Raw genomic sequence first — 114706 nt, forward strand, 5'->3', positions numbered from 1 at the left:
AACTAATCCTTGTTTTACTTTTCTTTTCTCATTTATGTATCTAAAAAAAGTTTTGTCCCCCTTTTTTACTGACTGTGCTATTTTCTCTTCTGTGTGTGATTTGGAAGCTCTTATAACTTGCTTAGCCTCTTTCTGCCTAATCTTATAGGTCGTTCTGTCTTCCTCACTGAGGGTTTTTTTATAATTACTAAATGCTAACTTTTTGTTTTTTACTATTTTGGCCACATCTGCTGAGTACCACAGTGGTTTCTTGAATTTTTTGCTTTTACTGACAAGCCTAATGCAATTTTCTGTTGCCTTCAGTAGTGCAGCTTTTAAATAATCCCATTTATTTTGGACTCCATTTAAATTGCTCCAGTCTGATAATGACTCCTTTACACATATTCTAATTTTAGAAAAGTCTGTTTTTCTAAAGTCTAAAACTTTTGTTTTTGTGTGGTGTGACTCAGTCACTGTTCTTATATTAAACCACACTGACTGATGATCACTGGATCCTAAACTTTCACCTACAGTAATATCTGATACCAAATCTCCATTTGTTAACACTAAATCTAGTATGGCCTCTTTACGAGTTGGCTCCTCAACGACTTGTTTTAGAGACAGTCCCAGTAGGGAGTTTAGAATATGTGTGCTTCTGGCACAAGTAGCTATTTTTGTTTTCCAATTCACATCAGGAAGATTAAAGTCACCCATGGTGATAACTTCCCCCTTCATTGTCATTTTAGCTATTTCTTCAACTAGTAGATTATCTAACTCTTCAATTTGTCCTGGGGGCCTATAAATCACACCTACACGAACTACTGTGTGATTACCAAATTCTAACGTAACCCAAATGGACTCTATGTTCGTCTCACTAACCTTTATTAGGCTAGATTTTATGCTATCCTTCACATACAGGGCCACCCCTCCCCCTTTCTTGCCTTCCCTGTCTTTTCTATATAAAGAGTACCCCGGTATTGCTATGTCCCAGTCATTTTTTTCATTATACCATGTCTCAGTAACAGCGACTAAATCTACACTATCAGTTGCCATTATTGCCACAAGTTCATGGATCTTATTCCCTAAACTGCGAGCATTTGTAGACATGACTCTAAGCTTATCATTTTTTAACACACTTGCTACAGGCACCTACTGTCCTTGTTTTGGGGGACAATTGGATTGATGTTTTATCACCCTTTTGCCCCCCCATCCTAGTTTAAATACATCTTAGCAAAACCTCTGAACTGCTCACTGAGAACATTTGTTCCCTTTTGAGAAAGATGCAAACCATCTTTTTTGTACAGTTTATTTCCATTCCAAACAGAGCTACCATGAGCAATAAAGCCAAATCCTTGCTCCCGACACCATTCACCAAGCCACAAGTTAAAGTCCCTAATACGCATCCGCCTGTCATTCTGAGTGTTATGCACAGGCAGAACTTCAGAGAATGACAGTGTGGAAGCAACCTGCCGTATATCATTGGCAAAAACACTAAAAACTTCCTTAACCTCTGAAACCTCATTGCAAGCCAAGTCATTTGTCCCTAAATGGACAAGTACATCAAATTCCCCTTCCTGCTTTGCTTGCTTAACAATATTACAGATACGTCTCCTGTCTCTGTGAGCAGTAGCTCCGGGAAGACACCTCACAAGACCACCATTGTCCATCTCCACACCTCTTATGATGGAATCCCCCAACAACAACTGCTTTCTATTAGGCCTCATCATAGTCTTCAAGCCTCTCTGCACAACACCACTAGCCTCAGTGCCTCTCTGCACAACACCACTAGCCTCAGTGCCTCTCTGCACAACACCACTAGCCTCAGTGCCTCTCTGCACAACACGACTAGCCTCAGTGCTTCTCTGCACAACACCACTAGCCTCAGTGCCTCTCTGCACAACACCACTAGCCTCAGTGCCTCTCTGCACAACACCACTAGCCTCAGTGCCTCTCTGCACAACACCACTAGCCTCAGTGCCTCTCTGCACAACACCACTAGCCTCAGTGCCTCTCTGCACAACACCACTAGCCTCAGTGCCTCTCTCCAGGACACCACTAGCCTCAGTGCCTCTCTCCAGGACACCACTACACTCTGAAAGTGCAGAAAATGAATTATGTAGAACAACAGACTGTGCAATATGCCTTTTATCCACAACTCTAAGTCTACCAGATCCTACAGTAATCCATCTGCCATTCCTAGTATGTCTCTGTGGCAGTGGCTTTGCAGCAGTTCCAGCCTGAGTTTGTTTACCAGATAATTTACAAATCTCAGATTTCAAAAATACAATCTCCTGCCTCAAGATAGAGAACTGTCTACAGATTAGACAACAACTAAACCTCCAAAAAGTGGAACGCGAAACAAATGCATAGCAACTATTACACTGAACTAAGTCTGCCATTCCAATGAGATCAATTATTTAAATCAAACGAATCTTAACTTTGTATTTATCCTCCTGAATACCTCAGATTACCTCCAGTTTATCTCCAGAATATCTCCAACCACAGACACTTAGAAGCAACACTCTCCAGAATATCTCCAACCACAGACACTTAGAAGCAACACTCTCCAGAATATCTCCAACCACAGACACTTAGAAGCAACACTCTCCAGAATATCTCCAACCACAGACACTTAGAAGCAACACTTAGAAGAAGCAACCAAGCTCTATTAGCCAAGCTAATGACAACAACCCTTATATACTCCTAAAATCACCTCCCACTAGGAATGTTTAACACCTGGGTAGGCCTCTGCTTATTAGCAAACAATAGCTAATTTACACAGCAATCAATAGCAAGTAGCTACCTAATCCAATCAAATGCCTTATAATTACCAACAGGAAATCAAACCTTGTGCAATCAGTAACCTTTTCCTACAGATGAATCTTACCTGTAACAGTAAAAAAGAAAACTCTTAGCACAACTCTTAGACAGTTGAAGCTTCTGTAAAACTCTCCAGAATATCTCCAACCACAGACACTTAGAAGCAACACTTAGAAGAAGCAACCAAGCTCTATTTTGGGCCCCCACCCACTGCTCAGGGGTGGGGTCAGGGGGGAGGACATTAGGTCCCCCCCTTATTAGTTTTTAGGGCCCCCCACCCACCGCTCAGGGGTGGGGGCCAGGGGGGAGGACCGTAGGTCCCTGTGCGGGATAAAATCAGCCCGGGCCCTTTGTGGATGATGGATATTTGCCAACTCATTCAGAGCTCTGGAAATTGGAAATGAATAGCAGAGACGTGTTCAATAACCAATTCAAATTCCTTTATTACGCAAGTTATATTTATACCCCATTTTCATAGCAGGATGGAAGGGGGAAAAATGAGCATATGGACGTGACAATGATGACAATGACATAGATTGTTTTTCACAAGTTATGAGCAGCTGTTTCTCGTTATCCTACGTTATATAACAGATATTTACAAATACCAAAATCTTGGACAATTAACAAGAACATTTCGAAATCAGTACTTTTCCGTAACTAGGATTTTAAGTAATTTTATTTCCGAGAATTGGAGATACAATTTGTGACGAGACCAATCTCGCCACATTGCATTGGAGGAGCCTGGTTGCCCGCCTGTTGCCTCTGGACTATGGCCCTGGGAGATTGGGCCCTTTGAAAACAGTATTCGCCATACCAGAGTGTATGTCACTCATTCTGGCCCTTTAAATACTGTTTGGAAGGATTGGCACTTTTTAGATGGCACTTCGGATGCAGCTGAAGTGCCGAAGTCACCGAAGTCGTCGAAGTGGCTGCCATTTTAATTTAGTCGAACACGGTCAGCGGTGTATGCTAAAGAATCTATGGAACTAAAATCGACTCCGCAAATACATGAACACCGCTGACCCTTACCGTCGCCTCCACTTCAACACTTCGGTTAAAGTCGAAGTATGTTCGACAATTCGAACATCCTGTTACAATGTGCTATTTGCATGAACGGACCCGTTCATGAATTCGAAGGGGACTTAGCCGTTTTTCTGCAGGAAATTGACCGACCGCCCAGCCCAAATCTATAGAACTGTTTTGGGCAGGAAATGTGCTTGCGGTCTATCATAAAATACTTCCGTCTATCTTTTTATCCACTGGAGGGATTGGTATGATTTGAGAGTGTTTATGTTTAAAGTATGCTGAGTTCAAATATGTCATTGTTATGGAGATTGGATGTATGGTTTTAAAGTTACAGGGTATGTGTAAAAACTGTATTTTTACTGTCTGTGATAATTATGTTAAACCATTGTGTAACATAATTATATCACAGGCAGAGAGGATGATTTTGTGTGTAATTGCTGGGAGTGTTTTTGGTAATGTACGTGTATGATTGGTTGTTTTGTAACAGATTGGTTGTTTTGTGTGTGCAGTGTGTATGCAGTGTGTGTAGAGTGTGTATAGTGTATGCAGTGTGTGTGCAGTGTGTGCAGTGTGTGTATAGTGTGTGCTGCTCGCTGTTTACTAGACATGCCCCTACTCGCAGTATAGCGAGTAGGGGCAAAATTTACTAATACTGAGTAATTTTTTGTATTAGTAAATTTGGCTGAAAGACCAATTTAGGTCTTTCAGCCTTTTGGTAGATAACTCCCTAATACTGTGGGAATTAGGGAGTTATCTACTAACCAGCTGCAATAGAAACCCCTAAGTCCCGAAATTCTGAAGTGCCGAAATTCCAAAGTTCCGAAGTATTGAAGTGCCGAAGTGCCGAAGTTGCCGAATTTCTGAAGTGTCGAAGTGCCAAAGTGCCAAAGTGCCAAAGTGCCAAAGTGCCAAAGTGCCAAAGTGCCAAAGTGCCAAAGTGCCAAAGTGCCAAAGTTCCGAAGTGCCGAAGTGCCGAAGTTCCGAAGTTCCGAAGTTCCGAAGTGCTGAAGTGCTGAAGTGCTGAAGTGCTGAAGTGCTGAAGTGCTGAAGTGCCGAAGTGCCGAAGTTGCCGAATTTCTGAAGTGTCGAAGTGCCAAAGTGCCAAAGTGCCAAAGTGCCAAAGTGCCAAAGTGCCAAAGTGCCAAAGTGCCAAAGTGCCAAAGTTCCGAAGTGCCGAAGTGCCGAAGTTCCGAAGTTCCGAAGTTCCGAAGTGCTGAAGTGCTGAAGTGCTGAAGTGCTGAAGTGCTGAAGTGCTGAAGTGCCAAAGTTGCCGAAGTTGCCGAAGTTGCCGAAGTTGCCGAAGTTGCCGAAGTTGCCGAAGTTGCCGAAGTTGCCGAAGTTCCGAAGTGTTGAAGTGCCGAATTGCCGAATATCTGAATTACGGAAATCCAGAATTTCGGAATGCCGAAACGAACCGAAAATTTTCCCCATGCACATGCCTAGTGTTATGGAGACAGGCTCAGGTATTAAGTGTAATGGTATTATGGGGACAGGCTCAGGTACTGATTTTGTGGAACCAAGCAATGACAAAAAAGGATAAGGTTTGGATTTTCTTCTTGTTACTTGACTGAGGTGTGATGGCTGATGGAGTTCCTATTACACCAGGGGAAGGTATGCTTAATTGTTTGTGTTTCCTGTCCTAAGGGTTAGAGGGAGGAGCTAAACCCATATGTTAAATACTGCCATGAATAAGAGCCAGGAAAAGAAAATTACGGTAAGTACAAATACATTTTCCCTAATCTTGTATGTAAACAAATTTATAAAGTCAAATAAAAATGAATATATATATATATATATATATATATATATATATATATATATATATATATATAAAAAGTTTCAAAATACTTTTGAAAAACAGACTTTTCTAAAATTAGAATATGTATAAAGGAATCATTATCAAACTGGAACAGTTTAAATGGAGTCCAAGACAAACGGGATTAATTAGAAGTTGCACTACTGAAGGCAACGAAAAATTGCATTAGGCTTGTCAGTAAGAGCAAAAAAAAGATACCATTGAGGTACTCCGCAGAAATAGGCAAAATGGTAAAAAACTAAAAGTTAGCATTTAGTAATTGTAAAAAAAAAAAAAAACACACAATGAGGAAGATAGATAGATCTATAAGATTAGGCAGAAAGAGGCTAAGCAAGTTATAAGAGCTTCCAAGTCACACACAGAAGAGAAAAAAGCTCAAAAAAGGAAAGCAAAACAAGGATTAGTCATATTAAAAACAAAATAAGGTAGGTATGAAGAAAGTCATGGAAAGCATGTTAACCCCAAGGACTGAGCCAATTGTACAAGTTGTGATCAAAACAAAATGTAAACAAAACCTGGAATTTGCGTTATATGTGGTTCAACCATAATTTACCTCTTTCATATTAAGTGCACCCACACTTATTATATATAATTTTGTTCAGGAGAATCAGGGCTTTCATTTCATATCATATGAAACATAATTTAATATGAATACAATCTAAAAAAGTATTAGAAATTAAGAAATTGTCTTATTTTTCAAGTTTTGCGTGACATTTTTACTATGAATGTCATAATACTGTTGGATTTTACTGAAATAAAATACACATATTTGTATTCAGAAATGTCTCATGAGTACAACAGTACTCCCATGTACAGGTTTTATGGGTTTTGGAAACATACAGGGGTCAAACGTAGAGCTTTCCCCTTTCCATGTTTGCACATTAAAATTTGCAAGATTGGTTTGCTGGGCCTATGTTGCCTTTAACCCTTTAAGACCGGAGGGCGTACTATTACGCCCTATTTTAAGCGGCTCTAAACGCAGCCGGGCGTAATGGTACGCCCTCCATTTTTTTGCTACTTACCCGGTCGCTGGCGATCGCGGTTGGGGGGACTCCAGGGAACCCCCCGTGGCATGTCCTTCCTCCTGGGGGCCCCCCCAGACCTCACAATTACATGGCCGGGTTAGCTGGCTCAGGCATTGCCAGCAGGGGGACTAACTGTAATGACAGTTAGTCCCCCTGCTGGCTGGAAATAAAATAAAATAATGTTAAAACTGTGTAAAAAAAAATATATACTTAGATCATATATATAATGGAAAATTTATTCATACTTACCGTAATTTTCTTTTCCTGGCTATTATTCATGGCAGCATATACACATGGGTTAGCTCCTCCCCTTACAGCCGATAGGACAGGAAAACCACCAAGGTTTTAAAAGGAGGCTCCATCCCTAAGGTCCTCAGTCAGTTTACAAGCTCTACAGTACATAAATAGAGACATTAATGGGTGGGAAGTATATGCTGCCATGAATAATAGCCAGGAAAAGAAAATTACGGTAAGTATGAATAAATTTTCCATTTTCCAGGCTAATCATGGCAGCATATACACATGGGGAATACCCACGCTTACAAAGGGAGGGACAGAATAGCCAATCAAATAATCAGAATAATTCAACATAGATAGAAGAATTAACTGAGTTAAGTACTTGAGTACCAAATTGTGCATCATAGACTGTTTTAACGAACAGTATGAAATGCCAGACAAACGTGTCTAAAGAGGTTCAAATGCTAGCTAACAAAAAGTGTCAGCGGAAACCATTACTATGGCAACCCATGATGCTGCAACAGCATGAGAGGAGAGTGCCCTGATACCCTCCAGCACAGGTAGAGAACGGACGTGACGTCCAAATTGTGCCTCACGAATTACTTCAATGTCCAATATGTAATGCAGGACAAACTAGTTCAAAGAGGTCCAAATGCCAACTTTACAAAGTTTCAGCAGAGACCATTGCCATGGAAGCCCACGAGATGCTGTAACAGTACTAGTGGAGAATGCCCCAAATCCTTTGGTACAGGTAGAGAATGGCATTGAAAGGCTCTCACTTTAGGCAGGATCTCTGGTGCTACCAGCAAGACAACCATATCCTGTTGAAATTCAGTGAATGGGGGTACACAGGATCAAGCCTGGAGTTCACCCATTTTCCTTGCTGGGGTACTAGCCACGAGCACTTTCTGTGCTACCACCATGAAAGCACCTTCTAGAGGCTTGAATAATGGTTCAGTCAGGGCCCATGAGAGCAGTGGTACGTCACACATTGGCTTCACCACACTCCGTGGAGGCATGATTTCATTCAATGCCTATATGAAGCAAAGTGCAGCTAAGTGCACACATTCACCTTGCTGAGGTACCAGTCACCAGCAACAGCAACGTCTGGGCTAAAATCATGGAAGCTCCTGCTAGAAGTTCAGTCAGAGTCTGTGAGACCAGTGGTACGTCACATATTGGTTTCAACACCCTCAGCGGAGGCTTGAGTTCAATTGTTGCTTACATGAAGCAAAGCACAAGGGATATCAACGCTCAATCGGTACCCTTCAGTACAGGTAGAGAATGACCTAGATAAGCATTCACCATAGGCAGGATCTTCAGATGCCAAATGCAAGATGACCATATCTGTTGAAAAGTAGTGAAAGGGGGTTCACAGGATCAAGCCTGGAGTTCACCCATTTTCCTTGCTGGGGTACCAGCCACCAGCACTTTCTGTGCTACCACCATGGAAGCTCATTCTAGAGGTTCGAATAATGGTTCAGTCAGGGCCCGTGAGACCAGTGGTACGTCACATATTGGCTTCACCACACTCAGTGGAGGCATGATTTCAATCAATGCCTATATGAAGCAAAGTGCAGCTAAGTGCTCCTCTAGAGTGTTATAACACAGAACCTTTCAAGGCCTGAACGAGGAGTAATTCCAACAGACAAAAGCATGTCAAGCTTAGTAAAGCCTGTATAGGATTGTAAGAGGATCTCAATGACCGTCTCAGGGATGCCTATACTAATATGGACCCCTGCATCAACACCAGAACTTGAGGATCCTGGTGTGTCATGGGGCCTTGTAATAGGTCTGGACATACAGGAATTTCCCTTGGAGGTTCCAGAATCATCTTATTCATCATAGGAATTTGAGTCGACACGGTCTTCCACTGTCACCTTTTGCATTGCCTTCTTAGGAAAGTCAAAAACAGGAAAATATGTACATCAGACTAAAATTCTAAATTTGAGTCAGTGTATCCTGAACCTGAGCATTCTGGTCCTAGCATGTAAAAAATACTTCTGGACCTGGTAGGTCCAAGAAATGACCATCAGATCTATGTAGGGTATCAGACAATCTGCGTCAACCCTGAGGATACGTCAGGACCTGGTTGCCAATCCACCTTGTCCACAGTTATTCAGCTCTAGCAAACAGCCATTGTATTCTGAGCCACTGGTTGTTCTTCTGTGCCCTGATTATGGGCTGGAATTCCATCAATACGTATCTGTGAGACCCATCTTGGTAAATATAGGATACAGTTGCATTGATTTTTGAGCAAATTTGGACCCACTCATTCTTCAGCAAGCATCTGAAGTGAAGAAGAACCTTGAAAATGACTCTTAGTTCCATACAAATGAATGGAAATATTGTGCAACATGTTCCAAACACTGTGCAACCACTCTTATAAAAACTGGAATTCGAGCTAATAATCGACCAATGAGGTTCTGTTCACAGGAAACTCAGATCTAATCCCTCTTTCAGCTGCCAGGGAAGGTGTAACTCCACTGATGGGGGACATAGTAAGTGGCTGACTCCAATAATCTTTCTCTTGTTGGATCAAGATAGGAAGGATCTGTAAGGAATCCAGAGATGCCATTGGGCCCATCTGACAAGTCTGCTGGTGGAAGCCAGGATTCCTAGTAGTTGTATCTATTTTCTTGCTGTTACCAAGCAGAAATGAAGAAACTGGGAGAGAAAACCTTTACAATCTGTGGAACTGTTCCCGAGATAGGGAAAAGCAGAGCATAGAATTTTCCACTCGGGAATGTCAACCACTGAGCTGGTCTGAAACTGCTTTTCTTGATATTCATCAAGCAGCCAAACTTTAGGAGTTATGAAAGAACTATATACCTCTGTGTGCCTGCCTTCTGAGGGTCTAAGGCTATCAGAAGTAGATCCTCCAGCTAATGGAACCAGGTGGAGTTCTGGACTCTCAATAACACTATAAGCACATATAAAGATTCTTGGGGCCACATTGAGGCCAAATGGTAGGTTCTCTTCTGAGCTAATGCCGAAGATCTCTGCAGATTGGACTAAAAATAAGCATCCTTGAGATATATAGAGGTAAGGAAATTATCCTTCCAGATTGCTTGAGATATGGATCTGCTTGACTCCATCCCGAAGACTCTGACATTCAGCCTCTTGTTGACCCCTCTTATGTCCAATGTAGGCTTTCCTGTGCTTTTCCTCTAAGCACCAGAAGAGAGGCGAAACTTGTCCCTGGAACTGCTCTTGTTCTGGGACCTAAAAAAAAAATATCACCTCTTCGTCCAGAAGGCTTCTTCCTTCAGTGCTTTACCTTTTGATTCATTGGTCTTAATACTCCTGTTGGTATGGGGACTCCTGTGCCCGTTAAGAAAAAACTCCAGTCTATATCAATCTGGACCATGGATACCACACAAGCCTCCAGAGTATGATGAGCCCAGGTATGTGTGATCAGAAAAATGAGGCTCCTAGTACCGGAGGAGATATGTTCATTGCTGAAGAGCAAAACGACTGCGTTATAGCTCCATTAGAACCTTGAAAGGCAGGTTTACCAACTGCCATGAGTCACCTCTGGAGTATTCCCTGCAGGGCCAGTAGCTCCATGTATCTCAGAAATACTGGTCACTGGAGGTTCTCCGGTCTGACTATGACTATGAGGAGCTGGGATCCTTGGAACTTCCATCCTAAGGTACCAATATCTTGCAGCCCTCATTCGCCTTTTCAATGGAATTATCCAAAGTTTCCCCAAACAGCACCACCCCTTCAAATAGAATGGTGTAGAGGGCAGACTTGGAGGATGAGTCATCATCCCAGAAATAGAACCATAATGCTTTCCTAGCTGCTATAGACAAAGCCATTTGATCCAGAGAATATCCTAGTTACATCTAGGGAAGTTTCTGTGAAGAAGTCAGTTGTAACCTGAAGACTTCAGACTACCTCTTCAATCTTGGCTTTTAATATCTCTCTCCATAGTAGCCTTGAGATCTTTAATCACATATTTCATGTTTGTAGAAACAGCAGCGGAAGTCACAGCTGGCTGGCCTCCTGCAATGGTAGGCGTAAAATTTTGGATAGGTCTGCGTCCACCTATGATCCATAAGTGTGCAACTTAGGTGGTGTAGTTCTGGGGTTGGAAATAACTTCCTCCACAGGGTAAAGCCTGGCCTCTTTTCTTACCCCTAAGGCCTCTGGAACTTACTTTGTAAGCCCTGCCCGCATGTCATGTGGCTGCACAGTGATAGGTCATGCTGAAGCGACAACCTGCTGGAGGAAGTCAGTGCATAACCGATTCCTTCCACTGTTTTCTCCTCATAACCAGATCCTGGTGAAGAATCAGACACCTGACAAATAATAATAACTAAATATTACCTGTGGTAAGTATTAAGAAAAAATGTGCACTGTTAAATTCTATAAGAAACCAGCGAAACAGCTTTAAAACAGGCTGAAGACAACACTTATCCATGTCTGGAGACCCGGCAAATACTTACCAAATAAGTGTGGTAGGTTTACTGTACTTTTCCCTTTATTTTAGGCACTTTCTGGCAATTGCCCTTATCCAAGATGGCTGCCACAACTTGTATTCCCACAATGCAAGTCATCTGTATTAGGCCCAATAAGGCACAAACTGCACACATGTGGGCCTATTCCGAGTGTGTTTGCTGTTTAGAGACCAGGAGAGGACTCTGTCTGAAGCCTACATGGCCCCTAAACACCCAGGGTACCGGGAATAAATCACTGGGACCGAGGGGAAGCAAAATAGATAACAAAAGTGCCTGCAAGGGAGTTTAAAAGGCAACCACGTGCTAAAAGTCAAAGTTTAAAGGCACCACAGTCTAAAGGCCTCAAGATATAAAAGGTAACACAGTTTTCAAAATGTATCACAGTATCCAAAATGTATCGCAGTTTTAAATATATCAGTCTTCAAATGCACTGCAGTTTTCCAAATGTACTGCAGTTTCAATACATGCAAAAGTATTAAATGCAAATTTAAATGAAACAGTTTTAAATGCCACACAGCTGAAATGCAACACAGCTTAACCCCTTAAGGACATATGACATGTGTGACATGTCATGATTCCCTTTTATTCCAGAAGTTTGGTCCTTAAGGGGTTAAATGCTTCCTAGCCAAAGCACAACCGCATAATGTACCACAATCTTAGAAATAAGGTACAGCAGTATAATGCACTAGTTTAAAGATATCAAAGCTTAAATGCATCACAGCATAAAAGCACAACTGCATAATGTACTACAGTAAAACAGGCAAATAAAGTAATGAAGATAAAAAACATACATGTCCGTAAGTAAAGGGAGCAAATTGCTCACATCCTAAGGGCTGTAGGACAGGAAAAAGACTGAGGACCTTAGGGATGGAGCCACCTTTTAAAACCCTGGTGGTTTTCCTGTCCTATCGGCTGTAAGGGGAGGAGCTAACCCATGTGTATATGCTGCCATGATTAGCCTGGAAATATATATTTATATCAAAATACACGTAGAAGAAATAATATATATATATCTATATACATAAATATATACGTATATATCACTATATATATATACCTATATATAAATAAAAATATAAAAAAAGATATATATATGTGTATATATATATATATATATACATATATTAATTCTACACATATATTTATGTAATATTTTTACATAATTAGGTATCTTAATTAATTACAATTAGCGGGACCTGCCTGACAACCCATGCCGAAATATAGGGAATTTAATTTGCTAGCACTATATTTAACCCTATAACTTTCCAAGACACCATAAACCCTGTACTTGGGGGGTACTGTTTTACTCGGGAGACTTCTCTGAACACAAATATTAGTGTTTCAAAACAGTAAAATGTATTACAATGATGATATCGTCAGTAAAAGTGACATTTCTTGCATTTTTCACGTACAAACAGCACTTACACGGACGATATTATTGCTGTGATACTTTTTACTGTTTTGAAACACAAATATTTGTGTTCAGCGAAGTCTCCCGAGTACAACAGTACCCCCCATGTACAGGTTTTATGGTGTTTTCAAAAGTTACAGCATCAAATATAAGGCTTGTGTTTCATTTTTTTCACATTCAAATTTGCCAGATTGCTTACGTTGCCTTTGAGACCCTATGGTAGCCCAAGAATGAAAATTACCCCTATGATGGCATACCATTTGCAATAGTAGACAACCAAAGGTATTGCAAACGGGGTATGTCCAGTCTTTTTTAGTAGCCACTTAGTCACAAACACTGGCCAAAATTGGCGTTTTTTGCATTTTTCACACACAAACAAATATTAATGCTAACTTTGGCCAGTGTTTGTGACCAAATGGCTACTAAAAAGACTGGACATACCCCATTTGTAATACCTTGGGTTGTCTATTATTGCAAATGGTATGCCATTATGGGTGTAAATTTTATTCCTGGGCTACTATACAGTCCCAAAGGCAACGTAACCAATCTGGGAATTTCAATTTCAAAAGTAACGTGCTATATTTGACCCTGTAACTTCCCAAAAAAACATAAAACCTGTACATAGGGGGTACTGTTTTACACGTGAGACTTTGCTGAATACAAATATGTGTATTTTATTGCAGTAAACGCAAACAGTATTATGACATTGACAGTTAAAATGTCATGTAGAACTAAAAATATGACATTTCTTATTGTCTGCCATTTTTTTCATATTACATTATGTTTCATAGCTAAATATTTGATATTAAATTAAAGCCCTGTTCCCCCTGAATAAAATGATATATAATAAGGGGTAGTGCATTTAATATGAAAGAGGTGAATTACGGTTGGACAGACATATAGCGCAAATGCCAGGTTTTGTTTACGTTTTGTTTTGTTCACAACGTGTACATTTGGCCCAGTCCTTAAGGGGTTAAGGCCATATGGCCACCCAGGAATTAAAATTAACCCCATCATCGCATACCATTTGTAAAAGTAGACAACCCTTGGTGTGACGGGACCAATCTTGCCACATTGCATTGGAGGTGCCTGGTCGCCCACCTGCTGCCTTTAGACTATAGCCCCATGTGGAAACGCTTGATATTCCCCTGCAAAGACACGAAAGCTGGGTCATTCGGTGCTTGCCCTGTTTGAGCGGTGATACCCCAGATAGATATCCCATGGAGCCCATTCGTATAATGAAAGACTATGGGAAAGACTTTAGCTCCATGGCAATTGAACTGTATGTATGTGATCTGAGAGCCATTCAGTAATAATGTGCGCTCAGATCTGAGCTATCTGGGGATATGTTGAATGTACCTGTTTTATGCAATGGCTGCACAGTTATATATTTTTATGTATTTTATTGTCTTTTGCTGCCATGTGTTCAATGGAGTTTTGCCTCTGTCCTTGGAGATACTTGGATTACTTCCCAATTATCTCCAGGATAGAAGACTCTGTAGAACTGGTTTTGGGCAGAAAAGCCATGCTTCATTTGGTCACAAAGAACTATGATCTATCTTTTGAACTACTGGACCAATTTGTATGATTTGTATTTGAAGTATGCTGATTATAAAAATGTAAGTTTTATGTGAATGTGATGCATACTTTTAAAGTTATGAATAATGTGGAAAAACTGTATTTCTCTGCTTGTGATAATTACATTACCCATTGTGTAAGGTAATTGTATCACAGACAGAGGGGAGGATTTTGTGTAGGAGTGTCTGAGTGTATTGTACGTGTTTATTGGTTGTTTTCCAAAACCCTGTGGGTGGTACTTATGTGTATATAAGAACAATAAACCCACAGCTCTGTCTGTTCACTGCTTGACCCTCAACACGGAGCTTTGTCTCGTTCTTGGGGGCATTTACTGTATGCTGTTAGAGACTGATTGCCAGGAGTGTAAGCCACTTGGGTGCTTTTCCTGTTCAGCTGCTAGCAGCTATTCGTGAGGTTCCAGTTTGGGAGTTTGGAGTGCTACTTGGTATCCTGTTCGGGAGTTTGGGGTTCTGCAGTAGCTGTGCCTGTGTCTCTGGAAGGGGAAGATATACTAAACGGCTGTTAAACCCTTTTATGCCTGGGGGGGCCGTTACACACTGTATTCAAAGTGGGGCATGTCCAGTCTTTTTTTAGTAGTGACAAACCCTGGCCAAAATTAGCATTTATATTAGTTTTTTTGCATTTTTCACACATAAACTGCCATGTCACTGATGATATTAGCAGTATAATACATTTTACTGCTGTAAAACACTGTGTAGAGTAATGTCTCACGAGTACAACAGTACCCCTCAAGTACAGGTTTTATGGTGATTTGGAAAGTTTCAGGGTCAAACATAAGATTTGCCAATTTCTGTTTTTGCGTTACTTGTAAAGTACATTCCAACAGAGTTGTGGGGGGGGGGAAAGTGTGGGTGAAATCCCCTTCTGAGAAACTTGTTGTATAAGGGCAGGTCGCGTTGGTGTTGTAGTCGTTTTCTATGCTCTAGCTATTAGGAGATTTGCTGCTATGAAGACATGAAATATAAGGGAATCAGAAGAAATATATTTTGAAGAAATATACATGTGGATGCTTAGATTACTGCAATTAAAACTACTTAGTCCCAGATGCTAAAAGTAAGAAATACAAATACCTAGAATATTACTGGTTCAATGCTAAAACTAAGTGAACATCAAACTATGTAACTTACATTGTTCGATTTAGTGCGGTGATTTAAATATCCAGTATGTTTCCTGCTTTTCTCACGCTGTAAAGGTATCTAATATAAGTAACAATCCATTCAAAGTAACAGAACTTTCCCCATAGAGATGCATTGAGTCAATACATTGAGAAGATGCTGATTGGCCAGTGTGACATTTTGCAAGGAGGGACCAGGGGGCTAAATAGTGTTTTTAACACCATAGGGTCAGGAATACATGTTTGTGTTCCTGACCCTATAGTGCTCCTTTAAACTGAGGCGGTAATAGAGTTATTAAACAACAAAGTTATTTTCAAGCTATTTCAGTTCTCTATTTAATGTATACGCAATTCATATCACAAATTGGGTACCGATGCTCTAGCATAGGGGTGCCAAAAAGGTAGATCCCCAGATCTTGAACTCCAATTCCCATAGTGCTTTACATGCCTTTAGAATGAAAAAGCATCATGAAGCTAAAGTTTTAAAACATATGGGGATATATATTTTGGGCACCCCCGCTCTAGCAGATCCTGCTAATTAAACTAATACATTCCAATGGAAACATGTAAGGTAACCATGCATGCCTATTGCATTCATTTAAAGTAACTATGCCTGCCTATTGCATTCATTTAAGGTAACTATGCCTGCCTATTGCATTCCTTTAAGGTAATCATGCCTGCCTACTGCATTCATTTAAGGTAACCATGCCTGCCTATTGAATTCCTTTAAGGTAACTGTTATGGATGTCCACAGGCTGGCTGAGCATTGGACCGCTTAGATGTCCTGGTTCCCAGTCCTGGAGAGTAATAGCGAAGCTCCAAACAGCATCCAGCGATAATCCTGAAAAGTGTGAACACATCCAGTTAGCTAAAGGTAGCTAGTATAAAGCATTTCCCTACAACACAAGTTGAGGCTGCGAGTTGAGGGTATGAAGACTGATCGGCAATGCACTGCTTAAATACATATTTTCAGGCACCTCTCTGGACCTGATGGCACACAGGATGACAAAGTGTAGCAACCAATGTGAACAAAGTGCATTTTCTAAAACACTCCCTCTTAGCCTGGAGATAATTGGTCTCAACAGTTACAGTAACTCAATAATCTTCAGGTACATGAAATAATATAACTTTTATGGACACATTTTATATGAAAACTGCATAAAAATATAAACTTTTACACCATAGTCTTTAAATGTCACATTCAACCCATCCCTAGACAGCTTGGATCTGAGCGCACAAGATATACGAAAAAAGCGATCAGATCTCACGAACGGTATGGGAACGCCATGGAGATGAATATTGTCAGGAGGGCTCTTCGGCAGTTAGTAGCCTGTGGATTCTCAGCCATAGTGTCCTGCAAGGGGTCGGTGTACTCTTCGTAATATAAAAGTGTCGAACGGCACGATATTCAGTGTTTTATACACAAACGGACGGAGCAGGATGTATCCCAGCGGGGTTCATGTGTAATATTATCCAAAAAGGATACCAGGCGTTTGATGACCAGGTCCCGCTGGGCGTTTGGTAACAAAAGATGGCCGCTGCCACGTGTTCGTGCATATGAACGATGACCACCTGTCGAAGATCAATTAGGTTGCGGTTAACCACAAAACTGCAGCTTCAGGGTGGCACACTCCACAGGTAGGGTGGTCGGTTGTTCGACAGTTGGTTGGACAATTAGTTTGTTCCTTAGTTCGACACTCTCATACCAACGGCGACCACCCCGTCAATGATTAATTAGGCTGCAGTTAACCACAAAATCGCAGCTTCAGGGTAGTTAATTGCAATCCTCAGGTAGGGTGGTCAACGTTCAACAGTTTGTTTGGTATTGTGAGAGGTGAATGGGGTTCATTGGTGGCACACGCCAGGGGCCATGTGGTCGGTCATTCGTACGTACGAACAGTCTCTCTACAAAAGTAACAGGGTTGTGGCAGACAGAGGGGAACTTTGTAACATTAACTATGCATGCCTATTGTATTCATTTAAGGTAATCATGCCTGCCTATTGCATTCCTTTAAGGTAACCATGCCTGCCTATTGCATTCCTTTAACCCCTTAAGGACAAAACTTCTGGAATAAAAGGGAATCATGACATGTTAAGGTAACATGGGTTAAGGTAACTGTGACAAAACCCCTGTTTTATGAATGCCAAGACTTTTGTATTTCGTCTGTTGTTCATGTAGTTATCACTATTTCGTTCTGTTCCTAAAAAAACGAACAAACTACCGAACAGCCAGACCACCTGCAATGGGACTGTGCAGCTCATTAATTGCCCAGAAGCTGTGATTAACCACAGCTATTTGACGAATGGCTGGGTGGTCACCGTTCGCTTGAACGAACACGTGGCGGCAGACATTTTAAACTGACGAACGCCCAGCGATGTTTGGTCGTCGACAGCGTGGAACTATTTTCGGCCACAATTTCATACGAACACCGCTGGGACTATCTAACTTCCACCTCGTTCATTTCTTCCACCTCGTTCAGCAATGCAGTTCAGTACATTCAACACACGAATGAGACCGACACCAGGTACCTCAATCCATGGAGCTAATTTTGGACACATTTCTAGCAAACAGTTGGGGAACATAACTGTGCAGCCATTTAGCTCCATGGCGATTTGACTGTGTTCGTGGGATCTGAGCGCTGTTCAGCTATATTGAGCGTTCCGACCCAAGCTATCTGGGGATATGTCGAATGTGGGGGTTCCGTTCGGGAAAAGCAAAGTTATATATTTTAATGTATTTTTTTTACTTTTGTAAAATGGAAATATTTTCTCTACCTGGAGATAATTAAGTTTGCTCCGGCCACTAAACCCAATTATCTCCAGGATAGAGAGTAGGGATTTCACTGTTCATGTGGGAGTGTATTATATTTTATTGTACAATGATTGGTTACTGTAAGTTGTATTACAGTCCTCCACAAGGTTCCTGTGGGAGTACCCCCTGCTGGAGGACCTGCATAAAAGGCCGAGCTGTGGCCATCAATAAACCAGATCATTTTACCCCTTCATGAAGTCTTGGCTCATGTTTGGGGGATTGGGAGCTATAATTCACTACACCTTCTGCTTTACTTGAATTTTGGGAGACGCTGCACGGATTTACTCAGCTGGAGTGTGAGAGATCTGTCACTGTATCCATGCATGCCTATTGCATTCCTTTAAGGTAATCATGCCTGCCTATTGCATTCATTTAAGGTAACCATGCCTGCCTATAGCATTCCTTTAAGGTAACCATGCCTGCCTAAAAAACATGAAACTGGGCTCGTTGATTAGAGTTGCATTTGTGCCATTCTGTCTCTTTCAGTTTTATATACATGATAATCTATTAACTTTATTTTAAGTTGTTTTGACATATTTTCTATAGTTTCTCCCCCCCCCCCCATGTTTTTGTAATATTTGCAAATTTAATATAAGCGACTTTGGTACTCACCACGAACATAACGTTAAATTGCGTATACTGTGTACTGGTATATTACGTGTTATTACAGGTTATTTTTTTCATTTATGCTATCGCCATTGCAACTTTGCTCAGCTGTCTATCACAAAATGTTGTTTTCAGGTGGAATGTATTGATTGGTTCAGTAAAAGTGTCCCTATAGTCTCCCTCTCAATTTAATTTTGTTCAAATGTTGTTTAGACTGCTGCAATGGAGCTGGTGGTAAGACATGCTTTTTGTTGTCTTATTTCCCATTTAGTTTGCTCAGTCAATCAGTAGCACCCCATTTATGAAAAAGGTATTTATGAATGAGTAACTACTGATTGGAATAGAGTTTTATCAGTAACTCGGATTCAGAATTTGGATTCCACCTGTGGAACGTAAAGATCGGTGCTGGAGGCCATGTTTGAAGTTTAACCATTTGAGAATGGTTTAACTACTTAAGGTAAGAGTGCACCCAGTGGCCTCCTGGCACCATAACACCATACAATTAGATGGAGTTGTTATGGTGACTGGAGGGTCCCTTTAAGTTAAAAGCTGACTGAGGAAGCTCAAGGAGAAGTGAAACGCGTTTCGGCCAGTTAAGGACTTATTACAAATGAGTGTATTATTTATTAATATGTATTTTAAACTTGTTATGACTTTTATTTTCATTAAATACATTTGTGCAAATACTTTGTGCACTTTGTACAAACACAAAGTCCACTGAAGTTCCAAAAGTCTTCATTTGGGCCATCCCATTTATATTGGCACAGCGCCAACCATCCTCAGAGCTAGGACTATAAGGCTCTAAACAAGGGCAATAGACCTTCCTTTTTTTAAAACAGAAAATTGATTTTAACGACTGCACATTGGTTGCCGTTCTCTTTTCCTTCTATTAAAGGACCACTCTAGGCACCCAGACCACTTCAGCTTAATGAAGTGGTCTGGGTGCCAGGTCCTTCTAGGGTTAACCCATTTTTTCATAAACATAGCAGTTTCAGAGAAACTGCTATGTTTGTGAATGGGTTAAGCCTTCCCCCTATGTCCTCTAGTGGCTGTCTCATTGACAGCCGCTAGAGGCGCTTGCGTGATTCTCACTGTGATTTTCACAGTGAGAGCACGCCAGTGTCCATAGGAAAGCATTATGAATGCTTTCCTATGTGACCGGCTGAATGCGCGTGCAGCTCTTGCCGCGCGTGCGCATTCAGCCGACGGGGAGGAGAAGAGGAGGATCGGAGGAGGAGAGCAGGAGGAGATCTCTCCGCCCAGCGCTGGAAAAAGGTAAGATTTAACCCCTTTCCCCTTTCCAGAGCCGGGCGGGAGGGGGTCCCTGAGGGTGGGGGCACCCTCAGGGCACTCTAGTGCCAGGAAAACGAGTATGCTTTCCTGGCACTAGAGTGGTCCTTTAAGAGTATCCATGCAGACTGGGAGAACAGTGAGATTCTACCTTAAAAGCACTAACACGCAGACTACTGAGCCAATTGATTTAGGCTCTAATACATGTGAGTGTTCTGACTTCTCCCATATGTTTGTTATTGTCAACATAATTACCATCTGCACTATATTTTGTTGTTTCCATTGTTTTGTGTGTGAACTACACGTCAAGTCAAATTTTTACTTTTCTTTTCACATGAGCCTATTATTATTATTATTTTATATACAACCAAGGTGTTAATGGCCCATATATTAATTATAGATGGAAAATAATGGATCTATCGATATTTCTGCACAATATCGATGTATCTGTCTTCCTGCATCTTTGTGTTTTTGCATTTTTTTTATTTTTGATATTACAAACAATATTTATTTATGATGACGGAATTCTCAAAGTGAACCTTTTAATTGATTAATTAATTGACTAATTTTTAATGTTTAATTATTTTTTTTAATTTCTTTGGTTACATATGTTTCCTTCTAACATATCTATCTCATTTCAGAAGGTCGAAAATAGCCGGTGCACTCCGTGTCCCAGTATCCACCATTACATTTGTGATTATAGTTTAGACTACCATTTCTCATTCTTTATTTCCTATTTCCCATTTACTTATGTTTAACTATGCAATTCTGAGATTTGTAATATGGTTGATTGAACTAATTTTTAAAGAAAACCATTGTAAACACATAATACTGATATTTTGCACTACAGTGCTTCAGCACCTATCAGAGAGTCAACTATTTATGTATAGTTACAATGTAATATGAGTGTGATTGTAACCTATTCTGTTTCAATTTGAATATATGAATAAAATGTGATGAGACTCAGATTGTAGACGTCAAATTTTATTTCATGTTTTTAATCAAGTAATTCGATTACTTGAAATTATGATCTATGATTTATTGTCATGTATTCATTAGAAGATTAATATGATCTTGCTTATAATGTTTACAATATCCATTAACCCCTTCAGGACCGGCCTGTTTTTGCGATGTTTGTACGTTAAGGACCAGAGCAGTTTTAACACTTTTGTGGTGTCTGTGTTTAGCTGTCATTTTCCGCTCTCTCATTTACGGTTCCCATACAAGTTATATATTGTTTTTTTCACGACAAGAAGGGCTTTCTTTACATACCAGTATTTATATTATGTCATATATTGTATTTAAAAAAAATAATAAAATATGGTGAAAAATAAAGAAAAAAAACATGTTTTTGGACTTTTACTTGAAAAATCTTTTACTTTTCTACAAAAACTAATGAAAAAAACTGCTAAATAGATTCAAAATTTTGTCCCGAGTTTAAAAACACCCAGTGTTTACATGCTTTATTGCTTTTTTTGCAAGTTATAGGCCTATAAATACAAGTAGGAAATTGCTGTTTCAATATATATATATTTTAAATGTATCAATAGTGACATTGTTACACCGTTATCTGTCATAAATCCCCGAAACACACCTAACATGTACATATTTTTTAAAGTAGACAACCCAGGGTATTTAAAATGGGGTATGTCCAGTCTTTTTTAGTAGCCACCTAGTCACAAACACTGGCCAAAGTTAGCATTTATATTTGTTTGTGTGTTAAAAATGCAAAAAACGCTAACTTTGGCCGGTGTTTGTGACTAAGTGGCTACTAAAAAAGGCTGAACATACCCCATTTGCAATACCTTGGGTTGTCTTCTTTTGCAAATGGTATGCCATCATGGGGCTAATTCTCATTCCTTGGCTACCATACGCTCTCAAAGGCAACCTAACCAATCTGACAAATTTCAATAAAAAAAAAAAGTAAAATCAAGCCTTATATTTGACCCTGTAACTTTCACAAACACTATAAAACCTCTACATGTGGGGTACTGTTATACTCAGGAGACTTCGCTGAACACAAATATTAGTGTATCAGAACAGTAAAATATATCACAGCAATAATATCCTCAGTGAAAGAGCTGTTTGTGTGTGAAAAATGCAAAAAACTTCACTTTCACTGACAATATCATCGCTGTGATATGTTTTACTGTTTTGAAACACTAATATTTGTGTTCAGCGAAGTCTCCCGAGTAAAACAGTACCCCCATGTATAGGATTTAGGGTGTCAGAGAAAGTTACAGGGTTAAGCACAGTGCTAGCAAATTAAATTATCTGGACTTTTGGCCTGGGTTGGCAGGCAGGTCCCTCAAATTGCAATCATTAAAATTACTTAATTAGGTAAAAATATTACATAAATATGCACGTAGAATTTTAATATATATACATATTTATATATTTGACGTCTACGTGTATATTTATGAAATTATTAATGTAATTTTGTATGTGGACATATGTATATTTCGTATTATTTTTATTTATTTATTTATACATAGATATATATATCATTACATTCTAAGTGTATTTTGATATAAATATATATATATATATCAATATCAAAATACTGTTAGAATAAAATTGAATATATATATAATTTTTTTTTAATTATTAAAAATTATTTTTATTTTTTTGTTATTTATTTTTATTAACATATTATTTGTATTTTATAATAATATATATATACCATATATATAGTTATTATATATATTGTATATATTCGTGTGTAATTTAAATATAAGTGTATTTTTATATTAATATACGTATATATAAATATAAAAATACACTTAGTGTGACATTATATATATTATATATATACATATATTATATATAGGTATATATAGATATAATACATGTATATATATCATATATATATATACACATATTTTTTTTTTTTTTACACTGATTTCTTTTTTTTTTACACTTTATTTTATGATTTTTTTACTTGCAGGGAGACTGCCTGTCAGCACAGACAGTCCCCCTGCAGGCAGATACAAAGACCCCTATTGCGGTCATGTGATCGAGTGATCACATGGCCGTGGGGTCCTGATCTGCCGAGGGGGGACTGCCCGGGCAGACAGGCAGTCCCCCTGGACCGGGAGGAGAGCTGATCGCCGCCGTGGGACCGACGGCGATCAGGTAAGTTGCCCAAAACCGTTATGACGGTTCAGGACCGTCAGCGGTCCAAACGCACGTTTTACCGCTGACGGTCCTGAACCGTCAGCGGTCCTTAAGGGGTTAATCAAAACAAGAGACAAACAACAAGTATCTAAATAAGTTTGTGTTTATTTAAAAAAAGTTGTGTTTATTACTATGTTTCTGCTAGTTTCTCTATCTTTAAAGATGTCCCGAATTATAAGATGATTCCTTTCTTCACTTTGATTGCAATTAATTAATCAATTGATGATACAACTGAGAGGTGTATACGGATTCCCATATGACGGTTAATATACATGTCTCTGATGAAGTAGGGCCATAACCCTACGAAACGCGTTAGACAGCATTGAAGAAAGTCCTCACAGCTATTGCCGGCCAGGGTATCATTACAAGAATTTCTATCCACCTCAGATCCCAGACAGAACATCAACATCACCTTGTGAGCAGTGGCGATCCCTCGGAGTGAGGTCCGCCATGGAACGCACCGTGGTATGTACGCCATCCTCACTGGCGATCAGAATTCGGATGACAAGACTACAGACAGGATCCTCATCCATCCGTGTCTGGGACAAAGGTTTCTTTACCAATTTTACCCTCAATTGACTGGTCAATATATTGTGGATTTATTTTTCACTTAATTTTTTATAATTTTGATAATATATAGTTTTGGAGACAATGCCAGGCTGTTGCGCTGGAGTTTGGCGCTGCAGCCTTTTGACTTTACAATCCACTATCGCCCTGGGAAACGAAATGGCAATGCTGACGGGTTATCCAGACAAACAGACATTGAACAGTGATCTGTGAGTACTCCTCTGGACATCCCCAAGCCGATCCGTTGGGAGCAGACTGTGTATGCCGGCTTGGTTCTGGGGGAGCATTGTGGCAAAACTAGCCACTTTAAACTGTATTTTCTTTAATGTGTGCCTACAGCTTTAAGAACCAAGTGTATTCATGCATAGTATATTACATGTGAATGATAGTGTTCATATGCTGGCGGCATGAAAGCCACCAGCATTCATAAAATAGTTTCCCGAACAGTACATTTCAATACTGTTCGTGAAACGAACAAACTACGGAAGGGAGACCACACACAGGAGGTCTTGTGGCTCCCATTAAGGATTGCAACATTGTTGCAATCGGTAATTAGAGAGATTCAGGGTGGCCGCCGTTCGGCTACCGACCACGCAGCGGTCGGCCATCTTGTATCCTTTGTTAGCCCAGCAGTATTTGATCATCGAGCGCCTGGAACTAAAATCGGCTACTCAACGGCACGAATACCGCTGGACTTCCAAGCCGTTCGGGAGCCCCGGTCCTTCGGTAATGTGTTTCCCTAAGGTCAGTCGGTAGTTTGCATGTAACTTAAACATAATGTTTGTTTCATGCAGCGTTCGGTTATTTATGCTGGGATCTGAGCGGTACTTTCACGAAATGTGCGCTCAGACCCCAGCTATCTACCGAACGTCCATTCGTTTAAATGTGATGAATAATGTTGAAGTTATATATTTTCATGTAAAATATTGGTTTGGCTGTACGGAGGGATAATCCACTTAACTGTATATTCTAGTGGGAGTATCCCTCTCGTACAGCAGTGCATGATGGGAGAAATGTCCAGGTTGTTAAGTTCCCTATGTAGTCCCCTACTGTACAACCCCTGCAATGTCAGTAGGGAAACCCCTTGCATGGGGAATCCCATAAATACTGTGACCTGTGAATAAAAGCTCAGTTGACTCCCAGCCTATGTGTCGTCTAGTTCTTGGGAAGGAAGGATTCTTACAACGCTACTGGGATTATTGTATGCTGTATTTATTTGCCTGAATTATTTTATGCTGTTCCTGTTACCCAGCGGAGATACTGTGGATTATACTGCCTCTCCGCTACAGCAAACAGTTCCATATACTGTTTTTTGCATGATGTAAGTGGACAGTTTTAATTCTGATTATAACAATGTTTTCTGCATTTTATTTATTTATTTTATCCTTATAGAAGTATATTATTTGGTAATGGTAACATTTACCCTGTGTTACTCTCTGTACCAGGGTTTAGGATACCTGTGCCACACATATTTTCTGGGATTATCCAACTTTGTTTCTGTTTGTGTTGAAAACCTGGGATGATACAAGTTATAATTCCTGTGATCTGCTATCGTTATCAAATTGTTTACAATGGGTTTTTAAAGGAAAACTGCAGGCTGGCACACTGACAAGTTGAATTTATTAAAAATACACAAAACAAAAATAAATAATTAAAAGTATTTTATTTTAATTCCAGACTATGAAGAATGCTTTTTTTAAAAAAACAAAAAACAAAAAACAAATGTGTAAGATAAATAGCTGTAACTTGTGTCTAACTGTTTGTGATCTATTGTTACACATTACTTCCAGTTTGTGTGTTTTATAAACATATTAACAGTTTCATTTTAATAACGGACTGATATTTCAAATTAAACGTGTTTTTTTGTACACGTGGCTCAAATAGTTATTGAATGTAATCCTGTTACGAATGTCCGTGTCATGGGAGCTGTTTCAAGTGAAAAATCAAGACTGTATAATTATGTTACATGCTTTTACCATGATTTGTTTTTTTTTGCTCAAGAGAAGTAGAAAGCATTACCTGTTTATTTTTTTCTTATTTTACTATTATGTTAAGTTATATTATATGTTCTACATTGTTAATAAAGTATTTTTCTAAAAAATGTTCAATATTATATATTTTTTTAAAGTAGAAATCTGACATTTTAGCAATTCATAAATAAAGCTGAAATTAAAACTCTTTAATTATGGTTATAGCTATACTACAAAAGATAAAGTACAATACTATTTAAAAACAATGATGAGATAGTCATATTGAAATGATCTGTGATGATACCTTTCTGCCAGACTTGGATTATTGAAAGATGGTTTTAAAAAGATGAACAAATAAGTGAGACATGCTCTCTGCCAATTAATACTGGTTGTAGTCCTAAAAAAGCCCTCTCTTGACCCAGCATCCCCTTCCAACTATCGCCCCATATCCGTGTTCCCTTTTCCCTCAAAGCTTATGGAAAGACTTTTCTTTACTCATCTGATTTGTATCCTCAATTCTAACTCTCTCCACAACCCCCTTCAGTCTGAATTCCACCCCCTTCACTCCATGGAGACCGTGCTGATTATAGTTACAAATGATCTAATTGCGGCAAAATTAAAAGTTCACTACCTATACTAATTCTTCTTGACCTCTTTGCTGCCTTTGATACTTTGATCATGGCCTCCTTCTCCAAACTGTTCAATCTCTTGGTCTCTGTGACACAATCCTCTCATGGTTCATGTGTCACAATAGGTGCATGTCGGTCCTCACACAGAAATAATCCCTTATAATCCACAGAAAATCCACAGAAAAATGATGTAAGGTCAATATCAGAAATTCAAGAAAGACAGTACTCACTATATATGTATCAAGGTATAAACCACGATAAGGCACTGAATAAGGTTCTAAACAAGCTTTATAATATGCTTACATGGCTTCTGATTGGTCCATCTCTACGACTCCAAAAAGTACAAAATGGGGTTTCCTAGATCAGTGGTCCCCAACCCAGTACTCATAGACCACCACAGTTCCAGGATTTATGTATTTCCCTTTTTTCATTCCAATGGAGATGCTGACAAAACCTGGACTGTTGTTGGTCTGTGAGGACTGGGTTGTGGACCACTGGCATAGGTTACATGGCTACTTTAAGACCGGATGAAAAGTTTAACAAATTCATACTATATAAAGATGCACCATTCGAGTGGGCTTAGTTCAAAGTTCTATGAAAAGTTTGAAGATACAGTTAATCAGTCCATATGGCCGAAGTAAAGAGAGAGGAGGAGTGGTACGCTGGAGTTGAAGTGGTTCAAAAGTTAGATGGAAGTCCTTTTTGACCGACTGCAAGCATGGCTTTCCTGCCCAAAACAGTTCCACAGAGTTTCGCTGTGCAGCTCCTCTATCCTGGAGATAATTGGCTTAACTGGGTGTGGTAAGCCAATTATCTCCAGGTACAGAAAATATCTCCTTTCACAACAGCAGCAAAAATACACAAAAATACATAATTCCCATTACACTGAATTGAACCCCCACATTCAACCGATCCCCAGAAAGCTTTGATCTGAGCGCTCAATATATCCGAACAGCGCTCAGATTACACGAACAGAATAAAATCGCCATGGGGTTAAAGTTTAGCATGGGCTAATGAGAGGTTGAGGAGGGAAAAAGCAGTCAGTTTCATTTAAAGGGCCACAACAGTCTTTTAAACACCAATAAGTGCAAATAGTGTTTTTAAATGGCAATACTTCCCAGGGTCCATAGTCATGAGGCAGGAGGCTTGCAATCAGGCTTCTCCATAAGGGCAATTTGTTATATAAAGAGCCAGTTACAAAAGGCAGTTTGTAACAACTGGATCATATACTCAGAGAATAAAGCAGTGATGTGTAAGATCGCAGACAGCTTAATTTAGAGTAAGACTAGAAATGACACATCAAACAATAATATCAGTACACACCACAAATATTTTAAATAAGGCATTTATTACACAAATGAAGATTAAACAAACCGTTATAAAATAAGCAGGAAACAAAACAAGACAATATATGAGCGCTTGGTAACTCACCAAACAAGAGAGAGATGACAGCACACCTGAAAACAAACAGTTTCCTCAAAATACTCAAATATATCAATGAAGAACAGAATAAAAGATTAGGTTGCGCCTAATAGTAGATTGAGATCAGCCAAAAACAGATAAACAATTAAAAACATTAATTATAATATTGTAAAATGTTTTTCGACAAAAAAATATTCCACAACACATTTCTCTTTTAAGAAGGCTTTTTCAAGTGGAATTATGGTTCCACTTGATGAAGCCTTTTAAAAGGAGAAACGTGTTGTGGATTAATTTTATTGTATATTGTGTTTTTAACACTAAAGTATTCTGTGGCTATAACCTGTATTTGTGTTGCCATATACTTTTGTTACATTTTTCTTTTTTTACATTTTTACCTGGCATTCTGAGAACTACATCTGTGAATATCTGGATATAGAATCCTAGGTGTGGATTGTAAGGTTAATTTACAATTACCTTTCCACTTTGTCCATACTAATATATTCTGTCTTCTTCTTTTATGGTACCTATTATTTCTACCCTTTTCATGAAAGGCACCTGTATAGCTATTATTGGGGGTTTATTCCACTGCATGCTGTGTGTACTGGAGTTGGTAAGAGCTCTGCCAACCATCCAACTTCTGTGTTATGTGTGTTCTATTTAAGTTGATGTACTGCAACGTTGGAATATTTTCTCTGTTCTCTTCCATGTGAATTTACGTATCTAAGCCACAAAGAGTTTCATCTTGGTGTCCTCTAAGGGAAGTTTTTTAATTGTGGGACTATCTTTTTGTTACTTTCATATTTTTTATTATAATTGTATCTGTTTGTCAAAAAACATTTTCCAGTATCTAAATTACTGTTTTCAATTGTTACACTATTTTGCTCTTCATAAAATAAACAGTGCAGAAAAATAAGTGTTTAAACAGTATATCATTCTCAAAATGTCAAAAACAAAAAACAAATGTTATGTAACGCCACAATAATATGATGGACTGCAGACTTGAGAGTTGGGACCCTGCAAAGTTGTGATATCTGGAAGTTCTTACGGGTTCTAATATGTGTGTATTGAAAACTCTGGAGGTATAACGATAATCAGAAATGTGCTGAGATCAGAGTAAGCACGGAAAGGGTATACATTGAGACTATATGTGAAAGGCTCAGTAGCAGGGATGACAATCATTTCAAAAGAACTCATACACACAGAGCAATTTTTAAAAAGGTTGGCTTATTGATTTGAATTGAAAATGAATAAAATGGAACAGACAGTAGCATTGGTGGACAAATAATTTCTCAGTGATCTTATAGGGGCCATGTGATAATGTTACATAAGTATACAATATATAGACAGATCATAAATAACCTCACAAATATGAGTCTGCCCTATAAAGAGCTTGGGTAATACAAGATGGCTGACCCAGCACTCTGGCTCGAAAAACACCATGAGGTCCCCAAAAAAACACATTCAAAGTGTCTCTTTAGATTGAAAACAATTTACCTCCAATATGAAGTTTATCTATTCTGTCAGTTATTGTGCCATAATAAGTAATGGCTGTAGATGTATATCATGTATTCTCCAATACGCTATTTAATGAGCATTCTGCAAGGAGATCGTCCTGTCTCAAAATGACGCAAAGTAGAAAAACCAGTCAGGACAGATAACTGGCCCCTTACATTCAACATGTTTCTTACTGTAGCAGTATTTTATCAAGAGTGAAAATAATGTGCTACGAAGTACCCCGGAACTCCCTCACTCTTAATGAACTAATTATTCTGCCAATATATATTTATCAGGAAATAGAGGCAAAATGGAAAAACAAGTCTAATAACATGATACAAAATGGCACATTGAGTGAAGATTGTGTATAAGTATGAAGCATATTTATTTTCAATGCTAATGATGATTCTTCGTGACTCACCAATAATGAAGGACACTTTAGGCACTATAACCAATTGTGATTTGAGTCTCCCGGTGCTTTCCCTCCATTGAGCATTAAACTATTTTTAAGCAGTTTAACACTGAGTGGGGGTCTCTGAACACCCACAGTCCAGAACCCAATAGAGGTATGGCTTTGGACAGCCTAACAGATTGAAAGCATGTCTCTGTGAGGCACTCACCATTCCCCATTGTTTCACATACTAATGCTTCATCACTAGCACGGCAGTGGATGGGCTGCCGAGGACTGAGTTACAGTGCCTAGAGTGCCTTTAAATAGACGTTTGCATATTTATTTTTAGGGTTCATAAATCTGTCTTTGTATTAAAGGGCCATGGTATAAGGTTACAGAGATCTAGAGATGGGTGCTTTGGAGTGCCCTAGGGGGGAGGGGAATGGGATTAGTCATTCAGAGTTATTTTCTTACCCTCATACCCTGGACCTAATTCTAGTGAGGAACATTATTTGTACAATTGAGTTTAAAGGACCACTATAGTCACCTAAATAACTTTAGCTAAATAAAGCAGTTTTAGTGTATAGATCATTCCCCTGCAATTTCACTGCTCAATTCATTTAGGAGTTAAATCACTTTGTTTCTGTTTATGCAGCCCTAGCCACACCTCCCCTGGCTATGATTGACAGATAGTGATGTCGTGAACATAAAATGTTCCGTTCGCGAACGGCGAACGCGAACTTCCGCAAATGTTCGCGAACGGGCGAACCCGGCGAACTGCCATAGACTTAAATAGGCAGGCAAATTTTAAAACCCACAGGGACTCTTTCTGGAACACAATAGTGATGGAAAAGTTGTTTCAAGGGGACTAACACCTGGACTGTGGCATGCCAGAGGGGGATCCATGGCAAAACTCTCATGGAAAATTACATAGTTGATGCAGAGTCTGGTTTTAATCCATAAAGGGCATAAATCACCTAACATTCCTAAATTGTTTGGAATAACGTGCTTTAAAACATCAGGTATGATGTTGTATCGATCAGGTAGTGTAAGGGTTACGCCCGCTTCACAGTGACAGACCAATCTCCCCGTTTAACGCACCGCAAACAACCGCAAACAGTCCATTTGCACAACCGCAAACTCCCCATTTGCACAAGGTTGGATACCAAGCTAGCCATGTCCCGTTCCTTATCCTCATTGATGTCATTGAAGGTCTCTTCCTCCACCCAGCCACATACAACACCAAGGGTCCCCAAAAGGTGACAAGAAGCCCCCTGTATTTTTTTTTTTAGAATGTACACTACTGTTACACCAGATATGAGTTGCACTGGTGTGATACTGTGCCCTGGCAGGCCCTGAAACGCACACGTGTGAAGGAAACTGACTGCTATTATTTCACAGTCAAATTTCTAGTTTTTTTTAATGTACACTACTGTTACACCAGATATGAGTTGCACTGGTTTGACACTGTGCCCTGGCAGGCCCTGAAACGCACACGTGTGAAGGAAACTGACTGCTATTATATTACAGTCAAAAAAGTTTTAGTTTTTTTAAATGCAAGCTATTGTGACACCAGATATGAGTGGTGGCACTGGGACCATTTTAAAAATATTGGATATCGCTAAAAATCATGATCACTATATACTTTCTCTACAAACCTCTAAAACGAACCAAACTACTCATCCATCCGCTATACCACTTTATCCCACCTAGAACTGGTGCCCAGTTAAAATACTTGACTCTTACTTACCCACACTCAGTCATGCCACACACATTTCACCACTACTCTCACTGAACCCCTCTGACTACGGCTAAATTCATCTTCTACATCAGAACACTACTCCTAAGATTGGGTTGTATCGATGTCTCGGGTCTTTCATTTAGAATAGGGGCAGCTTCGGTCTCCTTCAACATTGACACTCCAGTGCATATTATTAAAAGATTGGGCAGATGGAAATCCTCGGTCTACAACCGATATATTCCTCATCCCGAGAAAGAAATGAGGAATATGTGGCGAACGCAAACACGCTATGTTCGCCAGAAACTATTCGCCAGCGAACCGTTCGGGACATCACTATTGACAGAGCCTGCATGAAAAAACAAACTGGTTTCACTTTCAAACAAATGTAATTTACCTTAAATAATTGTATCTCAATCTCTAAAATGAACTTTAATCACATACAGGAGGCTCTTGCAGGGTCTAGCAAGCTATTAACATAGCAGGGGATATGAAAATCTTAATTAAACAGAACTTGCAATAAAGAAAGCCTAAATATAGCTCTCTTTAAAGGAAGTGTTTATGGAAGGCTGTGCAAGTCACATGCAGGGAGGTGTGACAAGGGTTCATAAACAAAGGGATTTAACTCCTAAATGGCAGAGGATTGAGCAGTGAGGCTGCAGGGGCATGTTCTATACACCAAAACTGCTTAATTAAGCTAAAGTTGTTCAGGTGACCATAGTGTCCCTTTAAGTTGCTAATTTTATTAATTGTCTTTTTGTATTTAAATGAGGTCTTAACAGAATAATGTAACACTTTGGAAAGAATATGCAGACTAGAATTCCAGCACTAGAAGCTATTATAGCAAAAATCTCAACAATCACAGTGTTTTTCCCCATAACACTCATATAAGCCGGGATAAACGTGATCCACACATTGCAGAAAACCAACATGCTGAAGGTGATATACTTGGCTTCATTAAAACTATCCGGCAATTTCCTGACCAGGAAAGCGACAATGAAACTCACAGCTGCAAGGAACCCCATGTAACCCAGGACAGTGTAAAAGGCAATGACTGAACCTTCATTGCACTCAATTATGATCTTTCCAGGGTAAGAGTGAGTGTTCATCTCCTGGAAGGGGGGTGAGATAGAGAGCCAACTGATACATATAATAACCATAGTAAATGAACAAATAAACACCACGCAGTTGGGTACTTGTATTCCCATCCATTTTCTCCAGGTGCTGCCTGGTTTGGTAGCTTTGAAAGCAATACAAACCATGATTGTCTTGGCCAACAGAGAAGATACGGCTACTGAGAAGATAATTCCGAAAGAGGTCTGACGCAGTATGCAGGTTATATCCACAGGACAACCAAGAAACAAAAACACACAAAGAAAGCTGAGGATAATAGATGCAAGCAAGATGAAGCTGAGATTCTGGTTATTAGCCTTAACGATAGGTGTATCCCGGAATGAAAGAAATATACATAATATAATCGAAGCAATTAAAGAGAATAGACCAGATATCAATGAAAGCACCAGAGCTGGTGGATCACTTTGAAAAGATAAATAATCTGTGACTTTAGGGATGCATTTGTCCTTGAACTTGTTTGGCCACGTGTCACCAGGGCATTTTTGGCAAAACCCATAGTCTGAGAAGAAATAGTAAAATAAAAACATTATAACATTTTTCTGTTTGTACAATACAATTACTATTATTTAAATATTCCATCCTGTTATAAATCTTTTTCTTCCGAGCTTCATTTTATTCATTGACTATTATTTTAATAGAAAACAAGTAAGGAAATGATCAAGTACTATCATACTCTGCAGGTTTTACTGCTGACAATCCATTCTTATCATGAGGTAGTTAGCAGAATGTGATTAAATACCTTTTATTCACCCAGGTCTTGAAAGAACACTCTTGGCAACATCATAGGAGAGCAGTTATGGTACCAGGTGGTCCAGGCATACCGTTAGGGGTTAAATTGTTTACAAACAGTTAAACCAAAAGGCTTGAATCCAGCACCATTTAGCTCGGCCCCTGCCCTTCCGTTGCTCTGTAATTCTTGAAACAAAAATCTTTAATTGCTTCAGACAGGGAGCCGTTGATTGGCTGAGAGCATTGGTTAATGGGCTAAGCAAATTCCCCAAATGGCTTGATAATTGTACACATTTTTTTTCTCAAGCCATATTTATTAATGGGGAGCTATTCATTAGCTTAAAACATCAGCTGACACTCTCAGCCTGAGAGGGGATATGATAACATTATACAAATATATTCGGGGCCAGTACAAACCATTATCTGGAAATCTATTCATAAACAGGGCTATACATAGGACACGAGGTCACACATTTAGGCTTGAAGAAAGGAGATTTCATCTAAGGCAAAGAAAAGGTTTTTTTACAGTAAGAGCAATAAGGACATGGAATTCTTTGCCTGAAGAGGTGGTTTTGTCAGAGTCTATACAGATGTTTAAACTGCAATTGGATAAATACTTGCAAAAACATAACATACAGGGATATAATTTCTAATTAGTGGGGTAATAGCTGCTTGATCCAAGGAGACATCTGACTGCTATTTTGGGGTCAAGAAGGAATTTTTTCCTAGTTTATTGCAAAATTGGAAGCGCTTCAGACTGGGTTTTTTGCCTTCTTTTGGATCAACAGCAAAATCATATGTGAGGAAGGTTGAACTTGATGGACGCAAGTCTCTTTTCAGCTATGTAACTATGTAACTATCAGCTGACACTCTCAGCCAACTAGCAGCGACTTTGTCCAGGGCAGTCCAAGGTGGTGGACTTTGTCCAGACCCAGATTCGGGTGGTGAGGGTGTTTATGGAGCAGCTGGAAGCATGTAGGAGACTGGGTGTACTATTGGAGGATCAATGTGCACTCAATGTTTTTACATTTCTGCGGTGTTTAGCTGTAATTTTCCTCTTACTCATTTACTGTACCCACACATACTATATGCCGTTTTTCTCGCCATTAAATGGTCTTTCTAAAGATACCATTATTGTTATCATATCATATAATTTACTATAAAAAAAAATGATGAAAAAATAAAAAATAAACACTTTTTTGAACTTTGACCCCCAAAATCTGTTGCGAATCTACAACCGCCAAAAAACACCCATGCTAAATAGTTTAAAATTTTTCTCCTGATTTTAGAAATACCCAATGTTAACATGTTCTTAGATTTTTTGCAAGTTATAGGGCTATAAGTACAAGTAGCACTTTGCTATTTCCAAACCATTTTATTTCAAAATTAATGCAAGTTACATTGTAACACTGCTATCTGTCAGGAATCCCTGAATAACCCTGTACATGTATATATTTTTTAAAAGAAGATAACCTAAGGTATTAAAATTGGGGTATTATGACTCTTTTCATACTCTTTTCATGCAACCATTTTACCACCAATCTATGCCAAATAAAAAATGATAATAATAATTGGTGATTCTTTTGACACACATAGCAATTTAAGAATACATGTACTGAGAACTTCAAGGGTTACTGCCAACGAACACCCCAATACGCGTTCAGCAACATCTCCTGAGTACAGTGACACCCCCCATGCAAAGGTGTGTCAGTTTTTTGGGCGGCTAAAAGACCTTATTTGGAGGGTGCACATTCCAGTTTTCCAACTTGGAATTTTCTCAGCTGTCATCATGCACCCATGTCCTATTTGGGACATTTTTGAAGCTGGCCAATGTAATTTATCAAACCATATATTTTTTTAAAGTAGATAACCCACTTTTTTAGTAGTCACTTAGTCACAAACCCTGGCCAAAATTAGCAGTTATATTTGTTTGTGTGTGAAAAATGCAAAGAAAGAATGTGAATGCTAACTTTGACCAGTGTTTGTGACTAAGTGGCTGCTAGAAAATACTGGACATACCCTATTTGCAATAACTTGCATTGTCTACTTTTGCAAATGGTATGCTATCATTGTGGTAATTCTTATTTCTGGGCTACCATATGGTCTCAAAGGCAACATAACCAATTTGAAAAAAATGAAATGGGCAAGCCTTATATTTGACCCTGTAACTTTGAAAAACACTATAAAACCAGTACATGTGGGGTGCTTTTATACTCTAGAGACTTTGCTGAACACAAATATGAGTATTTAAAAACAGTAAAACTTATCACAACAATGATATAGTCAGTGAAAGTGCCGTTTTGGTTTAAAAAAATGCAAAAAACAAATAAAAATGCTAAATTTGGCCAGCGTTCAAGACTAAGTGGCTTTTACAAAAGACAGGACATACCCAATTTTGAATACAGTGGGTTGTCTACGTTTGCAAATGGTATAACATGATGGGGTTACTTCACATTCCTGGTCTAACATATGGTCTCAAAAGGCAACATAGACCCAGCAAACTAAACTGAAATAGGCAAGTCCTATATTGACCCTGTAATTTTCCAAAACACAATAAAACTTGTAGTCCAGGAATGCGAATTAACACCACTATGGAAAACCATTTGCAAATGTAGACAACCCAGGATATTCAAAATGCAATATGTCCAGTCTTTTGCAGTAGCCACTTAGTCACGAAAGCTGGCCAAATTTAGCGTTTTTATTTGTTTTTTGCATTTTTATTAAAAAAAAAAACAGCACTTTCGCTGGTGATATCATCGTTGTGATAAGTACTGGTCTTATTTTGTTTTTGAAAGTTACAGGGTCAAATATAAGGCTTGCCCATTTCATTTTTTTCATTGAAATATGCCAAATTGGTTATGTTGCCTTTGAGACTGTAAGGTAGCCCCGGGATAAAATTTTTCACAATGATAGCATACCATTTGCAAAAGTAGACAACCCAAGGTATTGCAAATAGGGTACATCCAGTATTTTCTAGTAGACATTGGCCAAAGTTAGCGTTCATATTATTTTTTTGCATTTTTCACACACAAAAAAATATATAACTGCTAACTTTGGCCAGTGTTTGTGACTAAGTGGCTACTACAAAATACTGGACAAACTCCATTTTGAATACCATGGGTTGTCTACTTTTTCAAATGGTAGGGTCATGGTAGGGTTAATTTTGATTTATTGGCTGCCATACCATCTCAAAGGCAACATAGCCAATCTGGCAAATAGCAATTTCCAAAAAAATAAAATTGGCTTTGCCTGGAGTTGTGGGAGGGGCAAGTGGGACCTAGTTAACGGACTCCCCCCTTACCTGCACTACCGTAGTGGTCTGACGTTTCTGCATAGGGTCACTTCCGGTTCACGCCTGTTGAGACTTCCGGGTCACGTCCACTGAAGTTCCTGTATGGCATCTCTGTCTTTTTGACGCCTCCTCTCGGCCCCACACTCCCTGGTGCCAGCTAACAGTGAGTCATATGAGTGATATATGATATCACTTTTTCTACATTCTGGTTCCCTCCACGCCGCTTGGATGTCTTACCCGGTGCCGGAACGCACCTAGACTCACATGTTTTCCCTGACGCTTTTCGCTATTCAGCTGCTACCACTTATGTTCTCCACCTTTTGCACCTTGGGTAGCATTTGGTATATGTTTACACTTGCCACCTAGTCTGTAGCTCTTCCAATTTAGCAACATATAGGAAAAAATTCGTTCTTGACCCCAAAATAGCAGTCAGATGTCTCCTTGGGTCAAGCAGCTATTACCCCACTAATTAGACATGATATCGCAGTATGTTATGTTTTTGCAAGTATTTATCCAATTGCAGTTTAAACATCTGTATGGACTCTGATAAAACTACCTCTTCATGCAGAGAATTCCATATCCTTATTGCTCTTACAGTAAACAAACCTTTTCTTTGCCTTAGATGTTAATCTTACAGCAAAAGGTGTGGCTTTAAAAGGAAGGGGTGGGGAAAATTTAGATTGGGGACTCCTGTCATGCCTAGGGCAGCACAAATCTAAAATACACCACTGAAGACATCTGCAGTAAAGACCTGGCAAAGCATTACAAAGGAGGAAACCCAGAATTTGGTGATATCCATGTATTCCAGATTTCAAGCTGTCGTTGCCTGCAAAGGATTCTTGACAAAGTAATACAAATTAACATTTTATTTATGATTGTGTTATTGTTTTCCTTTGCACCTGAAATAAGGGAACTGTATGAAAATGGTTGCAATTCTAAAACGTTATATACAATATAGTTTGTTCAACCCCTTAAATTAAAGCAACACTATAAGGCCAGGAACACAAACATGTATTCCTGACCCTATAATGTTAAAAAAACACCATCTAACCCCCTGGACCTACTTTGCCCCCCACCCACCCCCCTAAAGGTAATAATATCTTATATTTAATCCAGTCCACTGGTGCTGGCTCTACCCTTGATCTACCTATTTGGCTGACATCTTTGGAAGTGATGATCTGATCCAATCACAATGCTTTCCAATTGGATTGGCTGAGATTGCAAAGGAGGCAGATCAGGGGCAGAGCCAGCACAAGTTAAATACAGCCCTGGGCAATCAGCATCTCCTCATAGAGATTAATTTAATCAATATTTCTCTATGAGGAAAATTCAGTGTCTCCATGCAGTGGGTGAAGACATTGAATGTCAATCACACTGCGCAGCACTGCCCCAGGAAGTACCTCTAGCAGCCATCTGAGGAGTGGCCACTGGAGGAAACCCTAGCCTGTAATATAAACACTACATTTCCTCTGAAAAGACAGTGTTTATAGCAAAAAGCCTGAAGGGAATGATTATACTCACCAGAACAAAATCAATAAGCTGTAGTTGTTCTGGTGACTAATGTGTCCCTTTAAAGCTGGAAGTCTGTACTTAAATTTCATCTCAGTTGTTCAATTCCATCCATTGTGGTGGTGTACAGAAACAAAATTCTGAAAATTGTGTCATCCAAATATATATATATATATACATATATATATATATATACACATACACAGGTGTTTGAGGTGAGACAAACACGGTTCATTTGTGTTTGGTTTTCAGATAAAATGTAGACAAAGTCTACAGATTTAAATAAATTATAAAATAGTTTGTATGTTTGTGCTATAATTATAGTCCAGTTATATGCCCAGTCACCATCCTGTCCCTCCCCCTGTCGATAATCCGTAGTTTCATTGAATAATAGATACGTTGTGTTTACCTGTCTGGCTGGATATCTCTCCATCTGCGCATGGAGCACAGTCAAAGCAACAAATGTATTCTGATTTGTGTGATACCCGTCTGTAACCGGGAGGGCAGTCTTCAGAACACCTCGACTGAGGAATCTAGAGCCAAAACAACATTATATATATGTATGAACAAAAGTGAAAATGACCGCACTCCAAGGTCTTCATACAGTTAAAGTAAACCATAACTTTTAATTCATATCATTAAAAATATCGACATTTCAAACCCCATACATGGACTTTCATCAGGATTTCAAATGTAATGCCAGAGTTACCAAACTGGAAACATAGTTGACTTCACCTTGAATTCTCACACCCAGTGAATAACGCTGATAGTGTTTCAGTCTTCAGAACTATCATAATTGGAATTCCTTCAGGCCATTGAACAGCAAGTTATGTTGAATTGAAAAAACAGATTGTTGGATTGAATTTTTGTTTTTTCAAAGTGTGCTATTTTTGACTAACATTTTCATTTATAAATGTTTTCATTTTAATTTAAGTAGAACTACTTTAATTTAATTTTTTTTAATTTTGAGAAATGCTTCAGATTTGAGAAAGGGAGGTTCTCATGAAAACTTGCCATTAAACAATTCCATTAGTCCAATAAAAAAGCTATTACAATATACAAATTGTATCTGTTTTTTACATTTTAATTTAAATGCATATACACATTTCCAAAACAAACTAAGGTAGAAAACATTTAAGCCATTCAAAAATGGCATGAGGAAGAGGATAAAAAAACTACAATATGTGAAAAATGTCAAGAATGTTAATAAAGGTCAGACAGGCCAAGAATGTCTGTGAATGGAGCAGAATAGGATTTTATCCAGTTAAGTGCAATAAATTGCATCTTTTATAAGATTCAAAATATACTGCATGTATTTTATTTTCAGCATTTTGGAGTGCCAGGAATAGCATCTAATCACCTGAGATTATATGACATCCCAAATAATTGTATTTTCACAGCCCATGTTGCCTTGATGTTTGTCAGTGCAATCCGTTGAACACAATAGGGGGTGATTCCCTAAATGGTGCTATTCTATGTGATGTTCCTGTTTCTTTTTTAGGTTTGCTCTATCTCCATATATCTGTGTTTATAATTATCAGGACTGTTGCATTGATTAACTTCTCATCTATTGGGTGTGTTTGTGTACATACTGTTATCCAGACTTCCCACAGTGTTACACACACATAGTATACAGGGGCCGAGTTTAACGTTTACTAGAATGGTATAACATTATCTCATTTTTATACAGTGTGTTAAGAATAGATTTTAAGAACGTATATGCGCACTGTATTATGATTATTTAATCATTGTGTTTTATCTATATGCTCTCCAGCTCTCTTGATACAGTACCGGCATAAGAGAGGCTTAGAAATCAGATGCGAGTTCTGAGTGGACACATAAGGGGTGGATCCCTTGAAAGGTAAATGTGGTGGAACCACCGTACTCTGGCTTAGTACCTCTGCGAAGTTGGCCTCCTAGCTGCAACCAGGGAACCTGGAGCACTTCAACTCCAGTCGCCGCACCTTGACTGGGATCTATCAGGAGCTTTTCCACTCTGGAAGAGGGTACAGTGATATGTCTCTAATGTTTATAGCAGTACAGCTATTCTCTGATCCTCCTCAGAGATCCAGGCGTTTGTGCATAATTCCTGGTCACCTTCTCCTGCCACTAGTGGGTCTGGGGCAGGGAGCTCCCTCAAGTCCAAGGTGTCTTTTGATGCCTCTCTTCCTCACTGAGCTCCTCTCCAGAAAGTGCTCTAACAGGTGCACCTGGAAATGAGAGTGCTCTCTACAAAGTTTTACCGGACCACAGCAACTCCGCAATCCAACCAAGAGTTCCATAGAGTTTGTGGGTTGCTCCCGGTGAGATGTGCCGTGCCTCTGTAGTCTCCCGACAGGTTGTAGTAACTCCTGGAACCTGGGGAATAGATGCTGAGCTGCAAGGCACAGACTGGAGAGGTAATTGTGGTGAATACAGCCAAATCACCACCGTGGTAAGGTTTGACAGACAGACATCACACATGACGTCTGCCCAAATTAGTTCCAGAAGAAAAGTGGTAGCGGTCAGTCATTTTCGAGAGTTCCAAAATGAACAAAATGCCAAACGGTTCCCATGGCTCATAAGTAGTGATTGTTTGTCTCGTTCTTGCATACCTTTACACTGAACAGCCTTCTTCTGGCTTGTAGGGAACAGAAGCAGGCGGTGATACAAAATCACAGAGACTGTGAGTTAGAGTATCCGTCTTAAATTCCAGACACTCAACGACCAAGTACTGCTGGCTGCGTTTGGGAGACAAGATGGCTGCCATTTTCCAGAGTACGTGTCTTTTGGTTATACGAACGGTGGCCACCCAGAGAGAGCTACTTTGAAGATAATGAGTCACGGGGTGGTCTGCGTTCGCTAGATACAACTACCGAATCCAAGAGAAAATAACTTGGGCTTGGAAAAATAACAGGGTTCCAGGGCAGTTTGTCACACTATATCTACTTAATGAACATTCAATCATAATACTTTTTCCTTTAAAAAGGACTATATCAACTAGACTACCCCAATAGTGGCACTTTTATAAGGTTACTATTGTTACTGCTAACATTCCAGTTGTTAATCTTCTAAAGTGTCAGCTCTATTTGTGTCTAATGTGTATCCAAGTTATACATTTACATTTATACAATACCTTAACTGTGACAGCTCTATATAATCATCTGAACTACTGTAAAGCTGTAAAGTCTGCTCAGCTTGGTTTTTACTGCAGCCTACTGCCTCAGGTTTTATCTACCATATATCTAATTAGTATGCTTGTAATCTGTAATCTGAAATCTGAATTCTAATCGTATTACAAGACAAGGACTTCTTTCACCTCTTCTGTTGAGAGAGCTTGAGAGTCAGCAGCCCTATTCACATTTTTTGGATATTTTTATCATAGGATTTCCCCTGTATAAGAATTTTGAGCTGATGGCCTATGAATTTAAACAGTTATGGTATTTAACTCTAGTATGATAGTTTAATTCCCTTTATTTAATGATACTTTATAGTCTAGTCTAATATTATACTAGAAGGTCCAATCATCATACTGATTGGGTATCCAACTCCACGGAATTGAAGCTGAAGTGTCTACCAGCTGTCTGTTTTAATGCTCTCACACAGCTTTTCACAATATGCACTTTTTTAACATTCTGTTTTTATTGGTATTTTTCATTTGAAAGGGGGTACAGAAGAGAAAGGGTTGGGGTTTATGTTTCACTTAGTTTGTTGTTGATTTTTTTCTTTCCTTTTTCATTAAATTTGTCCGATAATAAAGACCCAATAAAGTGATTTGTTTTACTTTACTTTTTTGGATCTGTTACCCTTCTCTTGAATATTTGTACTTCAATGCAATTGCTTTTGGAGTTTTCCCCCTCTAGGAGTTCTTCTACATTTGTTTTCTATTTGTGTAAGAGCCAGTGAATTTGTGTGTGTTAAAGTCAGTGTGTGTGTGTGTGTACATATGCACAAGTGAGTGAGTGTGTGTGAGTAAGAGCCAGTGTGTGTGTGTAAGAGCCAGTGTGTGTGTGTGTGTGTGTGCAAGAGCCAGTGTTTGTGTAAAAGCCACTGTGTGTGTGTAAGACGCAGCATGCGTGTAAGAGCCAGTGTGTGTGTGTGTGTCAGCAAGTATGAGTGAGCCAATTTGTGTTTGGCTATGACCCAGTGTGCTTGTATATGCCTATGTATGAGCCTGTCAGTGCATGTGTATGTGTAAAGATTAGAAAAACTTTGTCAGTAAGCGATTGTGTTTCCATTCCTATATATGGATATATTTTCTCATTTAAATTAAGATATATGTATATATACATGCATACACAAGAAAATTAGAGGGGGAGAGAAAAACAAAAGGAGTGTAAGAGACAAAAAGGGCCAAAGAGATACGATACATTAAAGGGGGGAAGACATTCAGAATGGGGATAAAATACATAAGGGGTTAATAGGACACAGAAAGTGTGATAAAGACTCAAAATCATGAAAAGAATGACAAACAGGGGATACAAACAAAAATGACAAAAAGGGAAATGAGAAACAAAAGAGTGGCAAGATGTACAAAAAGGGCAAAAGGATAGGTAACATGGGCAAAAGGGGTGTTAATAGACACAAAGGTGTAAACACATTTTTGGGGCAGCAACATGAGTCTTTGCCTGTGTAGACATAAATCCATGTACTGGCCCTATCCTCCTTGCAGACAGAGCACCTGCAATGGGAACATAGCTTCCTGCTCTCACCCTCCCACCAACTGTGTGCTCCCTCTCACCCACTATGTTGCCCTTGGTCTTTTCTTTTAACCCCTTAAGCACCAAACTTCTGGAATAAAAGGGAATCATGACATGTCACACATTTAATGTGTCCTTAAGGGGTTAAAGTCTCTCTCCACTTCCTGGCCCTAAGCACATGCTTGCACTGAGCCAGTGAGTTGAACAAATCAAAGCCTGTAATTGGACTGCACAAGGATTAACCACTTAAGACCGGAGGGAGTACAATTACGTCCTTTTTAAAGCGGCTCTAAACGCTGCTGGGCGTAATTATATGCCCTCCTTTTTTTTTTACTTGCCCGGTCGCCGGCGATCCCACGCCGGCGATCGCTGTTGGGGGGACTCCCAGGGAGCCCCCACGGCACGTCCGCCATCTTCAGCCCCCCCGGGCCATATGAGAGTGAAGTCCTTGTGATGACCTAACAATCACATGGCCGGGATAGCTGGCTGCAGCAATACCAGCAGGGGGACTAACTGTAATGACAGTTAGTCCCCCTGCTGGCTGGAAATCAAATAAAAATAAATTAAATAAGTGTAAAAAAAATATATATATATACTTAGATCATATATATGCTATAGAGCACTTACACGGACGATATTATTGCTGCAATGCTTTTTACTGTTTTGAAACACAAATATTTGTGTTCAGCGAAGTCTTCCGAGTATAACAGTACCCCTCATGTACAGGTTTTATGGTGTTTTCAAAAATTACAGCGTCAAATATAAGGCTTGTGTTTCATTTTTTTTCACATTAAAATTCACCAGATTGCTTACGTTGCCTTTGTGACCCTATGGTAGCCCAAGAATGAAAATTACCCCTATGATGGCATACCATTTGCAATAGTAGACAACCCAAGGTATTGCAAATGGGGTATGTCCAGTCTTTTTAGTAGCCACTTAGTCACAAACACTGGACAAAATTGGTGTTTTTTGCATTTTTCACACACAAACAAATACTAATGCTAACTTTGGCCAGTGTTTGTGACCAAATGGCTACTAAAAAAGACTGGACATACCCCATTTGCAATACCTTGGGTTGTCTACTATTGCAAATGGTATGCCATTATGGGTGTAAATTTAATTCCTGGGCTACTATACAGTCTCAAAGGCAACATAACCAATCTGGCGAATTTCAATTTCAAATGTAACATGCTATATTTGACCCTGTAACTTCCCAAAACACCATAAAACCTGTACATAGTGGTTACTGTTTTACACGTGAGACTTTGCTGAATACAAATATGTGTATTTTATTGCAGTAAAAGCAAACAGTATTATGACGTTGACAGTTAAAATGTCATGTAGAACTAAAAAAAATAACAGAATTCCTTATTTTCTCCCATTTTTTTCATATTAAATTATGTTTCATAGCTAAATATTTGATATTAAATGAAAGCCCTGTTTCCCCTGAATAAAATGATATATAATAAGGGGTGCACTTAATATGAAAGAGGTGAATTACGGTTGGACAGACATATAGCGCAAATGCCAGCTTTTGTTTACGTTTTGTTTTGTTAACAACTTGTACATGTGAAAAAACTGAAACACAAGCCTTATATTTGACTCTGTAACTTTCGAAAACACCATAAAACCTGTACATGAAGGGTACTGTTATACTCGGGAGACTTCGCTGAACACAAATATTAGTGCCATTTGTGTGTGAAAAATTCAAAAAATGTCACTGTCACTGACAGTGATGATCTAAGTATATATTATTTATTTTTACACTGATTTAACATGTTTTATTTCATTTTCAGACAGCAGGGGGAGTACCTGTCATTACAGGTGGCATGGGATCGCTGGCGACCGGGTAAGTACATAAGATCGCAGGGCGTTCTTTGTCACCCTGCAGCGTTTAGAGCCATCTAAATAGGGATGGCAAGTTTGTGGTGGGCAAGTTTCCTAAAAGTTACTCTGCAGTTATCATCAGTCAAAGAAGCTCCACTTATTGTATCTAGCATTGAGGTTGTGACAAACTCCCGTTCCCACGTGAGTTTGCCACAAGCTCCTGGAGAAGCCTGCTTGCCAGCCTCCTGCTCACAGACTATGGGCCCTGCAGGGAAACCTGTAAAAGACAGTTTAAATGGCTTGATTTGTGTAATGTCCCTATATCGAACCGAACAACCGCATGAACCAGGGACCATCCGTGAGTTTGTTAAACCCCCTGTTCGTTTGGGTGGTCGCAATACGTATGAACGACCACAAGGTGGCGGCCATCTTGTTTGCATGAATGCAGGCAGTGGTGTTTGGTTGTCGAGTTCATGGAACTAAAATCGGACACTGAAACTTACGAACAACGCTGGACTTCCAGAATAGTCTGCGTTCTGTTCTGTAGATCCTAGAAGAACACTGTTTGCTGGAATTGTTCGTCTGGATGAGGGTAACAAGCTCCATGGTTCAAATACAGACTACATTCAGTATTCTTTCATTTTTATGTTACCAAAGTTGACCAATCGCTAGCACTGATTTCATGGAATTATTTTGGGCTTAAGCCACATGTGCATTTGGTCAAAAACGGGACTTCCATGGAAAACTCAAAGACCTTAACTGATCTGGGTGATTTTTGGATATGTTGGTCACCCAGATTGGGGTTATCCGAGGATGCCACCTTTGTGGGGTTTTCGTGTATTTTATGTGTATTTTGGGGTGTTTTATAAATTGCTGTATTTCTGTCCTTGAGAGATATTTAAATTATAAGTGTTGGCTCAGGTAATTATCTCTCAGGCACAGAGGATCCTGGGAGGGATTTCCCTGTAATGTTGGATTGTAAACCCCCTTGTAGGGGCTATTGCATAAAAGCTGTGTGTGTTCCAATAAACTTCAGTTTGACTTTTACTCCCAGAGCTATCTGTCGTCTGGTTACTGGGAGGGGAAAGGGCTAATCACTGTTCTAGTCTGTTCCAGTTCTTGGAGGATTCGGTGGGGGAAGTCCTTGTAAGGATTCAGGGCTCAGGGCTGTGTGCCTTCCAGTCAGTGGGAGGGCACTGAGCTAGTCCCCTATCCTGTTCCAGCTAGGAAGCGGTCCTTTAGCGGGGGTACCCAGCCAGGGAGTTCTGTTACAGAGGAATTTATTGGAACTCTACAATGAATTATAATATTAATAATTCTGACCTTATTTCCAGAATATTTCCACATTATTTCACTCTCAAGGATGATGAGTTGACCTTCATCAGGTGCTGATGGATTGAAGGTTCCAACAACAACTGTCACTATTGAATCGTCTATCAGGATATAGTTGTTAATTTCATACACTGTCATGATCTCTCCATTCTCATTAAAAGTTGTACTTTCCCCAATGGGATCTTTGAAATGAACCTTTCTTAAAAAGTGCTGAAACAATAAAATTGAAAAGTTTGTAACAAGTCACAGTTCAATATTTTTACATTTTATACATCTGTTGATGACATCTCATGCAGCTGCATTATTGGCATACAGGCATCGATTTAGCATTTATTGGACAACTCAAATCTGTTAAAAAAAAACAAAAAACTAAAACTAAAATTATTTGATTACAAAAATTCCTATAGACTTTAATGGTGATGTCTTTAGATAAATCATTTGGAAAGATATTTTTTTCTAACAAATTTAAATAATTTAAAAAGCTTATTCAAAAATACTCAATCAAGGCTGTGACAAACTTCCCCTTTTCTGTGAGTTTGCCATGAGTTTTTGGAGGGGCCTGCCTGCTACCCTGTGACTATGGGCCCTGCAACATACCTTCCCCAATACACTTTAAAAGGCTCCATTCATGTAATGTAAGTACTTTTGTACTCCACAAAGAAAGACTGACCACTGGCCCTAATTCCCTGGAACTGTTTTGGGCATGAAGCCATGCTTACGGACAGTCAAAAAGTGAGTTCCATGAAACTTTTGAACCCCTGCTCTGATCTGGGTGATTTTTGGATATGTTGTTCACCCAGATCAGGGCCATCTGGGCATGGGGGTGTGTTATGTTTTGTGGTACTTTCTGAACTTTGATAAAATGTGTTCTTTCTGCCTGGAGATAATTGAGTTACTTACAGGACTTTACTCAATTATCTCCCAAGGACAGGGGAGGGATTGTGTGCTGTACATGGGCGTGTCACAGACTGTATGTTTGTTCTGATTGGTTTGTGTCCTTTGTGTTTCTGTGCCCCATCAGGTCCAGGGAGTGTTCCTCTGGCCTGGAGAATTGTATAAAAGCCAACCTGAACCATTAAAGATCAGATCATCTTGCACCTTCATGAAGTTTCGGCTTATGTTTGGGGGATTGGAAAACTACACTCTGGGGGATTGCTATAATCACTATACTCCCCTGAGTATAATCACTAAGCTCTTGTAATAGCTTGTTTCTGCTACGCTCTCTGGACTAGAAGAGGTCTACCCACTGGAAGCTGGATCCTGGTCATAGGTCCAGGATGGGTAAGAGACGGTGATATCCCAACCAAGCTGCGGTGGTTCGTGGGGTTTGCAGTAGTTATGGTGTTCCATCACAGTGCAGGCGGTCCATCACAAAGGCTAACATTAGAAAAATCTCAGGTTTTAGGATAAGTAGTAGTGAGCTATTGGATCGTGTAATATATATATTATTTTAGTTTTTTTTCTCCAAATATTCTTCTGGGAACCGAGGAAAAAAATTGTCATCCAATTTCTCTTTTTTTGTGATTTCCTACCTTGGAAGATCCCAGCATCCCAGCCTATCACATGACGTATTACTGGAAAACCCAGGATGTCATCTTTATAATACAGTAGGGATTGATCGAGTAGCTCAAATGAATAAAAGGAGATGCATGAGAAGGAAATGTCCAGTACAGAGGACACAAGTTAATGGGCTGGGTTTCAGGAGGATAATTAATAATTTTAAAGATCAAAAAATAACTAAAATTATGCCATAGCAAAAAATTCAATCCATGTGAACTCTAGGTGGGAAAATCATTTAAGACCTGACGTTATTTTAAATTTACCTCTAGTTTGTGTCTGTATTTTTCCAGATTCTTGGACGACAAGAATGATTGCATTTCATGCAAAGACTGGGCCATGGTATAGACTGCTTTATAAACTTCGTATGTCGCCTGAAATCTTTGCGTATAATATTCCTGCTGCGTAAATAAGTCTATCAGAAGATCATCCTTGCTGCAGTTATGAAGACTATCTCTAAGAAAAAGCTGCATTACTTTATTCATATTATCATCTGATGACAAACACTGTTGTTTCATAGCCATTATCATTTCTAGTAATGTGTCATGTGGTCGACTTGAAACACTGACTCTCTCCAAGTATTTTTGCAAACTTGGAATGCTCTTGGATGGGTGTCTAAATACTAAGCTGCCATTGAGAAGAATTATAGCAGCCTGATTTTCTATCTCAAACTGGATATGCCAACTGGCTGGAATGACAAATGTTTTGTCATACATAGCTTCACTTTCTTTTTCCATGTTAAAAACTGAAAAAGCAGAAACTGAACCACAAACCACAATGATGTTAGATGTTGAGCTTTTAAGAGTCTTTATATTTTTCTTAATTCTTGACAGGTCAAAGTTCACGTATGGAGTAATATTTAGAGAGAACTCAATGCATATTCCATTTGACACAGCTATTTGCTTCAGTTCCCGACTCTGTATTTCTCCATTTTCATCATCTATTGTGATTATTCCAATCCAGGTCCAGCCAAAATGTTTGAGTAACTTAACAATGGCCTCAGCCTGAATCTGGTCATTGGGAAGGGTTCGGAATAAAGATGGGTAAAAATGTTTGTTTGCTAAATGGGGATCAGTTGCTCCATAGCTGATCTAAAAACACAGAAAAAGATGATGTATTCTCAGTGAAGGTATAACGGACATGACATTATTTTACATAAAGAGATCATTTTTAAAGATTGTGTAAATAATATTTCTCATTGTGATGAATAAGCATTGGATGGGCTAGTCTGGGCTAGTCTGCTGTTTTTATTGCTCTATTTAATGCGTCTTGAAGTCCCTTCTTTATTGTTTAGTCTCCACAGAACACCCCAGAACCACTGGGTGTTCTGTGGAGACTTATATGGACAAACCCGTACTGTGGTCTAGAGTTTTAATGTAATTCTCATCTTATTTTCTGTGTTCATCTGTACTAGTTATCTTTTTTTTATATGCACTTTTTTAATGTATTAAATCGCAAGTGAATAGCTTCCTAGTGTTGGCTGTTAACAAATTTAGGTTTAAGACTAGTAATTATGAGGTTGCTCTGGCTCTGTGACTCACTGTGGGTGTGGAGGTTAACCTGCATGTGGCCACCTTCCTTGTTCTCAGACCTTTGAGAGTAAAAGCTCTTTGGGTCAGCAGGAAGTAACTAGAGGGATATCCTAGTTTTGGGGTGACCCAGTATAGCAGAGTATAAGTTACTAGCACAGCAGATTGGTTGAATTGTGTATGTAACTCATCAAACAGCATATTTCTTGCTTCCACCTGATACATGACAAGTGGGAAACCAGTAAACAGTGTCTTCTTTTATTAGGAGAATACAACTGTGGGTAATTTTGACCTTGCAAGTGGTCTTTTCAAATTCTTTTGAAAAAGACCAACCAGAGCAATTTGACTGAAATTGCGTAGCACAACAAAGACATTATTATTAATATAGCATCGATATATTCAACTGTGCTTTACAATTAGAGAAAGGCCTTGCTTGAATGAGCTTCCAATCGATCTATACAGATATGTATAATTTGATGTATTGACCAAAAACAATTACTGGTGAGGCTGTTCGACTAGGCCTCTCCCAACCAAAATGGATAAGTGGGGTGGACTGATGTTACCACTGCTCTAGCCAGCCAATAACTCTTGCAATGCAAGTTTATTTCGCAATTTTTATTGTTAACAGGCATGCTGGTTTTTACAGATTTTAATTTGGAAAAAAAGTAAAAAAAAGATTTAGGAAAAAACATCTAAAGAAAAGTGTCATTTTTTATAGCTATTAAATATCCTCTCATATTATTATTATTATTATTATTATTATTATTAATATTATTATGAGTGTTGTAGGTATTTTTTTTTTTTCTGGGAGGTGGCTACGGGCGTGTGGACTGCTAGCTAACTGTAGGTGTGAGACAATTGCCCATAAATCAGAGGTGGACAATGGACACCCACCATCACATTTATTACCCCTCACCTGAGCCAATGGGTTCGGGTAGGTGAGCAATAGCATATCCACTACCCTGCTGATTATTATATAGCCCACAACCACTGCCCAAGGTTGGTGGATTGGTGATATATTTTCCCTTCCATTTAGCAATATTAGAGCTCCCACCCATAGGCCTGAGGTACACTAGGTGCCACTGTTATCAATAGCCCCCACCTGCTGCCTATGAGTGAGGGCATATGAGTTTGTACATTACTAGTTATTGGGCAGAAATATTTAGATAATTTCCTTTTTTCACCTCACAAAATATATATATTGACATCTTAATGGTTTAGAGCTTCCCTCACATGTGGGTAAGTGATACAGCAGTCAAGGTGGAGTCAAATTCATGAAATGGCATCTAATGCCCTAACAACTTAAAACCTTACCACTTAATTCTGCTCAGTCTGCATTCATTACTTCTAAGATGACAGTTATACTATTAATTTATTGTAACAAACAATCCCAAGACAAAGAGTTACAGAAGAACTAATCCCAAGTATTTAGAATCTGGTGTAATTTCTGCAAGACTTTTGTAGTGAGTAGTGTTGTGTTATCATGTTATTTTTATCCACATTATAAAATAATAATTACCTACATATAAATTCACCATATGGTAAACGTCAGCTTTAGAATGCCAATTCTTTTTTTTTTTCCCAATATATCATTTTTATTAGTTTAAAAAACAAGGAATAATACAATTACACAGTATGGTAATACATTATGGTGCCATGCGACATCTGAAAGTCTTAGGGGTAGCCATATCAGACATTTGCAATCCCCTGTAGTATAGGCAAATACATGGGATCCCCACACCCCTTTTGTTAAATGGCAGCCATTTCAGATTTGCTCTGATCCTAGGTGGTTTTCTTTTCCAGATGTTTCTGTGTTCAGTGTGGCCTGTATGCTTTGAGTAGGTTGTTCAGGAGTGCTATACGTAATGTGCAAAATAAATAAAGAATGTGTGGGAGTGCCATCATCTTTATAGTGTTGACCCTGCCAAGCCAGGGGACATCTGTAACCTTCCATTGGTCAAGCATGTTTCATAGTTTTTGGATAAGGGCTTCATGGTTATGTTGTAGGAGGGTTTGTCGGTGTTTCGTCAATTTAATTCCCAAGTAGGCGATGTACTGATCTCTCCAGTCAAATGAGTATGACCGTTTGAGGAGCTGAATGGAAGTTCCAGGTACATTGATAGGGAACGCTTGCGTTTTGGAGGCATTGTTCTTATAATAAAATATTTTCCCATACAAAGAAAGCACTTCCATTAAGGATGGGATAGATGAGTCCGGCGAGGTTAAAAAGAACAGGACATCATCTGCAAACAGTGCCAGTTTCCTTTCCCCATCCGGGATCATCAGACCTTGAATTGTAGGTGTTTGTTTTATTGTTCTTATGATAGGTTCCAAACCCATGATAAAAATTAATGGGGACAGAGGACATCCCTGATGTGTGCCTTTAGTTATAGGGATAGAAACATTTAAATACATAAAGGGAATCAACACAGTAAAGGAGGAGACTATATTTAAAAGAAGAAAAACTACCACAACCAGAAGACATAGTCTAAAATTAGAGGGACAAAGGTTTAAAAATAATATCAGGAAGTATTACTTTACTGAGAGGGTAGTGGATGCATGGAATAGCCTTCCAGCTGAAGTGGTAGAGGTTAACACAGTAAAGGAGTTTAAGCATGCGTGGGATAGGCATAAGGCTATCATAACTATAAGATAATGCCAGGGACTAATGAAAGTATTTAGAAAACTGGGCAGACTAGATGGGCCGAATGGTTCTTATCTGCCGTCACATTCTATGTTTCTATGTTTCTATGTTTCTATGTTTCTATGAATAATGATGACATAAAGCCAGAGATGAATACTTTGGCAAAAGGTGCATTATAGAAGGCCATTATACTCTTGATGAATATTAGGGAGAGATCAAGTTTGCCTAGCGTCATAACCATGTATTGCCAATTTAAGTGGTCAAACGCTTTTTCAGCATTGAGAGCTAATATAATACCCCTCTGGGATATGTGTTGGGTCCAATCTATCAAATCTAGGAAGTATATTGTATTGTCTCCCACTTGTCTATGTGGTACAAAACCAGCCTGTTCATCTGAGATTACAGTGTGCAGCATGGGTTTGAGTCTTAATGCTATCAGTTTTGCGTATAATTTGACATCAGCATTTAACAGGGAAATTGGGTGCAAGTTTGGCCCAGAGGTAGGTGGTTTGTTAGGTTTGGGCAACGTTATGATGTATGCCTCCAACATTTCAGTGGCATATCGCCAGATTGTTTTATCACATTAAAAAGGCACGGTGTTAAATATCGTTCAAGTTTAATATAATAATAATTTGTGAGACCATCTGGGTCAGGTGCTTTTTGTTTGGGTATGGATTTAATTGCTGTTCTAATTTCCTCTTCTGTAAAGGGAGTGTCTAAAGCATCAGATTGTGGAAATGAGAGACCCGGTAGCAAAACACATATTTAAAAAGGCTTGAATATTGGTAGGTGTCGGGGTGTGTACAGCTTTGTCATCCTTTAAATTATAATGGTGAGTGTAGAATTTTTCAAGCTCCTCAACTATCATAGTGGGGTTGTAGAGTTTATCACCCGTGGGGGAGAAAATGAAGGGAATTTAGTTTTAGAACTGCTCCTATTTGTTTGGACAGGTTTCTAGATGGGTATGTTTTATTCTGCATTTCCAGTGCTACTAGTTCCTTGAGACATCTAGAATGATCCCTACATTTATTTTTCTTACGCTGGGAACATAGCTTGATCAGCAGTCCCTGCAAAACTGCTTTATGGGCTAACCATTGGGTAGTGTGTGTTGGAATAGTGATTGTTTATTGCTTCCCCCCAACACCTGAACAGTATTTGGGAAGTCCAGGGTGGCCTCATTCAGGTGCCGTTTTCCCCTCCCTCTCGCAGGGTATGGGACCCTTATTGTAAGCACTACAGTAGCATGGTCTGACCACGTCCTTTGTCCTATAGAAATATCCATCAGATGTGTCTGGGTTTGCTTACCCACCCAGCACATGTAAAGTAGTGAGTATGTCATGTGTATGGTCGAGAAATATAAATAATCCGTAACCAAGGGGTAAAAATCCCTCCATGTGTCATATAGGTCATGGGTGTGCAGCAGTTTGGACACACACTGACTCATACAAAGCAAAGACCTGTGTGGGGCTCTGTTCCTTTTTCTCAAAACATCCAGATCGCGGTCCAACGTGTAGTTGAAGTCCCCGCATATGGTTATATGGTCTGTTGCCATTTTAGTTATTTTTTTAAAAGCTGCCTCCTGGAATGTATGTTGAGATTCATTGGGGGCATATAAGGAGGCTATCGTCACCTGAATCCCATTCACGTCTCCAACTAGAATCAGCACTCTACCCAGGCAGTCTGTAAATTGTTTTACAGGGGAGAAAACCCAATCAGTGTGAAAGAGCACTGAAACCCCTTTCGACTTCTAAGGGGCATAAGCGCAGTATGCAACAGGATATTTTTTGGATTTAAGTTGTGGCGGGTTTTGTTAGCAAAAATGGGTTTCTTGGATGCATACTGTGGTGAAAGCCATGTCACCACTGGGTTTTGGAGAGGACTACTTTCTAGCCTTTTACTCTGTGATTATGGCCCTGCAGCCTTACAATTTTACAATCCAGTATCGACCCAGGAAACAAAATGGCAATGCAGATGGATTTTCCAGACAAACAGAACTCAGCCCCTAAGCAGAGTCCGGACATCCCCAAGTTAACCCAAAAAGGGTTAATCCGGGTCTGCCGGGTGTTCCACAAGACGGGAGCATTGTGGCAGATCCTTTGTCTCTGGGCTATAAATCTATCCTCTGATTCGTCTGTTTGTTCACCTAAAACCCCTTCCATTCCCTTGCTGGTTCGTCTAATTATTTACCTAAAACCCCTTCCATTCCTATGCTGTTACTTAGTCACATGTCGACGATCCTATAGTGACTGAGAGTCACTTAGGCCTGTGGGATGAAGAGGTGATTTTCCATTTAGCTAGCATTTACCTTTCTGTGGATTGGCACTTGAAGTGGCTGAGAGACCCCAGTCCTTCAGTTTCTTAAAGCCGTCATCTAGTTCTGCCATAACATGTGTTCTGCCATACTTCCATACCAATAGCTTTGTGGGATATCCCCATTTGTAGACGATATTGTGATTGTGCAAAATATTCGTGATATTTACAAATTCTCTCCGTCTTGCCATGGAGAGTTATTGCTTGATAAGGGTTTGGCAGTGTAGGCGTCTTTCTGGCTGCCGTGAGTAGTAGGTTATTGTAGTGATAGTAGTGATAACACACAATCACATCCCTGGGGTTGTCCGCAGTGAATCTTGCTGGTCTTGGTAGTCTGTGCAGACTGTCAAATTGACATGCAGTATCTTGTGCCTCCGGGACTACAACCTTTCAGATGGCTGTGATGTAGGCAGGAAGCGCTTCAACATGGTTGTCTCCATCTTGGATGGACTTGTGGCGGTCCTTTTTTGTCCTCCTAACTGGGTCCATGAGTTTCATCTGCTTGGAAGGAGCCATAGGTATATGCTTTATGATGTGAGATATCGAGTGCTCTAACATATTTGCTAATTGTTGCAAAATTATGGCTTGCGGGTCCCGTGGCGCTCGGAGCTCTCACTCTATGTGACTACTCACACCAGAAGTCAACTACGCAGCCAGAATGCCAAGTCTTTTTAATGAATAAGTTTTGTTAAATGGATACTATAGGCACCAAAACTATTTTAACTTAATGAAGTAGTTTGGGTGCATAGATCATGCCATTACAGTCTCAATGCTCAATTACATGCCTTTTAGAAGTTAAATCACTTTGCCTATGCAGTCCTTGTCACACTTGCCCAGCTTTCCTAAACATTCCCTGTAGAGAGAAATTATGTATAAATGTCCTATATTGCACAGTTTGTTTAATTTAGAATGTCCTGTCTCCTGCACTGTTAATAGCTTGCTAGACCCTACAGGACAATCTTGTGTGTGATTTAAGTGCTATTTACAGAGCAGGAGATAAAAATGAGTAAAATAGGTTAACATCTGATTGAAAATGATTTTTTTTTTCATGCAGGCTGTGTGAGTCACAGCCAGGGGGTGTGACTATAGTTGCATAAACAGTAACAAAATGGAAGAGAATTGAGCAGTGAGACAACAGAGGCATGAAGTACACACCAATCCTGATTTATTAAGCTAAAGTTGTTTTGGTGACTATAGTAAACCTTTAATATTTTTGCTAAAACAGTGTTTTTTTTTTTTTTTTTTACAGGATTGGCTCTGTGAACACTGTTAATGTCTTTAGCGAAGCTCTAGTTCTGACAGGGACTTTTCTTCACTGTGGTAACTGGAACTCTGCAACAAGGCACTGTAGTGAGACTAGCTCTACCCTCCCCAGTAACTGGACAACACACAGTTCTGGGAATCTAACTGACTTTATTGTGCCACACTTGGCATTTTATGCACAGACCCCCAGCATGGGGTCTCCATACAACATAACAAAAAACCCTCCCAGGCATCCCTGTGTCTGGGAGATAATTGAGTCAAAGACCAGTAACTCAATTATCTCTCAGTTACAGAGAGGTTTGCAGGATCGCGTCTCCGAAAAGAGTTCCATGACCATGTACTGCTACCTGCGTTCAGGCGACAAAATGGCCACCATTCACTAGAGCACGTGTGTTCGGTAATACGAATGACGGCCACCCAGGGAAAGTACTTGAGTTAATTAAGTCTTTGAAGTTAACAAGTCAGGGGTTGGTTGGTGTTCGGAGAGGGGGTACAAAAAGGGGAACAAGCCTTCATTCGGGGAATGAACAAGGGAGTTACGGACAATCAAACAGAGAGAGGAACAGGTCTGCTACAATGTCCCTACAAGGGTGGGAATCATTATACCATTGAAGTGACAACCTCCTTGACAAAAAGTATTGTCAGAATACTAGAGCAGAACGGGTGGAGCCTTCTTAACATATTCAACAAATACCCAGAATTTTAGAACTGAACTATACTAACACTTTCCAATGAATTATCTCCCCATTAGATGTAAATGGACAAGTATTTACAAACATATCTACAAAGGCTTTAACCCCTTAAAGACTGAGCGAAATGTACACGTAAACAAAACCTGGCATTTGCGTTACATGTCTGTCCAACCGTAATTCACCTCTTTCATATTAAATGCACCCCTTATTATATATCATTTTATTCAGGGGAAACAGGGCTTTCATTTAATATCAAATATTTAGCTATGAAACATAATTTAATATGAAAAAAATGGGAGAAAATTAGAAATGTTATTTTTTTAGTTCTACATGACATTTTAACTGTCAATGTCATAATACTGTTTGCTTTTACTGCAATAAAATACACATATTTGTATTCAGCAAAGTCTCACGTGTAAAACAGTACCCCCTATGTACAGGTTTTATGGTGTTTTGGGAAGTTACAGGGTCAAATATAGCACATTACATTTGAAATTGAAATTCGCCAGATTGGTTACGTTGCCTTTGAGACTGTATAGTAGCCCAGGAATAAAATGTACACCCATAAAGGCATACCATTTGCAATAGCAATAATATAACAATAATTATATATATATTTAATCAGTATCAGTCTACGTGTAATTTGATATTAATATATATATATATATATATATATATATATATATATATATATATAAAATTATATATATATATATATATAAAATTATATATATATATATATATATATATATATATATATATATATATATATATATACAAATTATTTGAAATCCCCAGCACTCACGTGTACCATAAGCCAACGCCGGGCGCCAGACCAAAGCTCCAAAATGATAAATAATCCAAATGAAATAGGCTGCTCTCCGGACTTAAAAATTCCAATCTTTATTAAAGTTGATTAAAAAATACGACCAACGTTTCGGTCCCTGTTCGGGACCTTCTTCAGGGTCAAATTCAACAGGACAATACAACACATTACATATACTACCAATATATACCATTAATAATTAAGTAAATTACTCACCAAAGTGTTTGCCGCCCAATCCGCCATCACCCTGTGTACTTCCGGGTATGCGCGCGCATCTCTGAACGTGCCCCGCCTCCCATTACGTGATCGTGCGTGTATAACTACCTCGATCACCAGGAGCTACGGTTTCCATAGTGGAGGGGCACTTGCAGTGAGGCACATTCTATGACAGAGCAGCTCAACTTATTGCAAACACTCATTAAATTAACGGCAAGTGTTAGTGATGTTAGTGTACAGTACTTGGATTTGGAACTTACTTTTGCATCTAAGGAAATACAACACACATTATTTTCAAAACCGACAGATCGTAATACTCTGCTGCATGCAGACAGTGCACACCCAGCCCCGTTGAAAAAATCCATTCCTAAGGCGCAATTTCAAAGAGTTATTCGTAATAATTCAGATGTGAGTAAAGCTGAGTTACAATTGCAGGCGATGACTGAAAAATTCCTGGATAGAGGCTATGACCGTCGGGAGTTGGAACAGGCACTGTTGAAAGCTAAAATGGCTCCGGTACCTACCATTAAGGATCCTGTACAGAGGATGATATTTCCGATGACGTTTCATAATACCTCAAGTGAATTTACAGCGATTGTCAAAGATAATTGGAGAATGGTCGCTTTGGATGAAACTTTGCCGAAGATTTTTAGAGAGAAACCACTGATATGCTATAGGAAGGGTAAAAGCCTCAAGGACATGTTGGTACATACCGACCCAGTGGAAAGTTACTCCAAAGTGGACAAGCACAACATAAGGGGATGCATTCGATGTTTAGGGTGTGTGACCTGTGGGCACATGATTACAGCAAAAAAATTCAACCATCCACACACTAATAAGGTCTATGACATAAGACACACCATTACCTGCAAAACTCCCTATGTAGTCTACAAATTGGTGTGCCCGTGTGGTTTACATTACGTGGGCAAGACTGAAACACCCCTATGCGAGAGGATTAGGGGCCACCAGTCAAGCATAAGGTTGGCGTATAGGGATGGACAAACAGATAAACCTGTCGCTCAGCACTTTTTGGACAAAAAGCACCCTCTGGCATCCCTAAAGTTTATCGGGATAGACCATATCCCTCCCCCCCGGAGAGGGGGCAATAGGGGTAAATTGTTGCTCCAACGAGAGGCGTTTTGGATTAACCAACTGAATACTGTGTCACCTCTGGGACTTAATGAAAACATTACTTATCATTCTTTCTTGTAGGAATAACCAGCTAGTTAAAAAAGTTTTTATTATAATGCTTTTAATTGATATGTATTTATGTATAGTATTTAAATATTTATGGATTTGTGTACCATGGGGATTAGAGATATATGACATTTGGTAGCACTAAGTTTAGTGTGGAAAACATTACTTATCATTCTTTCTTGTAGGAATAACCAGCTAATTAAAAAAGTTTTTATTATAATGCTTTTAATTGATATGTATTTATGTATAGTATTTAAATATTTATGGATTTGTGTACCATGGGGATTAGAGATATATGACATTTGGTAGCACTAAGTTTAGTGTGGCTCACTTTAAGCACTGATTTTGTAGTTAGTTTTGCACTGGGCACTTTATATATTAATATTGGCTACTGGATGCACACTTCAATTCAAGCACTTTGTATTAGACAACCTATACACTTTATATTTAATAACCATAAAATTCAAGGGTTATCTTTATACATATTATGCACTTTTTAGCACCTTAGATCTATGTTCCCTTTATAGTATTTGTAACTAGGAACTTATTTGATTCATTCATATTGCGTTTTGTGTATTATCACTATGGAAACCGTAGCTCCTGGTGATCGAGGTAGTTATACACGCACAATCACGTAATGGGAGGCGGGGCACGTTCAGAGATGCGCGCGCATACCCGGAAGTACACAGGGTGATGGCGGATTGGGCGGCAAACACTTTGGTGAGTAATTTACTTAATTATTAATGGTATATATTGGTAGTATATGTAATGTGTTGTATTGTCCTGTTGAATTTGACCCTGAAGAAGGTCCCGAACGGGGACCGAAACGTTGGTCGTATTTTTTAATCAACTTTAACAAAGATTGGAATTTTTAAGTCCGGAGAGCAGCCTATTTCATTTGGATTATTTATATATATATATATATATATATATATATATATATATATATATATATATAGTAAAATACACCTAGACAGTGTATGTGTGTGTATGTATATGTGTATATATATACTTAGATCATATATATATATATACCGTGTTTCTCCGAAAATAAGACCGGGTCTTATATTAATTTTAGTCACACAAAACACACTAGGGCTTATTTTCAGGGTAGGGCTTATTTATTTACGGTACCGGTATGTACATTGATCCCCCCCTTTAATTAATCCACCCCCTTTAATTAATCCACCCCCTCTAATTAATCCACCCCCCCTTTAATTAGTCCACCCCCCCTTTAATGAATCCACCCCCTCTAATTAATCCACCCCCCCTTTAATTAATCCACCCCCCCCTTTAATTAATCCACCCCCCTTTAATTAATCCACCCCCCTTTAATTAATCCACCCCCCTTTAATTAATCCACCCCCTCTAATTAATCCACCCCCCCTATAATGAATCCACCCCCCCTTTAATTAATCCACCCCCTCTAATTAATCCACCCCCCCTTTAATAAATCCACCCCCTCTAATTAATCCACCCCCCTTTAATTAATCCACCCCCCTCTTTAATAAATCCACCCCTTTAATTAATCCACCCCCTTTAATTAATCCACACACCCCTCTAATTGATCCACCCCCCCTTTAATTAATCCACCCCCTTTAATTAATCCACACCCCCTTTAATTAATCCACCCCCCCTTTAATTAATTCACCCCCCCTTTAATTAATTCACCCCCCCTTTAATTAATTCACCCCCCCTTAATTAATTAAGTCCTGGACATAAAATACCGGTATCTACTCACAGTTCCACTGGGTGCCTCACCGCCCGGAATGGATCCTTCCGCTGAAGATCCGTGAAGGCAGACTGACGGCGCTGCGCACGTCGTCATCACGCTGCGCACGTCGTCATCACGCTGCGCGATGCCGCAGCCTGCAAAGCTCCTCCCCCTCCTCATAGAAGAAGGAAGTCCCGCCGGGCCGCAAAGGTAAAATGCCTAGGTCTTATTTTCGGGGTAGGGCTTATATTGCAGCCCACCCCGAAAATTCGGCTAGGGCTTATTTTCGGGGTAGGTCCTATTTTTGGGGAAACACGGTATATATATATGATATATATATATATATATATATATATACATATATATATATATATATATATATATGATCTAAGGATATCATTTTTTTTTTTTTTTTTACACTTATTTTAATTTTAATTTATTTTATTTCCAGCCAGCTAGGGGACTACCTGTCATTACAGGCTGTCCCCCTGCTGGCAGTGCAGCAGCCAGCTAACCCGGCCATGTCATTGTGAGGTCCTCGCAAGGACCTCACTCTCACATGGCCGGGGGGGGGGAGGAGGGCTGCAGGAGGCAGGATCCGCCTCGGGGGACTCCCTGGGAGTCCACCCAACCGCGATCGCCGGCGTGGGATTGCCGGCGACCGGGTAAGTAAAAAAAAAACGGAGGGCGTACTATTACGCCCTGCGGTGTTTAGAGCTGATTAGAATAGGGCGTAATAGTACGCCCTCCGGTTTTAAGGGGTTAAACAGATAATTGACTAGTTTATCTCGCTACAATTGCAATAACAACTCACCACCTGAAACAGACGTATGCTTCCAAATAAAATTGACAGTGCTAATTTATTAAGTTCCAGTGAAAATAGCTAAAAGTGCAGATTAATAAAACAATTAACACCACTTACCTGTGGGTACCTGTATATGCTTAGTATGTTTGCAATATGACGAGATGTCTGTGAAGACAGATCTCCTATGACACCGGCCAGTTGGCCATATTTCCTGCAGGAGTAATTAGGGATATTACTATTGAATCCAGATAAGATCTTTATTATGTTCTCAATAGCTTTGTTCACATCTACACAGGAATCAAGCACGTGGTATCCCAGAGTCACATTGGGTAAAATATCTGGATTACTATTGATCTCATCAATGGCGAAAATAAACGTTAAAAAATGTATATAATACTGAAGATATGGACTGCAAAGCGAAAATAATTTCAAATATTTAGATGTTTATAAGAACAAAAAAAAAGGAATTAGTTATATTATCATTCTTACTAATTCTTCTGAATTATATTATTTAATATATTCTATTCTATGAAAAGGCAGTGTTTACATGAAAAAAACCTGAAGGGAGCTATTATACTCACCAGAACAACTACATTAAGCTGTAGGTGTTCTGGTGACTATATTGCCCCTTTAATATATATGACTTAATGAGGGTTATAATAAAATATAACTTTTAATTATATCATTAAAAAAATCATCGACGTTTCAACCCCAATACATGGGCTTTCATCAAGACGGCAATAAAACACACAAATCCATATACAACTTACTTACATAGGTAAACATAAATGAGTACTCACTGCTTTCATGTGCGCGGAGACTGCAGCTGGCATTCTGGGCGCACGTGGGAAAGCCGACCAGAATGCCTAAACCGAAGTTGCTAGGCACCGTGTTCCATTGTGTTGTTAGGTGATCAGTGGAACACAAACCGTGTATGAGCTACTGCGCTTCAGTATCTGTGAATATTGAGCTGATCCGGCTGTGTGTGCCGAGCAGCAGTTTAGACCACTCAGACTGCTGAATTTCGGCTCTGCCTAAAAAAGCTATCAAAAAGCGTCAAAAATAAAAATATGTCAGTACAGTAAAGCACTATAGTAAGTGTGCTATAATATGGCTGTGCTTGCAGCTCAGCTGTTCTCTAACGTCTGATCAATCCCATCACGCTCAGCCAGCTCGGATCTCCCTGCTGCACTAGAGGAAGGGAGATAATAAAACTTGCTTATCGTTAACGGAGTTGGGTGGAGCTTTACAGAAAACTTTCCATAAGCATAGATCGCTAGAAAGTAGTCATGCTTGCTACCAAACGTCTCCCTACTGTCCAAAACAGGAAGGTGTGACTAGAGTAAATCAAAACTTCACAAAAAAGTTATTGAATTGTAGGCACAAAGAAATGGAGTGTATGCATAAGTAGGGTGCAAAGGGTAATAAGTGACATAGGGATGACATCACAAATGGTGGGTTATTGGGTGTTAAATTTGCCAAGAGTAAGGGAATAAGGAACACAAAGGGTTAATGAGGGTTAAAAAGGGAACAAGAGAAAGTATTGGTTTGGAGGAGGTTACACAAGGGGTTAGGGCAGAGACAGATTTGCCATTAGGAAAAACAGACACCTGACTACAGGTTCATATACTCACATTCAAAGCCAATGTATTGCAAGCAGGTATAAGTACATACATGTATACATAAACTGATCAGCCACAGCATTAAACCAAAGGCTAGGCCATCTGGTCTGATCTCAGAGAATAGTTACTGTAGCTCAAATTGCAAAAAAATGTAATGCTGGCCATGATATAAAAGGTGTCAGAACACACAGTGACTCACAGTTTGCTGCCCATTATGACCCCTGTCAATCACTGAAAATGCCTTCAATGGGGATGTAAGCATCGCACTGGACCATGGAGCAAAGGAAGAAGGTTGCCTGGTCTCATGAATCAAATTATTTTAATCAAATTGTGAGTTGGGCCAGCAGCTTCAAGCAAAGCTCTCAAACCTTTTACATGCTCAACCATATGCCACATATCTATACACTGCTCAAACATCATACACACTTTTGCTACAATGGTATGGGTGCACTTGCTTCCAGAATATTTGCGACTGCACCGGGGCCCAGAGCCGAAGGGGGGCCCAGCACAGGGCTGGAGTTTTACCATTGATCCTGTGTGTGTGTATGGGTGAGTGTGTGAGGAGGTCAGTCTGTGTGTGTCAGTCTGTGTGTATAAGTCAGTCTGTCTGTCTGTATGTGTATATGGATCAGTCTGTGTAAGTGCTGGAACTCCGAGAGAGGTACCTCTCATTTCGTGACCTCCCCTGTACCCGATGGATAGGCAGTCTTAACCACCAGTCTCAATGGATCTGATTGGGCCACGCCCATCCCTGCAAGGTCACAGGAAAAGGGGAATATATATAATATATATATATATATATATATATATATATATATATATATTGTTGTTTTTTGTTCTTTTTAACAATTATTAAAGTACAAATTTTAAAGCCCCTCCCTATCCCACACTCTACACCCTCAAGGACAGCGAACCCACCACATACAGTAAACTCCCATCCAGCTGATGCTGGTGTTGCAGCTACACCGTGGCCCACACTCTGATGTGGCCCATTGAGTGGCCCATGCACTTAGGGTCACTCAATGGGCATGTGTCTTCAGGGGCCCCACAATATTATTGCACCAGGGCCCTCTCTAAGTTAGTTCCATCACTGGTGTGTGTGTGTTTGTGTGTAATACAGCAAAAGCACAGGGGGAGCTGCTTTTAAAAAACAGAACAGGCACCTGTGGCAGTTTAAACAGGAAAATACATAAATTAATATAATATGTACTTATTAATGTGTACACGTATGTGTGAGCAATTTACAGTAGAAGCCATTCAGCAATTTAACTGGTAGTTGCTCACCACATGGAATGAGCCCAGTGAGAAGATCACCTCAATGTCGGTGGCTGAGGACTTACTTACCTAATGTAGTGTTAGCAGTGGTGTATCTTGTACACAGTAGTGATCTATAAAAGGCCATACTGCCTCATTCCTTCACTACTCTGCCAGCAGACATCTCATTCAAACATTCCTCATATTACTTTTCAAGGGATACTATTGGCACCAGAACTACTACGGCTTGATATAGTTGTCCTGGACCATAGAGACGGTCCCTGCAGCCTCTGAAATGTAAACACTACATTTTCAGAGAAAAGGAAATGTTCCCCTTGCTGCCATAATACCACTTCTGGGGGCAGTCCTTCTGACAGCCACTAGAGTGATTTCCTGGATTCAGTCCTCAAGCCCTGGCAGTTCCCTTGATGATGATCCCTGTCAGACCTCAGTAAGTGACCCTGGCAAGATACCTAGTGAATCCATCTGTGTGCATCACATCCTCATAGATTGTAAGCTTGTTTTGAGCAGGACCTTCTTCACCTCGCCTAGTTTCTATAATTGTAAAGTGCTGCAGAATATCCTGCTGCTATATAAATGCTCATAATAATCATAATAATAATAAAAATCTCAAATACCACACAATGAAATTGTTTCCAGGTTAGAAATGATTGTGAAAAAGTACAAAGCTTCAGATCAGCAACATTAATTATTCTTCTCCAAAGTTAGGCATATTGGAAGTATTGCAATAAAGAGCTCAAGAGAACCAGCAAATAAAAAAACTCAAAAAGTGGTAGTTGGAGCGGGCCGAGTTGAGGTCTCCCTCCTCGCCAAATGTAGTGACCAACGATTTGAATTCCCTTATCGGGTATGTCAAGAATAGAGCCTTAATGTGGAGGTATCTGTAAATCAAGTTCCAAGCTTTATTATATCTTCATTGACACAATGCCAATACTTTGCTTCTATGAAGATTTAAGAGAGCTTGGAACTTTTATTGCATGTAACTCTGTAATGAAACTTTATTTATTTATGTACCCGGTAAAGGTTGACACATTTGAAAAATGATGTTATAAAGAAAATGGCTGCTGCATAATAATGAAAATATAAAAGAAGCACGCAGCCTGTTAATTAGATATTGTAAATGAAAAGTGGTTTTATAAAATCATACAAACATCGTAATGTGTACTGTGAACTTAACTGCAAAATTCAAGAAAAAAATGCTGATCTGGAAAAATCCTACAACTCGGCTATAACCAGAGCTTAAACATTTAACAAGGAGTTTTCAAATGTAGTTTACAATTCATTATTATTCTGCAATTAATAAATAAAGCATTTTGAAAAATAAATGTAGAAAACATGCGAAATAACAGAAAATGGCTCAGTTCTATCAGTCAGTTCTCCTATCATTACTTAATAAATAGCTCGTAGAAATGTGAGATAAATAATAAATTAGCACGAATGCTAAGCTACGTCTTGTATACACAGCAAGCCATATTACCCCTAATAAATGTAATTTAACTCTACGCTTAGGGACTTATTTACTAAACACGGGATTCCTGTGAATTGTAAAGCAAATCGAAAAATTCATGTTTAATAGCAACACGGTGAGTTTGTGTATTTTTCCAAATCATCTGTTTTAACGTAAAATGTGTCATTTAATGTTCAATTTACTACAATGTGATGTTTAGTGAAAAACTCTCTTGTAAAACATGGCTGTAACTGAGAATATTAAAACACTTCAGTTAGCTCTCTGTGTTTCTAATCATGTCAAATTTGATATTACTGATCACACTATATTTTGCTTTCCATTTCTTTCATACAGTCGAGTTTTTGTAACCCAAAATGTATCAAGACTCTCTCCTAGGATATAAAAGTGAGGAGTCTTTAAAAGCGTAGTGCAGTCTAATGTATATACATGCATTTTATTTTATTTTATTTTGTATACATTGGCCTTGAAGCAATATTTATGACCTATCATGTGTTAAATGTATATATATATTGTTGCTATAGTGCATATGTTGTAATATTGCATCCTATTGTAACGATTGTTTTGGGGACCCAGGACATACCTGAAAACAAGATAAATCTCAATGTATCCATCCTGGTAAAATATTTTATAAATCAATAAATAATATCACCCCTAACCTGAATTCTCAACTGCAAAATATATCACACAAGGTCCTATGTCACAAGTAGCAGAAATATGCAATATAATGTCCAGAAAATGACTTACAAGAAACATAGAAGAAACGATTTAGTTGGAGAGTTTCTGTTTATATCTAGTGCGTAAGAATTCACTGTGAATATTCCCCCAATAATGATGTCTCCCTCCTGGAGGCTTCCCATGAAAAACTCGGATTCTTTGATGATAAGTTTGCATTTTGATATTGGCTGCATTGTCTTGCATTGAGACACCAGCAGGAAAATCAGACTGGATATCATTATAAGCAGGGCAAATCTTCCAGTCATTCTGCAACGTTGGATGAATTTCATCTATAGACGCAGCGTTTTATGTGAAATATCGCAGTCTGGGGATTTCTTCAATCTGACTGCTTGCAGAAGGAACTGCATATTTTATACATTCCAGAAAATGATCTGGAGATTGGAAGGATAAATCCGTAAATCTGTAGCAACACAAACTATTTCTATCTAAAGCTCTACTCAAGGGAGGGACATCACTATTGGTGTGTTTATAATTACGTTAAGCTCCACTTCTGAAATTAATTTTAGTCATCTATAGTGGATTAATGACAAATGATCTCTCCATGTTACAATGCAAAATTAAACACCCTTAAAAATCAACGTAAATGAGAAAAGTATGGAATTATAGGATTCATGGTCTTTAATGGCTCATCCCAGATTTAGGATGAAGACTTTCGGACATCCCTTGACAAAGTTGAAGGCACAGTGTCACACCAGTGCAACTCATATCTGGTGTAACAGTAGTGTACATTTAAAAAAACAACACTTTTTTGACTGTGAAATAATAGCAGTCAGTTTCCTTCATGTGTGTGCGTTTCAGGGCCTGCCAGGGCACAGTGTCACACCAGTGCAACTCATATCTGGCGTAACAGTAGTGTACATTTAAAAACAACAACACTTTTAATGCTCTCCAATTGAAGAGCATTATAAGTACCAAAGTCACATTCCCGTCAGACGAGTCTACCCCATGGAATGACCCAGTCATACTACTCCACAACAGGTGCCTCTCAGCCCCAACGAAACCTAAGGCCTTATCCCTTTGCTACCAGACCCTCTTAAACAAAGCTCCACCTAGCTCTTTTAAATATGTGACACAATGGGAGAAGGAAGGAATCCCCAAGCTCACAGATGAACAATGGCTCAAAGCATTAAATGCGCTACGAGGCATCACGTCTTGCTTCTCCCATGTGAAGGCCCACAAGAAAGTAGTCTTCCGATGGTACCTCACTCCACACAAATTACATAAAATGTATCCAGATGTAGACCCCAAATGCTGGAGATGTGGTACTGAAGAGGGGCACATGACCCACATATGGTGGGAGTGTGAGGAGATCAAGCCCCTATGGTTGCAAGTACAAACGTTACTACAAGACGAAACGGTATCAACCCACCCTCTAACACCGATAATGAGCATCTTCCTGTTATTTCCTGAATCCTGGGGAATGAAACTTAAGAAAATCGCTACTTTGATTATATTGGTAGCTAGAAGTCTTTTAACATTACACTGGAAATCCAAATATTGTCCGACTAAAAAATAACTCACAGACAAAATATACCAATACTACCGGTATGAAACTCTCTCTTCAGACTCTCCCGAAAAGTCAAAGAAGATAATGTCACTTTGGGCCCCGTGGTTGAAGAGACACTACCCTAGCAAACAACCTAAAGATGAAGAGTCATCTCCTACAAGAGTGGGACCAATACATAGTGAGATTACCAATAACACAGTTAGATTCAGAAAACACCCAGGCGACACGCTTTAACCAGAACACCCAGGGACAATTGAAAGCAAAATCGCTTAGAGGAATACTTAATGGAACAGCTATACTGCTTAAACACATAGACCAGACTTAACTAGCTATTCACATAGTTGGAAGGCACTCTTAATGTTCATTACAGACACATTTGTTCCCCCCTCCCAGTTACATACTCTCTCCCCCCCACCCTCTCAAATATGGCGCAGGTTCGGCTACCTTGGTCGGCACCTCAGTTTAACGATAGTACCATCAAACAATGACTATCACCCGACCCACCACTGGCGAACTTCATAAACCAGATAGAAACATTGGATATATTTTCTCCTCACCTACATGAAGAGGTAGTAAAAGGGAAGCAAACGGTACGCAGGGGTTAACACAGATTAATACAGGATGTGGTTAGCGACCAGTATAGATCACATCCGAGATAGCTCTAATTATTGAAGGTAATTCGCACTTTCATGATTGTAGTAAGCAAATCAATAAATATTGGAAATAGATTAAGTTAATAATGACGAATAAAGCCCAATAAGAGCATATATCAAGGTGTTCCCTGTATTACAGATGCTCAGATATGTCCATGTATGTTTGTTCATGTATGTTTACATATATGCTTCTAGATAGTCAGAAAAATGTAAAATACTCTGACTTGAATTTATACCCCCTCCCTTTTTCCTTTCTGTATCCCCAATTTATCTTTTTATGAAAAATAAAAACATTTATATTTTAAAAAGAGCAAATAAAAAAAAAACAAATATACAAATAAAAAGTAAAAAGGCTCAAATCAAAAGCACTCACTGAATAATAAATTTAAAGCTTACTCATCTTGTACAATTGCACTATTGTAGCATATGTAAATATGAAACACTGAGCAAGATGCAAAATACATAATACATAAACTAATCCGAACATTATTTCATACATGTCATTAAGACACGGTTGTTTTAGTTAATTTACCAACTGTCAGTTCAAATTGCATTTTTAATACATAATCCCATTCTTTTTCTTTTCAGTTCCATAAATAGCAATAATGAACATTTCAACCAGGAGAGGTCATCACTACACAAAAAGTAGCATTCACATGTGTTCATTAAATTATTTTTCTTTTGCTGTTTAACATTTCAAATTCCAATCAGACTTTGTCATAATGGTTTTCATGTGCCTCGAATGGTAATGCAAAAATGCATCTGCATTACACCGGAGTAAAATCAATATCTTGAAACAAGATGCTGCTGATAATGCTATTCATATTCCAGTCTTCTGTATTTCCTTACTCAAGAATGATCAGCACTTTGTATGGTCGAAAGTCGAAGAACTTGTACTGATCTGGTTGCTGAAAGCCACAGAGAATCTCCAATGTAAATGCTGACTCTTCAAGATTTACCTTTCTTCTGTTCCGTAAGCACCATAAAGTTCAGTTAAGAGCACAGCACATTGGGGAATAAAAATAAAAACAAGGTGTTTAAGAGCTTTGCTTATGATTTAAGCTAAAGTTCATGACTCTGGTGTTGCCTTCAAGCATCACTGCCATAACTCAACGCTACAGGCAGTCATCCATGCTCTCCATTCATGAAAAATGGGTCTTCAATCGCACAAAAATAAAATTGGTACCAGTGACCAAATTTTGATATTTCAAACAAGTCATTTGTTAATTTATTTTTGTAAATTCCTCAAAATAGAAATAAGAACAACAGTTTGTATAAAAGAGACACATTTAGCAAGATCTTCCTTTCTAAAGATCACGCTATGCATTTTGTACCTTCAGTCTTAAGTAAGTCATAACTGACTACCTAGGTCATAACTATGTACGTAGATGCAAAACACTTAATGTGACCTTTTTACTTTGCTGTCAGCTCACAGTGGGTGTTGAATAAACTGATAAATGGAAAAAAAAAAAAAAAATTTTGACTGTGAAATAATAGCAGTCAGTTTCCATCACGCGTGTGCGTTTCAGGGCCTGCCAGGGCACAGTGTCACACCAGTGCAACTCATATCTGGTGTAACAGTAGTGTACATTTAAAAAAAACAATACTTTTTTGACTTTGAAATAATAGCAGTCAGTTTCCATCACACGTGTGCATTTCAGGGCCTGCCAGGGCACAGTGTCTAACCAGTGCAACTCATATCTGGTGTAACAGTAGTGTACATTTAAAAAACAAAAATAGAATTTTGACTGTAATAGATTGAAAGGCAGTTAGTTGTCTGCAAGCGTGTGTGTCAGGCCTACAGCGTCTACTCTGCCAACTTCTGCCAGTGCACAGTGCCACTCATATCTGCTGTCACAGTAGCTTGCACGCATTGTACCACTAATAGAAAAAAAAATGACAGGCAGAGGCAGGTCACTTTGCAGGGGCCGTCGTGGTCATGGTGCTGTGATTCCCTTTGGCCCTAGAATAATGCCCAGTGTTCAGAGGCCACGTACCCTGAACTCGAAAAGTTCTGAGGACATAGTTGACTGGCTAACACAGGACGCCCAATCTTCTACAGCTTCCGCTCGGAACCTTGACGCACCATCCCCCTCCAGCTTAGCTTCGGGCACCTCTCAAGTTACCACTCGCCCACCTGCCGCCACCACCAACACTAGCACCACAGCTACTTCACTTGATCTGTCAGAGGAGTTAATTACACATCAGTTGGAAGAAATGAGTGTTGCGCAACCATTATTGCCAGAGGATGTAGATAACAGGGATATGTCTCAGTCAGGCAGCATTACACACATGGACGTACGGTGTGATGATGATGATGTTGTACCCGCTGCTGCTTCCTTTGCTGAGTTGTCAGATACAAGTGAAGCGGTTGATGATGACGATGCGTCTGTGGATGTCACGTGGGTGCCCGCTAGAAGAGAAGAAGAACAGGGGGAAAGTTCAGATGGGGAGACAGAGAGGAGGAGGAGACGAGTTGGAAGCAGGGGGAGGTGGTCGCAAGGAGCTAGTGGCACAGTCAGACAGCATGCATCGGCACCCGGGGTCAGCCAGACAGCATGCCAATCAACGCATGCTGTTGCCACCACCAGAATGCCGTCATTGCAGAGCTCAGCAGGGTGGCATTTTTTTTGTGTGTCTGCTTCTGACAACAGCGATGCCATTTGCAACCTGTGCCAAAAGAAACTGAGTCATGGGAAGTCCAACACCCACCTAGGTACAACTGCTTTGCGAAGGCACATGATCGCACATCACAAACGCCTATGGGATCAACACATGAGTACAAGCAGCACACAAACTCAAAGCCGCCATCCTCCTCCTGGTCCAGCATCTTCAGCCACGTCAACCACTGCTGTCCTCCTTGCCCCCTCTCAACCATCCGCCACTCCGTCTCTCGCCTTGAGCAGTTCCTGCTCATCTGCCCACAGTCAGGTGTCTGTCAAAGACATGTTTGAGCGTAAGAAGCCAATGTCACAAAGTCACCCCCTTGCCAGGCATCTGACAGCTGGCTTGTCTGAACTCTTAGCCTGCCAGCTTTTACCATACAAGCTGGTGGAGTCTGAGGCGTTCCAAAAATTTGTAGCTATTGGGACACCGCAGTGGATGGTACCCGGCCGAAATTTCTTTGCACAAAAGGCAATCCCCAACCTGTACTCTATTGTGCAAAAGGAAGTAATGGAATGTCTGGCACACAGTGTTGGGGCAAGGGTCCATCTGACCACTGATACCTGGTCTGCAAAGCATGGTCAGGGCAGGTATATCACCTACACTGCGCATTGGGTAAACCTGCTGACGGCTGCCAAGCATGGAATGCGTGGCTCTGCAGAGGAGTTGGTGACACCGCCATGACTTGCAGACAGGCCTGCTGCCACCTCCTCTACTCCTCCTACTCCATCCTCTTCCATAACCTCCTCGGCTGAGTGCTCTTCTGCTGCTGCATCTTGCTCCACATCAACGGCACCCCCCAAGCTCTCCAGGTACTATTCCACATCCCTGATATGGCAGTGTCACGCCGTCTTGGGGTTGACTTGCCTGAAAGCAGAGAGTCACACCGGACCAGCACTCCTGTCCGCCCTGAACACACAGGTGGATCATTGGCGTACTCCGCACCAACTGGAGATCGGCAAAGTGGTTTGTGACAACGGAAGAAATTTGTTGGCGGCATTGAATTTGGGCAAGTTGACACATGTGCCGTGCATGGCACATGTGTGTAATCTGATCGTACAACGCTTTGTGCATAAGTACCCAGGCTTACAGGACGTCCTGAAGCAGGCCAGGAAGGTGTGTGGCCATTTCAGGCGTTCCTACGCGGCCATGGCGCACTTTTCAGATATCCAGCGGCGAAACAACATGCCAGTGAGGCGCTTGATTTGCGACAGCCCGACACGTTGGAATTAAACACTCCTAATGTTCGACCGCCTGCTCCAACAACAAAAAAGCCGTTAACGACTATTTGTATGACCGGGGTGCTAGGACAGCCTCTGCGGAGCTGGGAATTTTTTTGCCATGTTACTGGACGCTCATGCGCAATGCCTGTAGGCTCATGCGTCCTTTTGAGGAGGTGACAAACCTAGTCAGTCGCACCGAAGGCACCATCAGCGACATCATACCATTTGTTTTCTTCCTGGAGCGTGCCCTGCGAAGAGTGCTGGATCAGGCCGTAGATGAGCGTGAAGAGGAAGAGTTGTGGTCACCATCACCACCAGAAACAGCCTTATCAGCATCGCTTGCTGGACCTGCGGCAACGCTGGAAGAGGATTGTGAGGAAGAGGAGTCAGAGGAGGAATGTGGCTTTGAGGAGGAGGAGGAAGACCAACCACAACAGGCATCCCAGGTTGCTCGTTGTCACCTATCTGGTACCCGTGGTGTTGTACGTGGCTAGGGGGAAGAACATACCTTCAGTGAAATCACTGAGGACGAGGAACGGGACATGAGTAGCTCGGCATCCAACCTTGTGCAAATGGGGTCTTTCATGCTGTCGTGCCTGTTGAGGGGCCCTCGTATAAAAAGGCTAAAGTAGAACGACCTGTACTGGGTGTCCACGCTACTAGACCCCCGGTATAAGCAGAAAGTGCCTGAAATGTTACCGAATTACCGCAAGTCGGAAAGGATGCAGCAGTTCCAAAATAAATTAAAAAGTATGCTTTACACAGCGTATAAGGGTGATGTCACAGCACAACGGGAATCTAACAGAGGAAGAGGTGAAAGTAATCCTCCTCCTCCCATGACCACGCCGGCAAGGACAGGACACTTTACAGACGTGTTGCTGATGGAGGACATGCAGATCTTTTTAAGTCCTATGCATCGCCACAGCCCTTTGGGGTCCACCCTCAGAGAACGACTCGACCGACAGGTAGCAGACTACCTCACCTTAACTGCAGATATCGACACTCTGAGGAGTGATGAACCTCTTGACTACTGGGTGTGCAGGCTTGACCTGTGGCCTGAGCTATCCCAATTTTGCGATAGAACTACTGGCCTGCCCCGCTTCAAGTGTCCTGTCAGAAAGGACCTTCAGGGCAGCAGGAGGTATTGTCACTGAGAAGAGAAGTCGCCTAGGTCAAAAAAGTCTAGATTACCTCACCTTTATTAAGATGAATGAGGGATGGATCCCTAAGGGACTGACAGTGGGCGATACATTCGACTAAAAAAGGCCTGATGAGGGGGCATAACAGGGATTAAACTGATAAGAATAGTACTACTTAACACACCACTCCTATCTGATGGCACATTAGATTGCACGCGCAGTGCCCCAAATTTGAAGTAGGAGGACCGACCAAGCATCTTTTTCCATTTCCCGGTTCCTAAAATCGATGCCATATACACGTCCCCTGTAAGGGGACGTAACAGGGATTAAACTGATAGGAATAGTACTACTTAACACACCTTATAATAACACAGAGAGAGGCAACGCAGAGAGAGGAGTCTGAAAAAGAGGAGTCAGAGGAGGAAGGTGGCTTTGAGGAGGTGGAAGACCAAACACAACAGGCGTCCCAGGGGGCTTGTTGTCACCTTTCGGGGACCCTTGGTGTTGTACGTGACTAGGTGGAGGAAGAGACCTTCAATTACTTCAGTGAGGACAAGGAACCTTGTGCAAATGGGGAGCTTGCGGTTGTGCAAATGGACTGTTTGCGGTTGTTTGCGGTGCGTTAAACGAGGAGTTTGGTCTGTCACTGTGAAGAGGGCATAACCCTTACACTACCTGATCGATACAACATAATACCTGATGTTTTAAAGCACGTTATTCCAAACAATTTAGGAATGTTAGGTGATTTATGCCCTTTATGGATTAAAACCAGACTCTGCATCAACTATGTAATTTTCCATGGGAGTTTTGCCATGGATCCCCCTCCGGCATGCCACAGTCCAGGTGTTAGTCCCCTTGAAACAACTTTTCCATCACTATTGTGGCCAGAAAGAGTCCCTGTGGGTTTTAAAATTCGCCTACCTATTGAAGTCTATGGCGGTTCGCGAACATTTGCGTAAATTCGCGTTCGCGAACGAAAAATTTTATGTTCGCGACATCTCTACAAGTGGGTATTATACCACCTATGCTGATTACACTAAGCGGGCTATCTGCTCAGGTAAGTGTGAGTACAACCTATTTATTTTCACTCCTGATTTAATATATTTTATTTAGAGAGCACTATCGTTGCACTTTTTTATTTTCACATATATCCTGCTGCTAAGACACCTGCTGGTCAATATCTTCAATCAATAACCCTGAAGTGTGGGGGATCAAATCCACTGCAAGTGCTTTATACTGGAGCTGGTTTTAGCTCTATTCCATGTGAGTAGACAATTTGGATTTTTTTTTATTCAAGGTTTTATCTAATTTTGCACATATTGCACTATTGGAGTTTTTTCTTCTCTCTTTTATGTTCCTGGATTCTGAACATTTGCATGGTACACTAACCTGAAGATACAGGCAAACGCTTACAGACTCATCCATACTACTGTATTTTATCTTGGACTTTTTGTTTGTTCTTTTTATATACACAATTTTATACTATCATAAGACAAGGTAAACTGAGGTGCAAGGTGTACTGTCGGGAAGTTGGAGTGGCAGCAGGATGTTGGGGTCGCCTGGTAGACCTCTCCTCCAAGAGAGTGTAGCAATATGCTCCTAAAAAAGCAAGTGATTAAAATCCCAGGGGAGTATAGTGATATAGCAATCCCCAGGGTAGATACAGCCGTTTTCCCCAAGCATGAGATGAGACTCTATGTTGAGGGTAAGCAGGAATTTGTTTAATGGTAGCCACAACTGGTCTTATATGCAAGTCCCCATGCAAGGGGCACTCCCTCCTGGATAGTCTTTTGGAAAGAGGCTGGCCAGCAGGCCCCTCCAGGAGCCTGTGGTGAGGTTACTTTCGCCACAGACTTCCTCTGGGGTCTTAGCCTGTTGGGCGTGTATTCAGCTTTTGGTTGTCTTGCTCCTGTGGCAAGCCCATTCAGCGTGTGAGTCCTTGAACCCCTTCTTCAATTACCTGAACTTTCGTCGATATGCCTCTGCGGTGATGGCATACCTCTGGCATACTGCTGTACAGTGGCATAGTTCCGCAGGTCCCCCTTTGGCACAGCAAGGTAAGCATCAGCAGCTTTCCCAATGAGTTTCCCTGCCAGAATGGAAACCCAGTCGGCTGAGGCAATTTCATGTAGCAGGCAGAGGCGCTCAAAGTCCTGCAAAAAGGACCATCTTCAGTCTCCGGAAACAACTTAAAGGCTTCATCTCCTTGTCCAGGGCATCTTTCTCCCCCCCAGGTTGCTGTCCTGCAGCCGTGCCGCTAAGTAGGTCACCCTCCATGAGGGCAGCGATCTGCCTTGGGTTGGTTGTAGGCTGAGTCCCCTCTAACCTCCAGAAACTCCTGCAAAATCTACCTCTTTAAATTGGAGTAGTCCATGGGTTGGTTCAGTTCATGAACGCTGGTTTTGCACGGCTGGAAAGGACCATCCCACTGCTGCCACCAGATGTAGCGGCCTCTGGGTAGCCTGACCGGTCACCTCAGCTGATTCCCTTCCTTCAGCTGATCAGGAACCACTTAAACTGCAAAGAGATCCTTCCCCCCCCCCCCCACAGTAACTGGACAAGACCTAGTTCTGAAGATATAACACAATTGTATTGGCCACACATGGTTTTTATGCATACCCTGTGCAAGGGGTGGAACACACACACATATGAAGACAAATCCCACAATCCTCCCCCTCCCCGGGGGCCCAGCGTGGGAAGAGACTCTGTTCCCTTTGTCCCCAAAGCCAATGCCCCACAAGTGCCCACACCAATCTCATGGATTCTTGCCTTGGTCCCTCGACCGACTAGTCTCCGTTCGCGAGGTCCTGGTATGAAACCCAGACAAGGGAAGCATCTCCTTTCGGGGTACACATGGCGGGGTACAAATGGCTTTATGGCGTTCATCTGTACAAATGGCGGCCACCCAGGGGAGCACTCATTAATTACTTCCCTTGTGGTTTCACTCTCTGGTTGCAAGTGAGAATGTTCTGATTAATTGGTGTAACTGTTCTAATGGGGCACTGAGGATGTCCTTGTTCGGGAAATGAACGAGTCAGGAAACAATCCACAAATGCTCCTCCTGAATGGCGTTCATTTTTACGAATGAGGGCCGCCCAGGCGAGCGCTCATTAATTGTTCTTCTTGCTTTTTGCAGTTTTATACTTATGCTGCGAGGTGTGAAGGTTCTAAACTAACATTCTAAATGGGCGTATTGGGGTGGTCCCGGTTCAGGAGGCAAAATAATTCCCTTTGTTGAGGCACAATATACGAAAGGATGGGGAGAACACACATAATATAAAGAGGGGCAATTTACGGACATGCAGCGGTCCCACCACAATATGCTAGTGTTTTTTTCTTTTATATTTTTCCGCAGATTTAAATGTTTTAAATGTCCTTTTCTTTTTTCTTTTTTTTCTTTTTTTATTTATTAACCAACATTACTACTGAATGATTTTTTTTTGTATTTGTTACCTGTTAGTAAATGTCTATAACTGCACTTTTATTCTCCTATGTGATTCTGCCAGTCAGTGATTTGTAAAGATACATTTTTCCTCTTGGAATTGACTTTCAGAAATAGAAATAAAATGTGATTGAGAACATCATATAACTTTTTTACTTTTTTATGACACCATAAAATATTTCACTTCATGTGGCGGAACCAACCTCGCCACTGAGAACTGGAGAAGCCTGGTTGCTAGCCTCCTGCCCAGTGATTATGGTCCCTGGGATATATTGCCCTTTAAGGGACTGAATTGGGGCTTATGGACTGCTACCATAATGTACTGACCCTTTAAGAACTACTTGTGGGCATGTGGATTGTATAATACTGTCCCTAGCCCTTTAAATACTTTGGGGACAGATTGGTACTTTTGTATATGGCACTTCAGACACAGTCGAAGCTGTCGAAGCTGTCGAAGTCGTCGAAGTTGTCGAAGTCGTCGAAGTCGTCGAAGTGGGCGGTATCGGACAAAGGACCACGTGGCGGCAGCCATTTTAACTTCGAACACCGCCGACCCTTAACATCAACTCCACTTCGACACTTCGACTAAAGTCGAAGTACAGGCACACTTCGAATGGGAATGGGCCATTTTTATGCCAGGAATTGACCGACCGCACAGCCCAAATCTATGGAACTGTTTTGGGCAAGAAAATGTGCTTGCGGTCGGTCATAAAATGACTTCCGTGTAACTTTTGGTCCACTCGAGGGATTTTCCTGAATTTTGGAAGTGTTTATGTTTAAAGTATGCTGAGTCTGAATATGTGATTTGTATGTGAATGTGATGTATGGTTTTGAAGTTACAGATATTGTGTAAAAGTTATGTTTTAAACTGTATAATAAGTGGATTATCTCTCAGGCTAAGGGGAGGGGATGTGTGGGTTGTACCATATCTCGGATTGGTTATTTTATGCCTCCCCCTGGGTGTGGCCTGTATGTGTGAGATGGAAATAAAAGCCAGGCTGGATGAGCCAGTCGAGAGTTCCGGTTTTACCCTCAAAGTGAAGTGTCGTCTCATTATTGGGGGAAGGATTTATTGCATGCTGTTCCAGTTGACTGCTAGGAGTGTAAGCCTATTCGTATGGTTCCTATTCAACGGTCTACAGCATTCAGAGGCTTGAGAGGATTTATATGCTTCTCTGATTCGGTGATTGTGGTGTCTGCCAGAGTGCTTGGAGTCCTCAGGAAGCGCTAGGAGCATCCATTAACGGAGGTACCCAGTCGGGGTGCCAGGCTATCCGTTACACTTCATCCAAGGGACTTCTTTATTTGAAATAAACTGAAAAAATGCAGGTAGTCAGCTGACCTAATTATTTGGGCACATAATGTTGCTGAACCTAGACCTGACCAACTGCAGCAGCCCCAGATCATAGCACTTCCCCCACAGGCTTGTACAGTTGGCCTAAGGCATGATAGGTTCATCACTTCATATCCCTCTCTTTTTACCCTGATGCACCCATCACTCTGGAACATGGTAAATCTGGACTCATCAGACCACATGATCTTCTTCCATTGCTCCAGAGTCCAATCTTTATGCTCAATAGCAAATTGAAGCCTTTTTTTCCGATTAGTGGTTTTCTTAAGGTTTCACAGCTGTTCATTCCCAATCCCTTGAGTTCCCACCGAATTGAGCAAATGGAAATGCTCTTAATTTCACTAGTAAACATAGCCCTGAGTTCTATTGTTGTTTTTTTATGGTTTGATTTCACCAAATGTTTAGGTGATTGCCGATCACGATCTATCAGGATTTTTTCCGATCACATTTCTTCCTCGAAGACGATGGTTCCCCACTATCCTTCCAGTTTTTAATAATGCGTTGGACAGTTCGTAACCCAATTTTAGTCGTTTCTGCAATCTCCTTAGATTTTTTCTCTGCTTGATGCATGTCAATGATTTGACCTTTTTCAAGCAGACTAACATCTTTTCCACGATTACAGGATGTGTCTTTCGACATGGTTGTTTAAGAAATGAGAAACTACTCATTGTGTCAGTTGGGGTTAAATAACTTGTTGCCAAATAGCACTGCCCATGCCGTAACTATCCAATTGGAGGGAGGCTCTTACCTATTTGCTTAGTTAAATCCAGGTGGCGACTTTAATTTTCCAGCCAGGGAGCGTATATTTCATGCATTATATCATTGCGAAAAATAAATATTAATTAATAAATGTATTTATATATCTTATAATGTGCATAATCTGTGTGCTTTGCATAGAGTTAAAATAACACAGTTCTAACAAAACTATACTATATCAGAGATTGTATTGTTTGAATTAAACTACATTGTCTTACCACTGACTGGTTGATAGGTATATTGAGGAGTCATTTAAACAGTTAATTATTTAAGATAAGTCAAACTGAAAGACGCAGGTTAACATTTTATGGAATTCCAGGAAAGCATTATTAATTAATGTTGGTTTCAGGATTTTGTAAAAAAAAATGTGATAGGTGGCTTATTGGCATTGTGGAGGTAGATTGTTCTAGTAGTATTGGAAGAAGTACAAATTAGTGTCAGCAGGAAGGAACACTTAGAGAGGAGAGGGGTAAGGGTTATGGCGATGTAATGTGTAGTAAAACATATAGTGAGTATTTGAAAATATATAAGGTGCAAGTATAAACCATAAGACAACTTCGGACATTTCTAAGTTAAACCGCATATTAAGATCAAGATGTCAACTTTAGTAAGTTTATTTTTGTATTCAGATGTGATCTTAACAGAATAATGTAACACTTTGAAGAGAATGTGCAGCAAACAATTCCATCACCAGAAACTAATGTAGCAAAAATATCAACAATCACAGTGTTTTCCCCCAAAACACTCATATAAGCCGGGATAAACGTGATCCACACATTGCAGAAAACCAACATGCTGAAGGTGATGTACTTGGCTTCATTAAAACTATCTGGCAATTTCCTGACCAGGAAAGCGACAATGAAACTCACAGCTGCAAGGAACCCCATGTAACCCAGGACAGTGTAAAAGGCAATGACTGAACCTTCATTGCACTGAATGATGATCTTTGCAGGGTAGGAGTGAGTGTTCATTTCCTGGAAGGGGGGTGTGATACAGAGCCAGCTGATACATATTATAACCATAGTAAATGAACCAATAAACATCACACAGTTGGGTACTTTTACTCCTATCCATTTTCTCCAAGAGCTATTGGGTTTGGTAGCTTTGAAAGCGATGCAAACCATGAGAGACTTTGCCAAAACAGAGGACAATGCTACTGAGAAGCAGATTCCAAAGGAGGTCTGACGCAGCATGCAGGTTAAATACACAGGACGACCAAGATATAGAGAACCATTGAGAACCTGTGGTCCATCATCAAATGTGAGATTTACAAGGAGGGAAAACAGTACACCTATCTGAACAGTGTCTGGGAGGCTGTGGTTGCTGCTGCACGCAATGTTGATGATGAACAGATCAAAACACTGACAGAATCCATGGATGGCAGGCTTTTGAGTGTCCTTGCAAAGAAAGGTGGCTATATTGGTCACTGATTTGTTTTTGTTTTGTTTTTGAATGTCAGAAATTTATATTTGTGAATGTTGAGATGTTATATTGGTTTCACTGGTAAAAATAAATAATTGAAATGGGTATATATTTGTTTTTTGTTAAGTTGCCTAATAATTATGCACAGTAATAGTCACCTGCACACACAGATATCCCCCTAAAATAGCTATAACTAAAAACAAACTAAAAACTACTTCCAAAAATATTCAGCTTTGATATTAATGAGTTTTTTGGGTTCATTGAGAACATGGTTGTTGTTCAATAATAAAATTAATCCTCAAAAATACAACTTGCCTAATAATTCTGCACTCCCTGTATACAGGTTTTGTTCTTTTTTTTTTCTTGTAATTTTCTGTTAATATTGGTCGCCATGTTTAGGACAAAATAGTTGAATTATAAAAAACATATTAATTTAGCTTATTAATCTTGACTTTGGAATTTACATTTCCTTATCAATTCTTAGTAAGCATCTCTGTAGCAAGTTTCAGTGTCTTTATATTCCTCTATTATAAGTAGAAAAACATGTCTATAGCTCATGCATTTTTATTTTGAGATTGGGTGATTAATAAGGTAATTGATTCACTATCAAACTAATTCCTAAATATTTAGGCTCTTTCCACCCACTCTCGTGATTACAAAACCCATACATTTGTAAAAATTAGAAAATGTAAACACAGAAAATTGCATTTGCTTTCAAAGTCTAATAATAATAATTTAACCCCTTAAGGACAGAGCTTCAGAAGCTTGTCTTTCACTTTGTGACAACGGCATTTTTTGCATTTTTTTGCTGTTTGCGTTCAACTGCAATTTGCATTTTACTAATTTATTGCACCGACGCATATTATATACCGTTTTTTAAAGGACAGAAAGGGCTTTAATTTGATGTAACATATATTTACATAAATGCTTATTTATTATTAAAAAAATACAGAAAAATGCAAAAAAAATTACAAATCTTGATTTTTTTTAACAGTTTTTGCAATAATAATGTGTGCACAATTAGTGCAGGTTAAGGAAAGTAATTAAAAATAAATTCATTTAGTTGTTCTGAATTACAGAATATATAATGTGTCTGGGATTTAAAGGTTTTTTTGGTAGTTACAGGTCACAAAGCACAAGGAGTAAAATAAACTTTTAATGTGGAGCGATTTTAGAATTTGGTATGTTTGTCTTGTAAGCTTAATTGCCATAAAAGAAAACAAAATTGCCACACAAAAGTATATATTTATATAAAGTAGACACCACAGGCTATTTACCTAAGGTTGTTTTGACACTTTCTACGTAGCCATTTTACCGCCAACCTCTGCTAAATATTGGAGTAAAATTGTGTTTTTTGGGGGTTTTGGCACACAAATTTATAACAAAGAACTTCTCATGTGTATTTTGTAAAGTTGGTGTGTGCTATTCCTGTACAAAGTTTTATTATGTGTTCAGCTACTTCTGCTGAGTACAACGGTACCCCCATTGTATGTCTTTGGCACTATTTTGTGAAGCTACAGTGCCATATTGGAGACCTGTCCTTTTCAGTATTCACAGTAGAATTTTGAGAGACGGATTTAATGAGCCTATGTGTCCATTTGGGGTATTATAACAGTTTGACTGTTCAAAAAAAAACCACAAAGGCCTACCATTTGTAAAAGTAGACACTCCAGGGTATCTCATGAGGTGCATATTGTGCCTTAACATGCCCCCATTTTTTTGCCATTACATGCCAAAGTATGTGGTAAAAAATAATTTTGTGCATTTTTTACATACGGATTGCATTTTTGCTGGGCATTTTGTATATTTCCTATGTGCCACTAAGTTCAAACCCCCCAAATTATGCTCAGCTAAGTCTTCTGAGTAAAAGGACACCCCCATTGTATGTATATGGCACTATTTCGGGAAGCTACAGTACGATACAGGAGACCTGTCCTTTTCAGTATTCACAGTAGAATTTTGAGAGACGGATTTAATGAGCCTATGCTTCCATTTGGGTTATTATAACAGTTTGACTGTTCAAAAAAAACCCACAAAGGCCTACCATTTGTAAAAGTAGACGCTCCAGGGTATCTCATAAGGTGCATATTGTGCCTTAACATGCCCCCATTTTTTTACCATTACATACCAAAATATGTGGTAAAAAATAATTTTGTGCATTTTTTACATACGGATTGCATTTTTGCTGGGCATTTTGTATATTTCATATGTGCCACTAAGTTCAAACCCCCCAAATTATGCTCAGCTAAGTCTTCTGAGTAAAAGGACACCCCCATTGTATGTCTATGGCACTATTTCGTGAAGCTACAGTGCCATACAGGAGACCTGTCCTTTTCAGTATTCACAGTAGAATTTTGAGAGACGGGTTTAATGAGCCTATGCTTCCATTTGGGGTATTATAACAGTTTGACTGTTCAAAAAAAAACCACAAAGGCCTACCATTTGTAAAAGTAGACGCTCCAGGGTATCTCATAAGGGGCATATTGTGCCTTAACATGCCCCCATTTTTTTACCATTACATGCCAAAGTATGTGGTAAAAAATTATTTTGTGCATTTTTTACATACGGATTGCATTTTTGCTGGGCATTTTGTATATTTCATATGTGCCACTAAGTTCAAACCCCCCAAATTATGCTCAGCTAAGTCTTCTGAGTAAAAGGACACCCCCATTGTATGTCTATGGCACTATTTCGTGAAGCTACAGTGCCATACAGGAGACCTGTCCTTTTCAGTATTCACAGTAGAATTTTGAGAGACGGATTTAATGAGCCTATGCTTCCATTTGGGGTATTATAACAGTTTGACTGTTCAAAAAAATCCCACAAAGGCCTACCATTTGTAAAAGTAGACGCTCCAGGGTATCTCATAAGGTGCATATTGTGCCTTAACATGCCCCCATTTTTTTACCATTACATGCCAAAGTATGTGGTAAAAAAATTATTTTGTGCATTTTTTACATACGGATTGCATTTTTGCTGGGCATTTTGTATATTTCATATGTGCCACTAAGTTCAAAACCTCCAAATTATGCTCAGCTAAGTCTTCTGAGTAAAAAGACATCCCCAATTAATGTCTTTGGCACTATTTTGTGGAGCTACAGTGCCATATTGGAGACCAAGCCATATCAGTTTTTACAGAACTTTGGATTTTGACGCTGGGCCTATGTGCAATTTCCAAGCATCTTCGCAGGTTTTAAATTCAAACTACCCCACAAAGGCCTACAATTTCTTAAAGTAGACACCCCAGAGTATTTCAAAAGGCATATTTTGAACCTTAGCGTGGGATAATTTTTCCGCTAGCTTGTACCAGGTGTAGTGGTCATAAGCGTTTTTTCTGCCTTTTGGACACACAAAGTGAGTTTGCACAGTATATTTTGCAAACCTTATGTGTGCTACGACTGTATAATACTTCATATGTTGCTCAGCTATGTCAGCTGAGTACAAAAATACCCCCGTATGTACCTTTGCCAGGTATATGTGGACATCAGAGGGGCACATTTGGGACATAGTAATTCCATTTTTTTTCAAACTTTACATTTTTACGCTGTGCCCATGTCCCATTTTAGAGTATTTTACCAGGCTATATAATTCAAACTACCCCACAAAGGCATACCATTTCTTAAAGAAGACATCCCAGGGTATTTCAAAAGGCATATTTTGAACCTTAGCGTGGGATCATTTTTCCGCTAGCTTGTACCAGGTGTAGTGGTAATAAGCGTTTTTTCTGCCTTTTTGACACACAAAGTGAGTTTGCACAGTATATTTTGCAAACCTTATGTGTACCACCACTCTATAATACTTTATATGTTGCTCAGCTATGTCGGCTGAGTACAAAAATACCCCCGTATGTACATTTGCCAGGTATATGTGGACATCGGAGGGGAACATTTGGGACACAGCCATTCCATTTTTTTTCAAACTTTAAATTTTTACGCTGTGCCCATGTCCCATTTTAGAGTATTTTACCAGGCTATATAATCCAAATACCCCATAAAGCCATACCATTTCTTAAAGAAGACATCCCAGGGTATTTCAAAAGGCATATTTTGAACCTTAGCGTGGGATCATTTTTCCGCTAGCTTGTACCAGGTGTAGTGGTAATGAGCGTTATTAAATGTATTTTTTAACTTTTTAAAACTTTTTTTACTTTTTAAAACTATTTTTTACACTTTTGTTATGCTTATTAATTTTTTTAAAGTTTTTGTAAACTTTCGTAAAACTTTTTTTTACAGATTTAACATTTTTCTAAGCTTTTTTTTTACCATTAACCCCTAACTAGCAGTAAGCAGCACTAAGAGTAAATTCCCCATTTTCCCATAACTCCCACCCACCCCAGCTAGCAAAATATTTAATTATACAATATTTAAATTAGTTAATTAAATAAATTTAACCCCTGAGGGTTAAAAAATAAATAAAAGTTAATCGTCAGGGGTTAAAAAAATTTAGATCACAGTATAATACTGTGATCTGTATTTTGATCACTGTAGGCAGTGATCGACTGGCAGGGAAGGGGTTAATTTTTATTTGGACTGGGTAAAGGGTTTATTTTTTTTATTTTTTTACTTAAACGTTATTAAAACTTTTTTTTTAACTTAATTTTTTAACTTTTTAAAGCTTATATTAAAACTTTTTTTAATGTTAACCCCTAGTTAGCCTAACACTAAATCCCCCAATTCCCCACTAACTTACACCCTCCCCAGCTAGCTAAATTTATAATTTTAAAATATTTAAATTAATTAATAAAATAAATTGAACCCCTGAGGGTTAAAAAAAAAGAATTAACCCTCAGGGGTTAAAAAAAAATCAGATCATATTAAAATGTAATCCCAGCCAATTGATCACTGTAGTCAGTGATCAATTGGCAGGGAAGGGGTTAATTTTTTATTAAAATGGGTAAAGGGGGGTGGGATTTTAAATTTACTTTATTTTTTTTACACTAGGGGGCAGGATCAGCACTGATCCGTCTGCCTGACCTTCACAGTGAACCCGGAAGTGCAGGGAGGCGGAAGGTAAGTATACAGAGCACACGTGCTCGCTCTGACAAGCTGTCAGAGCGGGTACATGTGCTGGGGCAGCCGGATTCGGTGCTCCCGGTCTGCCTCTAATACACAGGCAGACCGGGAGCACCATTAACCCCACGATCGCCGCGATTGCGGCGATCTGGGGTTAATTTTACCGCGTGACGGACGAGGTCCGTCACCCGTCGTTAAGGGTATCTCCTGGATGACGGACCTCGTCCATCACCCGTCCTGAAGGGGTTAATAATGATGTATAACCCAAAAATGTTTGTTTTTTTTTAAAGAAATATCCAGAAATATCCAGTATATATACTAATGGAAGAAAAACAAATGTTTGGTTACTTTTTCACCCCTGATAAAATCCCCTTCATTTTGCTATTATTTCTGCAGAAAACAAACACTCTGTTCTATAAAAGCAGATGTAGCGGACTCTGGGTAACCCGACTGGTTACCTGTGCTATTTTCCCTCTCAGTCAAACCTTATGTGATTAAGCTTGTATCCCACCAGTAACTACACTAGACATAGTTATGGGAGTCATCTGGTTTATTCAGGCACAGCATGCCCAATTTATACACAGATCCCCAGCAATATTGTAGCAAACCACTCCCCGTCGTCCCTGTGTCTGGGAGATAATTGAATCAGAAAACAGTAACTCAATTATCTCTCAGTTACAGGGAAACATTTATAATGTATCTACAATCCCCCAAAAGTATCCCCAATATCCACAGAAACACCACGAGTGATACATCCCTGGATAGCTTGGACCCGAGTGCCACAGTTGGCCAGATAGTGCTCAGATTCATTTGCTAGAAGAGAATTGCCACTGGGGTAAAGTTCTGACTGGCCGGTCAAAGCCCAAAACAATTCCATAGCAATTGGGGTAACAGCCACTCTAAGTTCGGGAGTTCCTGCACGAATACCATCAAGGGTATCCCCTCACTTCCAGGGAGCAAATGCTCCCCTGGTTGATGGTCCCGAAGAGCACTCTCCTAACTGGTCAGGGTACGCAGCAGGTAGTGGTAAAGTTTGCCCAATGTTTGTGAGGTCATCTATCTGAAAAGGGTTCCAGGCATTCAACGACTTAGTCCTGCTACCTGTGTTCGGGAGACAAAATGGACGCCATTCCTTCGACCACCCAGGGGAAGCAGTAATTAATTGGATCCTTTGCAGTTAACACGTGTTGGGGTGGTCAATGTTTGAGGATTCTAATCAGTTGTAGTCATGAGCCGAACCGGTTGGGTTGTGTAAGATAGCTCCTGAACATAGCACACATGCAAACAGCCCCAAAACAGTAAATTCCGCCACAGCAGATTTAGAACTTAAAATGGTCTCTTTATTAACTAAGGCCTGTTGGTTTAAGAGCTGTAAATCACTCATCTCTCAGCTGTAAATAAATGTATTGTCTATTCAGCCACGTTTATTATTATTATTTTATTAAATGGGACGTCTAGACACATTGCCTGGATGTCCATAACAAAGTTAATTCCACTGCCTAATCGACAAAAAAATAGAGTTTATTGGATGCAATGCATGTCTTTCATAACCCACAGGATACATTATGGGAATAACCAATAGGAGTATGCAACTCGGAAAGACCAAATAGTCTACATTGTTATTGACCAACGGAAACAGGGAGAAGTATCACAGATTATATTGCTTTACAATCTTTATTTTTAATTTGTAGAGTACACATTAGTAGACAAAATAAAACAGACATGGGATATAGAACATAAGTTGTGCAGCAGAAGAGCAACAAACAGTCACCACCATAACATTTTCAGGTAGAAAAGACCTCTTAACATCAGATAGGTGTGTGACCAAGAAAGATTTCAGCCACAATTGCCAGAAGAATTGTTCTGGATACAAAGGCAAAACCACAGGTAATGAAATGAAAAATACAGGCTGTTCTGGGTTTTTTAAGGAGCCCAATATGATGATAATTGAAAAAAAATTAGCTGCATGGTCGAGTTGTAAGAAAGAAGCCTTTACTGCTCCAATTCCACACAAATGCCCGGCTACAATATGCAGACAACATCTTGACACAGCTCAACAGCTTCAGGTAAACTGTAATTTAGAGTGACAAGACCAAAATAAAGCTTTATGGTCACAACCATAAGCACTATGTTTGGAGAGGGGTCAGCAAGGCCTATAGTAAAAATAATACCATCCCCACTGTGAAGCATGGTGGTGGTTCATTGATGATTTGGGTGGTGTGAGCTCTAAAGGCACGGGGAATCTTGTGAAAATTGATTTCAAGATGAATGCTGCATGTTATCAGAAAATTCTGGCAGACAAATTGCATCTTCTGTTGAAGGCTGCGCATGGGATGCTTTTGGACGTTCCAACATGATGATGACCCTAAGCACAAGGCCAAGTTGACCCTCTAGTGGTTAAATAAGAAAAGGTGAAGGTACTGGAGTACCATCACAGTCTCCTGACCTTAATATCATTAAACCATTCTAAGGAGATCTCCAATGTGTGGTTCAAGACGACCAAACACTTTGCATGACCTGGAGGCATTTTGCCAAGAAGAATGGGCAGCTATACCCCCTTCAAGAATTAGGAGCCTCATAGACAACTATTACAAAAGACTGCATGCTGTCATTGATGCTAAAGGGGGTAATATACAGTATTAAGAGCTAAGGTAGAGGCAGACTTTTGAACAGGGGTCATTTCATTTTTCTCTTTGTTGCCATGTTTTGTTTTATGATTGTGTCATTCTGTTATAACCTAAAATAAATGTAATTATTAAGTAAATATTATATTAATGTATGTAACTCATTACATGTGTTTCACAAACATTTTTTACAACATACATTTGGTACTTAATTTAATTTAACCCCTTCAGGACGGAGTCAATAGTGCACGTTCTGATCAAAACAAAACGTAAACAAAAACTGGAATTTGCGCTATATGTCTGTTCACCCGTAATTCACCTCTTTCATATTAAATGCACCCACACTTATTATATATCATTTTGTTCAGGAGAAACAGGGCTTTAATTTCATATAAAATATTTATATATGAAACAATTTATTATGAATAAAATAAAAAAAAACTGTAAGAAATTAGAATTATTTTTTTTAATTTGTAGTTCCGCCTCACATTTTAGCTGTAAATGTCATAATACTGTTAGGTTTTACTGCAACAAAATGCACATATTTGTAATCAGCGATGTCTCACGAGTACAACAGTACCCCCCATTAACAGGTTTTATGGTGTTTTGGAAAGTTACAGGGTCAAATATAGAACGTTCCATTTTCAAATTGAAATTTGCCAGATTAGTAATGTTACCTTTGAGACGGTGTGGTAGCCCAGGAATGAGAATTACCCCCATAATGGCATACCATTTGAAAAAGTAGACAACCCAAGGTATTGAACGTGGGGTATGTTTAGTCTTTTTTAGTAGCCACTTAGTCACAAACACTGGCCAAAGTTAGCGTTCATATTTGTTTCTGTGTGAAAAAAGCAAAAAACTAATATTTGGCCAGTGTTTGTGACTAAGTGGCTACTAAAAATGACTGGACATACCCCATTTGCAATACCTTGGGTTGTCTACTTTTGCAAATGGTATGCCATCATGGGGGTAATTCTTATTCCTGGGCTACCATACGGTCTCAAAGGCAACATAACCAATCTGGCAAATTTCAATGTCAAAAAAATGAAATGCGAGCCTTATATGTGACTCTCTAACTTTCCAAAACACCATAAAACCTGTACATGGGGGGTACTTTACTAACAGTAAAAGATATTACAACAATAATATAGTCCATAAAAGTGCAGTTTGTTTGTAAAAAATGCAAAAAACTTCACTTTTACTTAAAATATCATCGTTGTAATACAATTTACCAGTTTGAAACACTAATATTTGAGTTCAGCGAAGTCTCCCGAGTAAAACAGTACCCCCTATATACAGGTTTTATGGTGTCTTGGAGAGTTACAGGGTCAAATATAGTGCTTGCGAATTAAATTCTCTGCACTTTCTCCCTGTGTTGTCAGGCATGTCAATCAAATTTTAATTAATTAAATGACATAATTATGTTAAAAAATTACTTAAATATACACGTAGAATTTTAATATATATGCATTTATAGGTATTTAAATTCTACGTGTATACTAATGTAATCTTTCATGTAATTATATTTATTTATCTATCTATATATATTTGCGGTTATTTGTATTTTATATATAGATAGATATATATAGAATGTCATTCTAAGTGTATTCTGTTTCCAATATATATATATTAATAACAAAATACAGTTAGAATTAAATTACATATGAATATATAATTTATTTTAAATTTTGTTTCAATATTTTATTTATTTATTTTATTATTTTATTTATTTATTATTGTAATTATACGTATATATATATATAATATATATATGTAGATCTATTATATATATAATATATATATACATATTATATATGTAACGTCATTCTAAGTGTATTTTAATACTAATATATATACTAATATTAATATTAAAATACATTACGTATGACGTTACATATATATAAATACTTGTATTTTATTTTAACATGTGTATTTAATTTTTTTATACTTTCCTACCAGCAGGGGGACTGTCTAATATTTTAGACAGTCCCCCTGCTGGCAGATCCATAGCCAGCTATAGGGGGCCATGTGATCGCTCTTTGAGAGCGATCACATGGCCCCCGGGGGCCTCATTTGCCGGAGGGGGGCTGCCTGGGCTCTCAGGCAGACCCCCAGAAGAGGATCACGGCGGAGGTGAGTATAGCTTACCTCCTGGGGGCTTCAGCCGTTACGGCGTTAAGGGGTTAAAAAATGTGATCAATGGAGGGAGCACACTGTGGGAAAGTGGGCAAGGTTATCTCCCCTTGAGATAATTTAGTTTAACAGATTCAATATTATGATTTACCACATGACATAGGCTTCAATTTACTAAGCTTTCCAAATGGTTCGATACTGTTAGCAAAACTTTCCAAATGGTTTATCTACAGAAGTCACCCTTAAAGCCCATGATAAACTCTGTAGATAAGCCATTTTGGAAGTTGTCCTACAGTATGGAATCATTTGGAAAGCTTATTAAATTGCATCCATAGTCTCAAAATTGCATGTCCTCCTAACGATAAGTATGGGAATAGGAGGAGCTGCTGATTGGCCACGCCAGCATTTGGCCCCATGTGAGTCCCACCTCCTTGCCAATATCAGCCAATCCAATGATTTCCCTGTGGAAAACTTCTGATGATGTCAGCAAGGAGGAGGATCGATTATGTGGCCAGCACCAGCATACCGGCGTTGCGCTGGAAATAAGGTAGAAATTACCTTTTCGGGGGCTAAGAGGGGACAAGCCACCTAAATGGTTGTTCTATCAACAGATCCCTAATGAGGTTGGAACATATTTTCACATGTTTCTGGGCAGCATGGCAACACAACGCTTGCCTCTGGAAGGTGACCTGTAGAAATAATAATAAATAAATATTAAATAATTTGAAATAATAAATGAATTCATACTTCCATAAACTGCAATTTACAAGAATAGTTTCATTCGGTTCCCCCTTCTTTTTTTTAGGATAAGAAACCTTTGCCAGAGAGAGCACCAAAGAAATTAAAAGAACATATTTAGATTTTTTTTTTTATTGACTGGTTAAAAAATCCCAATTCCAGTTATTTTTCTTTTTTTTTTATACTGGGATTTAATTGTAAGTAAGTTACATTCTAAATATGTTTCTATTTGTAATATATATAAATTTATAATTCTGCTTTTTGCATGTCTCAAATGATGGTGTATCTTTGTAAACAATGACGTTTGTCTATCAGAGTTAGTCGAGTTTCCAATTTGGAGATTTTATACCCACCTCTCCACCTTATGGGCCTGCATTTTTTTTTTTAAGGAGAGGAGACCCTCTCTAACTTCTCTCCCATGGCCCATTTGTTTTGTATATATTTTATTTTTATTACTTGTAGGAATTTTTATCCCACTTTGCTTTTAACTTTTTTTGGAAAAGATTTTTTTTTTTTGTACATCCAATATAATTATATTTATATATCTTAAATGCTTTTGCAAATTCCATGTTTGTACTTTACCAATTAATTTGTACATTATTGATTCCATATATAGTGTGTTTCATACATGTTGGAAGGCCATTTGGCCTGAATTTGTGGGAGGAGTTATGATCCTATATAAACCCTATCCCCCTACTTACCTTTGTCGTGCAAGCTGTTTATCGTATCCATAGTTACCTGCACTTCCGGTTCGTCGTTCCCGCCAAGTCCTGTCTCAAGCTGTCTCCAGCAAGCAGTCCATCGCCAGCAGCTCCTGCTCCGTCTTCCGTGCCTGTCCACCGGCTTCTACCCAACTCCGCCACTTGCTACCTGGCTTCCGGTCACGAGACTGACACGTCCACGTAAGCATAAACGTGGGAAATGGCGTTTGGCTATTTCCCACGTTCGGGCATAAAAACTTACCATTTGTGTACTTCTGCGTTTGTGCGGTTAACAGCCGACCACAGAGTACACACCCCTCTCGTTTATTTTTGTATAAGCTAACTACCAACCGCACTAAACAAACTTACTTTCGACTATTTCATCCGTTCGTTCGTTTGTTCGTTCATCCGACCACAGGTACAATTGGCTTTCGTTTAAAAAATCTGTTTTGTATGCTCCATTTAGCCAAACACATGAGTTCTTTCTCGTTACAGTTCTCCTGTTCATTCGTTTACCGAACACAAGAGGCTACAGTGTTTAAATTTACTAATCTACTGTAATAGTACATAGTTATGCTTTCACGTATCTAAGCACTCGCATTATTTATCCTATATGTATTTATGTGTATTTATTATATGGCTCTTAAAGTCACCACTGGTTAAATAATATGTGTTTCTAATTTTCCGCTATGGTCACATAATTATGGGACACCTATCTTTTACAGGGTAAATCTTCTTAAAGGCACAGTTTGTCCACTTTCTCTTATAAGTTAAGTTATAAAGTACACCTCCAGGCATTATCATACCCTGCTGAGACTTAGTCTATTGTACTTTCCCTTATGTATTAGTCTTCTACGCAAATAAGGTCTCCGCTCATAGGTTAAGCCTTACGGTCCTTTTTCACCAGGCTCATTACAGACCATTAGCACGATTTTAAAAAACCTCTGTTCCTTAAAAGTCCTTATATACTGGTTCCTTACACTTAGTCTGCATATGTTTTTTAGGTTTTTTACTGTATCAGGTAAGAAGGTTTACCAGTTCTCTTTTCCCTCGAGGCCTCATTCAGCCTACACGGCTTCATTCAGCATCCCGACCTCCCAAAGTGGGTTCTAAACTTCAAACGGGCCAGATCTGTGTTTCCTCACTGTGATTATTTCATCAATCGCACAAACCTACACCACCTTGATTCTACTTATACTTTTCTTCAAGCAAAGCTCCAAGAAGAGGTTCCTAGTATCCCGCATTTCTGTAACAGGTAAGAAGGTTTACCATTTTATGTTTTCCCTTGAGGCCTCATTCAGCCTCCACGGTCTCATACAGCTCCCCACCTCCCAAAGTGGGTTCTAAACTTCAAAACATACCTGGTCTAAGATTCCTCACAAATGTCAACAACAATCTCATTATCATAATCCACCGTATTACTACCATATTTAACGGTACATGTTTTTGTCATTCAGTTCTACATATCATTACTTAGACCTGCGTCATTACCCCAGCTTGCCAAGTCCTACACCATCAACAACATACAGGCTACCTGGTTCCCTGCATTACAGTATCAGGTATTGGTAATCTTACTCACTACGTTTACGTTTCTTCTTAAGGCCTCACTTCGCCTTCGTTTCATTGAAAAATATTCACATTTGTGGGAACCCAGGGGCTTGTCTCTAATTTACGGACCTACTTTCAGGTCCCTCAGCTTACCCAAGTTCTTACGTTACAGTATCTCTGATACACACCTACCCATACGTTCAACATTTTTACACTCATTATACTAGTGGCACACCTCAGGCCCACTAGAATATTTTTCCCCTAAGGTTTCCCGGACTGGGCCCGTTCCCTGCAGAAGCAAGCCTATATTGTAATCTTCCTTCGCATTGCCCAAAAAAAGAGGACAAACACTCAAGGTTAAGTATCTACATATGTTATATCACACCATTCTAAGAGACAAGCCCCATCAGGCTAGAGAACTGGCATTGAGGGTTAGGCGCTGGCCTTAGCTATCCTAAGTAACACTACGGTCCCGCAAGGTCTACACCCCCACCTCATACACAGAGGTTCAGCCCCATGACCAAATCATAGTTAGTTACCTCGCTCGCCATTCTTTAGGGCTACAGTTAGGGCTTCCCAAGTCATGGCCACACGTTTTAAATCTCTTACGGTCACCGAGAGGCCGACACCCTGCCACCACGTTCAAGTGACCACAAAATTCCCTCGGTCCAAATCATAGGTAGAGCCTCTCTCCGCCACTTGACACTAGCAGGGCCTCACCTGTCACTTGGTTCTAGAATTTTTTTCGCTTCGGCACTAGCTAGCAGGCCAGTTCTCCAAAGGTCTCATCCACACCTCTAAGACACATTACTTATCCAAATCATTATTTCTTTTTCAGAATGTCACGAGAATCCATCCCAATAATCAGTCTGCTGTTGGACGAAATACCCTGCTTGCCAGTCAGGCCTGGGTCTACAAAGGAATCCCTCACCCCTTCTACCCTCAGTTACCTGGGATACTGGTACATTCCAAAAATGTCAGAAGAGCTTAGTCTCAGGGGTATCCCATCTCCAGCCACTACCAGTAAGGCAGGACTACACAGGCTCACAACGGCTCAGGCCAATGTCCCCATGCCCGGCTCTAGTTCACAAGGGCCATCAGCTTACTCCTCAGATTCCAATCAGGAGACCCCGGTCACTATCCCGGACAGCCTCCAAGTGATCAACAAGCTGGAATCGGCTATAGCCACACCAGGTGTCTCATTAAGCCCGGCAGGCCCTCACCTGGTGATCTCGGTCATACAGTTTGACTTACCCCTCATTTCACTCCCTGTCCCCCACCATCCACTATCACTACTCCATATGTCTCACCGGCCCACTCTGTTCCAATCACACGGGCCTTATCGCTGTTCCCACAGGTACACTCTTATGCCCAAACCTATCATCTACATCCATTGTCCACAGCAATCATACACTGGTTTCACGATCGCCTCTTTTCCGCACCACACTCTACTTCCATTCCCAGCATCAAAACTCCTCATTCCCGTTAAGGAGTTCTCACTGCACTACGCAAATCGACCATACCATACAAGATATCACTTTAGCAAGTAGTAAAGCTTGGTTGAGCAAGTCAGACTTATCCAACGCCTTTAACCCCGTAAGGACACATGTCATGTGTGTTATGTCATGATCCCCTTTTATTCCAGAAGTTTGGTCCTTAAGGGGTTAATCTACTACCTATTCACCCTCCACAATGGCACCTTGTCTACGTTTGGCTCTAGGAGCAGCCCTAAGTATTCAACATCTGGCCAAAAATATTCAGGTCATCCACTATCTGGATTCATTTTTTGTTGATTTAGCAGGTTCAGAAACACCTAACAGTGTTCACGCCACCACAGCCTCCTTTTCACAACACTCGGAGTCCCTCTGTCACCAGGCAACCTCGGGTTAGGGATGCCTGGCCCACTGTGACGGATGCCTTGCCGGCCTTTAGAGAGACTTCTACTTTGTCAGAGATCTACTCCAACGTGGCAGCCACCCTCTCATGGGGTCATCTTTGGACCGGCAAAGCTGTTAAATGCTGCTCTGACAACTCCGCAGCAAAAGTCACAGTATGTCCCCAGATGGTTCTTAAAGGGCCAGCAGCAGCATAATAAAATACAATATGCCCAAATACTGTACTTAAAGGGCCAAATCTCCCAGGGGCCATAGTCAGCAGGCAGGAGGCGGGCAAACAGGCTTCTCCAATGCCCAGTGGTGAGGTTGGTTTCGCCACAACAACAGAAGAGGTTTTCTGCTCTGCTCCAGTCCTCCACCACTAGTTCCTTCGATCCTATTCCCTCATATCTCATCCGCACTCTGTCTCCCTCTCTTGCTCTTCCTCTCACTAAAATTTTCAATCTCTCCCTTTCCTCCGGCACATTCCTTCATCCTTCAAGCATGCAACCATAATGCCGATTCTGAAAAAGTCCAACCTTGACCCCAACTCCCCATCTAACTAGCGCCCTATATCGCTAATGTCGTTTACCTCCAAGATCCTGGATTCCACGCTTGTCACTTTGCTGAAACGGCTGTGACCAAAGTATCCAGCGATGTAATCGCTGCTAAATCTCACGGCCATTATTTTATCCTAATTCTTGTTGATCTTTCTGCTACCTTTGACACTGTTGATCATCAACAGCTTCTTCTCATTCTTCGTAATCTCAGCCTACAGGATACTGCTTTCTCCTGGTGCTCCTCCTACCTCTCCCAGCGCTTTTTTAGTGTATCTTTCTCTGGCTCTGCCTCTTCTCCCCAACCCCTCTCTGTTGGCGTTCCCAAAGGTACTGTCTCCCTTGGTAAACTCATCAGCTCCTTTGGCTTCCATTATCATTTACATGCAGATGAAACACAAATCTACCTGTCCTCTCCTAATCTCTCTCCAACCATCTTGACTTGTGTCCCTGACTGCTTCTCCATGATTTCCAACTGGATGGCTGCTCACTTCCTTAAACTCAACCTGTCCAAAACAAAACTTCTCGTGTTTCCTCCCTTAAGTGTTGCTACTCCCATGTCTGTTTCCCTCCCAGTCAACGGCGCAACCATCACCTCTACCTTGCAAGCTCGCTGTCTAGGTGTTCTCTTTGACTCCAACCTCTCCTTTACACCTCATGTCCAGTCAATCACCAAATCCTGACGCTTCCATCTCAAAAACATAGCTCGCATCCGCCACTATTTAACACCAGGCGCAGCTAAGGTGCTGGGACATGCTATTGTTCTTTCTCACCTTTACTACTGCAATCCCCTTCACAGTGGTCTTACGTGCTCCCAGATTTTAACAGCTGAATCTATAATGCAAGGCTCTTTTTCCTCCCACCTCCCACGCCTTCCCTCTCTGTCAGTCCCTACATTGGCTTCCAGTGAGACATAGGGATAAAATTAAGATTCTGATGCTTGCTTAAAAGTCCCTACATAATACTGCTCCAGCCTACCTGTCCTCCTTAATACACAAGTATGTCCCGTTGAGGCCCTGCGCTCTGTCAAAGACCTACATTTATCATCTGCCCCTACTACCACATCTGATGCTCGCCTCCAAGACTTATCCAGGGCTGCACCTTTTCTGTGGAACTCCATTCCCTTCTCCATTAGACATTCACCCAGTCTCCACTCCTTCGAAAAATCTTTGAAAACACACTTCTTCAGAAAAACATAACATCCCCATGAGTCCTCTCCTGCAACTGTCAAAAATAAACTACTAAGTTCCCAGTGAATACTTTTCTAGCAACCTATTTCATTACCCCTACTTATACCTGTTGTGTCACTATAACCCAATACCTCTAACATGTAAGCTCATTGAGCAGGGCCCTCAACCCCTCTGTTCCTGTGCGTCCATTTGTCTGGCACGTTACAATTACGTGTCTGTTAGTCCACCCATTGTACAGTGCTACAGAATTTGCTGGCGCTATATAAATAATAAAATAATGATAGTGAGAAGATTGTTGTTTAAAGAGATTAGAACCCATAAATCGGATATAGTATGCATTCAAGAAATGCATTTCAAAGCTGATAAGATACCAAACGTAATGTCTAAGATTTTCCCACTTCCTATAGACATTTGCTATACAAGACTAAATTTAGTGGAGTATCATTATTCTTTAACACAAATGTGGCATGCTTGACAGACAAAGTTATAACAGATGATGAGGATAGATACTTCCTATGGATGGGAAAGGTCAATAATGTTGAATATACAATTGTAAATGTCTATTTTTATAATTCAGAGCAAATTACTTTTTTCAAAAAGGTGATAAATCTGATATCAGAACATACAAAAGGGAGATTAGTTATATGTGGACATGCTAATTTTATATTAGATAGTGATAGTTAGATATAGTGAGAGAAAGGGATATTATCTCAAAAGGGAATGAGAGAGTGAAGTTAGCTGAATCTTGTTCAAAATTGTAGATTATGCTAGCTTTAGTGTAACTATAATCTTAATTTTATTAATGACAGGAGGTGAATATTTGCTTAAGTCTCTCTTTACTAGAACTCCACAGCAGCACATTAACATAGAGATAAAAACACCAAAGACAAAAAACATAGGCATCTATAAAAGGCACCTCCTAACAAACCATTTCCTCTTTCATGCTGCAACAAAAAGTATACAACAAATGCCAAACAACTGAAGCATGGAAAAAAAACATTAACAAGGAATTCCATCCGGATGAAAACCTCGAAGAATGAATGTGAACTTGATCTTCATCAGGCTAAACAGTTGAATCTTTGAACTGTAATCGAAACATTAAACTGAAACAAAATAAACAGAGTCGAAAACACTGATTAGTGAATGAAATGTACTGAGAAAACATAAATCCCATGATCCAAAACTGAAAATATAACAGACCCGAGATACATTATCAACAACCGGTAAAACAAAATACCCGACACCTCCCCAACCCCCGAACTCATCTCGACTACAAGTCTAGGTCAGACGACCAGACAAAAGCAGAAAACAAACAACACAATCCATCCAAACAAAGGGGGGGAAAAACAAAACCGGGAGGGAAATATTCGCCTCCTGTCATTAATAAAATTAAGATTATAGTTACACTAAAGCTAGTATAATCTACAACTTTATAGCATGACAGGAGGCTTCATATTTGCTGTTTTAACGCTCCGACAGCAAAACCAAAGAAGCATGATCCGATGGTCTAAAATAGAATTGACGAAAAGTATCCTCACGTAACCAGTACGCCGAACGCAAAATATCCTGAAGGGAAGCCCCTGCCATGAAAGCTCCGGAAGCTGCGGCGCCCCTAACCGAATGTCGCATTCACCCCAGCCAGACTCAAGAGCCATCTTATCCAACGAGCCAGGGTAGGGGACGAGACCGGCTTGTGGGGCCTAACATACGAGATCAACAACTGCTCCGAATGAGAAGGACAAAACGGCGCGGTAACCATTACAACCATTACATAACGAGCCAGAGCTTCGCCACACATAGTTTAGGCGCATCCCTAAAGTAAGGATACGACACAGTCGTCGAATCTGACTTGGTACGCCTAACCACCTTGAAGGAGACCCCCTTCTGGCGAGAACGTGAAGGCCGACCTAGTAACGTTAACCGAGCGGTGGGACAAGAAGTTCAGTACGCTAGTTACAGGGCTTGTAAAGGGATCGATATCCCGTTCCAAGCACCAGCGACACCAGGAACTCCATGCTGAAAGATAACACCTCCTCGTCCCAGGGGCCCAGGAATCCCAGAGGAGGTCTCTAGCCGACTGCGATAATGCCTCGACATTCCAGGCACCCCTGAAAGAGTCCAGGCCACCAAGAGCAGGTGGCCGTCCCTCACTATGGGATGAGGATTGCCCCGGGAGTCCGAGAGGAGCATACGATGAGACGGAAGGAGAAGGGGCTCCCGATAGGATAGATCCAGGAGCTCCGGAAATCATGCCTGACCCAGCCACAGTGGAGTCAACAGCACCAAAGACACACGCTGACGTTGAACATGAAGCAACACCCTGGGAATCATAGCGAACGGAGGAAACGCATACGCCCCCTGCGACGGCCACACCTGGAGGAAAGCGTCCACCGCTGTGCACTCCGGGTCCGGGAACCAACTGAAGTACCTCTGAGTCTGGTGATTCGTCCTGGAGGCGAAAAGATCCACGTTGAACGGACCCCTCTGCCTTTCGAGGTTGAGGAAAACGTTCCGAAGAAGCTTCCAGTCGCTGGCATCCCTCCAATGTCTGGTTCGACACCCCTAGAAGATATTCCGCTTGCAAGGTGATGTTGCGTTGGAAACAGAAGCTGTAAATCTCCTTCGTCACTTCCGATAGTGCTGGAGACCGAGCTCCTCCCAGCCGGTTGATGTATTGCACCGCTGAGATATTGTCCATCCGAAGGAGTACGCAGCAGTCCGACAAGTGATTCGCCAGGCTCCGAATCGCAAATGAACCCGCAATCAGCTCCAGGCAATTGATGTGGGAATCCGATTCCTTGTCCGATCACGGGCCCCCCATGGACCCCGTCACGCACGAGGCACCCCAGCCCCAAAGACTCGCATCCGATTCCAACACGAAATCCGGAGTTGTCCCGAATATCGCCTTGCCGTTCCAGGCGGACATATGCAGGAGCCACCAGCGCAATTCGGTCTTCACGTCCAAGGACAAGGAGATTATCTGATCGTAAGAGGGTCTCTTCCGTAGAAAATGCGCCTTCAGCCGTTGCATGGCCCTGTAATGTAATGGGCCCGGGTAGATCGCCTGTATCGAGGCCGAGAGGAGACCCACCACGCAAGCCAACATCCGTAGGGGAATCCGGTCCTGTCGTAAAACACTTCTGATCTCCTTCCGAATGGCCACTATCTTTGCCACCGGAAGGCAGAGAACGCATTCCTTCGCATCGACTACGAAACCCAAGAATTCCACAGTCTGTGAAGGCTCCAAGGCCGATTTCTCCAGATTGACCATGAAACCCAGGTATTCCAACCAAGTAATTGCAGAGTGCATCTGATATCTGAGCCTGGAGGGGTCCTCGCAAAAGATCAGCAAGTCGTCCAGATAGATGATGCAGCATACGCCCTCTGACCTGAACCGGGCAACCACCGGTTTCAAGAGCTTGGTGAAGCACCAAGGAGCCGAGCTGAGGCCGAAGGGAAGGCATGTGAATTGGTACGGAGCGCCTCTCCATACGAATCGGAGAAAACCGCGACAGGCCTCGTCCACCGGGACGGAGAGGTAAGCGTCCTTCAGGTCCAGTCTCGTAAACCAGTCTCCCGGACGGAGAAGGTCCCGGAGAAGGTGAATGCCCTCCATCTTGAAGTGATTGTAGACCACGAAGGCGTTCAGTTCTCGCAAGTTGATCAATGGACGGAATTCTCCGGACTTCTTCCTTACTAGGAAAATCGAGCTGAAGAAACCCCCTGAATCCGGGGCCCGTTGGACCGCACCATTGGCGAGCAGCGCTCGAACTTCCGCATCGATCAAGGACTGTTGATCTTTCGCGATGACGGGGCTCCTCGGAGGTCCGACCTGTGTAGGGGGAGAGTGGAAGTCTATGACATAATCCCGCACTGTCCGAAGGACCCATACGTCTGAAAACACCTCCCGCCACCTGTCCCTGCAGTAAAACAGTCTGCCCGCATGCAATATAGGAAGTCTGAAAGTGGCAGGAGCTGGATTCACCTGTAGGGAATCTTGCCCGTCCTTTGGCACGGTACCCCCGACCTCTATCCACCCTCTGAGAGTAGGAGGGTCATGATCGGTATGAGGGGAAGAATGACGGGCCACGGTATCTATGACGGCTCGAAGACCATCCGTGGCTGGAGACACGACCCCTCTGTCGTCCAGCCCGCCCAAAAACTCGAGATGATTGTGGGCGGAATACCTTTTTGATTGAAGACTGTGCCTTGTCCATGGAGGTAAATAGATTAACATGCGTCTGCAGTTCCTTAATGGAAGGCTCCCCGAACAGCAGACCTTTAGCCAGGGGACCCAATTCCTTGGAACCCAAGTCTGACAGCTTGGTTCCGTTCCGTGCAAAGTGCCACATTAGCATTGCCCAGCAGGCAAATGGCACGAAGCGCCCAATCCCTCATGGTGGCCGGATCCAGTGTCGTGCCTTCCATGAAGGCTTAGTTCGCTAGGGCCAACATCCGGCACAGAGGGCCCAGCATATCCAACTGCTTGTCCTGCGTGGACCGGAGACTACGCTCCACCCCTCGCTTGGGGTCTCGACCCGTACAGGTCAAATACGTGGCCACCAAGGGGTCAAAATCTGGAGTAACCGCCACCTTGTCTGGCAGTATCGGTCTGGGACATTCCACCCGTAGCTTCTTGCGGGCCTCACTTTCAAGGGGTCTACGGACCCAATAGTGCACGAATTGTGCCAAGTAGTCAGGCAATGACCATTCCGAGGATCTGGGATGACGGATAGACTGAGGGTTAAACAGAGGCTCTTCAGTAGCATCCAGAAAGGTATCGTCCCCCTGTGTTGTCGCGGGGGTCTCAGTCGGTGGCGCGTCTTCATCTTCCCAGCGCCAACTGGGACCCTCCTCACGGTCCTCACCCCAATCATCTTCCCCATCAGAAGGAGACTGGTCTGCCCGCCATTCATCCAGCATGGCCATGGTAGGGGGGGTAAGGAGGCCTCCTCCCCTGCGCCCGATAGGCGGTGGCGTCTGGCCGGCGAGGTTGACAACCTCGAACCACAGCGCTTCGCCGGGGCCTTGCCCTTCCGGGAGCGTAGTTCAGTGCCTTCATCCTTCCAATAGCGCGTTTGCGCACTTGCCTGCTCTCACTCCTGAGAGTCTGACTCATCCGAGTCTTCTGCCAAACGGGGGGTTCCTCTCACACCCCTGTCCATATGCGGTTGCGGGAGGGCCCTAGCCAGGGCTTTCTCCACAGATGCGGTCACAGCGGCATTAATTAAAGCCTGCAAATTCTGCTCTTGTGCAGAGGTGTCCATAATGACTGAGTCGATGCTACGAGATACCTAAGGAGGATAGAGAACAGGTATCAATAGCAGGCATAAGGGGCAGCACCCCTAGTGATGGCAGAGGCAAGTAATAACGCATGCAGGCCCAACAAACCGCAATCCAGGGTATGAAGCACCAGGCCAATAGCATGCGGAGTATGGCACAGACAAGACAGGCCAATCATGGGGCACAGACAAAGCAGGCCAATCAAGGGGCACAGACAAAGCAGGCCAATCAAGGGGCACAGAGGCCCGTATAAGGGTGCGGGCCGCACAGACCCAGAGGTATATTGCAGACAGGAACTAAATCTTTATAGACATGCAGTAGAAACTTTACTGTTATGGTGCAAGCAGAGATGAAGATCCAGCAGTCCTAGTACAATAAACAGATAATGATGCCAGGCAGGGTCACATGCAAGAGGCATGCAGTGTCGTTGAGGAAGATAGGGAAAACCAAAACATGCAATATAATGCACAGAGAGAACACATGCAGAGTAAGCACACATGCAAGGAATAGAAATTAACTCAAGTGTATGATCACTAAGGAGAGTGAGGTTTAACTTGTGAACCTCAGCAGTAGTGTACCACTGTGCAGAAGGCTCACTGAGCAGGAACACGTAGGAGAACCCCAGAACAACTGTCCCTGAAGTCCCCCAGAAGAAGGGGGAAAAAAACACGCTATCCCTTTAACCCGGCAGTGAGACGCGCGGCACACACAGGGAAGAGCCGCGCACTCACTGCCCGACCAAGCGGTCGTGGGGGAAGGGGAAGTCGGGAGCGGAGGCTCCCGCAGCAAAGGAGAAAGCCCCTGCTCCGTCTCCACTCAGATAAACAGACTGAGAGAGCGGAGACGCGAGCAGGGAAATGAGCCAACGGGGATTCCCGCTCGGCGGACGAAGCTGGCGGGCGGGAATCCAAGTCAGCACACGAGGGACCGCAGGAGTCTTACTCCACGGTCCCGCCGGTCTGCACGGGAAGCGGTCGGAAAACCGCTTCTCGGCGACCACCCAGGAGATAAAACCAGAACAGGGCAAACACTATAATGGAAAAGAAAACAACAATAAACTAAAACAGAGGCAACAGAAAAAAAAAAATGAACGGAACCCTCACAATAAAAGGGGGGCAAACAACAGAAAATAAATAAATAGAAGTAGCAGAAAACCAATTTCAGTAAATAAACAAGAAGTAGAAAAAAGACACCACCACACTAAATAATAGGAGGCAGTGGTACTCTGACCTGTACTGTCTGCGGAGCAGCAAAGAAAGAGGAAATGGTGGCTTGGGAGGAGTCTTTTATAGATGCCTGTGTTTTTTGTCTTTGGTGTTTTCTCTCTATGCTAATGTGCTGCTGTGGAGTTCAAGTAAAGAGAGACTTAAGCAAATATGAAGCCTCCTGTCATGCTATAAAATTAATGCTTGCTCATGGTTTGTACGATATGTGGATAATGCCCATGCAGGCAAAAATAACTTTACCTATCACTCAGTACAGTAACCTGTGTTTATTATACATCATCCCCCCATAGCCAGTAACCTGTGTTTATTATACATTATCCCTCCCATAGCCAGTAACCTGTGTTTATTATACATTATCCCCCCAATAGCCAGTAACCTGTGTTTATTATTCATTATCCCTACCATAGCCAGTAACCTGTGTTTATTATACATTATCCCCCCAGAACCAGTAACTTGTGTTTATTATACATTATCCCCCACAACCAGTAACCTGTGTTTATTATACATTATCCCCCATAGCCAGTAACCTGTGTTTATTATACATTATCCTCCCATAGCCAGTAACCTGTGTTTATTATACATTATCCCCCCACAACCAGTAACCTGTGTTTATTATACATTATCCCCCATAGCCAGTAACCTGTGTTTATTATACATTATCCCTCCCATAGCCAGTAACCTGTGTTTATTATACAGTATCCTCCCCATAGCCAGTAACCTGTGTTTATTATACTTTATCCCCCCATAGCCAGTAACCTGTGTTTATTATACATTATCCCTCCCATAGCCAGTAACCTGTGTTTATTATACAGTATCCTCCCTATAGCCAGTAACCTGTGTTTATTATACAGTATCCTCCCCATAGCCAGGAAAGCATGAGATTAGCAAAGGGTATGTGTTTTCTCATAGTTGCATCCTATGAGTTTCCCTACAGCATCATCTCCATCAGATACATGACGCTTAGGAGGTAGGACTGTTTTAGTGTTTTTGGTCAATAAGATTTTGTAATTAGGCCCATCATAATTATCAGCACCAGGCCCACTAGGCTCTTAATCCGGCCCTGAGTACAGTACAATATGTACTCTCGAATTGATAGATTTGTGGTGAATGTGGCTACAATACCGCACGTCTCAAGATCTGATATTTTGGATATTGGATGGTCAGACCACGCTCCTGTAGTACTACACCTAGATAAATCTTCCTCTTTGACTCCAAATCCGGTATGGACATTGGGTAACTATTTCGTTTTATATCCAGAGAATAAACTTCATGCAGAGACTGTTTTAAATAACTACTTGGAGGACAACAATAGTTCTGAGGTTCCTCATGGGGGTAATCTGCAATGCACACAAGGCTGTTTTGCAAGGCCATTTCATACAATGGGCATTTTATCTGAAGAAGGATAAAATAAACAATTTGAAAAAAAAAAGAGCTATATAATTAACTTCAAGTGGCATTGTCAGCCATGATAGCACATACCAAAAAAAAAAAAAAAATGTGTAAGGAATAAGTTGGCGCAATAGGGAATCAGCTAAATAATAATAAAATAATATTATGATGATGCAGCAACCTACAAGGACTTCTGATATAAATAACCTACAAGAAATCAAGAATAAAAATCCAAAAGGTGCAGGTGCGCAATGTTATTTTAAAAAATAGCAACCAGAGAAATATACTTGAACAGATAGTATGAGAAATATACCAATATATACACACACGTATATACAGAAATAAAAACAAGATCAGTGAGCAGCTGAAGCATGCATAAAACACCAAGTGTACAGGCAAAATATATACAATATAACATAAACAGCAAATTTATACTTGCACTTGTACTTGTACACAGGAACAGCTTAATCTAAAATACATAAAAACAAGAACCTAGTGCAATATTGTAAAACAGTATTTTGCAGGGTATATGTAAAAATATAAAACTCACAATTGTGAAGTGGTTGAAGTACCACTCCAAACTATCAGGCTCTGGGAGGATCAGCCCCTGGAGAATGTAGGATCCAAGTGCAGTGTGCTTGATGAACTCACTCTCAGCCGAATAGTTGAAGTATACAAAAATATTTCTTTAATTGTCAAATAAACAAATATATCAATGGTAAAAATAATTAAAAAAGTGGTGTAGGAGTAGAAAAAGTATAGTCCTGGGTATCAGTGAATAAACCATACAAGTCCTATTACACTGTGTATTCCATCTGATAACAGACTCTCCATCCACATGTAGTGACTTCTGGGTCAAGAAAAGAAAAAGTTACCTGCGCCCCAATATATAGTAAAAACCAAAGAAAATAAAAAGTTACCTGCGCCCCAATATATAGTAAAAACCAAAGAAAAGAAAAAGTTACCTGCGGCCCCAATATATAGTAAAAACCAAAGAAAAGAAAAAGTTACCTGGTCAGTGTCAGGACCCGCTTAGGGGGGTCTGCCTTGACGTTGGCAGGCGGGCATTCCCTCCAATGGCCATTGGAGCAACTAAATGACCTCCATTTGTCTAAATATACATAGGGATTAAGAGCGCAGGTAACTTTTTCTTTTCTTTGGTTTTTACTATATATTGGGGCTGATGGGTACTGTAGTCCTTGCTGCCGGCCCAATAGTAATGGGAGTGAGCGCAGGACTTCTCTTTTTGTATTTTAATTTGATAATGTGTCAATAGTGGGCAATGGGTTTTTAATTACCAATGACCTTATGACGTGTCTTGTCAATTTGCATTCATATTTTGGAAGTCTTGTGTATTTCTTCCCTCCCTTGGTTATTGCTTGGGTATTACCCATTGTTGTGCTGCCATGGATATGGCCAGGAAAAAGGAAATTGTATTCCTACTTACCGTAATTTTATTTTGCGGGTCAGGGCCATAGCAGCACAACAATCCCGCCCTGGGATATTGCTGGAAACAAGGCTGAGGGTGGAAGGGGTATAAGAGTGCTATGGATAGTGATGTCCCGAACATTTCGCCGGGAACGGTTCGCCGGCGAACATAGCGCATTCGCGGTCGTGAACACGCGCAATGTTCGGTCCGCCCCCTATTCGTCATCATTGAGTAAACTTTGACCCTGTACCTCACAGTCAGCAGACACATTCCAGCCAATCAGCAGCAGACCCTCCCTCCCAGACCCTCCCACCTCCATGACAAATAGGGGGCGGACCGAACATCGCGCGTGTTTGCGACCGCAATCGCTCTATGTTCGCCAGCGAACGGTTCCCGGCGAACTGTTCAGGACATCATTAGTTATGGACATGAAATATAACTACCATTTTAACATGATATTTGTGCTTTTACGCCCATTACTCTCAGAGTTATAAGTTTACCATTTTAAAGATAATCCCTGCATAAATGCCAGTTTTAAGCACTGAAAAGGTTAATTTACAAACCAGTTCAACCAGTTTAGAGTCAGGAGGCAGGTTGGTAGGTAGGGAATAGTCTGGAAGGATGGACATGTTACTATGGTTATTGTGAAGTTGCTTTGTAGATGTTTGACAGTTGGTTTACAGGTAAAACAGTAAAACTGCACATTTTAGAGTGGCCTTTTATTGTGGCCAGCCTAAGGCACACCTGTGCAATAATCATCCTGTCTAATGAGCATCTTGATATGCCACACCTGTGAGGTGGATCTCAGCAAAGGAGAAGTGCTCACTAACACAGATTTAGACAGATTTATGAACAATATTTGAGAGAAATAGGCCTTTTGTGTACATAGAAAAAGTTTTAGATCTTTGAGTTCAGCTCATGAAAAATAGGGGCAAAAACAAAAATGTTTATAATTTTGTTCAGTGTATATATATATAAAATGAAATGAAAATATTTTGAATAATGTTAAATAATTTTAAAAGTGTATAAAACTATTAAATAATTTGAAAAGCTTAGACAAAAATATTGCATTGTGGCCAATGTTGGAAATAATAATTACACAATATAAAGTTATATGGTCACCTTGCAAAATGTAAAGCTATCTGTTCAGTTATCCTTGTATCTATGGCTGCTTATTTCATCAATAAAGGATGCAAAAAAAACGAAAACATTTTTGAAAAGCTTTATTGTAGGGGGGTGGTCAGCAGAGCACCTAACCAGACGTCTACCACCGGGGCCCCGATGCGACCACGCAATAAACCGACCCCAGCGACAAAAATCTCACATCTGAAACCACACTATTCGTAGCCCCCAACAGATAACACAATGGGGCGCAAAAATAGAAAGCAGAACCGCCCGGAAAACTTTCACTTGCCGGACATCAGACTCTCCTTTGAGAGGCCCATGCCACCAGCGCTGCCTAAGATGGCGCCTGAGGCCCAGATCGAACCAGAAACCTCGGAGGACTCCCACGAGGAGCAGGAATCACTTAACTCTCCACGAGGCAGTGGAGGGTATTAGTCCCCTGAGTCGGATGAAGACTCCACTCCATCTGCCAAACAAGACATCAAGAGACTCCTGACCGACCTGAGGCTGAAATTGGTGTGATCCACCAGAAGATCACAGCGGTGGAGGCGAGGAAGACAGCCAGAGACAGCTTACTAAAGGCAGCAAAACACAATTTCAATATTTCAAAATGTTCTTTCAGTTTGTCTTTTACTAGAGTATATTTTTGTAATATAGAATCATCCAAATCAAATCTTTCTTCAGGACCTTGGGGACTGTTACCTACGACAGCTGCACAGTATCTATTTACATAGACCTGCCATTCTCGGTGCTGCTGGAGAGGAGGCAGCTAGCCCCCATAGCCAGAAGGCTGAGAAACAAGTCTGTCAAGTACTGATGGGGAACAGAGGGCACGCTAATAGTCCCCTGCGGTGATGAAACACTCACGCTGTCATCAACTGGAGACCGGCAGCGTTTCTGCAAAGCCTGGCCATGACAACCACACTGCCCACCGAAACTCTGGCAGAGGGAAAACCTAGAAAGAAGAGAGGCTCTGGAGGGGACAACTCACAACCACCTATTGACTGATGCACCCAGAGTAGCAGCTAACTGGCAATGGCACATGCCGTGCAGCCAGGGCTTGTAGTAAAACTTGTGATAAGACCCATAGCATTCCTACCCATTGATAACCATACTTGGCCTCTCACACAGCTGCATTGTTGTCTGGCACAATCTTTGTTTCATCTTTATTACAAGCTTTCACATACGCATCTCTGTTTTGCTCCTCCAGCTTCAGTGCTCCCAACCATAACCTAAAAAGTTATCTTTATGTTTAGTTATACCCCCATACAATGGCTAAGATGTATATTCTATGTACAAATTTTAATAAAATGCAAATGTAAAAGAAATAAATAAAAAAAGCTTTAGTACAGGTTTCATTGACACAGATCAACAATAAATTAAGAATCTATACACAGTAGGGCAATGCATCACATCTGCTTAGTCAAGTACCATTCATTTGCAGTTTATACATAGCCTCAAATGTGGATCATATCATATGTAACACCATGAAGGGCGTGGGGTGCATATGTGGGTGGAATTGCAATAGGGATATTGTTCAAGGTTGAGTTCATCTGGCATCCCTAGCCAACAGCTGGGTGGATTTGGTTGGATCATTGGTAGAGTATTGTCACACGATAAAACAGTGGGTGAAAACTATAAGTATAAGACAGGGAACAGTAAACAAGAAGTATAGAGTATAAGGCCCCACGAGGAAGTCGGGTGTAAGTGTTGTACTTGCGTGGCTTATTGTTAGTGTGGGTTGCAGTGGAGCCCCAACTCCAATCACAGACGATACCAACCCAACTGCGTCTGCCGACAGCAGTCTACTCTGCATCAGTCAGAGACTAGTAGAGCAGGACGTCTGCAAGGGAGAGCAGGAAGGAGAAGCAGGCTAGAGTAGTTGGGAGATTGAAGGAGAGGGGGTGGACCTGTATGGCTCAAGGCCTGTCAAAGGATGGTATGGCATAGTTGGGTATGGTAGGCAGGGGAGGTAAGTTATTATTCTGTCATAAATCTTGCCCACCGCTCCCACACCTCTTGGTAGAGTGGATATTTGTGGGAGATGGAGGCATGGATCTCCTCCATAGTTTTAATTGTATCTACTTTAGTGATCCATTCCTGATGGATGGAGCTTTGGGATTTTTCCATTTTACGAGAGTAAGTAAGTTGGCGGCTGTGAGAAGGTAAGTAAGGAGAATATGTTGTGGCTTGGGGAGGGAGCAGGGAAGAAACAGAAACACAAATGCATGTGGTGTAAGAGGGAGCTGGAGTCCTGTCACTATTTTGGTAATTTTCACTATGTTGGTCCAGTACGTCTGGATCAGTGGGCAATGCCAACAGGTGTGTGCAAAGGATGCCCCAGTTTGGGATCACTTCCAACAAACATCTGGTGTGTTTGGGAATAGGCTGTGTATTTTGGATGGGGTATATTAGCCACTTTCCTGTACATTGTTTCAGATTGAGGACACGTGTATTTGCATAAAAACTATTTTCCATTGTGATGTTATGAGCTAGATATTGATGTCTGTAGCCCAAGAATCTGTGAAGGGGGGCAGGGGGTTGGTATGATCTATTTTGAAGAGTTTGGGGAATATTGAGAGTTTATTTAATTTGACATTGTGGGCCTGCAGTGTATTTCAAAGTGTGAGAGGGTGCGAGAACCCTTTATAAGGGTAGGATTGGAAGTCAGGAAGTGGGTAATTTGTGTAAAATGGAACAATTGCAATGTATTCGGGGTGTCTGGTCTGAGTAGACTATGGAGGAACCTTATGGCATTGCCATCCAAGAGTGACATAGTGCAAGAGGAGACACATGGACGAATGACCAGTTCTGTATGGTTGGGAGTGCATAGGTTATGGTCACAAACTGGAAATGGCGCCATATTAGGGATGGCGAACCACATACGGCCATGACCATATTTTGAAGTGGGAGGGAATATTACATCACAATTAACACCAGCTGTAATTAAGAAAGTGCCATACATATGTGTTACATGTTCAGTGTATAGTATACCTGCACCTGAGGAAGACCTTACAGAGGTTGAAACGCGTTGTCCTTTTATTTATTTCATTTTATTTGATACATTGAAGTTTAATAAATATTCTTAATACCTGTCACCTGGGATCCTGGAATCTTTTCTGCTGACACTATCAAGCTCCTGAGTTCCTGTTGGTGTGAAATGCGCTAAAAGTCCAGAGCCAACTTTTAATAGGCTCAAAAAATTGTGAGTTTACAGACTACTCCTACTTATTATATTTCATGTAAATACAGATTACACTATGTGTATGTATATTTATTTTATATAGGTTAAAGAATAATTTCATATGAAGAACCTGTGTTATGTATGTTTATATATTTCATAAGGTAAATTCATTCCTATATATGTGCGCTAAATCACTTTATTTGTTTGTATGATCACTAGAGATGTCCCGAACAGGTCGCCGGGGTGGGCGAACATATGCAATGTTTGGTCCGCCCCCTATTCGTCATGGAGGTGGGTGGGTCTGGGAGGGAGGGTCTGCTGCTGATTGGCTGGAATGTGTCTGCTGACTGTGAGGTACAGGGTCAAAGTTTACTCAATGATGACAAATAGGGGGCGGACCGAACATCGCATATGTTCGCCCGCCGCGGCAACCGCGAACACGCTATGTTCGCTGGTGAATAGTTCCCGGCGAACTGTTCGGGACATCTCTAATGATCACGTGTTTTTAAGTGTAATATAGTGACATGGCACTCTGTGTTTTTTAGCAGCACTAATCACTTTTCCTTTAAATTCAGCACTGCTCTATCTTTCATATTCTTGTGTATCCAAGAGTGAACCTAGTGTAATGTAAAGCATGTCAGGAGCTCATCGGAATTGTTGGTAGGATATGGCTTGTAGTCCCAGTGGGAAGAGTGGGTTGTGGGTAATAGGGTACATGGGGACGGGTGAGGAGAAATGTCCTTGGGGTCTCTTGGAGAATAGTGGGATGAGTGGCGTGGCAGGTGAGCAGTGTCAAGGGATTTGCTTTTTGCCATAAGATTGTGTGGAGGGGGATTTGGAACTGGAGCTTTCTAATAGTGTCCATTCCCTGGCAGGTGGGGAGATAGACCATTCGTAAATTCTGGATAGCATGGTAGCTTTATAGTGTGAGGGACACCCAGTCAGGACCTAATAAAGAATTCTAGAATGTTTATGTGTCCAGATGAAGGATGTGAATAGTCGAAGACTTTTTTTTTATGCTTTACAGGGTCAATACAAATCATTGTTTGAAAATCTATTCATTCTGAACTATACATAGGACAGACCGGAAGAAAGGAGATTTAGTCTAAGGCAAAGAAAATGTTTTTTTTTTAATGTAAGAACAATAAGGAAAAGGAAATATTTGCCTGAAAATGTGGCTTTATCAGGGTCTGTTTAAACAGCAACTGGATGCATATTTGCAACAACAAATATTCAAGGATATACTTTTAGTGGGGTACTAGTTTATTGATACAAGGATAAATTTGACTGCCATTCTGGGATCAAGAAGGATTTTTTTCCTAGTTTGTTACAAAATTGAAATATCTTCAGACTGGGTTTTTCTGCCTTTTTTTTGGAGCAACAGCAAAAACAGATGTGAGAAAGTCTGAACTTGATGGATACATGTCTCTGTTCAGCCTACGTAATTATGTAAGGGCCTGCTCAAAAAAACAAGCAAAAAAAACAGGTACTTCGAAAGAAATGATAGGCTTTACCTGAACATTCTTTGTACCAAATCCCCATTAGTTTACTCTATAAACTAAAATAAATGAATAATGGAAAGAATAAGACAAACCTAGAGGAATAAATACATGAAGTGACTTGTAAAATGTCACCAAATATTTTTGAAAATATATCTACCTTCAGATGTTGAATATTTTTTGATTCATGCAGTTACATGGATGTTAGGAGAGATTTTGTTTTCATTAGTAATGGGCTACATGTGAGAATTAGCAGAAGCAGAAAGGACAACACGAAGAGCTGACTGGAGAATGTTATGGGGATGAAGGAATAGAGAAGTAATGCAGTGTGTATAAACCCATATTTAATGATAATGTAAAGAGATGCTCCTATCTGCATAGGACATGTTTTTAAATACATTATATAGAGAATACATTAAAAAATGTGCAATAACAGTACACTAAATATATTAAAAATTCAACTTTCATTTTTTGCAAATCCAAGCTAAACATGATTTTCAGTAAACTCTCACCAGATAGTGATTGTATCAGGACAGTGTGTGAGGGCTGTAATTAATACTCTATGAGAAACAATTTCCCCCTCAGGCCTCACCCATGGGCAGTAAGTGGAGGCTCTAATATTGATAACAGCTAGCAAACCTAGTGTCCCTCTAGCTGCACCCATAGGTGGTGTGTGGGGGCTCTAAATTAATATCAAAGGGGGGTTAAAATAATTTCACTCAATCCATGTGATCCCCAAAAAGAAAAGTATACCTACCAACCTCATTAAAATAATAGCAAGTACCAATACAACTAATACTTTCACACAATTCTTACTTATCATTAAATTTTCCATTGCAACAAACCTTACTGTGGCGGACCCAGGGTAATCTGACTGGTTACCTCTGCTAATTCCTTCTCTCAGCCAGACTGGAACCTTTAAATACTCAAGCATCCAGTCCACCAGTAATTAGATGATACATAGTTCTTGGAGTCAACTGGTTTTATTTTGGCCACACAGGACTTTTATGCCCTGACCCTAGCATGTGTAGTAAATTAGCTTTTCTTGAGATGTTTGTATGTCACACACCAGTGTTACTAATAAACAAATCAGTGTCTTGTAGCCAAAAATGTATATTTATTCAAACATACACACCATCCGAAAACAACATAAAAGTCTTTGAAAATCTTGACCAATACAGAGCAATGGGAAAGCACTCCAATAGATAGGAGGTTTCTCGTAAGACTTTATATTAAACTGCCTGTTTTCTGTTTGCTCTAGTTAGGTGATTCTTAATCTACCTGGTTCTAGCTTTATGATTTTATCATAGTTTTCTACTCATGACATCCATGGGGTATATCTGTGTATGTAGATATCTTGCAGACACCCAGTCCAAGTGAAAATACTTTCACGATATTTCTCTTTTTAGTGTGAAGTTTTGTCTACATGAGCCACAAAGACTACGTTCCTTTGGTCTCCGGTATCGGTTCCGTTCTTGTTTACATGGTTGATTGATCACTCAAGTTTACACGGTTGACTACACTTATGATTGGGCTGCATCAAGAAAGAGGAGTTGGGATGAGCCTAAAAAGACTAATATGTTCCAAGATGTGTCCTGATTGGTTGATTTTTTTATCTATATGTTTGAATATTTCTTTGCTGCTGGAAGGTTCAGTAAAGAAAGTTCAACAAATATTTGCCTCCTGTTTTGCCATAAAATTCAGTTATATAGGGGCATATACATAGGGTTGCCTTACTTTAAAATAATTGGCTATCCTAGGAAAACAATAGTGGCTTAGTATCATTTGAAATCTATGATTAAAGCCATACATGATATTTAGGCAGTACAATAGAAGTTACACAAAAGAAGTTCAATATACATGGTTAAATGAATAAATGCCTTCAGAAATTTGAGCCTTGGTAATACACAGGGAGTCTGGATTGCAAAGCTAGGTCAAAGGTTACTATCAACAGGCCTTCATCAATCTATCTTAACATGAACCATATGTGATGACCATCCATATGCAGAAAGTCTGTAATACTAGTTACATCCTGTGTCTGAAAAAAGTTTGAATAAAGACTTTATAATATTCATATCACAAAAACAAGATTCTACAACACATCAGATAATTTAAAGTCAATTAAATATTTCTCCAACACAACATTACAAGGTTTTCCTTCCCAGGATCCTTTGTGTCTGAGATAATTGTGTCAGGAAACTATAACTCAATTATCTCTCAGGTACAGGAAAACATACACATATAACATATATAATCCCCCAAAAGTACCCCCTTTATAACCAGGAACCCCACAAAAGTTACATCCCCGTGAAGCTCTGGTCTGAGTGTCCAACTTGGCCAAGTATCACTCACATCCATTTGGCAGAATTGGATTGCCACCGGGGTAACGTTGTGAATACCTACAAGGGATTCTCCTAATCTCTCGAACGTCATTAGCATAGTTGGTCGGTTGGTTGGGCAGCGGTATAATCTTTAATCATACAAGTGCCTAGCCGGAAAGGGTTCCAGGCACACGATGACCAAGTACCACTCCCCACGTTTGGGAGACAAAATGACCACCATTATTTTCTTGACCACGTGTATTCGGTTACACAAAATGACGGCAACCCAAGGGAAGCATTCATTAATTACTTCCCTTGCTGTTTCACAGTTAAGTAGTTGGTGTGAACGTTTTAAAGGGGGACAGGGGTGGTCCTTGTTCAGGAGTAGAATACAGTGTGTTCGGATACAGCGACTCCTGAAGATATAAAATGATAAAAATCCATGAAAGGAATGGTACGCCACACTTACTATGCAATATCAGTTTTGTAAGCCAACCAGAGCTCACTGACTAAGCCCATATAAGGGGTTTCTCTAGTTTGCAAGCTCATTCTGAGCCATGCCCCTGCAGAGCTCCCGTGGATTATTGTATCATATTTTATTTTATTTTTTCTGTAATTTTGTGAAATGGTGGTTATTTTTCATTTTCAAGATGCAATGGACCAGTGTAAATTTGTATTTGTTTTTTTTTTTAGGGGTTTAATAAATGAAGAAGAAAATAGGAAAGACAGCTATTTTTTTCAGGTATTTAATTGCCCCACTCATTTATATTAT

At 40.4% G+C, this 114706-nt stretch overlaps 1 protein-coding gene across 1 annotated transcript; it reads right to left on the reverse strand.

Annotated features, from left to right (window-relative positions):
• Positions 1–16206: 16206 nt before the first annotated feature.
• Positions 16207–78108, reverse strand: LOC134615257 (vomeronasal type-2 receptor 26-like). The gene is made up of 8 exons (XM_063459745.1): positions 78055–78108; positions 75091–75283; positions 60962–61131; positions 47915–48739; positions 46083–46301; positions 38663–38786; positions 32323–33222; positions 16207–16334 (listed from the first exon to the last, which is right to left on the reverse strand). The coding sequence occupies exons 1-8, from the start codon at positions 78106–78108 to the stop codon at positions 16207–16209; spliced, it is 2613 nt and encodes an 870-aa protein (XP_063315815.1).
• Positions 78109–114706: the final 36598 nt, after the last annotated feature.

Source organism: Pelobates fuscus, chromosome 6, assembly GCF_036172605.1.
Source record: "Pelobates fuscus isolate aPelFus1 chromosome 6, aPelFus1.pri, whole genome shotgun sequence".
In the NCBI taxonomy this organism is placed as follows: Eukaryota; Metazoa; Chordata; class Amphibia; order Anura; family Pelobatidae; genus Pelobates; species Pelobates fuscus.

Excerpts from the sequence above, each read along its gene's own strand:
- LOC134615257 (XM_063459745.1), bottom strand. The coding sequence starts at position 78,108 with ATGTGGTCTGATGAGTCCAGATTTACCATGTTCCAGAGTGATGGGTGC. Across the intron at positions 75,284-78,054 it reads AGAGTGATGGGTGCATCAGG|GACTTTGAGCGCCTCTGCCT; the intron begins GTAAAAAGAGAG and ends TCCTTTTTGCAG. Across the intron at positions 38,787-46,082 it reads GGAAATATTCTGGAAATAAG|ATTCCTCAGTCGAGGTGTTC; the intron begins GTCAGAATTATT and ends TTTTGGCTCTAG.